The sequence below is a fragment of the Podarcis filfolensis genome, assembly GCF_964270895.1.
Source record: "Podarcis filfolensis genome assembly, chromosome: 3".
Classification (NCBI taxonomy): Eukaryota; Metazoa; Chordata; class Lepidosauria; order Squamata; family Lacertidae; genus Podarcis; species Podarcis filfolensis.
In genome coordinates, this window is record NC_139606.1 from 33,032,539 (window position 1) to 33,154,434 (window position 121,896).

The 121,896-nt window shown below is 42.4% G+C and overlaps 5 protein-coding genes and 2 long non-coding RNA genes across 14 annotated transcripts; 1 reads left to right on the forward strand and 6 right to left on the reverse strand.

Annotated features, from left to right (window-relative positions):
• Window positions 1–14,899: 14,899 nt before the first annotated feature.
• On the reverse strand, window positions 14,900–22,370 carry LOC310759762 (glutathione S-transferase-like). Its single transcript, XM_083607461.1, has 7 exons — window positions 22,216–22,370; window positions 20,177–20,283; window positions 19,292–19,343; window positions 18,519–18,651; window positions 16,956–17,097; window positions 16,386–16,517; window positions 14,900–15,187 (listed from the first exon to the last, which is right to left on the reverse strand). The coding sequence occupies exons 2-7, from the start codon at window positions 20,261–20,263 to the stop codon at window positions 15,065–15,067; spliced, it is 669 nt and encodes a 222-aa protein (XP_083463587.1). The 5' UTR covers window positions 20,264–20,283; window positions 22,216–22,370; the 3' UTR covers window positions 14,900–15,064.
• A 2,726-nt stretch (window positions 22,371–25,096) lies between these two features.
• LOC310759008 (uncharacterized protein) lies at window positions 25,097–49,108 on the reverse strand. Its single transcript, XM_083605770.1, has 15 exons — window positions 48,986–49,108; window positions 47,021–47,128; window positions 45,637–45,688; window positions 45,192–45,324; window positions 42,181–42,322; window positions 41,353–41,484; window positions 40,083–40,202; window positions 39,358–39,430; window positions 36,884–36,997; window positions 31,213–31,319; window positions 30,946–30,997; window positions 28,539–28,671; window positions 27,262–27,403; window positions 26,355–26,486; window positions 25,097–25,420 (listed from the first exon to the last, which is right to left on the reverse strand). Exons 2-15 carry the CDS (start codon window positions 47,105–47,107, stop codon window positions 25,295–25,297), a joined length of 1,545 nt encoding a protein of 514 aa, XP_083461896.1. The 5' UTR covers window positions 47,108–47,128; window positions 48,986–49,108; the 3' UTR covers window positions 25,097–25,294.
• Window positions 49,109–54,216: 5,108 nt separating this feature from the next.
• On the reverse strand, window positions 54,217–68,119 carry LOC310759754 (glutathione S-transferase 3-like). Of its 2 annotated transcripts, none has more exons than XM_083607449.1 (7): window positions 68,049–68,119; window positions 62,337–62,443; window positions 60,259–60,310; window positions 59,142–59,274; window positions 57,758–57,899; window positions 57,428–57,559; window positions 54,217–55,928 (listed from the first exon to the last, which is right to left on the reverse strand). In XM_083607449.1, exons 2-7 carry the CDS (start codon window positions 62,421–62,423, stop codon window positions 55,782–55,784), a joined length of 693 nt encoding a protein of 230 aa, XP_083463575.1. In that variant the 5' UTR covers window positions 62,424–62,443; window positions 68,049–68,119; the 3' UTR covers window positions 54,217–55,781. The 2 variants fall into 2 exon arrangements, with proteins under 2 accessions (XP_083463575.1, XP_083463574.1); XM_083607448.1 differs by lacking the exon at window positions 68,049–68,119 and adding an exon at window positions 65,946–65,990.
• A 3,248-nt stretch (window positions 68,120–71,367) lies between these two features.
• Window positions 71,368–96,649, reverse strand: CILK1 (ciliogenesis associated kinase 1). 2 transcript variants are annotated; one of them, XM_083607286.1, is made up of 14 exons: window positions 96,376–96,649; window positions 90,232–90,498; window positions 87,575–87,629; window positions 87,104–87,225; window positions 86,023–86,102; window positions 83,989–84,121; window positions 82,460–82,631; window positions 81,414–81,581; window positions 79,644–79,946; window positions 78,523–78,710; window positions 78,253–78,395; window positions 77,358–77,486; window positions 76,353–76,478; window positions 71,368–74,409 (listed from the first exon to the last, which is right to left on the reverse strand). In XM_083607286.1, the coding sequence occupies exons 2-14, from the start codon at window positions 90,330–90,332 to the stop codon at window positions 74,255–74,257; spliced, it is 1,875 nt and encodes a 624-aa protein (XP_083463412.1). In that variant the 5' UTR covers window positions 90,333–90,498; window positions 96,376–96,649; the 3' UTR covers window positions 71,368–74,254. The 2 variants fall into 2 exon arrangements, with proteins under 2 accessions (XP_083463412.1, XP_083463411.1); XM_083607285.1 differs by lacking the exon at window positions 96,376–96,649 and adding an exon at window positions 94,616–95,384.
• A 143-nt stretch (window positions 96,650–96,792) lies between these two features.
• On the forward strand, window positions 96,793–121,325 carry FBXO9 (F-box protein 9). Of its 6 annotated transcripts, none has more exons than XM_083607337.1 (13): window positions 96,793–97,275; window positions 101,912–101,989; window positions 103,137–103,295; window positions 104,562–104,619; window positions 110,633–110,732; window positions 113,072–113,202; window positions 114,055–114,169; window positions 116,083–116,201; window positions 116,663–116,753; window positions 117,454–117,549; window positions 117,827–117,920; window positions 119,158–119,312; window positions 120,195–121,325. In XM_083607337.1, exons 1-13 carry the CDS (start codon window positions 97,273–97,275, stop codon window positions 120,301–120,303), a joined length of 1,308 nt encoding a protein of 435 aa, XP_083463463.1. In that variant the 5' UTR covers window positions 96,793–97,272; the 3' UTR covers window positions 120,304–121,325. The 6 variants fall into 6 exon arrangements, 5 of the variants coding, with proteins under 5 accessions (XP_083463463.1, XP_083463467.1, XP_083463464.1 ...); XM_083607338.1 differs by having other exon boundaries at window positions 96,852–97,249; XM_083607339.1 differs by lacking the exon at window positions 96,793–97,275 and adding an exon at window positions 98,753–98,807.
• On the reverse strand, window positions 101,229–101,904 carry LOC310759869. The gene is made up of 2 exons (XR_014546592.1): window positions 101,649–101,904; window positions 101,229–101,359 (listed from the first exon to the last, which is right to left on the reverse strand). It is a non-coding gene; the product is annotated as an uncharacterized lncRNA (long non-coding RNA).
• LOC310759855 lies at window positions 104,790–110,626 on the reverse strand. Its single transcript, XR_014546578.1, has 2 exons — window positions 107,626–110,626; window positions 104,790–107,582 (listed from the first exon to the last, which is right to left on the reverse strand). It is a non-coding gene; the product is annotated as an uncharacterized lncRNA (long non-coding RNA).
• Window positions 121,326–121,896: the final 571 nt, after the last annotated feature.

Here is a 121,896-nt window from a genome sequence, read left to right on the forward strand (position 1 = left end):
TGACAGCCGTCCTGGGCATTTTGACATTTCACAAAATATATTTGGTTACAGGTAAAAGAGATTTCACAAAAACTGGGCAACAACCTTCACATTCTTAATACGATCACCAGTTGCCGAGATCTCATATTTACTCAGATCCTGTTAATATTACTAGGCTACCAAAATGATTTCAGCTTCTTGGTGGAAACGCATTTTCAGTTGCATGGTAACCTTGGCAACAGTATTATATTTTTGGATCCCTAACAATGTATTCTGTTTATTGTAATCAAGTGATTTCAAGATGCTAGCTCTGGGCCACAAATATAAGATCAGAGATTTGAGCGCATGGCTAAAATTTACTTTAGACATATGAATATTTTTAATGGGATTTGTTTGTGTGCATTCCTGCACACATATATACATATCTTACATACCCATTAAAAATCAGGTCACTTTAACAAGTTCTTCTCTATTTGAGCAGGAATAAATGTGAATATTTAGTGCTTACCGTACCTTTTTTTCAAATGCGGGACACCCAAGCAACAGATAGTTTAGATCCCATCTAGCAACCCAGCCAAATGGGCAGGGGATCATCATCATCACAATTTATTTATTATTATTCATATTGTTACACTGGTAGTTGCAAAAAAGCGTGTCAGTGCTTTATTCAGAGAACCATCTGTAGAATTAATAGAAGTATAAAATTAGTATGTGAGCATGCAGATCCTTTTCTTAACCTATGGAAGTTTGAAAATGTATGCCTTTGTTAGAATCACAATGTGACCACAACATCAGAGCCATGCATATTCCAGCTGATAGCCAACACTGCAGTAGAATGATCTCTGGTGGGATTGTACGTCTGCTGTCTTGCGCTGGGGGAAGAGGAGCATTGATTTAGGGTGTGCTGATCTGACATCACACCACAATGCCACAATGAAACAATGGCAGGGAGAAGAGCAGCACCTTTTGAAAAGTAGCTGCCCAAAATGATTTAATAATATCTTGGCTACCTTGCCTTACAACGACAGATAATCTATACGCCATGTGTGCTTTTGAAAGAAGAACTCTGTGTCTATTTCTGATTCCATTTTATATTTTTAAAGGAACATTTTGCATGCTTTTAATCCTAGCACAATAGATTAAAAGGGTTTGCTGGAACGATGTTTTCTACCTTTGAGAGATCTACAGACAGAAAAGACATACTTGACGGAAAACATTAGCCAAAGATGGAGAATTTCGGAAAGTTTGAGTTATGCAGTAACATAACTTGTTCTTTTGATGTTGCAACAACAAAGTAATTTGAGTTTTGCCTCCTTGCAGGCAATCAACCTACAGCCTTCTCACAGGTAGCAAAGTGAGGTTCAATCACTGGTGAACGTTCATAAGTTACCAAGCAAATGAGGGGAAAGGCAGAAAATAGCTCTATTATTTTTCTGAGCACCTGCCTGGCGTCAGCTTCAATGGAAAAGACCCTTTCAGTAACAGATACCCTAACTGAGACAGGTGGTAGCAGCTTCTGGTCGTGCAATTGATACAGGTGCTGTCAAGAACTGCACTGCAATGTTTATTCAAGTACCATGGAATTGGCAGGATAGCACATCTTCTGATGCAGCTGGGGACTCATATCTAGGCCATATGTTGTTCTTCTGTCAAGCTGGGTCAGGGCCAGAATTTCCACATGGATTGCAAACATCTGCGCCACTTATAGCAGCTCAAAACCTCCACATTGCAATGCCTGAATTCACTTCAGTGTAACTGATATCAGCAGAGGACCTGGAGAATTTGATGGTGGGAAACATGGCCGTAACGTGGCTATATCTATCATAGCAAAAAACCCGAAAATGTCTGGGAAGGTAGGGTAAAATGTTTGCCGAAATTTTAGGATGTTTATTCCAAGGATGAGTACAAAACCTATGTATGTTCTGGCTTGGTTCTTTAACTGCAGCTTACCTCCCCTGGCCTGTAAACACACAGATACACAAAACAGGAAAGGAAAGAATAAACTTCCACTCCCAGAGTATATATATATATATATATATATATATATATATATATATATATATAATTCTCCCATACTTTCTGACATCATCTCTCACGCCTATGAATAGAAGTACCCCAAAGTAAACCAGACAGATTTTCAGCCTGTGGTGTAGTGGTTAAGAGCGGTAGTCTCGTAATCTGGTGAACCGGGTGTGCGTCTCCGCTCCTCCACATGCAGCTGCTGGGTGACCTTGGGCAGTCACACTTCTCTGAAGTCTCTCAGCCCCACTCACCTCACAGAGTGTTTGTTGTGGGGGAGGAAGGGAAAAGGATAATGTGAGCCGCTTTGAGACTCCTTAGGTTAGTGATAAAGCGGGACATCAAATCCAAACTACTCCTCCTCCTCCTCCTCCTCCTCCTCTTCTTCTTCTTCTTCTTCTTCTTCTTCTTTTCTCATAATTACGATTTCTGGCATGGTGTCCTTGCAGACCCTCCAAGTGTCCGTATTTTCCAGGGATGTCCTTGATTTAGAGACGCTGTCCTGGTTTCTGATGTCCCTATTTTCATTCGAGAAATGTTGGAGAGTATGGAATTATCTGCCCCCCCAAGCTGTCTGAAGGCAATCCTGTATCGGGAAGGTTTTTTTTTTTTTTTTAAAGTTTAATGTTTTATTATGCTTTTATATATGTTGGAAGCTGCCCAGAGCGGCTGGGGCAACCTAGTAAGATGTGTGGGGATATAAATAGAGAAATTACCATTACAGAATGGGACGTCCCTATTTACATTGGAGAAATGTTAGAGGCTATGTCCTTGGTGGTGCTAACTTGCAGATACCATGTTTTGAGACTGAAGCCAGGGGAAGAATTTTGAGCAAACTGTTGTGGGTTGCTGTTGATTTTGCATGCTATTTTGCATGCTATCTGCTGCAAGACCCCTGCCGCTTTTAAACATTTGCAGCGACATTCTTGCGGAGTTCTGTGTGCATCGTTATCAGCTTTCACACAACTACAATTGCCTTCAAACATGGTAAAGGTAAAGGTAAAGGGACCCCTGACCATTAAGTCCAGTCATGGCCGACTCTGGGGTTGCAGCGCTCATCTCGCTTTATTGGCCAAGGGAGCCAGCGTACAGCTTCCAGGTCATGTGGCCAGCATGACTAAACCGCTTCTGGCGAACCAGAGCCGCGCACGGAAATGCCGTTTACCTTCCCGCCAGAGTGGTACCTATTTATCTACTTGCACTTTGATGTGCTTTCAAACTGTTAGGTTGGCAGGAGCAGGGACCGAGCAACGGGAGCTCACCCCGTCCCAGGGATTCGAACTGCCGACCTTCTGATTGGCAAGTCCTAGGCTTTGTGGTTTAACCCACAGCGCCACCCGCGTCCCTCAAACATGGTAGTATATGTAAATTTGGATATCCCACCAGAAAGGGTTCATCAGATCATTCTGTAAGAAAACAATGTAAAACTGTGAACATCGCAGCAGATGCAGTAGGTGCTAAGTTTTGGACTAAGAGGGCAAGAACTATGGCAAAAGATGTCTTGATTAATCTCTTTATCTTCCATTTAGTGTTATAGGTCTAAAAACACCCTTTTCAAAAACATTTCCTTTCTATTTTAATTTCCCCTTTAATTAAGCGTTAGTTCCGATTAAGAAAGGTACAAAGGGCTGATGGCTGCCAGCTGCTGATCCTGTAGGTTCACCATGGACTCAGCTACACAGCTGCAAATAAAGCGTTTTAAATGTGTTGTAAAAATGCAACATACAAATGTGACACTAGATGGGGGCAGTGAGCTATGCGAAATTCAATGCCTTTTTTAAAATGGGGTTTTTTAAAAGCATTTTCATGGTGTTTTTTAAATATGTGTGTAATTTCTACCCATATCTGTACTTAAAAACAGGAAAAATAAAATTACAATATAATGAAATAATTATCGCGGTTATCATCAGAAGCTTTAAAAAAAATCTTTTTTGCTTATTCAATCATAAACATATAGTTCAATGACATTCTGAAATACAAATAAAGGGGAAACAATACTGCAGAAAAATGAAAATTAATTATACACACACAAGATACAAATAACAAATAATATAGTTTTGCTCAGGAAAAAAAAATTATGCTATGTTATATTCTTTCACAGGCCAGAACTTTTAGACCCAATTCCAAGAAAAAGCTGATAATAACATTTTTTTTAGTGATATCACTTCAGACTGTTGGTGAGGATTCAAAGGCTTGAATGTTCCCACACACATTTTCCCCCACCCCAAATCCCAGTGCATAGAAAATAGGATGACACTAGATTTCTAGGTGAGCTGTTTTTTTAAAATTTTCTTTGGACGAGCATCCAGTCAGGTAAAATCGCACCTGTTGGGATTTCATTCCTCCCGTTGCAGGATGTGTGATTGTTTTCACATGTCTGTGTTGACATTCCATAGTGTTGGAGTCATGAGAACGGAAGTTCAGTTACACTGTTCCGTTATGTTGTACTTTTGCTTTTCTGCTCTCTCGGAGATGAAGGAGAGAAGAGCCATGATTTCCTTTGCTCTGTTTTGTACATAATAAAGTAGCTTAGAAATCCACACCTCCAATGCCTAGCTTCTGCTTGGACTCTGCTTTTGTATTGCGGATATGTGTCGCAGAAGCGCGTCGGGAAAGAAGAGTGATAAATCATCCCGAGGGTCGCTTGTGGGGGAGAACACTCCTGCCTGGCATTCTCTAGATGGTGCAAGAAGCCCAGCGAGGTCTTTCTCCATGTACCCAGGCACCAACAGCAGCTGCAGTTTGAAGTGGTACAGAGCAATTATAGGTAGGTTATAATTAAGCTACCATGACAGCAATCACTGAGTTGCATTGGACATCATTGGAGATCATTCCATCAGTGCAAAGCCTTTCTACTTGCCTGATGGAATCACCTCCCCTTTCCTCCTCTCTGGCACCACCTTGCTATTTGGAAGGTTTCCCCCACCATCTTGAGCAGATTTGGGGAGGGCATGTGAGCCGGGAGCAGAGGGGGAAATCCAGTTGTGCTAGGAGGAATTCTGGCACAGATCTCTGCTGGGAATAAGTCTCATTGAACTCAGCGGGACTTGTTTCTAAGTCAAGAAGAGACATGAGACTCTTAATCTAACGGTCATGGGTTCAAGTTCCGCTCTGGGTGAAAGATTCCTCCATTGCAGGGGGCTGGACTGGATGAGTCTCGTGGTCCCTTCCAGCTGTACAAGTCTATGATTGCACTCAGTGGTAAGAGTTGGTTGCTGGATGTCTTCCAAGGCAAATCTAATCACAGCTGCGTCTTCCTTTTTGCTTTGCTTTCTCAAACTTTCTACTTCCTGTGTTAGGGTTCCTATATCGCCTGATTTGCTGTGGTCGATCCCTGAAATGGTCCGAGTCTATCAAACAGGAGTGAGAGTACAATAAGAATAGGATACCCCTTTACCGGAATGAACTTCCTCCTACACAATCATTACATTTGTCATGCTAATGTTCCATATCCTGACCATGTGAACCTCACCTCAACCAGGAAACACATGCGCCTGTGCTCTTGTCATCCTAACAAAACAAAAATAATTAAACCAGCCAACTCTTATGTGTATTGTGTTTTTTGACAAGATGATGCATCCGCGAATCACAGAGAGAGGCTGAGGAGAGAGAGATGCACATTCAGTGATACATTTTTTCATGGTGGAAGCTTCTGATTTTCTTGCACAGCATTTATTCTGATTTTCTTGTGGTACACATCTTCCTGGTAGCCATTCATTCGCCCCCAATTTATCTGTGCCCTTTCCGTCTCACTCTCCTAGCTGCAAAAAGTCTGGTGTGTGCGTTTTGTAAGTGGATTTGTCGAGCTGCAGTCACAGAGTCCCTTGATCCACTTTGCACAAAACCTAATGTTCTGGTTTGCGATTGAATCACTCCCACAAAGTCCTGACAGTCTGGAGGCGCTGAGAGACAGCAGTCCTATACAAGGTATAAATATAGGCTGAAGCTCTCTTCACATGCAAACTGTGAATCTGGATGCACTAGATGTGCACATTTTAACCCACACCAAAAAAGAAAAAGGGGGGAAAGGAACATGCAAAATATGCCTGAATTTTCTCTCTCTTTCTCTCTTCAAGTCTAATACTAAAGCAAGCAAGCTCTGATGCTAATTGGCCTCTTACCATAAATGCATTCTTATTCACATTACGTAGATACGGGCAAATTGTTCAGACTCCTCTATGACCTTTAGAAAAGGCAGCAGCAAGGTAGCAATCATCTTGTTTCATCCAAAATTAGGGTTAAATTTAGGTGCATGGCAAATAGCGCCATCTGGTGGAAATGATAGGATTTGTAAATCACTTTGCCCTTTTTTAAACTTCATTAACTAGGCTTTTTTGTTTTGCTTTGTTTTGTTTTGTTTTTGGTCAGGCACCAAAGTGTTTTCAGATGCAAGCAATGCAAAAGAGAAGATTTAAAAGTCACATGCTGAAAACCTGGCACAAAATAAACTTCCCTGCTTATTTCACCGTGACCCAGATTTGGGTGGTGGTTGGTGCAGTAAAATGACTAAAATGCAACTTCAAGATTGAAGAGATGTTGCTTTTTTGCTCAGTTGCTATTGTCACTTTCCAAAAAAAGAAGAAGTTCAATTTAAATAAACGCAACATCATTTCAAGTAAAGGTGGTTAGGGCAGGGTGATATGGTAAAAATATTTAGCAGCATATACCATATAAAAATGCTCTTTTTTTCTTATTAACTATCCTCTAAAAAACAACAACTGGTGAATGCTTGTAACACATTGGGTGATGTTCAATGCCCTTCTTCCATTAGCACAACATTTTGCTCTTTGTTACAGCCCAGTCAGGCTAGAAATGTCCGGAGTGAAGAATTAACTCTTTATAGTCAGAAGTGCACTAACAAGTTAGGGCACGTTCATCAATCCTACATCTCTCAGCTATTCCTAGAGGTGCACCCATTGAGGCAGTGGCCGCAACAAGGAGGCTCCACCCCTAACCTCAGATTATTTATCTCCCCCACCCAAGCTGTGTGCAAGCAGGTGAAGACTGTGCCTGCATGTCACCTGCTTCTGCTCCTCCCTCTTCAGTCCTCTCCTGGTCCTGGGAGAGAGTGTAGCAGGAGAGGTGTAGCAGGAAAACTGCTCGTACACATGCTTTCTAGCAGAGCCATAGCTATGGGAGGGCTAGCCAGGTTTTTGGCCTGGGTGAAAGCTCCAGAGGGACACCACTGAGGCTCCCAGCCTGTGTGTGTGTGTGTGTGTGTGTGTGTGTGTACACAAATGCGTGCAAGGGGATGCCAACTGGGTCGTTGACCCAGGTGAAATAAAGCCTAGTTTTGCCCCTGTTTTCTAGGCATGGAGAAAGCTGAAATGTGAAAGAGCTCCTAGATGCTCTGCTACTGAGCTGAAATATATTTTTTTAAAAAAATGAAAAAAAAATTGTCCAGGATTTACCTTAAAGGTAAAGGTAAAGGGACCCCTGACCATTAGGTTTAGTCGTGACCGACTCTGAGGTTGCAGTGCTCATCTCGCTTTATTGGCCAAGGGAGCCGGCGTACAGCTTCTGGGTCATGTGGCCTGCATGACTAAGCCGCTTCTGGTGAACCAGAGCAGCGCACAGAAACGCTGTTTACCTTCCCGCCGGAGCGGTACCTATTTATCTACTTGCACTTTGATGTGCTTTCGAACTGCTAGCTTGGCAGGAGCTGGGACCGAGCAACGGGAGCTCACCTCATTGCAGGGATTCGAACCGCCGACCTTCTGATCAGCAAGTCCTAGGCTCTGTGGTTTAACCCACAGTGCCACCCGCGTCCCTTAGGAGCGCCTTAGAGACGAGCAAAAATCTTTCTCACACACGCAAACACTTTGAAGTACCATTTCATACCCTCCAACATTTCTCCAGTGAAAATAGGGATGTCCAATTCAATAATGATAATTTTACTATTTATGCCCCATACATCTTACTGGATTGCCCCAGCCACTCTGAACAGCTTCCAATAGGGTTGCCATATATCCCCTTTTTCCAGAACATGTCTTATTTTTTATAATGAGAGTAGTCATAGAGATCCATAGTTAAAAGTAGAAATTTTCAAATATGTCCTCTTTTTTGCTCTTCAAAATATAGCAACCCTACATATATTAAAAATAATAAAACATTAAGCATTAAAAAAAACCTTCCCTATACTGGATTGTGTTTTGGGCGGTTCAGGGGTCAGATAACTCCATACCCTCCAACATTTCTCTAATGAAAATAGGGACATCCTAAGGAAAAGCAGGACGTTTCAGGATCAAATCAGAAACCGGGACAGCTTCTCTAAATCAGGGACATCCTTGGAAAATAGGTACACGTGGAGGGTCTGTCGTTTCTGTCATGCTGTTGCTAGGATATTTTAGCTTGGCATCAACTGTTATCTCAAGGTTACTGCTTGTGAACTGCTTCCATTATTTGGCCAAGTTTTCAATCTAACCAACGTTTTCAAAATGAAAGGATAAGCCAGAATAAGGAGAAAGACCATGGTATGTAGTGTAAAAGCTTTATTGATCACTTCTTTGAATGTTCTCAATCCCAGAGCTGGGATCAAAGTAATAAAAAACAAATAAAGAGGGGGGGGGAATACAAAAATTACAGAATCATAGAAACGGGACCAATAAACTAAATGATTTGATCCTGAGGTAAACAAGAATAAAGAATGAATACATCATTGTCATATATGTCACAAGCAAGCACTGAGTCACTATGTTGCCGAAAGCAGAAATTGGCCATTGCTAAATGGGATCTTGGATTTATTTTGACTTACAGCGTGAATATGAGCAGCATGCTTTTGTGGAAATTAAACTGTGGAGACAGAGGGAAATGCCAGTTTGGATTAAAATAGCAGAAGTATTGCATACAAGTGAAGTCTGTTTTTCTTTCAGCCTGACAGGTAAGATCCAGAAGATGGCAGTCACTCCACATAAAATATACAAAGAGATGCTCAGGAGACAAAGTGCCGTATTTTTCGCTCTATAAGACATAAGGGAAAATGTGTGTGTGTGTTATGGAGCGAATGCAGGCTGCGCGGCTAAGGCAGAAGCCAGAACAGGGAGAGGGAGCGCTGTGCAGCGCTCCGTCTCGCTGTTCTAGCTTCTGGCTTAGCTGCGCAAAGCCTCCGCAGGGCACGGGAATGAAGGCTCCCTGTGCCCTGCGGGGGCTTCGTGCAAAGCTAGACCAGCTATCCCAGCAGGTATCCCAGAAGCCAGATCCCTCTTGCTGTTCTGGCTTCTGGGATTCAGAATCCCCCCCCCTTATTTCCTCCCCCTCAAACTAGGTGAGTCCTATAGCATGAAAAATACGGTAACTCACAGGACTCACAGCTGTCCATGGAGGCACAGGTCAAATCTGTGTCCAGGGCAGCTGTCTACCAGCTCCATCTGGTACGTAGGCTGAGACCCTATCTGCCTGTGGACTGTCTCACCAGAGTGGTGCATGCTCTGGTTATCTCCCGCTTGGACTACTGCAATGCACTCTACGTGGGGCTACCTTTGAAGGTGACTCGGAAACTACAACTAATCCAGAATGCGGCAGCTAGACTGGTGACTGGGGGCGGCCGCCGAGACCATATAACACCAGTCTTGAAAGACCTACATTGGCTCCCAGTACGTTTCCGAGCACAATTCAAAGTGTTGGTGCTGACCTTTAAAGCCCTAAACGGCCTCGGTCCAGTATACCTGAAGGAGCGTCTCCACCCCCATCATTCTGCCCGGACGCTGAGGTCCAGCGCCGAGGGCCTTCTGGCTGTTCCCTCACTGCGAGAAGCAAAGCTACAGGGAACCAGGCAGAGGGCCTTCTCGGTAGTGGCGCCCGCCCTGTGGAACGCACTCCCAGCAGATGTCAAAGCGATAAACAACTACCTGACATTGAGAAGACATCTTAAGGCAGCCCTGTTCAGGGAAGTTTTTAACGTGTGATATTTTACTGTATTTTTGGTTTTTATGGAAGCCGCCCAGAGTGGCTGGGGAGGACCAGCCAGATGGGCAGGGTATAAATAATAAATTATTATTATTATTATTATTATTATTATTATTATTATTATTATTATTATAACTGACTCTTCCTCTCTTTTTAACTGATAATTACTTTGATGTCATCATCTAAAAATCTTATCTCCCTGTAGCCAGCTTACATACTGGCTGCCGTTGGCTGAAACTGCAGTCTAGCAACATCTGGAGGGCCATGGGATGCTTCTAGCTCTTACACATGCTCATATCCATCAAGGAAATTAAGTGTTTGGCTGTTTTGAAAATCCAACTTCCTCTCCATTTCCTCTTTTCCGGGCAAAACATACGCAACTCCCTCAACCATTCCTAATAAAGCTCGGTGTCCAGACCCTTGATCCTCCTGGTCGTCCTCCTCTGCAAACATTCCAGCTTGTGAACATCCTCCCTAAATTGTGGACACAGTATTCCAGGTGTGGTCTGACCAAGGCAGAATAGAAAGGGAAAGGGAAAAGACCCGTGACAGTTAAGTCCAGTTGCAGACGACTCTGAGGTTGCGGCACTCATCTCGCTTTACGGGCCAAGGGAGCCGGCGTTTGTCCACAGACAGTTTTTCCAGGTCATGTGGCCAGCATGACTAAGCCACTTCTGGCGCAACGGAACACCGAAACAAGAGCAGCGCAGGGAAACGCCATTTACTTTCCCGCCAGAGTGGTAGCTATTAATCTACTTCCATTTTTTGGCATGCTTTCGAACTGCTAGGTTGGCAGGAGCTGGGACCGAGCAATGGAAGCTCACCCCGTCGCAGGGATTCAAACTGCCGACCCAGTGGCGTAGCGTGGGTTGTCAGCACCCGGGGCAAGGCAAGTAATTTGCGCCCCCTAACCCGGGGCAAGGCAAGTAATTTGCGCCCCCCTAACCCCTAACCTGCCGCCGCTGCCAGCTTCTTCTTGCTGCTGCCTGGTCTGGTCTGGTGCGGTTCTCTCCCACGCTCAGCGCTGCGCTGGGTGGCCGCTGCACTGTCCCTCCCCCAGATAGTCCCTCTTTCTTTCTCCGCACCGCACGCCTGGCACCCACCCCCTCCACAGTGGGCGGTGACCCGGCAGCTCGGATCGGATTCGCACAGCCAGCACTGCAATGAGAGTGAGTGAGTGAGCCAGGTAGGGGCAGAGAGCTGCGAGTGCGAGCGCGCCCCCCCCAGATGTTGCGCCCAGTGCAGCTGGCCCCCCTGCACCCCCCACGCTACGCCACTGTGCCGACCTTCTGATCGGCAAGCCCAAGAGGCTCAGTGGTTTAGACCACAACACCACCTGCGTGAATAGAGCAGAATGGAGTGTTACTTCCCTTGATCTGGACACTGTACTTCTGTTGATGCAGCCTTAGAATAGCATTCTCTTTCTTGGCTGCTGCATCACCCTGTGGACTCATATTAAGCTTGTGGTTCACTCAGATCCCTAGATCCTTTTCACATGTACTACTAGCAAGCCAGGTGTCCCCCCACTGGCAACCCAAGCTATGCCCTTGCATAGCTCTATGCAGTGCCTGATTTACATATAAGCTAAACAAGCTATAGCTGAGGGCCCCACTCTCTTGGGGGCCCTCCAAAAAAATAAAGGAAAAAAATGGATGTACATTTCCAAAATATAAGATAAAAAAACCAAATAAAATAAAACCTCCATACAGCAACAGGGTTTTGTGTTGTGTAGGCTCCTATGATGTAAGTAATGGGCCCCGCCTGCTAGCCTGCTCCCTAAAATATCACTGGTTTGATCATTTATATATATATAGGGTGCGTACATTCTGCATGGACTTTGCATTCTGCATGGACTTTTCAACAATTACTTTGATAAAATACATCTTTTGCTATGTGCAAATAGCTTTAGATACCTATTAGGTCCATAAATTACCATACAGTGGTGCCTCAGGTTAAGAACTTAATTCATTTTGGAGCTCCGTTCTTAACCTGAAACTGTTCTTAACCTGAGGTACCACTTTAGCTAATGGGGTCTCCCACTGCCTCTGGAGCACGATTTCTGTTCTCATCCTGAAGCAAAGTTCTTAACCCGAGGTACTATTTCTGGGTTAGCGTCAGAGTCTGTAACCTGAAGTGTCTGTAACCTGAAGCATCTGTAACCCGAGGTACCACTGTATAGCATATATTCAAAGCAAAAAACAGCGGCAATTTGTTGTTGACAGAGGACAGCTGGACATATAAAGGGCCCCATTACCTTCAGTAGCTTCGGGCCTCATCAAACCTAAATCCGGTCCTGTATCTATGTCCCTTACATTGCACGGAGGCTCAGCTAAACTCCTGTAATATTTATCTGCATACTGCCAGAAGCATCACTTCTTAATTTCTGCAGATCACGGCACTGTTAAAGGCACAAGAGTACAGCCTTGCTGGGTTTTTCCTGGTCTGTCAGCAATGCTGGTGGTGAATGATTGTGTTAGACCAAAAAGATGCTTAAGAGAAGGGATGGAGCTGGGAGCTAGAATAGAGGGGAGAAGGAGGGTAGTGGTGTGGTATCAGTATAATTTACATCACTGTTGCTCTTCCTCTTTTGCTTTGCTAATATGGCTTCCCCTGAAAGACACTTTGTGCCTTTAACAGCGGCATGAAAGGCAGAAATTCAGCAGATAAGACTGTCCCTTGCCATGGAGCTGAAAGGGAAACTGTATCTTCTGAATGTTCTGTCTGCTGTGCAAGCAAAAAAAATAAATGAATGAGTGGGTGCTCTGCCAGGCCCTATCTAGCCTGTGTACGTTAGTTAGTTATTATTATTTTTTATCAAACTGTTCTTTTTTATTTTAAAAAAAGTTGCAAAACCCATTGCACAAACTAATTATCGACTTTTCTGACCTTGGAGATACTATGAGTACAACTCAGCAGATCTTAACCGTTGGTTTAACATTTAAGCTGTTGTTTTGGTTTTTTTTTTTGCTTCTGGACATTAATCTGGGCAGTTACACACAGAGAGAGAACTCAGATCTGCTGGCTGCTATGAATGGCTCCCTGGGTCATAAGGCCAGTGCTTTTTTCTGGGGGGGGGGGACTCAAGGGTATGCATACCCCTAAACTGCCTCATAGAGCGGCAGTATTTCAAGATAAGTAGGAAAATGAGAGTACCCCTAAACAATTTTTTTTGGGGGGAAGCACTGCTTAAGGCCACCAGAAACCTATCAAAACCATGAATTTATAGTGAAGTGTGTAAAAATAGTTTTTTCCCATGGCTGTCGTCCTATAACCCTGGTCATGGAGTACTATCCATTTTTTATTGTTGTTATTATAATAATTGATTCCCCCACAATCTTCTAAACAACCATCTCAAGGCAATTTACACATAAGATTATTATAAATAGTTAAAAACACATATTCAGTACCTCAAATGCTAATTTTTAGGACTAAAAAAAAAAAGTAAATGCTCATGGTTAAAAAAAAGAGGCCTGTTTATCCAGATGGGAAATCCTGTCAGTAAAAAGAAATGCGCAGATAGAGAGCACTTGTCTGGTTTTGACAGGAATGCTATTTCACAGCACAGAGGTGGCCACACTCAAAACCCCGCTCTGAGTTATTGTAGAGGCAGCTTATGAGATCCTTGCAAGAGAAACTGTCCCGTGGACTGCAGTGATCTCTTGGGTGTACAGTGGTACCTCGGGTTAAGTACTTAATTCATTCCGGAGGTCCGTTCTTAACCTGAAACTGTTCTTAACCTTGAAGCACCACTTTAGCTAATGGGGCCTCCCGCTGCCGCCGTGCCGCCGGTTCACAATTTCTGTTCTCATCCTGAAGCAAAGTTCTTAACCCGAGGTAATATTTCTGGGTTAGCGGCGTCTGTAACCTGAAGCGTATGTAACCTGAAGCATATGTAACCCGAGGTACCACTGTATAAGCAATAAGGCAGTCTCTCAAGTCACCTGGTCTTGAACTGCATAGGGCCTTATATGCTCTGAAGGACATTCCCTTCCGCTGGGGGATTTCAAATTTATTTTTTAGGGCAAGAGGGGGAAATGGCAGGTCTGCTTGCCCTTCCCAGTGGCTCCTTCTGTGTCGCTGAGGAGAGGGAAACTTCCAGAAACAGTGGGTGCTCCCCATGGCAGTGGAGTCCCTTATGTCCATTAGCAAGCAATCCCTGCCACTTGCCCCCTCCAGTGTCTCCTCTTTTGCCTCTTGGTTGCCAACTCTCTCCCTGCCCCCCACCCAAATCATTGTTTTTGTGGCTTCAATAGAAGTTTGATCAGGCAAAGCTGCCTCACAACTGCACAATCCAATGTATGGGAGAAGGAAGCCCAACCGTATTAAATGTGGGGAAAGGGTGGCAGCCTCTTTGGGTAGGGGTCACTTCATTAATTACTGCTTGTTACGTATCCATTTGGGTTAGTGTTTAGCTGCCAAATTGTCAAATTTGGTTTTGTTTATGCAAAGCACCAGGGACGCAGGTGGCACTGTGGGTTAAACCACAGAGCCTAGGACTTGCCGATCAGAAGGTTGGTGGTTCAAATCCCCGTTGCGGGGTGAGCTTCCGTTGCTCAGTCCCTGCTCCTGCAACCCTAGCAGTTCGAAAGCACGTCAAAGTGCAAGTAGATAAATAGGTACCGCTCCGGTGGGAAGGTAAACGGCGTTTCCGTGCGCTGCTCTGGTTCACCAGAAGCGGCTTAGTCATGCTGGTCACATGACCTGGAAGCTGTACGCTGGCTCCCTCAGCCAGTAAAGTGAGATGAGTGCTGCAACCCCAGAGTCGGCCACGACTGGACCTAATGGTCAGGGGTCCCTTTACCTTTACCTTTATGCAAAGCACCATTTGTGTGATGGAAACCCAAGTCACGTTTCAGAGACGATGGTGTTTTAGATATGCAAAGGGGGATAAAAGCTCTATACTAGAGCTCAGCTTATGCTTCAGTAAGCATAAGGAACTAGTGGTGGTTGGACAGACATGTTATTGGCTACTCAAGAAAAACATTGCACAGAAGTATAAAAGCTGTAGAATGTTTTATTACATTTCAGTGTAGCGCCACACAATATTACCATCTTTTACTCTTGTTGTTCTCACTGTAGCTTCATGAATTTACACCCCAGTTTGTGCCTGGTGTAGTTGTAGCTACCTTCCATGAGGTGAAATTATTTTGCTTTGTTTAGTTTATCCGTAGAAAATCTTCATGATCCCTGGCACATCCTTAACTTCTATTGGTGGTTTTCTTGGACTCCCGGGCTGCAGAAATTTCTTAACTGTAGGGATGCTGCTGATTCTTACTTTAAAAGCCTGAATAGAGAAACAGCAAAACATTTAGGGGATAAAAGGAAAAGTCTTATAGCAAAAATGGTGGCATTCCTGAAGAATCATCTCGCACCGTAATGGTAGTACAACTTGATCATCAATACTGAAACTATTTATGAGAAACTTTATTATCTACAAAACACAATTATTTCAAGGTTGCTCCTTTGAAGATGGAAGCCACTATTTGCAGGCTTGTGAGTTGCTTTTAAGAGTCCACAGTTCATTCACAAATGGCTTATCCATGAATATGGGCCTTATTTGTGTGATGGAAACCCAAGTCACGTTTCAGAGACGATGGTGTTTTAGATATGCAAAGGGGGATAAAAGCTCTATACTAGAGCTCAGCTTATGCTTCAGTAAGCATACTGAGCTCTCATCTGTGTGGCCTGCCACTTCTTTCCTTTATATGGAAGCTGAAGATATCCAGAAAGGGGTGCAAGTATAGATCCACTAGTTCGGTTGAATTAATGGCACCATACTTATGCGCTCCAGAGCTGCTCTTCCCATCAAACTACTAGTTTAGGATGTGTGCCTGTTGCCATGTGATGCTACATGCTCAATCACCAAAACACATGTGCACACATATACACTATATGCGTATAGACATTTTAAAATCCTGGGAACCTGAACAATCTATCTGCTGTATACCAGCAAAGGTCCCCAGATAATTACAGTGCTGTACTAAGTATACCTTGGAAAATGGAATATGGAGTCTCGCTTTGGGGTGGTTTGATTCGAATGGCAATTGCAATTAGCAGACATATTGTTCCCTATGGTGTGTCGCTGCTTCCAACCCCCTTGCTATTCTGCTACTCTTGTATGGATAGTGTGCTCTAGAACAGAGGTGGGGAAGCTATGACCTTTCCCTTATGGACGGCCTACATTTCCCATCAGTCCCAGCCAGCATGGCCAGTGATCGGGGTGGATGGGAGCTGTAGTGCAGCAAGATCCGGAGGGTTTCACAGCTAATGAGAACTTGCAAGAGCCAGGGAACCTGTACCGACTTAGGCAAGTTTTTAATGTTTGATGTTTTATCGTGTTTTTAATGTTCTGTTGGGAGCCAGCCAGATGGCGGGGTCTGTATAAATCAATCAATCAATCAATCAATCAATCAATCAATTCAAACAACAACACCTGTTCATCCTCTGTCTTTTATAATAAGTTGTGAAATTGTGTTGCTTACCTTTAAAAGAGGGAATTGGGAGAGAATATCAGCCTTCAGCTCTTCTGCCATTAAAATGGCTTCAAGCAGTTGAATATCTGCTTTGCTGAGCTGATTTCCAACCAGGAAATTTTGCCTGTGATCTTTGAGGACCTACAGAGTGGGAAATGTTTTAAGAGTACTTCAGGTACATAAACAAAATGGAGAATATATTTGGGCAACTTTTGAAAACCACTCACCCAGATAATATTGCATCATGACATGAAGAGGATTTGGATCGGTACTGAGGTAAGGAGTGCCAAAAAAAACCCCACTTCATCTGAAAAGCCACTGCGCCAAAAATGAGAAGCTGGGGTATTAACACTCTGTGTGCTATGCTTACTCTTCTCTCACACCACTAAAATGTTTCCTTTTAGCTCAGGACATGGTCTAAAATGTACTGTTGCCGTTTGGAAAATGAAGAATTAAGAAAACGATTTCTGGCAGACCAGACAGTCCTGTCAACATTACCAGCTGCCAACTACAGTTGAGCATAGGTGACTCTGTTCTCTCAAAAGGGGTTGTAAGTTCCGTTCCTTCTTTGCCTCATACCTTTTCAAAGACTGGGAAGTATCTGGCGGTGGCTTTTTCGACAATGTTTGCAAATTCCTTCTCCCTCGTGTCAGCTGGCTTGAAGGGAAGCATCAGCATCAGTTCATACAGATCCATAGTACCTTCACAATACATATCAATCCTGAGGGAAAGAAAATGTTGCTGTGACTGGATCGCCAGGGAGCATGAGACTTGGCGTGGTACATTGAAAATCGCGGACACCAATAAAGCTCGTGCGTCAATAGTGGGAAAGTGTTTCTCCCTCTCAGATAATAACAACATCAGGAATAATATTTTTGGATATAGAAAGACGGCAGCGAGGAACTTGAACCTCAATTTGCTTATTTCCTCCTCATACCTGATTCATGTTGCTTTCATGTCATTTCTTTTCAGATGAGAAGCTTGAGGTGTGTGTGTGGGGGGGTCTTTTCAAAGTGATTTTTAAGCTGCTCCAGGAATGTTTTTTGGCTGAAGGGTGTGCTTTAAAAAACAACTCAAATAACTCAATAATAAAATCATACAGATATCCCTGTGTGCTAGACCTGTTGCCCCTCTGTAGCAGGGATAGAGAAGCTGTTTACCTCCAGAAGTTTCTTCGGTTCCTACTTCCATTACCCCTGACCTTAGGCCATGCTGGCTGGGGCTAATGGAAGCAGGAGTAAAACCGCAAATGTAGGACAGAGTGGGATTGTGAAAATTAGCCGCACAGTTCTAGAGTCTTGTGGCAACTAATTCCTATTTGTATGGGGCTTTCCATGCCAAAGCCTCTTTTACCTTGCTCTCTGAGGAAAGCCCTTTAAACTATACTCTTTTCAGAAAACAGCACACATGGGCACTGGACAAATGGATATAATACTAATAATAATAATAATAATAATAATAATAATAATAATAATATAACTGTAAGACAAACAGAACCAACACAAGAGGGAGAGTGGGAAATTGTGTCATCTCGGTAGAAAAACAGGGACAATGCTTCTATATTTTGGAGAAGGTATATTTCTTCCTTTGAAAGAGCCCTTTTCACTCTCGATGTCTCTCAGTCTCAGTCTCTCTCTCTTACACCTTAATAAAAGTGCTTTCTGGGCAATACCATTTGTCTGATAGAAAAAACACATTGGCAGGAAGTGCCCCTATTTTCATGGGAATAAATATGCACAATGAACAAAAAACTGTATGATTTGCTGATCAGTCATAGAGACCTTCTTCAGTTACACTTTTTTTTAAGCAAATCATATTAAAAATCAGAATTATATAAGTGAAAAGGGGGGGAGGTGTATTGACATCCAGTGATCCAATCTATTGAGATTAAATGAATGTCTAGGGCATGAACTTTGGAGAAACCACCTTGATTTCAAATGAACCAGTCCACGTGAACTAGTTGGGAAACTGAGAGGTGATATTAGCTCACATTGCTCAATCTTGAACTTTTTTTGTTTTAGTTGGCAGTCACAGGGAGTTGAAATGCGCTGACTCATAGCTTGTCAGCAGATTATATCACAGACTAGAGATTTCTTCTTGGATCATGCATTAATAACAAAACTTATAGAAATGTTACAGTACAATGCTCTCTGCTTCACATCCTTCCCATAGAGATTGTATTTGGTTGCAATGTAGTTGAGAATAGCTCGCGTCTGCACCATCTTCATCCCATCAATTTCCACCATGGGCGCTTGTTGAAAGAGCAGGACTCCATCTTTTCAAAGGAAGATGAAAAGTGTCATTTCATTCTCCCAATTAATTACAAGGACATGTGAATTTTCAGGAACATCTGACATGCTTTGAATCTGAGTATTTGGGTACTTCTCCATTGTTCCTTTCTGATCATAAAGTTTGCCTCTGCTTTTTTTCGTATAGTGAAGAATGCTTTTGCAGAAATGTGCTAAACCTGTACAGCAAACACACAGTGGAAAACTAGTTTTGTGTGTATATGCTAAATCTGCTTTCTAGCTAAAAACAAGCTCTGCAAAATGCAGTGTTGAATATCATGTGTCGAAGGTTGCTGTCTATTGCTAGGAAACTCTCTTCTCTTTCAAAGGACAGAGTTAAAGGCAATACAACCAGATAACAACTGTGAATTCACACATATTCTTGCCAAAAATCGTGCAGGTAACTGAGATTAAGGGCACAATGAAGAACTGGAGAACTTTGAAAACACCTATGATTAAGACTGGAGAATAGTCCCACCGAACTCAATGTGGCCCACATTGTCTATTCTTCATATTGTACAGGGAATCCATCTAGACTATAAACTTGCTCTTTTAACTTCCGTGTAATCTTGGTGTCTGTGTGATTATCCTCTAAAGTATCCTGAGATATTCAGATGTCATACTCACCCTTCCTTAACTTTTCCAGATCTTCGTTTGACTCAATAAATTGTTCTTCAAACTAGAAAATAAAAGAGGCAGAAAATTTCAAGGGTCTCATGAAATAATTTCAGCTGAAATAAATGGCCCAGAGTTTTTCAAGCACTGGAGGAAATTTCATGGAAACCCCCTAAGTAATCTCCTCTTCTGTTGTCAATTTTTTGGGAAAGCAATACGAGACAGGAAAGTGCCACAAAGCAAGGGAGGGGATTATAAGGGCTGGGACAATATTAATTCCACTGCTAATGTCATTGATGATTGAAGTGGGGATATGAGATTAAAAGTGGTGTGAGTCTGAAAGCAGTTCATGCCCTGAAGCAGGGAAGTCACAAAATGGATGTCTTGGTGTGAAAGCAAGGCCAGCCCGAAGACTTTTCTCTGTCTGAGACAGAACAGCAAATGGTTCCCCTGCACAAGTCAATTTATTTCGGCACATGACACAGAAAATCCCTGTCCCTGACAATAAAGGTACAACAATAGTGAATGAAAACACTGTAAATGCGACAATTTGCTACCCTTCCAGGATAATTAAAATCAGTCACCTGAGGCAGGTGCCTCACTCTGCCATATGGTAGGACTGGACCCAACTGCCTGAAATGGATTCCTAGTCTGCATGCCTTCAAAGCACTTTGAAAGCGCATGACTTCTCCCAAGGAATCCTGGGAGATCTGGTTTATCCACACAGAGCTACAATTCTCAACACCCTCATTTATGTATGCACATAACAGCCTTGAACAAGCTACATTTCCCCATATCTTTTTTCTTGTGGGGGCAGAGAGGGATGTCCTTCAAATATGCGGTTATATTTACAGTCTTAAATAAATGGTGGGTTTTAGATAAATTCTGAAGACAAACCTCGACCCCAGCTGCAGCCAACAGCCACCTTATGGTTTCCATCCGGCCTCTTCCATTGATGTAGTAAAGCTTTGGTTTCCCAGCCATGTTTCTAAGTGCTTACTTTTCTGTTGTGATAACAGAGAGATAGAGAGATGGTGTTTAGTAGAGAAACAACCACCACTAGAGATGGACAACTTTTTAAAATGCTGGTTGGTGATTGCTTGTAGCAGGATTTCAGATTAATGAAGAAGAAGAAGAAGAAGAAGAAGAAGAAGAAGAAGAAGAAGAAGAAGAAGAAGAAGAGTTTGGATTTGATATCCCGCTTTATCACTACCCGAAGGAGTCTCAAAGCAGCTAACATTTTCCTTTCCCTTCCTCCCCCACAACAAACACTCTGTGAGGTGAGTGGGGCTGAGAGACTTCAAGAAGTGTGACTAGCCCAAGGTCACCCAGCAGCTGCATGTGGAGGAGCGGGGAAGCGAACCCGGTTCCCCAGATTATGAGTCTATCGCTCTTAACCACTACACCACACTGGCTCTCTTGTCTAACGGCTTCTTGTCTGTTGGTTTTAAAAAAACCAGTTTCATAATCATGATGCACAAGCAGATATGGCATATCATAGTACAGATAAAATTGAAAATGAGTTTTTAAAAATAATGAATGTTTAACCCTCATTAGACGGCCATGATTCACAGAGGCACAAAATAGTAAATTCCCCCCTCATTCCTGCACTGTTGCCATTGTCACTATCTGCCTTGTATCTCCTAAAACAGCTCTGGAAACCTGCCTCTCCAGGATGGCTAGCTATCAGGGATGATGGGATTTTATGGTGATGGATCACATCTGGAGCCCACCTCCATCCTAAAACTATTTCAGATTTCCTCACAGAGACACTCCCTTCTCTCAACCAATTTGCCCCAGTCTCCACCATCTGTAAATTGCCAATTTAACGAAAAGCAAAAGATTTGCCTTGCCTTCCTTGCCCCCTCTTCTTGAGGTTTTGAATCCTGTTTGGTCCTTGCCTTTGTATCTATGCCATGGCACCATTTGGACAACAGCAGGTGCTGCAGAATGGACCCATAAAACTCATCCTTTAGCTACTTAGGTGGCAATTCACACTAGAACTTTGCAAGGCAATAAGCCAAAGTCAGCCTTCCCTGTTGGAGAGCTGAGTTCGCAGGATGCTGGCATAGGAACCTCGCTCCCCAAAATGTAATGGATCTCTTTCTCTGGACAACTACATGGTACATTGTTTTCACTAATAAATGCATTTATATGCACACTTTGTGCATTTTTATGCACTATTTGTCTGGAGGTAATTGTCAGGTATTTGCAAATCTCAAACGAGAGCTATGTTTCAGGTGGCATATTATTTCAGAAAATGCAAATTTGGCACGTTAAAATGCAAACTGAATCAAATTTCTCTCGATTTCTTGAAACCAAGAATAAGAAATCAAGATAACAAACTTTTTATAAAAGAATGGAAATGGTTTATTGAATATTTGCAGATAAATTGCAAACAGATATAAACACTGGCAGGATTATTGTAATAACCTGCAGTTTCATAAGAGTACAGTATATATTTAAAGTAGATAATTAAATGAGCAAATTAAATGAATTTGGATATGCAGAAGATATTAAAAAATAAATTTAAGGAACTGCAGAAAGAGGGGAAAGGAAGGCAGACTTTGAAATGTTAAAATGATTGTAAAATTACTGAATATTTGAAAAGTATATTTTTTTAAAAAAAAAGAATCAAATTTCTCTCCCATCTCTTCCCAACACTCCTTTGAGATGCCACCAAGACCCTCAACCCACCACTATTTGATTTTTAGAGCTCTGCCACTGTCCAGCTCCTGCCTTTGGTCTATCCAGACAGAAAAGCTTCTTTCACAAGATTACAGGTCTCCAGAAAATCCTACCACCACCTTTAGTCCTCTGCTGGTAAAGAGAAGAAAATCTTTGGGCAGAGGTGAGGTCTTTGAGAATTGTCCCTGCACCACTCCTCTGTCAAGGGTGTCACTCTTGAGCTATGACTCTCCAAAGGAATTGCCTACCTTTGACTACTAACCTGCTGGAAGTCCTGCTGGGCAAGTGATACTTCTTATGAAACAGAGCAAAGGCTGAACTTGTGTGCATCAAGTTTATAAAAAAGCTCAGAAGCTCCACCTTCCAGCTCTGCCTTTTGTGAGACTTTTCACCTAGGGTCAAATCAGTTGCACAAAGTTAATCCACAATGGGAAAGGTTCTCTGGCAGGTACATAACGTGATGCAACTCAGTTTAGTGTAAATCTGTGCAGCTGCATTGAGGGCAAATGTTAATGTCCTTATCATAATTAACCCAAGCTCTTGTATCACTGGGCAGGAGGCCACCGCAATCTCTGGCTAAAGCTGCTGGCTAGGAAATATGGACAAAGGTCAACTACAAAGGACTTCCCTGCTGGTGGCACTCACCTTTTGAGGGGTTTGGGGTATTTAGATGGCTGTGATTAATTTACACTGGTGTGCAAAACAGTGAGAAGTGCTTTTGGTCAAGGAGTCTGGACGCCTGTGCCAGCCGCTTACTCAATAAGAGTAAATTCTTATTGAAAGGCTTTTTTCCATAAGGTGAAATACATTCCATATCACAATATCTACAAAACCAAACATTGGTACTAGAGTGAAGGGAATATGAAATATCATAGCCTGATAGGAATCTGGTAGAATAAGCAAGTTTCGCATAGCATGAACTTCTTTTGACATATAGGGTTATAGAGTAAAACACTGAGGTCCAGCTCCGAGGGCCTTCTAGCAGTTCCCTCACTGCAAGAAGTGAGGTTACAGGGAACCAGGCAGAGGGTCTTCTCGGTAGTGGTGCCTGCCCTGTGGAACGCCCTCCCATCAGATGTCAAGGAAATAAACAACTATCTGACTTTTAGAAGACATCTGAAGGCAACCCTGTTTAGGGAAGCTTTTAATGTTTGATGGTTTATCGTGTTTTTAATATTCTGTTGGGAGCTGCCCAGAGTGTCTGGGGAAACCCAGCCAGATGGGTGGGGTATAAATAAATAAATTATTATTATTATTATTATTATTATTATTATTATTCAGAAGCCAGAAATGTTTCTGCATGATATTAGACCAGAGTAGATTATTCCCATCTAATACAGTGGTACCTCAAGTTACAAACGCCTCAGGTTACAAACGCTTCAGGTTACAAATTCTGCTAACCTGGAAGAGTTACCTCGAGTTGAGAACTTTGTCCCAGGATGAGAACGGAACTCATGTGCCGGCAGCACAGCGGCAGCAAGAGGCCCCATTAGTGAAAGCACGCCTCTAGTTAAGAACAGTTTCAGGTTAAGAACGGACCTCCAGAACTAATTAAGTTCATAACTAGAGGTACCACTGTACTGGGGTTTATCCATCTAACCCATTTCAAATTTTTTGAAGACTCACTGTACTTCCTCCTCCATTATCAACTACTCTATTCTTTATGGACATGTGACTATTTTTTATCTACAGCTTTCTCTAAAACAAAAAAAGGCGCTTGTGATGGAGAGCTAGTAGAATAGTAGAAACCTATAAAACATCTCTAAAAGTGAGATTAATGTCATTAGTAGTGAAAAGGGAACTGTTGCCTGTCACAATATGACAGGGTGGCATGCCAACTTGAATAAAATATGGGGGGCAGGTGAGCCCCACCCCGCATAATTGATCACAATATGTGGCACACGCACACCATTTGAATGGCAATGCCCATCAGCTTTGTGGGGGCCCAGTCCCCTCAAATATTTTTTTGGGGGGGCAAAGGGACCTCGGACCCTAGGAATTGGCTCCTAAGCAACATGGCCTATATGGTTTTGTTCCTTCTGGACCTTAAAAGCTCTCGCTATCATTTTAGAGCATTTATTTCCAAGCTCATAATATACACAGTTACTTTTTGCATAGAGGTGCTTATATACTCAGCATCTAGTGCTTAGAAGCCCACTGTGCTTACGCAATAAATTGGCATAAAGTTTTCAGTTCAGTCCTTGTGCCTGCTGAGGCCGATATGTCTTTCACCATCTCAGTTTGAATGCTGATTTCTGCTTCTTCAAATTGATGGACATTAGGCAATGTCTCCTCAGTACTGCTTTCATAGCATCCCAGATTATGGTCTAAACTGGTTCAGTTCAAAATAGGCTATCAATTCTGTTTTCAGCCTGTTCCTAATTTCTGTATGTGTTAAGAGAGTTATTGGGAGGCACCAAAAGAAGGGTCTCGAGACCCCCTCTCATAGCGTTGAAATCAACGATGACTGAAGCATGGTCTGATTCATGTATGTGGATTATCAAATTGTTATTTTATCAGACAGGGATTTGAAAGAACTACATGATCTATTCCGAAATATTGTGGCTCAAGGATTAGAAAGAATAATCACTTAGGGTCAGATTATAGAGCCACCATGCATCTAATAAACCATTGCCACAGAGTACTGCTGGTAGGAATGTTGAAGACCGCTGTTTACCGGGACCAGACATACTACTATCCACTTGAGGGTACATAACTTCATTGACGTTCCCTCTCTTGATGAGACAACCCACCTTAAATTTGTCCAACTCTTTAAACTCCTTTTGGCCATTTTTTGGAAACTATACTGAACCCAGCGTGTGACTCTGTCCTTCTGTTGAGCCTTGGATAAAAAATATAGTGTCCTTACATCATATGTTACAAAAATAAGCATTTTTTAGCTAACCATACTGCCTGTTCCATTAGCTTTGGAGGAGTCATGTGAACAGTGTTGTTTTACAATCCATTATGTGTGTGTGTTTGATTATGGATTGTGGGTTTTTTTAAAAAAAATATTATTATTGTAAGTCACTCTGGTTAATAAGAATACATTAGATGGGAGGTTATAAATATGTGAATGAAAGAATGCATAAATAGCCTTGTCATTTTGCAGTATGAAAGAAAATACACTCTTGTTGAATATTTTAATGCAAGCACTTTACACACTTTAAATCAATATGCCCCCATGCACGGAAACATCTGCTCAACATTCCATGTTGCCACTTTTGCTTTTCATGGCAGGTAACAATCATTTCATTTAAAGATCCCTTGGTTTTCAGCATTCATGGTGACTCTGGCAAGCAGCCTTAAAATCTGATGCAATGCTTCTTAGTCACTTGTGAGAATCTTCAGCACAGTTGCGACATATGCATCGTCAGGGGGTGGTTTCCTTTGGCTTCCAGGCTGCAGGAACCTCTTTATGGTGGGAAGATTGCTCACCTTTGCTTTGAAAGCCTAGGGCAAAAATTAAAAAACAAAATGAAGTGTGTGTGTGTGTGTGATCAGAATAGCTCGTAGTGTATAGACTAACATCCTTCTAAAGGATATTTGACAATACAACCTGAAGAGTTACTTAGTAAGGAATTATGCCAATATACGTTAACCAACCACCAGAAAGAGAGACTCGTTGTCCTGCACATAGAAAGCTAATATCTGATCCACACAGTCTGATTGCTGCTTCCCCCTGAATGGATCCCACTCTGTGGCGCTAACATCTAAATGTGGCAAACAGGTTCACTCCTATTATATGGAAAACAGATGCTGGAATCAGCTGCATAGGTGGAAGCCTCTGGGCATTGCTGGAGCTATGTGGGGTTTTCCCTAGGGCACATCTTCTTGAGTACATGTTTTTCCTCAATCCCCCAACTTCCCGTTTATTGTAAGGATGGGGGAGGAATTTGGTTCGATTTGCATTTTACGAAGAAAGTGCATGATTCACGTTTCATGAAACCAGAAACTGAAACACAGCTATCCTTTAACATTTGCACTTCTCTGCATTTTGCTCCCCAGTTAACCTTTTCCACAAAAATGTATATTAGGAGAAAGGGCACAAAAATCTCCTATAAGTGAAAATGACTTCCCCCAAATGATTTATATTAGGGGAAATTACTTGCAAAGGTTAGGCTAAATTGGATACAATAATTGGTTCCCCTGTCTGAAATCATAGAGAAATGGCCATTCAGTGTAGAGAATACTGAGCTGGGTGTACCTGACTTCCTATAAGGCAGCTTTTTGGAATCAATTGCCCAGAAAGGGAATCATTATAGTCCCTTAACTATAGCTTAACCTTAACTGAACTCTATGCACCTCAATCCAGAGGTCTGAACAAACACATTCTGAAACATAACGAGAGCAGAATTCTGCACGATGAACTCTACCAACAGTTTACCTGCAGTTGAGGGAAGGATTCAAGAACCTCCGCTTTCTTCTCCTCTACCATTAAGATTGCCTCAAGCAGCTGTACGTCTGCCCAGCTGAGGCAATTGCCAACGAGAAACTCTTTTCCAGCCTGTTTCAGGGCCTAGAAAACGACAATAAAGAATGTGCTTGCTTTGGGTAAAATGTACTCTTTTACCTTAAAATGTACTTTTAACTCTGCCGAGAAATGTTGGGACAGTGTGGGACATTTTGGGGACTTAAATTTAAATGTCCTATAAGCCACATAAGATGATAACCACTCTGATCACTTTTAATAAACTAACACTGAGAGGGCCCAGCACACATTGTGTGTGTGTGACATTGTGCGTGCAATGCATGTTGTTCATGACATCACAACGTCTGGAGGAGGCCGAATGCTCCAGAGGAGCTGGCCGCTGAAGCTACGATGCATGCTGGGCCCCCTCAACATTGGCCCCTTTCCAAAAAATATTGAGGGGGCTCAAAACTCATCGGCCCCCTAGAGTTGGTGCACCTGGCCCCCAGGAATCTTTGGGAGAAGGCATGACTGTTTAAAGTTGCACAATGCTGCCTTAATTGCATAGCACAGATGAAGCCTCACTCTATATTCAAAGAAGTCTCAGGACATAGTAAAACCTGTCTGATATTTTCAAAGAGCTACGAAAAATATGACCTGTGCCATTAGTCCAAGTCATCATTCCCCAATGAAGAACCTTCCAGATATTGTTTGGCTACAGCTCCCAACATCTTTGACCATTGGTGATGATGGCAGAGGCTGATGGGAATTGTAGTCCAAAGTTTCTGGAGGACACCGAGATGGCGCAGGATGATCCCAAGTAGCTCATCTTTGGGTTCCCCATCCCTGATGTAGCTACAAATAGGAATCTTTGGTGCCATACCTTTTCGTAGACTGGAAAGTACCTGGTAGCGGCCTTCTCAAGGATGGAAGCAAGCTGCTTCTCCTTTTGCTCAGGTGGAGAAAAGGGATACATCAGAATCATCCCCATCAGGTCCATGGTTCCTTCCACATACATGTCAATGCTGTGAGGACAAGGCAGGCATGGGTAGAGAAAATTCATCTGTTTAATTGAACTTATTGGGAAAATAGGAACATAAAAATGGGAGGTGGGTCTAGCTCATGTGGCCTGTCGATCTATCCTCATGTATTATTTCAGTGCTTAGGGGTTATCTGAACCACCTTAGAAAGAGAGAACTGGAAGCTTCAAAGCAGAATTACCGTATTTTTCGCTCTATAAGATGCACTTTCCCCCTCCTAAAAAGTAAGGGGAAATGTGTGTGCGTCTTATGGAGCGAATGCATGCTGCGCAGCTACCGCTGCACTCAGGAGGCTTTGTGTTGCTTTCTCTGAAGCCAGGAGAGCAAGAGGGATCACTGCTTTCACTGTGCAGCGATCCCTCTTGCTGTTCTGACTTTGCTTCGCTGGAGAGGCGCTGCGCAGCTTTCCCTCTCTGCTTCTGTTTCTCCTCCCGCTTTGTTGGAGAGGCACTGTGCAGAGAGGGAGAGAATATATTTTTTCTTGTTCTCTTCCTGTGAAACTAGGTGCATCTTATGGTCGGGCGCGTCTTATAGAGTGAAAAATACGGTAGCTGAGCCTGGGAGTGCTACTTTAGGAGGAGGAGAACTGCATCAATAGCTGCCTAGGGACTTGTTACCAGCTGATGAAAATACTCTTTGCTTCCTGTGTGTCCCACCTGTAGATATGTAAATAATGCCATTATTTACAAAGGCACCATCAGTCTCCAGGGTTCTCCCTCTGTCATCTAAAAGGAAGCCAAAACTCTAAATACTACTCGTTGACATGCTAAAGTAAAATCACATAATTGTACGTTGTTTGGGTTGTCGAAGAAGAAGAAGAAGTGCCCTTTTGCCCATTGATTTCAGTGGATCTATCCTGAGTGTGATCAGCATTGAACATCACCCATAATATGTAACACGCAGGAGAAACACATGCACACACATATGGGTTGGGCATTAGAACAAGTTAGACACCAAACCAGCAGCCCAAATCTTCAGGAATATCTTTTCCCTGGCCTCTCACAGCTTTTTTTCTCTTTCCTAGGCAATGCAAATTTTTGAGCATGTGCGAATACTGTTAATACCACTAGAGTCTTTTAATGCAGCTATCAAGTACAGTATGATGAATCATGATAAGTACTATGCTCTTTCTTTCAGGTCCTTCCCATGGAGGTTATATTTCCCCGCGATGTAGTTGAGGATGGCCTTGGTCTGGACCAGCTTCAGCCCATCCATCTCGACCAGAGGGACTTGATCAAACAGCAAGTATCCATCTTTAGGAAAGCAAAGGAAAAAGCCAAAACAAAGTCACTGATCGGTCCAAAATGGTTATTCTGTGAGATTAAAGAAATGTGGCAAGATTCTGCCACAGTAAAGCACTTTCAGAGCTAGCATTTGGCCTCACTTTCTGCCAGAATGCAAACAGCCAAGCAAAATTTTGATCAAGTAGCCAATCTACTATCATTTTGCAACACGTCTCATACTCTGAATCCGTGGGCACCTTCCAAATAGACTGGAGGCTCTTCCGGTGTCAGAGAAGAAAAGCTAGCTTCTCCCTGCTATTATGACCAATGAGTCCAACATTCGACACATTGAATAAGCTCTCCTATCTTTCCCAGGTGCCATCAAGCTCACAACTTAGATAGAAAACCACAACAAATTCTTTACATGGTTTGCAAGGATGGGAAAAATCAGCTCGGCATAGACACAAAGTGCTGTGCAAGGACCACAGCATTAGTTCTGCAGAGAAACCAACCCCTTTTGGCTCCTCCTTTCCCTGATGTGTTTCTCCCTCCCCCCAGCTGGCTTCTATAAGTAACGCGATGGTGTTTGTTTTTGCTTATTTTCCTCTTCTCTGCCCAACACCTTTTCCTTTTGAGTCATGTCTTTTAGACTGTTAGCCTGAGAGCAGGAACTGTCTTGTTTCTGGGAAGCTTTTTGGCTAAAAAGCAGGGTAACAATGTTTAAAATAATTAAAAGGCTTAGGTAAAAAAAATAAAGGTAAAGGAGCCCTGAACGATCAAGTCCAGTCAAAGGTAACTATGGGGTTGCAGTGTTCACCTCGCTTTCAGGCCAAGGGAGCCGGCGTTTGTCCACAGACAGCTTTCCAGGTCATGTGGCCAGCAGGACTAAACTGTTTCTGGTGCAACGGAACACCGTGACAGAAACCAGAGCACACAGAAACGCTGTTTACCTTCCTGCTGCAGAGGTACCTATTTATCTACTTGCACTGGTGTGCTTTAAAACTGCTAGGTTGGCCAGAGCTTGAACAGAGCAATGGGAGCTCACCCTGTTGCGGGGATTCAAATTGCCGACCTTCTGATCGGCAAGCCCAAGAAAACACGGCTGAGTAGTAAACTTTATATCCTAGGCCCTGTTTTAAATATGATTCAAACCTCTAGCCTCCCATGGGTTCTGAGAATCAACCACATCTGGACAGATTTCTACATGCTCAGGTCATTTTAATGTCAGACCCTGGGGCCATTTTATAATCTACCACCCCCAAAGAATACACCACGCAAAATAAAAGGAAATAAATAAACTAATTGTTCCAAGGATAGCCTGTCCTATAACCCAGGTACTCAAGCCCATCTATAATTGCCTTCAAGGAAGAAATTGTATGTTGTAGCCTAGATTATATAACATGCAATAAAATGAGAAAGATATTTTGCACTGAGGAATATTACACATTTTGGGGAAAATGTGAATTATGTTTTTCCCCATTCAGATCTCCAATAATGCATGTTGTATTTGCCATCTACATGACACACTCATGACACACATTTGGGCATCTTTTGTTTTATTGTGTGGGGCAAAAAGGCAGGATAGAAATATTTTAAAATATATTCCTATCAATATAGATTTTACATTTACATTTTATATGTGGGAAATTCAGAGGGTGAAGGGGCAACAGCATGATTTGTGCTTTATGTGCCAAAACACCCTTGGCTGGAGCAAAAGAGATTTTACTTCTTTTGCTGCGTATTGCATGCAGGCCTTCCACTTTTGTCTCTGGTAAACATTTTATGGTTTCAGAAATATCCATGGGTAGGAAAAAGGCTGCTCACTCGTCTGGGCTTACACCCCATTGAATTTAGTGGGGTTCCCCTCTGAATAGGCATACCGTATTTTTCGCCCTATAGGACGCACTTTTTCCCCTCCAAAAATGAAGGGGAAATCTGTGTGCGTCTTATGGGGCAAATGCAGGCTTTCGCTGAAGCCTGGAGAGCGAGAGGGGTCGGTGTGCACCGACCCTTCTTGCTCTCCAGGCTTCAGGAAGCTATCAGCAAGCCTGGGGAGCCCGCGGGAGTTTTGCGGGCTGATATCTGCAGCCTAGGGAGCCTGCTGCCCTTGTTTTTCTCCTCTAAAAACTACGGTAGGTGCGTTTTTAAAAGCTCGGGCTTCCCCCGCCCCAGCCCCGTGGCTGGGGGGGGGGATTTTTTTTCCTTTATTTCCCCCCCCCAAAAAAAAAAACTAGGTGCGTCCTATGGGCCAGTGCGTCCTATAGGACCAAAAATACGGTATATAGGTTTGTACCATGAGTTTACCTTTGATTAACTTCAAATACTGTTCTCTTGTTTTCAAAAACGTTTCTTCAAACTGGAAAAAAAGACAGGAAAACAGATCAAGTTATTTCCATTCCTGTGTCATGCCAATTCTTTTTATTGCATAAAGTTACTACGTGGCTCTTCTGTAGAGACAGAAATAGCTAAGAGTGAGAGCTGTGAATTGGGAAATCTCCCGTTCAAAGCTCTGAGCACACAATTGTGCAAATTTCTGGTGCAAGGGGAGTTTTCCAAACAGAAGCAACCAACCTCCACTCCCGCTGCTGCTAAGAGCCACCTGATGGATTCCATTCTTCCTCTGCCTTCAAAGTACGTCAGTTTTGGTTTCCCAGACATATTTCTAAGCTGGTGGTTTCCTGATGAGTGCCATTTAATGGGGAGAAGAAAAAGTTTAATTAAATATAAACCAGCAATTGTGTACGCAACCATTCAGGTACAATTTTGTAGAACAGCTCAATTAGGTGGAGCAAAATGAAGAGAATATGTATTATGAATTATATTAAATGTTACAAAAAAATGAATAGAATATGTATTATGAAAGGCTGAGCATCATTGTGGTTACAACAGGAAAAGGATCTAGAAGGATTGTCTGATTTCCAAAGACTGCAGTCCCAAGCATGCTTAAGGGGCGAACAAGCTCCAGCGAACACAGTTGAACTCACACCTGAGTTAAAACATGTTTAGGCTCGTGCTAATTTCCAGGCATACGGAATGATACAATTCCTGGATGTCAGCCTGGAGGCGAAAGTCAGTGTCTACACAATTTCTAGTTTTCTCATCTCCTTCAGCACATAAACATGCTGTGCGTGCCTCCCATTATTCCCACCCAGCCTTCCCCCTCTACTCAGTCAAGGCACATGAGCAAGCTCTTGTTCTTTAGCAGGGTGGATTGGATTACAATAGGCATGCCGAGGCCTCCAGTTCCTCAATGGTGTGGTTTACTGAGTGCATAGAAAGGTAAAAGGACCACTGACCATTAGGTCAGTCATGACCAACTCTGGGGTTGCGGCGCTCATCTCGCTTTATTGGCCGAGGGAGCCGGCATACAGCTTCCGGGTCATGTGGCCAGCATGACTAAGCCACTTCTGGCAAACCAGAGCAGCGCACAGAAACGCTGTTTACCTTCCTGCCGGAGCGGTACCTATTTATCTACTTGCACTTTGACGTGCTTTCGAACTGCTAGGTTGGCAGGAGCAGGGACCGAGCAACGGGATCTCACCCCGTTACGAGGATTTGAACCGCCAACCTTCTGATCGGCAAGTCCTAGGCTCTGTGGTTTAACCCACAGAGCCACCCGCATCCCTTACTGAGTGCATAGCTACCCACAAAACTCACCACAATATAATAGGTACATTAGGATGGAACTTGGGCTCCATTCAAGCAGCTCTTTCTTCCACTGTCCCAACATTTCTTTACCTGATAATGTCCATGTTTTATGTGATCTTCCATAAGGTGTAAAAGCCCTAGTTTCTTGAAAACTAGCACAATTTAGCTGATGATCAGTGCTCATTTCCATTTCAATTACTTCCAGGGAAAAAACAACAACCCAGAATTTCACATGATGAAATTTGGAGCAGCATTCTAGCATACAGTTTCCCTCCACCATTTAAAATTTAGCACACATGGTGATATATCAATCAAAAAGCCACAGTTACACAATGGAACAGGTAATGCGGTAAAAAGGGAACCTTAGAATCTAGGATAGAAGCGCTAGCATTATAATCAGGAAAACAAATGCAGTAATCCCGCAATCTGAATGTGCCCCTGCTTGAGTCTCCATCCTCCTAAATCCAGTTCATTGAAGAATGGTTCAACAAGCCATTGTTTACTGGCTGAATAATGAGCAATGTGTGTGTGGAATGCGCATTCGCTCCTCTTTTCACATGTCCAGCTTCAGTGCTTATATCTTGGCTAGTTAAACCACATTTGCCATGAGGTCTGAACTGGGAAACTATGCTTTAATTTCTGTTTGCAAAACTCAATATGAAACCAGGATAGTTTCTCAGCTCAAGATCATTATGTCTGACTGAGCCAGGTCATCCTGCTTTTCGAGGCAATACCTGACACCAAGGGCAGGAGAGAAGCAATGTTATAGTTACTATGAAGTAACTCAACCCAAGCCGAGTTATGGGCATTAGTGCTCAAAGGTTTAAAGCAAACACTCAAATTTCAATTGTGATCAAAAAATGGATGGATTGGATGGTGCTATAAGATCATTGTTCTGTAAACAATGCATAGCTCAAAAGCTCTTTATTAGCTTTGGCAGCGTATATTTTAAGACTGGAATGAAATCCACAGCATATCAGAGATGTTGAATATAATTGCAAGGGGGGGGGGAGTAAATAACTTTCTGGAAACTTGGGACTTATTAAGATCCAGATCCTGTATGCTGGCTGCAAAAATTGTACATGTAAATATGTAAAGTATTTGTTTCATTCTAATTAATAAGGTGATCTAATTATTTCACCTGAAATAAATACCTCCCCTTTAGCTGTTTTCACAAGCTGATGCCTTCATGGCAGATTATGAGATGCAGAGATTAGCAATTGGACCAGGATGGGTGATGGGAGGACAATTAAATTTTCCAGCTGGAGACAACTGAAAGGGGGAAAGGGTATTGCCTTGAGGGTTATTATCAGGGATCATTCGCCTACAGCAGGAAAGTGTTGGCCCACATTTTAAAAATTCCAAAATCCATCTTAGTACAATACCTCTATTAGGCCAACCAAAATGTCACAAAATAGTGTGCAAAATTTCTTGTTCTCTGGAACCCTTTATCTGCCTAGTTGGCCAACTAAGTAGGGCGAAGGGAAAAAAGAACAATTGCCCAATAGTTTGGCTCTGCATGCCTGCATCTGTTAAGGAGCCTTCAGATGGAAGGTGGGAGAAGGTAACAGATATTCAAGTGATGCTCTGTCAGGAGCCGTGCAGGTTCCAGGTTTGCACAAGACCTATCAGGAGGGAGAAACACGCAGGGCTCATCCATGCTTCTGCTTCTCCTGTGCCTAGAAAAGATGGGTCGGAGCGGTTTTCTCCTCCTTTCCCAGGGAAAACCCTCTCTTTGGCTCTAAACTGGGAAAAATGGGAGTCTACAGAAAACCAAAAGTGCCATTTGCTTAGATTGAGCTCTAAAGAGCAGTTTTCCCTATGGAAGGAGATGGGAGCAGCAGGAGGGACAAATCCGCTCCACTTCCCAGTGGGGAGGAGTTGCGGTGGACCGCATGGCCACCCACTCCCCCCGGGGAGGGGGGGACTTTGTCCCCCATTGCCTGGGGGATCCCGGCCACATCAGAGCCCGGCCAGCCAACCTGCTGTCCGGGGGGGGCATGGTCGGGGCTGTTTAAATGGAGGGGCGAGCCAGAGGACTTCCTCTTTGGCTCGCTTCCTCAATCACCCGCCCTCCCTCCCTATTTTGCAGGTTAGGCAATGGCCTTGCTATGGACTTTGGTTGGTTGCCTTGGTTGTCTGAGGGGCCTGGTAGGAATTTTTCCACTTGGCAAATTGGCACTGGCCACTTGGTTTTCACCTACCTCGTAGCAATCATCACAACTTTGTTAGGGTTGCAGTTAGGCATTGTTTGACCTTGTGTGGGGGAGGGGAGGTGTGGCCATCACCTGCCCCTCCATGCTTAAGGGTATTCCGTTAAAGGAACCCAGGGGTGTTGATCTAGTCTGAAGCCCGGCTGGGGGCTAGGGTCTTGACACGACCCTGAGGGAAATACCAGGGGGAGCTTGAGTGGGTTCGCATCGACAGGGCTCCCCCTACCGGTGGCTTACCCTTACTGGACTTCCTGCACAATGGGCAGGAGTCAGGTATGGTCAGGTCCAATCAATGCCTAAGCCAATACTGCTCACATTCTGTAATTTCAATAAAGTTGTGGCCCAAAATTTGCCCAATACATAAACCTAATATCCGTGTCCTTGTGTGAGTTATTTCCAACGAGGGGGTGGCTGCGGGGTCTCAACACGCAAGGGGAAATGCAGATAAGTTGAACTCCCATCTCTGGAAATGCAAAACCCAAGCATCTCCCTCCAGGTCTGACTCTCTCCCATGCCCAATGGAGGTTCCCTGGTAGGTGAGAAAGAGGAATAAAGAAAAACGGGGAAGACTTTAGACCAGGGGTGTCAAACTCAAATTCATCGGGGGCCGCATCAGCAGTTTGGCGCCGCTAGAGGGCAGACGTTCTCTGGCTTGTAGGCTGCCGCGCATGCGCTGAAGAGGCGGCTTTCTTGTGTCAAAAAAAAAAAGCGAGAATAAAAGGTGAAGGCTGGCGGCCGGCAGTGGCTACACGGGCCACATGACGAGGTCTGGCGGGCCGAATTCGGCCCGTGGGCCTTGTGTTTGACACCCGTGCTTTAGACTAACAAAGGTGGGGTTTGAGTAATTCTTCCAAAGAAATGAGAAGATGAGGCGTTTTGCATTGGTGTGGTTCAGTGGTGGCTGTTTCTCAATATAGAAACAGGAAAGTGATGCCATCACCACTTCATTTCGCGCACGCAGATTCTGCAGACTACACTATTCAAGTTATTTGGTGTGTACAAGTTGTTTTGGTGTGAGGCAGATACCAGCAGCAAAGCACCTTGTTCATATTTTCATGCAAAAACAACCCTGCTAAAGAGGCACTCTTCTGGGTACACTGCCTATCAGGAATCATCTGTACTGTCGGATAGGCTATCATTTTAACTGCACATGTTCCACTCTTATATTATCTGCACTCAAGTTCATGCAAAGCTTGCCTGAGACGCAAGGCAGGAGTCTTGTTAGAATGTACAGTAATGAACACAAAGAGAAAAGCAGCTGGTCCCTGGTGCTCCCCCCCCCAGCCATAGCCCCCCAATACCTGGGGCAAGTGTACCCTGCTACTCTGTCCAGGCCTCTCTGCACCGAAGAGTATGCAGAAGAAAAGCAACATATTCTGGTTTGGGGGTTTTGTGTTTTGTTTTTTGCAATTTATATGGCCGTCAAATCAACAGGTGCTGTTGTATGCCTAAGCCAATCCTTAGCTTGAGGGATGTTTTGCAACAGATTAAAAGAAAAAATACGCATAATAAATAATATTTAAATGCAGCGCGCGCGCACACACACACACATTTTTGTTAAAAAAATGTTGTCTTGGAAGTAAGTGTCACTGGTATTTACTTCCAGGAAAGTGTGCTTAGGGAATCCCATTACAGAAATAAGTGCCATTGAATAAGTGCCATTACAGAAATAAGTGCCAGGGCAGTATGCTCAGAGATTACAGGCTTTGTTTTGCCCCTTCAGATGATGGTTGTTCATTCCTCACTGGCTACCCCCCCCACCCGAAATGTATTTGCTCTATTAAAATAAGAGGCCCAACAATCTTCCCCTTCCCTCCAGCAACATAGTATGCAGCAAATCCATGTGAAATCCCCATTTCTCACAGCAAGAGGGAACGCTCTTCAACCTGTTGCTGTGCTTCAAAGCAAAACATAGAATCATAGAACTGTAGAGTTGGAAGGGACCACGAGGGTCATCTAGTCCAACCCTCTGCAGTGCAGGAAGCTTTTGCCGAACATGGGGGTTGAACCCATCATGACTCTGAGATTGCTTTCATCTAACTGAACGTCAGCCACTCTTTATTATAGTATCCTTTAACCAACCCCACACTTTCACTTTTTGCCCTGGCTAATCCACCCCATGCTTTATTCCCACTTTCCTTGCTTTCATCAATTAAAATACAATTATTTATCCCCTCCTTCCTCATGCCAAAGGCAAAGTAAAATATTCTTGCATTGCTGCACGCAGCTTTCTGGGGTGAATATTTAACCCAATATCCACACAGCAGCTAATTTAAAGCCTCTTAGACCCCACTTAGCCTGTGAGCAAGTTCAACTGAACTCAGTGGGGCTTACCTCTGAGTAGAACTGTATAGGACTGCACCTGTTAAGGCTGTACTAACCTTTCGCAAAGCCGGACTTAGCTGATCTCTTTCTCCACACGCAGATAAATTGTGCCTTCAAAATCCTGCAGTCCAGGAAACTCCACCTACTTTGGGGGAGTCTCTTCCTCTCGTCTTACCACTCAGTTAAAAAACAAAACAAAAAACAGAAACTTGGGCTTGGTTAACATTACTAAAGTTTTGTGGGCATGCACGAATAAACGATGTTCTATCTGAAACTGCTGTATTTACTGTTTTTTAAAGGTAGATCAAAATGTACAGTTTCACGCATTCAAAGCAGGTGAGAAAGGGTCCATTATGCTTTATGTTTGAGACAATCCTGTGGACAGAGCTGCACATTTTTCATGGATTTACAATGCATGATATCTGCATTCATCACATGATGATCAAAGGCTTCACACTTACCTGGGAGAAAAGCTGTAAAATGCATTGGGGCTTGCTTCATTCTGAGCAAACAGTGCTTGGGATTGGAGTCCACATGACCTCACTGAGCAAAACGGGTCTTAATGGGTCCATTAAGGTATGGATCTGCTATGATTCCAAAGGTACTGCACCACCACAACCACCAAACAGAATTAAACCCAGAGCAAAATAGGTCTTTCCACCTCTGGTGAGTCAGGACCTAATGCAGCTCCCCACTACAGCTGCTCTATGCATCTCAGACTGACAGGGCCAGTGGCTTCCTGTCAGGTGTAAAAATGGTGCCATACACTTCCTGTCATGTCATGCATGAGGCAACCTTAATTTTCCACTTGCTTGAATTCCTGATGAGAGAATAGGAGGACCAGCTCCAGGTCTGAGGTGGACCAATGTAGCACATGGGTGGCGCTGTGATCTGTGCCTCTGAGCCTCTTGGGCTTGCCAATCCAAAGGTTGCTCCTGATGCTCTGTCCCAGCTCCTGCCAACCTAGCAGTTCGAAAGCATGCAAGTGCAAGTAGTGTAGCACCTTGTTTTGCCACCAGGATCCGTTCCAGAGCCCTGGTCAGTAGCCAAAAAGGACGCAGGGCAAAGTGCCGCATCTGCGCATGTGCGCAGAGCGGTTTGTGCTTCTGCGCATGCGCGAGTGACAAACCCGGAAGTAACCCGTTCCAGTACTTCCGGGTTTGCCGTGGATGTTCGCTGGAACGGACGCTAGACGAGGCAGATGTTCACAGAGGTATTACTGTAGATAAATAAGTACTGCTGTGGCGGGAAGGTAAACGGCGTTTCTGTGCGCTCTGGCTTCAGTCACGGTGTTCCATTGTGCCAGAAGTGGTTTAGTCATGCTGGCCACATGAGCCGGAAAGCTGTCCGTGGAAAAACGCTGGCTCATAGCTGTCAACTTACAGATTTGAAAATAAGGGACCAGCAGCCTTGAAAATAAGGGACCAGCAGCCAAAATAAGGGACCTGCAGCCTCACCTGTTCCAGGCACCCCAGTCTTCCTGTCCTCCTGCAGTCTGGTCAAACTCATGCTGGTAGCTTCGAGAACACTGTCCAACCAACTTTGTAACCAGAGGTTCAACTGAATAGAATCTGAATCACATGCACCACAAAGCCTGTGCAGCCTCAACTTAAGATGGCTCCCCAGCCTGGCTTTGCACTGCAAAGTTTGCAGCAGCACATGCAACAAAATGGCGTCCAGCATTCAAAAACCCCCTCAGCTTGCATTAACTAGCCACACACAAGGCATGAAAGCTCCACTCCCAGTCGTTCTTAGACTTCTTATTGGGTGAGCAACACAGCCAAGCAACACAGTTGGAGCCTCCCTCCTCCCTGGCCGGCAGGGAGGGAGGGAGAGGAGCTGCTTCCTTTGAAATTTAAGGGACATCATTTAAGGGCCATTTAAGGGACATCCATCAATAAGGGATAGCAGCGGGACATGGCGCTGGAATAAGGGACTGTCCCTTCAAATAAGGGACACTTGACAGCTATGCGCTGGCTCCCTCAGCCTGAAAGCGAGATGAGTGCCACAACCCCATAGTTGCCTTTGACTGGACTTAACCATCCAGGGGTCCTTTACCTTTACCTATCATCAGGTCCTGGAGACATTTCCAACAGCTGACAACTCTGGTTAATACAGTCATCTGAACAGCCATTTTTAGTCTGCATTTTCAAGAGGATCATTTTTACCTATGTGTGTGCATACAGTGGTACCTCAGGTTACAGACGCTTCAGGTTACAGACTCGGCTAACCCAGAAATAGTACCTCGGGTTAAGAACTTTGCTTCAGGGTGAGAATGCGCGGTGGTGGTGCAGCGGCAGCAGGAGGCCCCATTAGCTAAAGTGGTATCTCAGGTTAAGAACAGTTTCAGGTTAAGAATGAACTTCCAGAATGAATTAAGTTCTTAACCCAAGGTACCACTGTACATAGTCTTTCTGGCAAGCCATGCTTGCTATCTCTCCTGATTCCTGCGGCACCTCACTTTCTGCCCTCTGGCTACTCCCACTGGAAAAGTAGATAGAGGTGAAGGAGGAAGTTGGGAGAGAAGTACCCTTTCCCACTTCCTCTTTCAGCTCTATGTTCTTCTCAGGGTTTGGGTTGGCACGTGAGCAGCTGAACAGAAACTGGAGTGACCAAGAGAGTGGAAGGGAAAAGGAAGTGGATGACGGGGAGCAGAAAGTGGGGTGCTACAGAAATAAGGAGAAAGACTGCCAGTCATTCTATTCCCCCACCAAGGTGCCAATCTAAAATTTGAAAAGCACGTATAGCTGAAAGAGGAAATGCCAAAGAACAATATCCCCCTTCAGCTTCCGATATCCCCCTTCAGCTCTGTGTACTTGTTCAAGAGGAGGAAAGATAACTATCTCATGACAGAGAGGACCTGAGTATCATAGGCTTCATGAGCACCAGTGGAAATATTCAAGGGTGCCATTTCATACATCATGTCTGTGACCCCAGCCTAAGTATTTAAACTGGATAAAAACACAGCATTTCTTATTATAACATCATTTTTATTGTTTTATTGTCAAATGCTATCTATCTTAATATATTGCCCCAATCTAGGTTTGTAATCGCCCACCCCTACACCCAAATGCGGCCCGCTAAAGAGTTTTAGATTAGCATTTATCTCAAAACTTTATTTGTTAGCCAGAAGCCAACTGGATTATTATTTAAAAGCAGCCCACTAGCTTTAAGAAGCATTTGCAAAGCATTGTTAAAGACAGCTGCTTCCCAGGTAGGAGTTAACACGGTGCAACATATGCCCAGTTTTCATTTCCTGTTGAAAACCCTGTTTGCTGTTGTTACAAGTTTTTCATCGGGGGGAGGCTTCCTTGGGCTTCCAGGCTGAAGGAACTTCTTAATCGTAGGGACATCACACATTCTTGCTTTAAAAGCCTAAAATTGCAAATGTTGCAAATCATTCAGAGCAAGTAAATTAGGTCTGCAATCTAAAAATTACAGCGCTGAACAAATTTGAAGCCAGTGTAAGTGTCAGGCCCGAATCCTGAGAAGTGTGAGTTTGCTGACTGCAGCCCGAATCAATGACTGTCAGTTCCTGAAGTCTCTTGGGGAAAACCACAACAGTAAAACCAATAATTCATACTTTCCAAACCAAAATGCTAACCGAAACACAGCTACCCCTTGGAAATAGGCCCTTCTCTGAATTTTGCAATGCAGTTCTGCAATGAAAAAAATGTATACAAAAATGTGTATATTAGGGGGAAATGTGCATAAAATGGGTAGCTCAAATGGAAAGCAAGAGATAAAGGTTTAGGATACAGTGGTACCTCAGGTTACATACGCTTCAGGTTACATACGCTTCAGGTTACACACTCCGCTAACCCAGAAATAGTGCTTCAGGTTAAGAACTTTGCTTCAGGATGAGAACAGAAATTGTGCTCCGGCAGCATGACAGCAGCAGGAGGCCCCATTAGCTAAAGTGGTGCTTCAGGTTAAGAACAGTTTCAGGTTAAGAACGGACCTCCGGAACGAATTAAGTACTTAACCTGAGGTACCACTGTACTTTGCTGCAGGGACTTGGGCCATCAACGTAATATGAGATAGAAACTAGGCTTGCCATACGTCCGGAATTTTCCAGACATATCCGGGATATTGCTATCTCTAGCAGTGTCCAGGCAGAAATCAGCAAAAAATGTCTGGATAATCTGGACATATGGCAGCTCATGCAGGCAGTGCAATTTTTGGCTATTTTCCTTAAAAATAGCCCCCAAACAGCATTTATTTACTTTTATTTATTTTTTTGCGATTTTGCCATAAAAAGCTCAACAACTTTGGCCCCCCAAAATGATTTTTGTCTGGATTCTCACTGTTTGAAATATGGCAATCCTATGGAAACTCTAGCTTTCATTAGAATGGTGTTGTGTTGTATAACATACTTCCTTGTTCTCAGGAGTATCAGCATCTGACTAGCTATACGTGAGTTTGGAAAATGTCGAGGACACAATCAGTCAAATGCCTGTTCACTTCAGCTGAAGGTTTATATTACTGAGTACACGGTCATTGTTAATTCAGCTACTTCTTTTACCTGCAACAAAGGAAACTGTGCGAGAATGGTGGACTCCTTCTCTTCTGCCATTAATAGGGTCTCAATCAGTTGGACATCAGCCCAGGTCCACTGGTTGCCAAGAAGGAAAGGTTGCCCGTTCTCTTTTAAAACCTACGGAAGAAAAGTTCATTGCATGCATGTACATGGCAGTACGAAGCGAGGAGGTAGCTACAAGGCGAGAGGGCCTTTCCAGGGTGGCACTCATATCTAGAATGTTCTTCACACAGAGGGTCATCTAGTGGCCATGCATTGGTCATTAAGGCACCAGGCAAAGACCATTTTGTTCTTCCAGGCCTTTTAGGGTTTATGCATTTACACCCCACTTTTTACCAAAGCACGTGGTTCTGCCAAACCCTAACTAGCACCAAAATCTATGGCCTTTCACTTTCAACAAAATATGACATACCAGAATGTGGTGCCAGCATGTTACGTACAGTAAAGGTAAAGGTAAAGGGACCCCTGACCATTAGGTCCTGTCGTGACTGACTCTGGGGTTGCAGCGCTCATCTCGCTTTATTGGCCGAGGGAGCCGGCGTACAGCTTCCGGGTCATGTGGCCAGCATGACTAAGCCGCTTCTGGCGAACCAGAGCAGTGCACGGAAATGCCGTTTACCTTCCCACCAGAGCGATACCTATTTATCTACTTACACTTTGACGTGCTTTTGAACTGCTAGGTTGGCAGAAGCAGGGACCGAGCAACGGGAGCTCACCCCATTAAGGGATTTGAACTGCTGACCTTCTGATCGGCAAGTCCTGGGCTCTGTGGTTTAACCCACAGTGCCACCCGCATCCCGTTACATACAGTACCTTCTCATAAACTGGGAAGTATCTTTTTGTGGCTCGTTCAATGATTAAACTAAGATTCTTCTCTTTTTCTCCAGGAGGTGATTTGTGGTGAACCCTGATCATTCCCATCAGATCGGTTGTTCCTTCCACGTACATATCAATTCTGCGGGGAAAGAGAGGCAATGTCATCCTAAATAAACTACAGGCTGCCCTGATCATTAGGCGTTGCTGAAGCTTAGCTTCCCATGTGTCTGGTTTCGGCTCCAGCACTTGATGGGATGCAAAAGCAAATGGTGGCGGAGAAGGGAGCAAGTGGAGCTGAGCATCTGTGCAACGCATACTTGGATGCATGCTGATCCCGCTAGTCCCAAGGCCACCATCTGAATGGTCAAGGATCAACACAGGGATCTACACACTCAGTGTGGGGTTTACAGGCTAGCAGGTGTACTGAGGTGGCATTCCTATGTACCTGGACCAAGCCTCATAGGCCATAGAAGAATTTACTTCCAAGGAAACATGCATAGGCTTGAATTCGGGGGGGGGGGATATCTGCTCCTACCACATAAACACACCTCCTATTTAGGAACACCTTTACAGTATTGTCAATAAGTACTGGGTGCAACTTGCTTATAAAACTGCACTGTAAACCAAATCCTTCCCTATCTCTGTTTGTTCTGCCTTTCCTCCCACGCCTTCTATGCCTTGCTTCAAGTGGTGTTTGTAATATTAACAATCACACAGGGGTAAAATAAAACAAAATTCTTGATTAAAGCAAGCTTGCATTCAACGCCTAACTCTCTCTGACCCTCCAGCAGTTTTTGCTAAGACACTTCCTGGTAGCTGTTTCCTGAATCTGTGCTAAGTTTCTCTCCCTGACTGCTGTCCTCTTCCTTAGTTCCACATATAAATATTTATATAAATATAATCTATATAAATTAAATTTTCTGTTTTACATTTTAAAGTACTCATTTTTACATCCTTAAGATATCAATGACTTCCCGTCTTCTCCTTCCATAGCTCATTTTGCATATCATAAAGGTAAAGGGACCCCTGACCATTAGGTCCAGTCATAGCCGACTCTGGGGTTGTGGTGCTCATCTCGCTTTATTGGCCGAGGGAGCCAGCGTACAGCTTCCAGGTCATGTGGCCAGCATGACTAAGTCGCTTCTGGCGAACCAGAGCAGCGCACGGAAACGCCGTTTACCTTCCCGCTGGAGCAATACCTATTTATCTACTTGCACTGGTGCTAGGTTGGCAGGAGCAGGGACTGAGCAACGGGAGCTCACCTTGTCGCAGGGATTCGAACTGCTGACATTCTGATCGGCAAGCCCTAGGCTCTGCGGTTTAACCCACAGTGCCACCTGCGTCCCTCATAATCGTATTAGGGTGCTCCTAATAAGCACCCCTGAGGAATGCATGTGTATAAAACACATAAAACATGAAAGTTCAAAAATACTAAGAAAAATGCTAAAACACACCCTGGACAGCTCAGTTGGGTAGAGTGTGGTGCTGATAATGCCAAGGTTGCAGGTTCGATCCCCGTATGGGACAGCTGCATATTAAAGTTGTAGTAGATGATCCTCAGGGTCCTATATGATTCTTCCAAAGTCTTAATCCCTTTGCACAACATTAGCCACTGCAGGAGTCAGAGAGGTACCACAGGCTATCGGGTTAACCCTTCATCTGCCAATCACTCTGCAGAAAGTATTGATAAAAGGCTACTTTCAGTCAGGCCCTTTTCTCAACAAAAGGGCCAATTTATCAATGAAACCATTCGAATAAAACATGAACCAAACAAATACACTGAGCAAGGCTGAGACCATGTTTAGCCTCTAGTCGACCTCAGAGACCCCTCCATCCACGTAGCAGGAAATTCTTCCTGAGCCTCCCGCCTGTGAAACTGGTTTAACAAGAAACTATCTAAGCAGACCTGTCAAAAAGGCAGATCTGTGTATGAGTGAAACTGGTCCTTGTCAATGGATTCTGGAGTCGAGGTATTCACCATTCCAAAAGGGTGTCTCAGACAGGCCAGGGAGGGCTGTTAGCAGGTATTGTCTGCCAATCAAGATGCCTGACTTGTAAATATGTCAGAGAAACATGAACTCTGAGCAGGATCTGATTTACATAGAATTGTAGAGCGTAGAACCCATTTTTATGGCATCTGTGTTACAATTTGGGGTGGTCTTTCTGTTACAATTTCTGAAGCTTTAAAAGGGTCTGCACATTCTGCTCTGGGCTCCTGACCTCCTTACGAGTGTGTGTGTGTGTGTGTGTGTGTGTGTGTGTGTGTGTGTGGTTGCAACAGATATGCAATGAATAACAGCCAGCCTTGCTTCCTGTTACTAGGTTCCATCTCAGTTTTGTTTTCTCTGACCAACACTGGACCTTGACAGGAGTGGGGCTGTAAAATCCAACTCCAAATTTTCTTACATGATTGCTATAAATATGGAAGAAGTGTATATGCAAAACATATGCATATGCTTCTTCACAGCTGTTCCAAGACCTTTTTGCTACCTGAAGCTGAGCCCAGAGGGTATCCCCCCTTCTAAGTTATTGCTGTTGCTATTCAGTCACCAGTTCTTGCCTTCATTTCTCCTCAAGTGGGTGGCGCAGTGGGTTAAACCACAGAGCCTTGGGCTTGCCGATCAGAAGGTCGGCGGTTCAAATCCTTGTGATGGGGTGAGCTCCCGTTGCTCTTTCCCTGCTCCTGCAAACCTAGCAGTTGAAAGCACAAAGTGCAAGTAGATAAATAGGTACCGCTCTGGCGGGAAGGTAAACGACGTTTCTGTGCACTGCTCTGGTTCAGCAGAAGCTGCTTAGTCATGCTGGCCACATGACCTGGAAGCTGTGCGCCGGCTCCCTCGGCCAGTAAAGTGAGATGAGCGCTGCAACCCCAGAGTTGTCTGTGACTGGACCTAATGGTCAGGGGTCCCTTTACCTTTACCCTTTATTGTTTTGTTATATTAAAAAAGCAGGCGCTTAGGCCAGAAAAGACCTTGCATATTAGTGTAATATGGCTTCTAAAAACATACTGTGCTCTCTCCTTCAGGTTTTTCCCATAGAGGTTGTGTTTTGCAGCAATGTAGTAGAGGATGGCTCGAGTCTGCACTAGCCTCATTCCGTCAATTTCAACCATGGGGACTTGTTGAAAGAGCAGAAATCCATCTGTTGAAAGAGAATCATCATGTCAGCCCTGGCAAGTTCCTGTACCGCTTTGCATGGTGAACTTCCTACAATGGGAAAGGAAGCATTTAAAGAAAAGGGGGGGGATTTCATGGGTTGAATCTCTGCCCACGTTCCATAGCGAGAGCAAAGATGCTTGTAACACCATTTCCAATGGTGAAGCAGAATCAACGTAGCTGAGTTCTTGTTCACACACACCCTGCCCAAACACACTTGCATTAGAATTTCTTGGCACGCACACACACACACACAGACCTCTGGATCTGGATGAAGTTATTAAATCTGTAGCCTTACCTTTTAATAACTTTTCATATTGCTCTCTTGTTTCCAAAAACTCTTCTTCAAACTGAAAAAGTGAGAGGACTAACATTTCATTTATTTATAATCAACCAAGAGTGCTGTAGCACATTAACCAATAAATTTATTACAGCGTATGTCTTTATGGGTCATAGCCTACTGCATCAGTGACCATCTAAGTGGACAATTTATATAACATGAGAATAGAAAGAATGAAACTTTTAAATAGAGGTCCAAAGGCTAAGCAACATACGAACCAGCCATGGCTGTGTTACAAGACTATACAGAGCATTAATGGATTATTATGGATCAGGGATATTGAGTGAATAAACATAATTGGTTGATATAGGACTTTAATTCATGTAGAAGCTAGATTAATCTTTTCCTAGTCCCTGGCATGCCAACTGTTGTTCTGTTAAGTGGTTCTGTTAATTTCAAACAAGAACACACACTTGTCTATCATGTTGAGAGCTCATTTCCATGTTATTGTATTCCAGAAAGAAAGAAAAAGTGTTTGCAGCCTGCTTAACCTAGAAAAGGTAAAGGTAAAGAGGGACGCGGGTGGCGCTGTGGGTTAAACCACAGTGCCTAGGACTTGCCAATCAGAAGGTTGGCGGTTCAAATCCCCACGACAGGGTGAGCTCCCGTTGCTCGCTCCCTGCTCCTGCCAACCTAGCAGTTTGAAAGCACGTCAAAGTGCAAGTAGATAAATAGGTACCACTCTGGCGGGAAGGTAAACGGCATTTCCGTGCGCTGCTCTGGCTCGCGAGAAGCAGCTTAGTCATGCTGGCCACATGACCTGGAAGCTGTACGCCGGCTGCCTTGGCCAATAAAGCGAGATGAGCACTGCAACCCGAGAGTCGGCCATGACTGGACCTAATGGTCAGGGATCCCTTTACCTTTAGTAACCTGGAAAATGTGGGAGTAAGGTGAGGGAGTTGGAGGCAGCATCCCAGCATACAGTTCTTTCCTGATTTCCAAGTGGCCCTATAACCTGACAGCTTTAGTGACAATTTCAACATTACAAACCGGAGTGTGGGTTGTGGGATATGTGATATACTCCTGTAAAAAAAGGAAGCCTTGTGGCTGCCTTGGTTATGCTTTCCTTGGTTTTTGAAATAAAAAATATTGCATCGAAAGGAAATGTGTCCATGATGTTGAGTGACAGCCAAGGATCTTACTCCTATAGTTGTGAAATAATGGGTTATGTACCTGTGGCTGCCCTGCCAAACCATCTAGATCAGAAACCCAGTCTCCTGTATGCTGATATGGTCCTAAGGATGCTCTAATTGTGGCAATGGTTCCCGTGGTCATCCTGGCATAACTTCAAACAAGCAACTCATTTGCAGATTTCCTTCTGGAAGAAAACAAAAGCACAGACCTCGACACCTGCAGCAGCTAACAGCCAGCGAATGGATTCCATTCTCCCTCTTCCATTGAAATAATAAAGCTTGGGTTTTCCAGCCATGGTATTCAGGTGCTGGGTATTCTGGAAGGAAAGAGCGGAAAGATGGAAGTGTTTATGGGGAGGCTGAAAGCCATGCAAACAGTATAAATTTGGGGAAGAAAATTAATAAATAGTAGGATTTTTATTAGTTGGGATATGAAGGGAATATATCAGCTGCAGAGAAATTCCTGGGCTGGCCAATGCAAAAATGACCTGGCCAAGTGAGGGCCATTAAGAAACAATAGAGGACCATTGAAAACCACTGGCAAGGCAAGAGAACTGTCCTTCCCCACTGCCCTGAGGTGTGAAGAGAGGGGATTTGGAAGGCTGGCCAGGTAACTGGGTGTGAGGTGACCGGGAAAGGGTGTTTTGGCAAGGTGTACTGAGGAGAAGGGAGAACAAAGACAGAGATCCATATTGGGCAGACTGACTGAAGGCAATTGGGGGGGGGGGTGAGATGCCTTGGACTCCAGTGCTGGCTCTGTGGTCTAAACCACTAAGCCTCTTGGGCTTGCTGATCGGAAGGTCAGCGGTTCGAATCCCCACGACAGGGTGAGCTTCCGTTGCTCTGTCCCAGCTCCTGCCAGCCTAGCAGTTTGAAAGCACAACAGTGTGAGTAGATAAATAGGTACTGCTGTGGTGGGAAGGTAAATGGCGTTTCTGTGTGCTCTGGTTTCCGTCACGGTGTTCCGTTGCGCCAGAAGTGGTTTAGTCATGCTGGCCACATGACCCGGAAAGCTGTCTGCGGACAAACGCCGGCTCCCTTGGCCTGAAAGCGAGATGAGATCCACAACCCCATAGTCGCCTTTGACCGGACCTAACCATCCAGGGGTCCTTTACCTTTAACTTTACCATTTCTTAAAACTACAACAGCCTCTGCCGTGTCTTCAATTCTCCAAAGGAGCACAGACCTGGCTTGAGGTCCAAGATCCCTAGAATCCTGTGCGCAGCTTGGCAGGGATTGGGGTGACTTATAACAATATTTTGCAGGAGGTACATCTTACAATATTCATCTCAAGTCTGGGAACTAAATGCAGATCTTTGTTTTCTTTGATACGTTTTATTTATTATTCATGTCTTTATTGAAACACACTTGCCTTTTCATGTGCAGGGCAGCTTATTATGAGTGATATGAAGTCACACAGAACCAACAATAAAACTGAAAAGCTCCACGACGTAACAAAAGCTTTCAGCATCCAGCTGGTGGCCAACTCTCCAATGAGAGCATGACGACAGTAAAATCACAAATCCTAGAAAAGCATCACTCTGTGGCCAAATACCTTATGAAACAAGCTTTTTTAACATTGCTTTTGAAAGATCAGGAGACACAAACGTTTACAGATTAACCTTCCTTAGAAGCTTGCTCTACCGGTTGATTCAGTTGTGATCTCTCCAACGAACATGTTTTTTTATCACCTTGGGTGCCAAATTAATATGCAGCTGTAAATTCAACAATTGTTGAAGCTACAAAGCCTTAAAATTGGCTTAAAATTAAGGTTCTGTTACAGGAATCCAAAAGAGCAGTATTGTATGTCTTAACTCCACCCAAACTCTGAGTTAGCTGGCAAGCAGACAACTTCTTCCTTTGCCATGCTTTCTGCCAGCGTTCATGTGCCTCTGACAGTTGCCTGACAAGGAGAAAGGCAGCAGGTGGAAGGCGAACCTTCTCTAAGCATGGAGGAAATGACCACGAATGCTTCATTTGCTGAATGTTTGCTCTTGAGGCAAGTGGCATGCAAACTCATACAGACAGGCATTTCCTTTTTGCCTGTTAAACCGTTCTTCAGAAGACATAGATTAAATGCAACCACGCCAACATTTTTTATGATTGCTGTCCCTGCTTTCTTTGTATAGCCTTAACTTAGTTATTAAAGACATGGATGTGCATCAGGAACTAACCTCGGAGCCTTTGGTGTGAGCGTCAGGTGGTTCTTCCTGTTGTGGCACAAAAAGCTTTGCCTAAAAGCAATTAAATCCTGGAACTCCTCCCACAGAGGTGACTTTGCCACTCAAACAATAAAGATAACGTTCCAGCCTCTGTTTGAGTGAACCTAAAGCCACGTTCGCAAGCTCAACAAGGATTTGCAGTTCCTTCCTGCACTAGTACTGGCTACTTTGTCACGTCTCGGTTCTAAAGTGTCTGTTTTCTGCCCCGGATTAATTATATTCTCTCTAACGTGCACAGGAGGTCAAAGATGATTTTAAATGTCATGTGTGAAAACACCTGGAACTTTCAGATCTGTGTGGATTTAAATATAAGTTAGTGTGTGATAAATTCCAGAGAGTTAACCATGTGAATCCTTTTTGGCAAATCCAGTTGAACAACACTTCAAAAGATCAACAACCTTGTTAATAAATAGTGTGGCATAAGCTGTTGTGGGCCAGCTTTTCTGTCAAAGTTGGATGTGGCCCATGAGAGTTTGTGCCAGGATATTATCGTCAATTTGTTCATCGACATCTTTGGCCAGAGAAGGAGGTCCCGACAGGCCCCACTGTTGACACCTAGACCATGGGTAGGCAAACTAAGGCCCGAGGGCCAGATCTGGCCCAATTGCCTTCTAAATCCAGCCAGCGGACAGTCCAGGAATCAGCATGTTTTTACATGAGTAGAATGTGTGCTTTTATTTAAAATGCATCTCTGGGTTATTTGTGGGGCTCAGGAATTTGTTCATACCCCCCCCAATATAGTCTGGCCCCCCACAAAGGCTGAGGGACAGTGGACCGGCCCCCTGCTGAAAAAGTTTGCCGGCCCCTGACCTAGACTCTGTCTCCCTTGCTTCCCCTTCCTAGCCCACTGTAATGGCTTTAGGGGTTGCTTGTGCGTAAGTTGCCGCCGCTCTGGGCTAGGTTGGCTGGTTAAACCATTTCTCGCTGGACAGCCATCCACTCCGTGGCTGTTCAGTCGCTGGCAGAATCCGTCAGTGGGCGTTTCTTAAACCTTTTCCAACATAAAAGTTGTTTGACGCCCAGTCTCCTCCTACTCTCCCTGCGCGGAAGTCTTCTGCGCAGGGAGGGCGTGGGTAGCGGAGGACCTGTGCTCTCCCCGCTGGTGTCCAGTGAAGAGTCCCGGAGCCTGCTCTCTGCTTCCCCCATTGGCCCCCCTCTATCCCTGGTGTTGCGCTGATTTTCTTCCCCAACCGGAGACCTGCCTCTCTCCCTGCTTGGCCCTTCTCCTGCATCGTTGTGGGGCCTCGCCTCCTCCTCTAGTTCCGATGGCAGTTCCCTGACACCCACCATTCTGAGCAGTGACAGCTTTTAATTGCCTATACAGTGGTACCTCAGGTTAAGTACCGTATTTTTCGCTCTATAGGACGCACTTTTTCCCCTCCAAAAATGAAGGGGAAATGTGTGTGCGTCCTATGGAGCGAATGCAGGCTCCCTGGCTTCAGCGATAGCAAGGCAAAGCCTCCGAAGCCTGCGCTCCGGAGGCTTTGCGTTGCTTCCGCTGAAGCCAGGAGAGTCTGCTCTTTGAGGCTGGCGGTGGGGAAAGCAGCGCTTCCCCCATTGCCAGCCCCAGAGATTGGGGGGCAGTGGGAAGGCGCGCAACGCCTTCCCGCTACTCTCCAACCCGGCTTCGAGGCTGGCGGTGGGGAAAGCAGCGCTTCCCCCATAGCCAGCCCCAGAGATTGGGGGGCAGAGGGAAGGCGAGCGATGCCTTCCCACTACTCTCCAACCCGGGTTTGAGGCTGGCGGTGGGGAAAGCAGCGCTTCCCCCATCGCCAGCCCCAGAGGATGGGGGGCAGCAGGAAGGCGCGCAACGCCTTCCCGCTACTCTCCAACCCGGCTTCGAGGCTGGCGGTGGGGAAAGCAGCGCTTCCCCCATAGCCAGCCCCAGAGATTGGGGGGCAGCGGGAAGGCGAGCGATGCCTTCCCGCTACTCTCCAACCCGGGTTTGAGGCTGGCGGTGGGGAAAGCAGCGCTTCCCCCATCGCCAGCCCCAGAGATTGGGGGGCAGCGGGAAGGCGAGTGATGCCTTCCCGCTACTCTCCAACCCGGGTTTGAGGCTGGCGGTGGGGAAAGCAGCGCTTTCCCCATCGCCAGCCCCAGAGATTGGGGGGCAGCGGGAAGGCGTGCGACGCCTTCCCGCTACTCTCCAACCCGGGTTTGAGGCTGGCGGTGGGGAAAGCAGCGCTTCCCCCATCGCCAGCCCCAGAGATTGGGGGGCAGCGGGAAGGCGAGCGATGCCTTCCCGCTACTCTCCAACCCTCCTGTGGGCTTTTGCGGGAGATGGGGGAATTCCCCCACCTCCTGCAAAAGCAGGCAAAAGCCGTGCGCTCTTTAAAGGCTGCGTGGCTCTTGCAGGCTTTTCTGCGAGGTGGGGGAATTCCCCCACCTCCTAGAAAAGCCCGCAGGAGCCGCACAGCCTTTAAAGAGCGAGCGGCTCTTGGGGGCTTTTCCCCAAGGAGGGAGAAGGGACTGACTGGCCGAGTCAGTCCCTTCTCCCTCCTGCGGGCTTTTGCGGGAGATGGGGGAATTCCCCCACCTCCCGCAAAAGCAGGCAAAAGCCGTGCGCTCTTTAAAGGGGCTGCACGGCTTTGCTGGCTTTTCTAGGAATTCCCCCACCTCCTAGAAAAGCCCGCAGGAGCCGCGCAGCCTTTAAAGAGCGAGCGGTTCTTGGGGGCTTTTCCCCAAGGAGGGAGAAGGGACTGACGGGCCGTTTCAGTCCCTTCTCCCTCCTGGTCGAAAAGCCCGCAGGAGTCACGCGGGGCTCCTGTGGGCTTTTGCGGGAGGTGGGGGAATTCCGCCACCTCCTGCAAAAGCAGGGAGAAGGTCTTGGAGTAGCGCACAGGCTGCGTGCAGCCTGTCCACTGCTCCCAGAGCTGCGGGGCGGGGGGGGGAATCATATTTTTTCCTTGATTTCCCCCCCTGAAAACTAGGTGCGTCCTATCGTCCGGTGCGTCCAATCGTGCGAAAAATACGGTACTTAATTTGTTCTGGAGGTCTGTTCTTAACCTGAAACTGTTAACCTGAAGCACCACTTTAGCTAATGGGGCCTCTCGCTGCTGCCACGCCGCTGCTGCACGATTTCTGTTCTCATCCTGAAACAAAGTTCCTAACCAGAGGTACTATTTCTGGTTAGCGGAGTCTGTAACCTGAAGCGTCTGTAACCTGAAGGGTATGTAACCCAAGGTACCACTGTAATGCCCCATAATTTTGTTTTCCTTTTGCACTATTATGCTGTGAGATCTTTGGATGAAGGATGGTATATAAATTTAATAAATCATCATCATCATCATCCAGAATCACTTTTTGGGAGTCGTGTGCAACAAAATCGTTCTGTCGATGCTTTTAACTGGCAAGATTAGAAAACAAAGCAGTAGCCAGCAGGTGGCACTGGCAGCAAGCAATTGAATTTGATTCATTTCCTCTACCTGGCAGGTAGCTTTCGCCTAGGAAAACTTATCAGAAATGTAGCTTCCAAAAAACAGCCTTATTAGCAAAAGAGGGTGTCTTCAGAAAACCCACACTTATTTAGTAATTTGTGCATTGTGAACTGACCAGGAATTTGAGTTAGCAGACTATACTATCAGCTGTAGCCATAGCCTTTGAAACGTAGCATTTTGGTAGTCTCCAATCGTCCACCAACTGTAACCTTAGCCAGTAACGTAATAGCCCTAATATTAGTCATTATCCAACTGAGGTTCAGCTTTGGTCTATAAATAGCCACTGATATGTTATCTGAAAGAAGGTTCTGAAAAAGCTACCCCAGACTGCCTTCTGTGGCCTGCGGCTTTTTTCAGCTACGTCAGGCTGGGGCTAGCGAATCATATGGTTGCCGGTTCGATCCCCATATGAGACAGCTGCATATTCCTGCATTGCAGGGGGTTGGACTAGATGATCCTTAGGGTCCCTTCCAACTCTACAATTCTATGTTTCTATAAATATATTAAGTGAGAAAACAGCAACAGCAACCACAATCATATGTGTGGGTAGACACATATAAAATTGCAGTATCAATAATGGATCCAGAATAGGGCTGGATTTGGGTTTGATGAGGCCCTAAGCTACTGAAAGTAAAGGGTACAGCTGTCCTTTGTGAACAACAAATTGTCACTGCTTTTGTGTCTTATACAGTGGTACCTCAGGTTAAGTACTTAATTCATCCTGGAGGTCCATTCTTAACCTGAAACTGTACTTAACCTGAAGCACCACTTTAGTTAATGGGGCCTCCTGCTGCCGCTGCACCGCCGGAGCACAATTTCTGTTCTCATCCTGAAGCAAAGTTCTTAACCTGAGGTAATATTTCTGGGTTAGCGGAGTCTGTAACCTGAAGCGTATGTAACCCGAGGTACCACTGTATGCTATATGGTAATTTATGGACCTAATAGGTATCCATCCATTTGCACATAACAAAATATGTATTTTTCCAAAGTAATTGCTGAACTGAAATCTGGAACAGATTAGGTTTGAGAACCAAGGTACCACTGTAAATAGAAATGAGCAAACCAGTGATATTTTAGGGAGCAGGTTAGCAGTAGGGCCCATTACTTACATCATAAGTAACACTGTTGCTGTATGTAGGTTTTATTTGTTTTTTATCTTATATTTTGGAAATGTGTTGGGAATCTGAATACGTGCAGCTACTCACACAGAGTCAATTAGGGTTTGGCAGACAGCCAAGGCAATGTAAAGGAGTGTAAGCTGCCTGGTGATACAGAGGCATGGAAACAGCTTCATGATTGGTCAAGCTCTCTCAGGGCAATAATGAGTAATGGCCTACTAACTGGAATGTGTCAGTGCAGGAGTTGGAGGTTGAGAGTTGTGAGTCGTGTATGAGAAAGCTAGCTAAAGATCCGTGTTCTGTTCTGTTCCTGTAAATAGTCCACTGCATAAAATAAACACCTAACTACAAGTTCCTGGTTCCTGCTTCGTCCATCCTGTCTGGAGCCAAGTTGCCAATTGCTTTTGTGAACTCTGCGTTTAGTTGCAAGACCTTAGCCAGACCTAGCAGAGTAGTCAGAAAGCTGCGAAACGCCAGTAGGTTTTGCCAATAAAATGTACATCCAGTTTTTTCTCCCTTTAAATTTTTTGGGGGCCCCCAAGAGAGTGGGGCCCTAAGCTATAGCTTGTTTAGCTTATACGTAAATCCGGCACACAATATTTACACAGTAAGGAAAAGCAAATGCTCCTTTACTCAGGAATCAAGGTAGTTTATTAGAGAGTTTTCCAGATTGTAGCAGCAATAGGAAGAAAAACACTATACAAATTGAATATACCAAATCCAATGTCAGCTTAGTATAATAACAGAATGCAAAAGTTGTAGTAGATAAAATATATTGAAGGCTTAGCAACTTAAGTGTATTTTGATTTCACAGGAATTTGCAAATAAGTGTCACTTTGAATGTTTTCCTGCGTTTTGCATAACCTTGGCCGTCTGAGCTCAGAAATACCAGCGATGAAAGGCACAAAGACTGAAACAGAATCTCTTTCGAATTTTTTTCCAGCTCTGCAGCAAACCCCTTCCATTTGCAGAACACACTGGTAGGCAGAAAAGGATTGTCCGAGCCTCCCTTCTAATAGTGTTTTTTATATCCGTCCAGCTGAATAAAAATATTGCTTCACCCAGTGAAACAGGATACACAAAATATATTTAATAAAGAAAGCTGCATTCCAAAAAGAGTAGGAATATTGATCAATATATCTGTTAATAAAGAAGGCCTTGTATATGGCATTCTCCCTTTGCTACGTATGCTACTACTAGCAAGTACACAAGTAGTAGGGGTGTGCATGAGAAATTTTGGTTTGGTTTTGCTTTCTGAATGGAAATGGTGTTTATATATATATATATTTTTGAAGCTTTTCATATTTAGTTAATTCAAAATCCGTTCATTTGTTTGTTGGGTTTCAGTTCAGAAGGAGACACACCCTGTCTTTTGCCATCTAACTTGTTTGCTAGATTCCAGGGATACTGAAGATTCCTCAAGTCTGATAACTAATCTTCCATGAATTTTCAGTGAAGACCAGCCAGTCTTCTTCCAGCTTTTAGCCTGGAGTGGGGCAGCCAAATGGCTTCGAATTTACAGGCTATAGTACTACTCCACAAAGGCATCAGATCTGCCAGGATTCAAACAGATCAAAGGCGCCCATTTTTGAGACAAGGAGGGGGCGGAAACATTGCCTTTAAAAAATGTCTCTGAATTTGAAATCCTGCCTGGCTCAAATGTTCAGCGGGGTATTTGGTCTGTCCCAGAGTGCTTTGTAACAACCAATCCCTCTCCCCAAGGAGTTCTGGAAGTTGTAGCTCTGTGGGGAGAATAGGGGTCTCCTAACAGCTCTCAGAATCCTCAACAAATTATAACTCCCAGGGTTCTTTGCAGGTAGCCATGACCAGTGTTGGACCTCAAATTTCAGTGTGCCATATTTGGGACTGGTAGGACTGCTCTCACAAGATCCCGCAGGACAATCCAACTTCCCGCCAAATCTCACAAGAGCATTCCTACCTTGCCTGCATATAGCGAAATTGTGCAATTTAAATGCGTTTTAGATGTGGGCATATTGTGCAATTTAAATGCGTTTTAGATGTGGGCATATTGTTTTTTCTATGTGGATGCACATCCCCATGGAGAAGCCTGTTTAGCAGCTATCAAGTGTCATACAGCAGTCTAGTCTCTAACACAATGCCATGAGTTTTACGACAGCCATTGTTATTAGGTATTAGTACTGGTGATTCTCTGGAGCTCAGCAGAAATGCTGCCTAAGGACTTGCAGACATATTGTGATACATCTGGAGGACCCTTCTCACGGTCTCCACGTATCTCTCGTCAGGCACAGGTTTCCTCTGGCTTCCTGGCTCCAAAAAATTCTTAATTGTGGGGATGTTGCTAATCCGTTCTTTAAAAGCCTGCAGACAAGTGGAAAGGAAGAAAAAAAAACAAGAGCAAGCAGACTCAGAATCAAAGAACCTGAACTATAGCACTAAAAACGCCCATCACCTTCAAACCATTTGGTAGAGTCTATTAAAACTGATGGCCCAACAAGCCAATCAATCTCTAGAGCAGGCATCCCCAACCTGAGGCCCTCCAGATGTTTTGGCCTCCAACTCCCATGATCCCTAGCTAACAGGACCAGTGGTCAGGGATGGTGGGAATTGTAGTCCAAAACATCTGGAGGGCTGGAGGTTGGGGATGCCTGCTCTAGAGCACAGGCTAAAAACCTTTAGAGCTGCAGGTGTCACCGGACTACAACTCCCATCATCCTTGTGCTGGCTGAGGCTGATGGGAGGTGGAATCATCTGCAAGGCCACATGTCCCCCAACCCATGATCTAGAGCAGGGTTTCCCAAACTTGGGTCTCTGGCTGTTTTGGGACTACAGTTCCCATCATCCCTGACCACTGGTCCTGCCAGCTAGGGATGATGGGAGTTGTAGTCCAAAAACAGCTGGAAACCCAAGTTTGGGAACTGCTGAGCTAGAGTGCCACAGCTCTCTTTGCTACAGCTGTATCAACAGCCATTTTTTTAAAAAATGAATTTTTAACATGCACATGCTTCCCATGTTCACTCTGGTTTGAATTAAGGAGAGTGGCTTCATGGACATCTAAGCATTTTTGCCAATTCATAATTCTTTAATGGGAGGCAACATTAAGCCACTCATCACGCAGAACTAGTGTGCATCATCAGCAGCAGCACATTACCCTAAGGTCTAACAGTTTTCTAGAAGGGGTTTTGACAGAAGCCCATCTGCTTTCAGGTCTGGAACAGATGGGAAAGGAATTCTTTTTAAAAAGGAAGAAACAACATAACTCATATTCAGTGTTTGAAATTAGCCAGGAGCCAGGCACATTTTGCACCTGGTTTTCAACCACTTGCAACCAAGTGCCAGGATGGTGCCTGACATCTCCAGCTGGGGAATCACTGGATTTCGATTGTTTTCACACACTAATATCCCTTCCTGTATAATTCTATCAGTTATATTTTATCTGCACAATTGGAATGAATCTCAGGAACCAAAACACTTTTTCTGAGCAGGAGCAGTGAACTTACCCCACCCCACTGCCCTGCTCACATGGAGATCCCTACATTATGAATGGCTGTGTCACCATTAAGAAAAAGAGGTCGGAATAGGCTGATATATATGTGGGCTGTCCCTGAATCAAGCGACTTTTCTTCTTTAAGTTCTCAAAGCTCTTCACCGAGGTCAGGGTTATCATTTGAGCTAGCCAGATGCTTAATTGAGAACCAATCACAGTCAGTCCATCGTTTGAAAAATAAGACTTTAGAGCCCCAAAATGGCAACCAGACATTCCATTTTGGCAACTGCAACCTTGGTTTAAGGAGCCATTTGGTGCCGAGCTTATAGATCTGAATTTCTAACACCGCTCATATTGTGTTTGTTTGCCGTACCTGCAAGTGAGGAAAGTCGGCCAGAACACTGGAGGATTTTTCCTCCACCATCAGAATAGCTTCAAGCAGCTGGACGTCTGCCCAGCTGAACTGGTTGCCAACAAGGAAATCTTCTCCATGGCCCTTCAGCACCTGCAATACACCAGTGTTAGCCCAACGCCTAAGAACAGCTTCCCAAGCACACATAAGCATCTTTCTCAACACTATACCTGTCCTTTTAAAAAAACACCACCACACATTTGTTCTTCCCATGTTGCATTTTACACATTGAATTTGTGAAGCGGCCCAGATCACAAGCCTGTTTTATAACAGCAGGCTACTGAAACGCACCTTTTCATAAACAGGGAAATATCTTTGTGTTGCTTTTTTGATGATTGTAGCCAGTTGCTTCTCCTTGTCCTCAGGTGTTAAGAAAGGGTACATCATAATCAAGACCATTAGGTCCGTTGTTCCTTCTGCATACATGTCAATTCTAAAGAGACATATATTCACACATCTGTTAAGGTGCCCATCTTGCTTACGACATGCAAACACAAAACAGAATTTCAGCTCTTTTCTGCTGTGAAGAAAAGAGGCTGCCAACTACTCTGTGTTGAGGCAGACAAGACATTGCAATTCCAGCTGCTTGGTGGTGGGGGATTTTCTCCATGTTGTTGCAACCCAGGGATGTGGCAACATGGTGCTATCCAGATGTGCTGGGCTCCAACTCTCAACTAAGACAGCCAAAGGCCAGGGATGATGGGAGTTGTTCCCCCAAAATATCTGGAAGGCACCACTTTGTAAACGGTCAGAATGAGAGGACAATTGGGTCTGCAGGCGACTGAGGCATAAAGTGTCCAGTCCTAGTCCACATGGAAATGCTATTATTTTTTTTCCATCCCATCATTTGATTTTCATGAAGGCTAGCTAAAGAATCATCTGTCACCAACTGCTTTTCCACTTGTCCCATGCTTAGAAAGCACATGTAAAAGTTTGCCCCTCCACTTTCCCTAGAAAAATCTGCTTTTCACTTGCTCATTTCCATGGAGAATCTGACTGATGTTTGCTCCGATTCAGCAGTAAAGAGTGAGTTTCCCTGGGGGAAAGTGGCAAAATAAGTGGAATTGTGGAGGACAAGCCCTTTGACTCAGGCCACATTTCTACCATACATTTAAAATCCTGCAATGCCAGTTTAAACAGTCATGGTTTCCCCCAAAGAATTTTGGGAGCTGTAGTTTGTTAAGGGCCCAGAGAGTTGTTAAGAGATATTATTATTATTATTATTATTATTATTATTATTATTATTATTATTATATATATATACCCTGCCCATCCGGCTGGGTTTCCCCAGCCACTCTGGGCAGCTCCCAACAGATTAAAAACAGAATAAAACATCAAACATCAAAAATTTCCCTAAACAGGGCTGCCTTCAGATGTCTTCTAAAAGTCAGATAGTTGTTTATTTCCTTGACATCTGATGGGAGGGCGTTCCACAGGGCAGGCACCACCACCAAAAAGGCCCCCTGCCAATTGCCCTCACAGAGCTACAATTCTCAGAGTTGGTTTAACTGTCAATCCCCCTTCACAGGCAACTCTGAACAGGGGCTGATGGGATTTGTAGTCCACCCTATCTGAATGGCCCCAGGATGGAGTGGGTCTCAGGAGCCGGAAACAAGAGTGAAATACAGGACCTGAAGTATAACTTAAAGCTAGCTAAATGTTTCTGGTACTGTACAGTGCTCTCTCCTTCAGGTCCTTCCCGTAGAGGTTGTGCTTTGCTGCGATGTAGCTGAGGATAGCTCGCGTCTGAACCATCTTCATCCCATCCATTTCCACCAAGGGCACTTGCTGAAAGAGGAGGAATCCATCTTTTGAGAGGATAAAAAAAAAAAAACAGCGAAAGGTCAAAATGTTCCCTCTAGAAATGAAAGTCAGTACAATCCCACAGCATTGTATTGGTGCTCAGAAGGACTGCAGAGACCAAATGAGGAAATGGTTGGCTACAGCAATGTGGAGACTACAGTGGTACCTCGGGTTAAGTACTTAATTCGTTCCGGAGGTCCTTACTTAACCTGAAACTGTTCTTAACCTGAGGTACCACTTTAACTAATGGGGCCTCCCGCTGCCGCCGTGATTTCTGTTCTCATCCTGAAGCAAAGTTCTTAACCCAAGGTACTATTTCTGGGTTAAGCAGAATCTGTAACCTGAAGTGTCTGTAACCTGAAGAGTCTGTAACCCGAGGTACCACTGTACTGAACTTTTCTGAATAGCAAAGGAGGTGGTGCCAGAGGATGAGATCAATTAAAATCAACATCTCTCACTTCTGCCACTAGACTGTGTTGCTTACTTGAAATGCAAGAGTACAATTCTTCTCTGGCACTCAAAAGTCTTTGCCTTCCCAAGAAGATACTGTATTTTTCTGTGTATAAGACGCCCCCATGTATAAGACACACCCTATTTTTACGGACTCCAATTTCAGAAAATAGGGGGGAGATTGCCCTGTGTATAAGACGACCCACAGTTTTCCACATAATTTTAAAGTAAAAAAATCTAGTCTTATACATGGAAAAGTATGGTACGGTGGTACCTCAGGTTAAGTACTTAATTCGTTCCGGAGGTCCTTACTTAACCTGAAACTGTTCTTAACCTGAAGCACCACTTTAGCTAATGGGGCTTCCGGCTGCTGCCGCGCCGCCGGAGCATGATTTCTGTTCTTATCCTGAAGCAAAGTTCGTAACCCGAGGTACTATTCTGGGTTAGCAGAGTCTGTAACCTGAAGCGTATGTAACCCGAGGTACCACTGTACTTTGTTTGTCTTGCCTGGTCAAATATTTTCAAAATCACCGAATTACCTTGAAGCAGCTTCTCGTATTGCTCTCTGGTCTCCAGAAATTCCTCTTCAAACTACCAGATGGGGAAAATAAAAAGTGTCACGAACTGCTGCAGTGCTTGAGAAGCACACTCATCATTGAACGTCATCCAAGGACAAGCCCCCTCCTTGAGTTTGTTACTTCTGAAAAGTCACAACTTAGCAATGAGCCTTTCATAACTTAACCAAACCATTTCTTATCAAGATGTGGGCATTTCCAGTACTGAATCAGGTTTCTAAAACCAGTGAAATGCAAGAAAGGAACAGCTGCTTTCTTCACTTCTGATAAGATTTTCCTTTCCTCCTACATCACAGTGATACCGAGTGGATTTCAACTGAATCACACAATGCAGTAGCACGAGGACTAAAAAAACCCAAACACATGCAAAAACCACAAGCAGATACACAGAAAAAACAGATGTCCAGTTGCCCAAGTTTAAGTGCCTTGAAATCATATTTTAAATTTCTCTCCCCTTGTACTGCAGTTAGGTATTTCTGATAAACTGTTTTGGATTACTGATTTGTGCTGGGTAAACGTTGAGTAAAATAGGAGCACCCTAAGACAAAAAGCAACCTTTCTTCATATTATGTTGGCACATCTAAGAAAGTACTACTTACTTGATTTTTAAATATATATATCCTGTCTTTCTGGCCTAACAGGGTCATCAAAGCAGCTTGTAATAAAAAATAAAAACCAGAATTAAAGTTTTTCATAAAACATCAAATCCTCCCTGTCTCTTTTGGGTGGTTCATAAGCTTTCAATAGAATTCAGAGGACTCTGAGACCGACTCCAACTAAGTGCTTCTGCTAATGCAAAGATTTCCACTTGCACAGCGAAACTTCTCTTTCCTCTCCTTTCACCCCACACTCCCCCCAAATCTGCTCCAGAGGGTTGGAGGAACCCCCATAACAGATTTAGGGGGCAACTGGGGAGAGGCGGCAGGGAGGAAATCCCATTCTGCAGTGAGAAGTCCTGGGACTAAAGGAAGCGCTTTTTTTGGATACCACGCCAGATTTTTAAAGTCATGACTTGCCAACAATTTGTACATAACAGTAGAACATTTTTCTCTATTGGCTCTCAGCAGTACTGACATACTGATTCTAAATTCCTCTCCCCTGGGAGCAGCCGCCGAGACCACATAACACCGGTCTTGAAAGACCTACATTGGCACCCAGTACGTTTCTAAGCACAATTCAAAGTGTTGGTGCTGACCTTTCAAGGCCTTGGCCCAGTAGACCTGAAGGAGCATATCCACCCCCATCATTCAGCCCAGACACTGAGGTCCAGCTCCGAGGGCATTCTGGTAGTTCCTTCCCTGTGAGAAGTGAGGTTACAGGGAACCAGGCAGAGGGCCTTCTCGGTAGTGGTGCCCACCTTGTGGAACGCCCTCCCATCAGATGTCAAGGAAATAAACAACTATCTGACTTATAGAAGACATCTGAAGGCAGCTCTGTTTAGGGAAGTTTTTAATGACTGATATTTTAATGTATTTTTAAACTTTTGTTGGAAGCTGCCCAGAGTGTCTGGGGAGACCCAGCCAGATGGGCAGGGTATAAATAATAAATTATTATTATTATAAATGACTGTGTGGCTTCAGAATGTGCAGTTGCAAAATAAGCAAATAATGAAAATAATTTAAGTGTAGCAGGTTGTACATGCATACATTCTCAACAATTCTGTATGCTGTGCTGGTGAAAGGAAGGGGCAAAATATATTCCCATGGTATGAATGGGATATCCAAAAATAAATGGAAGGGGGGACCTTCCCAAGGCTAAAGGGCGGCTTATCCAACCCCAGGACAACTTTATCTGGCTTGATGGCTTTATCATATATTCCATCAAGATATGGCAAAAAAAAAAGTTGCTTGCTTCAAAGTTTCAACACATCAAGAAACAAAATCTGTTTGTGCTGTAAGAAATAGGAATACCCCACTGATTCTCATCTCTTTTGGCTACAGTATGTAATGTGCCCTAATAACTGCATCCCACATTGTACAAGGCATATCCCATAACCATGATAACATCTCTGTACAGAAGCTGGCAGACAAGGAAACACAAACCTCCACCCCAGCTGCTGCTAACAGCCATCGTACTGACTCCATCTTGCCTCTTCCATCAAAGTAGTACAGTTTGGGCTTTCCAGACATGATTTCAGCTTCTTGATTGCCTGATGAAAAGAAACACAAAGGCATCATTCTTGGTGCACAGCCAACTTGCTTGAGCAAACACATTTCACCAAATAAAGATCTGAAACTAATCATCATTCGTTAAGCAACACAGAGAGGTCATAAGGTCTCTTGGCACATCGAGATATAGTACAAAAGGCCATCGTTCAGCAAATGCAGTTTGTTATGGTTTGCTTATTGATACATTGCTAACACACAGAGTACTTTCCACTCGTTTCCCTGGCATGTTAATAAAAACTGCCTAAAGAGTGTTGTTGTGGTTGTTTCCCTTTGTGCAAAAGGAAAAGTGGGTGCAGAGGCAGATTAACCCTAAGGGCAGATGACCCACCAAATTCAGAGCTTTTCTGTACTTTTTTCTTTTTCTTTTGTAAAACCTTTTATTGGCATCACATTCAACACCCAAAACAAATCAATACAGAATTACCATTGAATACTCTGGTTTCACCTCAGATCAAATAAATCTTTTTCTGGACTTGCACTGGCAAGGCAGAAGGTGGGCAGGGCACTCCCCTCCTTAAGAAAAATCCTTTCCAATGGTCCCAATTGGAACAAATATTATGTATGTCAGTCCAATGGCCAGGTTACCTCCCTGCACTAATAGGGGACAAAAGTTAAGATACACTTGTGTGAAAAGTTCTTGTATTCTTCTATCTCTTTTCGTTTCTCTTATTTCGCCCCTTTTTATTGTGTAGGTTAGCTTGTCTTCTATTGTATTGTGAAAAACTTTAACGAAACTTTCTTTAAAAAGAAATAAAGGAAAGGAAAGGAAACAGCTATCAAGCCTGAACAGGTTACTAGAAGAACTCAAAAAGAAAGCTGTTCTATTCTGCAACCCACAAGGCAAGAAGAGTGCACAATTAGCAATCCATTCAAGTCAAACTAGTTACATTTTTGGAAGTAGGAAAAGCACCCAGTCTGTTACTTTCTCTAGTCTTCAGCAGAAAGGATCCTGGGAAAATTATGTGTTGGCATGTAAACAATAGGCCACAGTTCTCAGTGTTGCTGCGTCCCTTAATAAGGAGGGGGGAAGCAACGGCTGAAAAACTGTGGAAGACAGCTGCATCATTGGAGAGAACAGCTACTTATTAGGCTAAGAGACATAAATAAAAAGACAGAAAGAAAACAAAACCACCCAGATTTCAGCTGCTCATTGATGATCCAAGAATGTGGGTGAAGGCTAGCCAACTGCTGCCTCCAAATTCAATCTACAGTGGTACCTCGGTTTAAGAACAGTCCTGTTTACGAACTCTGCAAAACCAGAAGTAGTGTCCCGGCTTGTGAACTTTACCTCAGTCTAAGAACGGAAGCTGAACAGTGGAAGGCCTCATTAGGGAAAGCGCGCCTCAGTTTAAGAACGGAGTTCCGGAACGGATTAAGTTCATAAACTGAGGTACCACTGTACTCTATTTTGTAGGCTCATACTGAGCATTGGAGAAATTATTTCAGGTCCCACTTCTAACATGAAGATGGTGAATTGAGAAAACCTGGAATAAGAGCAAGTCCTTCACGTTACAGCACCATTAGAACAGGAAAATGAAACTGCTATTTGTAGTGGGGTAGCTGGACCAATTATCCATTGAAGGCCCTTATGATGCAGAGTATTACTATTACTACTACTACTACTAGTAGTAGTACTATTATTACTACTATTGCATTTGAGTTAAAGAGTACACCTGACTGCTGCAATCGCACAGACACAACACAGTTGATTGTAGGTAAGAAAATAATAAAGTTGTTTATTGTAGGAAATGAATGCCTTGGATAGAAAAGGTTTCTAGTCTAACTAGCCTAGAGGCGGAGAAGGCAGCCATGTTTGCTCCTTTCTTCTCTCAGAGGATAATTCAAAAGGAATACCTTATTCTGAGGTCCAATAGAGAGGTGTGAGAAGGAAAAGATGTATCAGTCCAAACAACAAAGAGAAAGGTCATATAATAATACCCTAAGGATGTTGTCATGCTGCAGTTCAGGTGGCACTGCAAACTACAGTATGATGACAAATGAGGAGGAGGGAACTGGAGACAGAGGCAGGCAGGTGGGCAGCAAAGGGCAGAGTGAACCAGAGATGGACAATATGTATCAACCCATTCCTAATGCACAAAAAGCACACCTTGTACCAGAACATCAAAGCATGATCTGTACAGGATCCTCTTACTTAGACAACTGGTCTGCTTCAGAATAAGATGGGAGTTCTTCATGCAAAAGTTATACATGAATGAAATAGGTGGAATTAATTCTTGCAGATTCAAGTCAGACAAAAGGAAGTCTTGCCTACACAGCTTTATAGGGGATTAGAGCTAGTCTAGTGAGGGTTGGACTAGGATCAAAGAGACCTAAGGTTAAATCTCCCACTACCTTGGGTAGGTCACTACCTTCAAGGGTTGTTGTGAGGCTATAATGTGGCGGGATGATCACATACACTGCCTTGTAACAAACAAATAATAGGAATAGGTCTGTTAAAAGTTTTTAGCCCTGAAAGGTAAAGAACTGCCATGTTGCGTGCCAGTATTTATCCGAACATCAGTTGCCAAGGGGCAAGAACAGAACGTGATTATTGCCTTGTGGGATTCCTGGAGGCTTCTGATTGGCCACTGTCAGAAAGAGGATGCTGGGCTAGAATGGCATTGAGTAGGATCCACCAAGGCTGCTCCTATGGGGTTTCAGGATCATACCACCTGGAATGCTGGTTGTGACTTGGGGCCATACGAGATGATACATTAACTAGGTGTGTGCTCTTAAATGCAGTTTATTACTTACACAAATTGCCAGTGCAGACCCACCAAATCTGGATCAGGACCATGGTAGAGAGTTAGTGGGCTTTAACAACTGGGGTCCGTGTCCCAATGCCACACATCAGAAATGTGAATAGGGAAGGAAAAAACCTCACATTTGCTTCGATTGAAGGTTTGTCTGCTATGCCACCTGGTGACATGGGGCATCTGATCAGGCAAAGGGTTAATTTTTTCCCCTCCCACCAAGCTACATACAGTATAAGGATTCTCCCACACTGACCATTGTTGTGTAGAAAAACATTCCACTTGTGCACAGACATGGAGCTGAAGTCTTGCCACTTTCATCTGACTTTTAGGAATAAATGTTCAGTGACACAGATGAATTAGGGGGGGAAATGAGTGTTAATTGGAGAGAGAAACTTTCACAGAAAGGTTGGAGGAATGGGCGACAGGGAGGGAGAAATGAAACACTGAAATGAAAATGATTGCTAAACAAAGTATCCAGTGATGAAACAAAACAAAACAAACAAATCCACTGTACTAAAGTTCATATTATACCAGTTTTGGAGAAAGCACCAGTGAAAAAAATATTACCCTTTCCTAGATATCTTAGACATCATACCTTAGACACCTTGCCAACAAATATGGGACATAAAATCAGTACTACTGATTGTACTCTTATTCCCCTATTCTCAGTTCAAATTCTGGGGGTTTTTTTTAGAAGGGTCAGACTGAACAAACTGAACTCACCCACCTGGTAGATGCATAAAAGCAAAGGTCCTGGAACAGACTGTTCTTCAAATATAAAGATCTCAAGTGGGTTTTCACACACAAAAAAACATGGTTTCAAAAACCAACAATAGAAACAAGCAAGTGTTTGAAGGTTAACTAAGCCCCCACATTTGGCAATATTTACTGCTCCCTGAATATCAATAGTATGGCATCATGGCTGTCAGAAAGGACACGGAGAAATAAAATGATAAGCAGTGGTATTTTTTTAATTGGAGCAAATTCTTTGGGTGTTAAGTCATTCTAGCAGATGCTGGGAAGTGCAATTTGGGAGGCAGAGTTCTCCCTTTTTGTTCTCCTGGACTTCTCAGCGGCTTTCAATACTACTGACCATGGTATTATTATGGGCTGTCCCTGAGATGGGACTTGGAGGGCTGGTGTTATGGGGATGTCAGTCCTTTGTTCAGAAGAGGGGTCAGTTCTAAAAAGTAGTGCTGGGGGACTATTTTTAAAAAATAAATTTTTTGTAGTAGATACAAAGGACATCAATACACAAACAATACACAATAAAGTCAAGTCAACTTACACTCCGAGTGAAATGTTAAGGAAGAGATACCGGTAAATGTCAGAATGTTAGAAACACCAGCAAACAGAAGACCAATAGAATGTTACAGATAGGGATCTAGCATCAGAAAGAAGGGGCGATAAAAAGAAGACACAGATATGCTGCTAGCACTCCAATTCATTGAATCTACTTGATCCATTTGAATGCTGGAGGAAGAGTTAGATGGTGTGTAGCATTTTTTACATGCATAATAAAATCAAAGATAATTTGTCTCTTTTGCTTTGTCCTCAAACAACTCTAGTTTTTCTAAAAGGGCTCTCTCCTGTTCCAGGGGAATTTTGATCTACCCCTTGGAGTTCCTCAAAGCTCCATTTTGTCTCCCATGCTTTTCAGCATCCATGGGATATCATCCCGAGCAGATGGGTTATCTGTAGGAAACACAGCTCCTTTCCACCATGTAGAAAACCCTGGGATGCAGTTGAAGTCCTGACAGAAGATGGGTGGAAGCGAGCTCACATGCCAAAACTTACTGATTCAAGTATGGAGGGTTGGGAAAATCTGTTGTACTAGAGGGAATTGTGTCGTCCCTACAGGAATAATCGAATCATCAAATTGTAGAATTGGAAGGGACTACGAGGGTCATCTAGCTCAACCCCTTGCAAATGCAGGAATCTTGTGCCCAGATCTTGCCCTGGGCAGTTTTTTTTTTTTTTGGAGGGGCACAATCCTCACGGCACCCTGCAAGCCCAGCTTTGCCCCCTGCCCTGTTGCGCCCTTCTCATGTGCGAGGGCAGCTTGAGAATGATGCAACAGGCATGCACCCTGCCATCCCCGCTCCGTGCTTGGTTTGCAAGTTGCAAGTTGGTCAAAGCAAATTGCACATTTATTTATTTTACAAATGCAACACAAATAGGGGTTTTTAGTCCAATAAACCTTTCCTTGTGGTCCAGCGACACCTGGAGGGCGGCACGTTGGCTACCCCCATTGCAGGCGCCCCATACAGGTGAGAAGCCCTCTGGATCTTTCACAGAGCCTCCCACTCATGGGCAGCTGAAAGCAGGAGGGAAATAAAAGTGCATTCACTGCCCCTTTGACTTGGGGCTGCGGCATGCAGCCCCCCTGCTGCTTTAGCGCTGGATCGCGAAGTCTCAGTAACCAACCCATGTTAGCAACCCACTTCCAGCGGAGCGCTTTGATCTGGGCACATCAAAGGCTTCGAACTTCGAACGCTCAGTTCCCACCCGGACCCGCCCAGTCCAGGAATGGCTCTCCACGTTCCAAACCCGCAACGTAGCAAAGCAAATGCGCAAAGCCAAAGCAGCGCTGGGGCAAACTGCAGCTTAGCTCCCCTTCCTACGTTCACGGTGCCTTTCAAAGGCAACCCGATGGATGGGTGCAACAGGCCTGGTGGAGCTACTGCTGCTAACCACTCTCCATCACGATCATCATCGACGGGCAACTTTTTTGCGCCTCTCGTCCCGTGCCAACCCCCCTTGCAGCTCTTCACACGATGCACTCCTGCACACGTGCATGGCTGCTGCAACTGCGAACAAGGAACCCTACCTTCGGTGTTAGCTGCAACTGCTGAAGGCGCTCGCAGTCCAGGAGCAGGCAACGCCTCCCTCGCCGTTTTGTGCACGGCAGGCAAGGGGGCGTGGGCAAGACGAGAGGGCCAGCCAGTAGCAAGATATTTAATTTGCATGTGGCTCAGTGCAACCTGGGAAGGAGGTTGAGGGCCAAAATAATCGGAATAATAAATAAAACCAACCCGATTTTGCAGAACGCTCTTTAATGTTCTCTTTAAGCGTTCGAGTAAGAATTTCACTTTTGCACAGCGAGACAAGCTGACCAGAGTCACTATGACTTGAGAGCAACAGGCTCCCGAGAAGTATATATAGACATTAGGTCTCTTTTCTCTCTGGATGTGAGGGCGATCTGGCTGCGACATCTGTCACCCCATTGATCGCCAGGGTTGATTCGGCTGATCTGGCTGGCTAGGCGGGTGTCCCCTTCCTCCCTCACCGCTCCATGTGCGTCCCTCCCGAAGCTGCGCGCTCGGTGGAAGAGGACGACCATCCCAGATAGAAGGAGTGTACCGTTCTTCGGTCAAGGGTATACGATAGCTGCGCTCCCCTGCTAGAACCTCCAAACAAGCTCAAGGTCCATTTGTAGGAGAACGTAGGGTAGTCAAGCTTCCAAGACTCCAGACACATCCAAGTAAGGCGCTGCATGTGGCAGTTTGCCATTCTTTTCGCATCACAATGCCTTTTAAAAATTTGTGCAGCGTATTATATTCAACTGTATGTTCTTGTATGTGTGGGAGGAGAAACACAAGCATTTTATGATGTTGGAAACCCAACATTGCAGTACAACAATCCAACACAACACAGCATAAATATGCATAGATCTACCTGTCTTGTTCCAAATAAATGTGTTAATAGAGTTATCTATAACGAGGGTTGTCTAGTGCAACCCCAGCCCCACACACACCCTGGATCTCAACTAAAGCACCCATGACAGGCGGCCAATCTCTGCTTTAAAAAAACTGAGGAATGAGAGTCCACAGAAGTCTTAGGGGTGGGACCATAGCTGTCAACCTTCCCTTTTTTTGTGGGAAATTCCCTTATTCCAGCGCCGTTTCCCGCTGCTATCCCGGATTGTTAGATATGCCGTAAACTGTCCCCGGGACAGGTGAGGCTGCTGGTCCCTTATTTTCAAATCTGAAAGCTGACAACTATGGGTGGGACTAGGGACTTTATTCTTCTCAGCCAAAGTCGCTGGGATGAGTTTTTTTCACAGATCTGTTCCCAACAGCCTACTTACTGAGGATTCATCCCAATTGCTTGGGGAGAGCTTATACTGAAGGGGCATCTCCACCCCCATCGTTCTACCCGGACACTGAGGTCCTCCTCTGAGGGCCTTCTGGTGGTTCCCTCACTGCGAGAAGCGAAGTTACAGGGAACCAGGCAGAAGGCCTTCTTGGTAGTGGTACCTGCCCTGTGGAACGCCCTCCCATCAAATGTCAAGGAAATAAACAACGATCTGACTTATAGAAGACAGCTGAAGGCAGCTCTGTTTAGGGAAGTATTTTTGATTGATGTTTTATCATGTTTTTAATATTCTGTTGGGAGCCGCCCAGAGTGGCTGGGGAAATTTATTATTATTATTATTATTATTATTATTATTATTATTATTATACTACAATGTCAGCTGCATGCTGAATGTAGAACATGACTGTGGTACAAGCTGGTGAGAGGTGAACTGGCCCTTGAGTGCTATCCTGATTATTATTTTATTATTTAATAGTCTCAATGGTGCCAATAAGAGTTGAACGTTGGCTAAATATTTGTGTCTTTTACTAGTTTCCGAATGTGTAAAGGTAGAAGAGGAAAGGCACTGAACACTAGAGGGCATAACCAGTGGTATTTTTCTAGAAAAAGAACTCACCATGAACACCTCCCTCCTTCCCTTAGAATGACCATGGCACCCACCTGAGAGGTGCTACATTCAGCTGGAAAAAAGCACTGGGCACAACCAAATTTCACTGAATGCAGGGATTATTCAACACTACTAAAAACATGATTTTTTTGAAACATTTTATTTCGGGAAGAAGCCTCTCGTGACACAAAAGGAAACAAGCATTTGTTTAAAAACCCCCACAAAAGACCCCTAAGTAGAAAACATGTTAGGTTTTCAATACCCAATTATACCCATTGACTCACACGTAACTTTGTACTTATTCTCCATACATATTTTTCCTTGGCTACAAGACACACGTTTCGTGTTTTTACTAAAGTGTTCCTTGGCTGTAGTGATCCACAAACTGTGCTAGAGTCACCATGTGAGTAGAGTGGAGCTATTCAACACTGATACATTATTGACTAATCACCACAAATATTAACCAATAACCGGTTTTATAAACCTCAACAACTTTATAAGCCAGTGTAGTGCTATTGAATGTAGGAAACTGTACGTTTACTCTTCAAGCAGGTTTAGGATTGCAGCCTTAATCACTTGAAGAAAAACAAATTTAAGGAGGTCGAGGTGCCCATTCATTTAAGTGCAGAAGATTTAAAACAAACCCGTAGTACAGAAATGGAACAGGTGAGTGTATCTTACTTCAGAATTAAGTGTCTTTCACGCTCTTCGCACCCACCAGCTACTCTACAGCATGCAAGACAAATGGTTCAAACATGAAGAGGCGTCACAAACATTGCTAAGTGAAAACATTTAACATGTGGCATATTTGGCAGAGATGTTGCTTTTGGTCAGATCTCGGGGTAAGATATCGCTTGTGGTTTTTATCATTTTTTGTGACACAAACCAAGGAGAAGTGGAAATAAGGCCATTTTATTGCTCTCCAGGGAATTATGTTGTCAATTCAAATTATAAGCGTAAGAATTCATGAAAATGTACTTCAAGCAGAGGTGCTCCATATGAATTCAGTGACAGTTGTGTCACTGTAAACTGCTCCAGACTTCTCTGTTAAACTTGCAGTACAATGTTATATGTGCTTACTCAGAAGTAAGATCCACTGAATTGGACCAGTGGTCCTTACTACCAGGTAATTTTGTACAGGACTGCAGAGTTAAGCAATCAGACAATAGTAAAGGTAAAGGGACCCCTGACTGTTAGGTCCAGTCGCGGACGACTCTGGGGTTGCAGTGCTCATTTCTGGACTATTATCAATCATGATTCTTACATTGCAATCCTTTACATGCCTGAACATCCTATACATGTACTGAACTGAAAAGGACTTTCAGGTAAGAGAGCCAACAGGATTACAGCCTAAGCAGTTATTGAAAAGTAAGTGCCGGTGGGGTTCGCTCCTTAGTAACTGTGGTGAGAACTGCAGCTTAATAAGGAAAACATATTAGCAAAATTAAATATAAGCTAAACCATTTAATAATTAGTAACTCTAGTGTCCTCCTTTAAAAAAAAGTTCTAAATGAAATAATCCTCCATTAAATACTGGCAATTTTGCTTTCCATTGCAGGGGACCCTCCACATATTTTTCTAAACAGTATAAAAGCAAAAGTATGTTTCTGTTTGTCCCAGTCCCTGAAGCAGGAACCAAAGAATATACAAATACCACAACAGAGGATTTACAAATACCATGTCAGTAGTAAATTGATTTAACAGGTTATAGTTATCTCATTGATAAATGAATTTTAAAAATTGCGTTGTCACTGCAGAATTAAAAATTGGTCAAATTTATCTCCTTCCAAATTCATCTGTCTCATATAGCAGCCACCGAGGACTGCAATGAAACAGAGCAAGGCTTTGTGTAGGCTCTGATAAGAAAGTATAACGACTTCTTGGTCCATTTTGTGCTTTACTACAAATAGGAAATACTGGTCAAATATAGCTCATGTACAGGAGAGAGGGAAATAGCTGCTAGTCTTGTGTTTCCATGGTTGCAGAAACCAAAACTACGTACGAACTTTCCCTCAATAACAAAGGGAATAGGGGAAATGAAACAGCTGGTGGGATAACCCCCAAATGCTGTTATTTTGGGGTAGGGAGATAGCAACTGTTCAGCTGAAGGCAAGTGATGAGTTCATATCCTATTACCTTCTGGAGAAAAAAAATGCTGATTTTCCAAAAGTTATGGAGTTGGGATGTTGCCTGTGACAGGTTAGAGCAGAGGTAGGCAACCTGGGAATGCATGTTACACCATCACTGACCACTGGCCATGCTGGCAGGGGTTGATGGGAAGTGGAGTCCTGCCACATCTGAAGGTCTCACATCCATGCATTAAAGAACAATGCAGCTGTTACGCTTTTTTAAAAAACTGACAACACCTTTGTTGCCATCCTAGCTGTTTGATTGCCAACTCCACCCTATGTTTTCTGTGAGAGAATCATCCACAGCTCTGCTTTCAATTTCCCTCTGCATTTCTGTTATCTGCCCACCTCTTTCGCTGGCTGTGTGGAAATGCTTGAAGCAGAATTGTTTGTATTTTAGTGAAGGAGTGGCCAGACACCACAATGCAAAAAGAAATGGGACTTTCCTTCGGCTTGTCAGCCGATCATCGGAATGGGAAGGTGTTGACACACAATTTTAGCATGCCTACTTGCATCTCCTGCCCTCATGGATGACGGAGAAGGTGCAATGGCAGAATATGGCTCAAGACACAGCGTGATTCCTACCACAGACTGGAAACAAAGACGTAGAAAAGATGCTCATTCTATACTCAAAAACTGCCTAGACAGAAACACCCATCTACTGGCTTTGGGTAATTATTTCTCCCTGAGAAAGAGCCTTTTCTGTGAGCTGAGATCTTAATCCCCATTCCTCCCACCTCAATTTAAAAAATGATGTATCATTTCAGCTGAACACTTGCCAAGCAGGGCAGTCTCCTTAAAACCTTTTCAACTCTTTGTTTTCATTTAAAAACAATGCATAGGTTTGAATCTGCCATTTTCTATACCATGTTCTGCTGTATAGCTTCAATCTTTAAAATTCTGGCTTACTGACATCTGCTAAAATCTGGCCATTCTAGAACGGCTGGAACTCGATCCTAAAATTACAGTATATAAATATGCATGTCAACTCATTTCTTAATGTAAACCTCAAATTATATAAAGGATAAATTTTGTCAACCCTGTAAAAGAAGTCGCTAAACTGCGTTTCCAAAAAGGCAAGCCATAAAAATGAAATGTAGGCTGTGTGGAATATAAAATTTTTTTTTAACTTTGCTGCTGGTATTTATCTTAATACTCCATTTATATTACTCTACGAACCAGCTTTGTCATATTTAATATTGCTTTAAATATTATCCAAGGGCCTTGCTACTCTTGCAACCCATATTGCTTCCCACTGACGGATGACTCCATCTGTAGATGGTTTAGTTTGCATTGTGGAAAGAGGCTAGAATGAAGAAGCTTGTGGTCAAGTTAATTTCCTGCTGTCACAAGTCTTTCCCTTTTCCAGTTTACATAGTCAGCAGTGAGAAGCTTATCCTGGACCAAACCAATATGAGCTGTATGTAGGGAACAAATGAACACTGAAAAAATAGGCTGGATCTTTTCACCTGCCAAATTCATGTTTTATATGCAAGGATTTGGTTTTTCAGGTTTGTTCAGAACATACAAAACTCTTATCTGCAGCCTGAAGGAAAAGCTTTACTATCCTATCTTGCTGATCAACTAGCTGTAACAATTCTCAGTCACATGAAGAACAAGGAGTTCATGCCCCAGTTGTTTTTATGATTTACTACAGCTAAGACGAGACCAGTAACACGACTGTGGCTGCTGAATTATGAAGCTGAAAGGCGGCTCTGGATACTAAGCTTAACAGGTTATTTTTCCAACATACCAGGTTGAAAATTTAACTTTATAAAGTATTTGGTAAATGCCCTTATGTCTACCTGAACCATATTTATATTAAATACTGCTTCAATCTGCTACATTTATTCACTTATATAAAAAGGCCAAAAAAAGGAAAAATAGTTTTCTTTTAAAAAGTTACAAGTTCATCATATAAAAATGCCAAATAAAGCAAGGGACCCACAATACTAAACCTGATATACAAATGTGTATTGGTTCTATGAAAATAATTGCCCAATCACATAATAAAAATGATAGAAAAAAGGTCCAAGATTTGCTTTCAAATACATACAACTAAAAATAAACCCTCTTCGACGGTCTTGAAATTTCTTGGTCATACAAAAAAACGATCGACAGAATTGCCAGCGTATAAAATACTGCTGGAGACAGTCTTATCATTGGTCACTGTTCGTGGAACGTATACTGCAGCTCAAGAGTTCAATGGTGAGCGCCATATTTTGAAGACCAGTCAATTCGTCCATGGACTGGTTGAACTGGAGGTGGGTGGGGCAGCAGCCCTGGTGTGCTTTTCATAGGTATGTTAAACGACGGCCTCCCTATATGAGGTCTGACAGACTTCAGAGAAGTGTATTCTACAAAGGAAAAAGAGAGGAAGTGTGAAAGGAGAGAACGGATCAGGGGTTAAATTCAGATACAGAATCTGGTGACTTTGACCAAAGGATCCTTAGAGAATTTCAAATGGGAGGGGTGATTCAGAGCTCCTGTGCTCCCTTGCTCTGAGAAGTTAGGAGGCTGTCCAGAGTAGTGTGAGAGATGTGGAGAATCAAGAAAAAATTGTGATTGCAGAAGGCTCCACTTGACCCTTCCATTAACGGAAAGCTTTTCTGGATCCAAACCATTATCACCAAATCTGAATCTGAATGAATACAGTGGTACCTTGGTTTACAAACTTAATCCATTCCGGAAGTCCGTTCTTAAACCAAAGCATTCTTAAACCAAGGCGTGCTTTCCCGCAGCAGCGGGGGACTCAATTTACAAATAGAACACACTCAACAGGAAGCGAAACATGCTCTGCTTTCAAGGCAAAGTTCACAAACCAAACACCTACTTGTGGGTTTGCAGCGTTCTTAATCCAAGTTGTTCATAAACTAAGCTGTTCTTAAACCAAGGTACCACTGTACACCAATTTGATAAGCAGAACTATTCTTTTTTTAAAAAAATAATATACTTTAACTAGCACGCAGAATCCAATCCACAACTTTCTATGCAGATGCTTTTAAACTATCTTAGTTGAATGCTTCTGAAGAAGTCAACTAAGATACTGTAAGACCTGCTCTCTCACTTCACATATGAAAAATAAAACAGGACAAAGAGTTGCCTCACTGGAATAATAAGTTACGGTGTTTTTGAGCTACTGCTCTAGGTTCTGTCAAGGGCCAAAGAAAGGAGTATTTTAGGTTGTTTTTTTACTGAAATGGCTTATTTTCTGCTACCACTAGTTGTGGGTAGGAACACAGAGCTTTGAGATGCCCTCAATTCCCTGCTTACATTGTTGAATCCTAAAGTTTAACCAAGTACTGTCCGTGCTAGAGGTAGCCAACATGGTGCCCTCTAGATTTTATTGGACTTCAGCTCCCATCTGCCCTAACCAGCATGGTCAATTATCAAGGATGATGGGAGTTATAGTCCAACATTGTTGCCATCACAAGGTCTAGAAATATGATTGCCAGGGGAAATAATAATAATAATAATAATAATAATAATAATAATAATAATAATAATAATAAAAAAGCCAAAATCCTTAGGACACTGAATTCTTGTGTGAGAGGTATACAACTGCAGAACAAACAGGGTCTGTAGTCCTAGAGGAAATTCAGTCTGCTGGTATTCGGACAAACAGTGGCTCTTTTGTATCAGCCATTTCAACTACTGAAACAAGATTAGATTTGCAATATTAGCAACTACAGGCCCTGTTCCTCGGTTGCCATGGAACTTCCCCTACATCTGATCTCCCCTGCAGCTTTCTGTATATTCTCAAAATCGGCTCCAGAGTGTTGGAGGACTTTCTGGAGCATATTTTTTTGTGGGGGGGAAGCAGGAAGAGAAGAGGAAGGGGAAGTCCCAGTGTGTGAGTACAACTCCATGTATCTGACTGGGTACTGCAAAACAAAACATGGGAAGCATCCCAGAAAGCATGCCTATCTTTCTGGAGTTACTCTTTAATTCACAGTGGGAAAGCTGGTTCAACAATTGCCCCTCTTGCGCTTTGTATGCACACCATACATTTAAAGCATGACCCCAAAGAAGCATTGGGAACTGTAGTTTACCCTTCACAAAGCTACAATTCCCAGCAGCCTTCCCAAACTTCAGTTCCCAGCATTTTTGGGATATGTGTGTGTGTGCGCGCTTTCAATGTTGGGTGTGCATGCAGCCATGGTCATACGAACAAGATAAACGCTGAAGCCAAGGCAGGTGCAGACTGCAGATAGTCACAGATGAAGCGCCCTCATTTTGCAGTGCAATAGCATTCTTGCTGTGCTCCCCAGCACCATTTTCAGAAACAGAAAGAGCTTACGAGATGGGTCTGAAGACGATGCATCAATAATCGGCGCTAACTGAACCCTCTGGCCAGCAGAGCCAACTTCTTTCTTCAGAAATGAAGGGATGTAAGCACCCCTTAGCCCACTGGCTCCTGTGTTGCCTGAAAGAAAATCGGAGGTCAATGCAGTAGGCCAGTACAAAATTTCACAAACAACCACAAACAACCTTTATTTTTTCCTTAAAAAAATTAATCCAGTTATTTTCATTCATACATATATATATATGTATATATATATATATATATTCCAGTTAATAATCCAGCCAATGCTTAATCCAGTTATTGTCTTAAAGTCCCACCCCATGTGATGTGATAGCTTCCTTTTCTGTGATAAGATGGTACTGTCACCAGAAAGAGTTGAAACTGCGCCAGCACTGCGCCACACTTCTCCTTGTCCTGTGCATAGAGTCCAAGTGGCTTTCTGCTTGACCCACACTTTCTAGGCACAGGTCCCAGCAGTTTCCATCTTGCCCTGCTCCAGGGAAAACCCACTGCTTAGTGCTAAATCAGAGCAAATGTCAATCCAGAGAAAACCTGGATTGCCATTTGCTCTCACTGAGCACTAAAGAGCGGTTTTCCCCAGGGGAAAGCAGTGGGAAGTGTGGATGAGCCCTAAGTGTCTGAATTGATTCTTCAGAGACTTTTATCTTTGAAAAAAAATCTGATATTTTATGTATATGATGTCATGATCTTCAGTGTAAAACCAGCAGGAATTTACTTTAATTTATGCAGAAGTATTAGGGAAGAAATGTCACTCAACTCAGCGGGACTTACTTCCAAGTAAATGTGCATGGATCAAAGCTGTGAATAAACTTAGGATCACAGCCACTTTACCCTGTTTTGTCTGTCTTATGCAGTAAATACCCAGCAGCCAAGGATGTCAATACATCAAACACTGGATCACTATCACAAAATGCAGTCAGCAAACAGGTCAAAGTAGGTAGAACTAAAAAAGAAGAAGACAATTTTTCTTTTCCTTACTGGAGTTCAGCCTGGTGATCCCTCCTGCCACCACCGATGTCTTTCCAGGTAAATTAGAACTGGGCCATGGATTGGACGGGATGGAATCTTTGCTTGAACTGGAGACTAAATTATTTCTTGTGCTTATTCCTAGAATAAGAAGTAAGACGCTGTAAAAATGCAGCAGGAATACATTTATTTATATACATATCTCGCTCGTCAGTTGCCCATTGATGACAAGCGCTTTGGGGTTGTATTATACCTTGCTTTTGTATGTTAATTTCATAGATATTCCACACAATTAGGTTAAACATGCCTAAATGTGAAGGGCATTAGATTGTGGTTGCTGTCCACGTAGAATGTAAGCTGAGCATGTTCTAGTGAGAGACCAGAAAAGAACCAGCTGCAATACATGATGGGTTTGGATATTGGGAAACTCGGGGACAAACCTATGCCAGGCAATGAAACTCAGTATATGGCCTTGAGCAATTCACTAAGCCACAGTTCAGCTTACTTCACAGGACTGTTTGAAGCTAAAACACAAATAAAACGCGCTCTGAGCAACTTACAGGAAGGATGGTATACAAATGTAACATTATTTTACAACCAATCATAAACTCGAGACAGTTTGATCAACACCTAATCAACAGTCAGTAATAAAATAGTTTCCTAAACATTTTTTTGTTGCTAAATATAAAGTTTGCAAAAATGCATTTTGTAGCAAATTTAAGGGAAATGGCTTAATGAAAACAAAACATATCTACTGGGATGTAAATCCCACTGAAGTCCCTGTAAGTGTGGTTAGGATTGCAGCTAATAAGCAGTAGGACGTCTGGGACTAGAGGTTACTCACTCACGTCAAAAGTGAGTTATCATATTTTACGAAGCGTCATAGTAAATATTTATTTTTACTAACCAGGTAAATACCTAGAATGTTTCAAGTAATGTTGTTTGGCTGCAGAAACTTGCAACGTTGGTGTGTCCTGCCGAAGATAGGAAGGGGCGCTGTTTCCAGTTCCTAAGCAAGCTGATGGCTTGAGATCCAGGATACTTTCAAATCTGAAACCAAAATCAACCAGCCATGTTTATACTGCAGGATACAGCAGTATGTATGATACAGTAGTATAGAAATACTTTTTCTATACTTCTTATGGAAAAATAAAGGAAAATAAGGCCAGTAACTTGCCTACAAAGAGCTTCATCACTCTGCCCTTTGTTTTTAAGCTCCTTTCTGGCAAGTGAAGAGTTAACACCTCCATCTTCCAGGTTTTCCCAATCCTCAGAGTCTTTTAGTGTCCCGGGAATGTGACCCCATCTACGACGGTTCTTTGGTTTAAGTTCCCCATTTGTCTTCTCTGTCCCTATGTCTGCTTTCTGACATTGCGGGAGGAAAATAAGAAAACAGAAAAGCATGTGAAGATCAGAACTGCGGTATGAGCAAAATAAATATTGGAAGTGCTTCCGGTGGGCAGAGAATGGGCCTTTGGCAACAGGGCTGTGATTTTACTGCCAAAATCTGGTCTCACTGGCCACCACTCACTTTCATTTTCTCTTCTACGGTTTCTGCCAAATAAATAAATCCCCATTACAGTCGTACCTTGGAAGTCGAACGGAATCTGTTCTGGAAGTCTGTTCAACTTCCAAAACATTTGGAAATCACAGTGTGGCTTCTGATTGGCTGCAGGAAGCTCCTGCAGCCAATTGAAAGCCATGGAAGCCCATGGCTTACTGCCTCACCATGGGCAGGAGAGACATAACTGCCTGCTCAGAGCAAGGTGTAGCATGTATCTTGAGAAGTTGGGTCTGCACACGTCATCCAAATGGGGAGACCTCCAACTTCACTTGATGGTTGTACCATACTTCCTCCCCAAGAAGATCATGTATAACCATCAGTACCCAGATGTTCAAATGAGTAGAAGTTTGGATCCTTCCTAACAGGCATATTTCAATAAACATTCCCCATGTATCAGTAGAGCCAAGGTCTGCCCCACCTGCCTGCTCTACACTAAGGAACTCTTGATTTCCAATTCACTGGAGACCAAGTCAAGAGTTCCCAAGACTAACGCAGAATAGATGGGAGAGGCTGCGGCATTCATGTAACATTATGTAGCCTCTGTGTTGAGAGCAACTGTGGAAAGATCAGCTCAACACGAACAAGCTCCTAGCATCCAGAAACAAAAAAGAAAAGTAGAAATCTGTTTTTGCATTTGCACTTAAAATCACACAGCCAATCCTATTTAAAATACAAGAGTGAGATAATGTCCACATTTTAGAAAGGCAGACATCTCATCCAAGACTGTGTCTTACCTGCTGAGGAATCCTATTGTGAATTTCTGGCAAAGCCACCTGGCTAGGCTTGTCTTCTCTTAAATGGTCACTCACGGTGGTGTCTGTTTTGTAGGGGTATATCAGGGAGTGGGAGGGCTGGTTCTGCTGGAATGGTCTGAAGGAAAGGCGAACTTGTGCTTTAGGAGGAGGCTGTGCTGGTGGAATTGGTTTCATGTGGACTTGTGCTTTATCAGGAAGGTCTCTCTGTTGCTTTCCCAGCTCCTGAGTAGAGCGAGAGGTGCCCAGTAATTGGCCAACCTGGAAGTAAGGATATCGAAGAGCCTAAAAGTCAAGGGAGAGAAATTTTTTAAACAAGGAGAGTCAAGCAAGCAGAAACAGGCAGTTTCTCAGTCCCAATATCTAGGGCTCTGTGCATGCCACAATACCACCTAAGGGCAAGGAAGACCCAAAATATGATAGCACATGCAAAATTCAACTTTCTAGTAGTTGCTGCTTTCATTTTTTATAAAAGTAGGTTTCTTAGTGCTACAAATATATGCCTGTTGAAATCTTAGAAGGCAAAGGGGTGGGTCTTCCATGTTTTGTAACCCTCCTTATCCCCCTCCACGTCAAAACCATAATTATGCAAAAATGAAAAGCAACTCATCCATGCCACAAACAATTTTGCAGTTTGCATAATGTGTTTTATCTGCACAATTTACAAATCATAGGCAAAATCTGGAATGTCTGGGTGCAAAATTTTAATTTTTAAAATTTTTTATGGTGTTGTGCACAACCCTCCCCACACAGGCTGTATGCCCAGAGACTTCTCTCTGGCATTACTCATCTGTTGGACTACCTCTTTACCATGGCATTTGACACCTGAGATACAGTGGTACCTCGCAAGACGAATGCCTCGCAAGACGAAAAACTTGCAAGACGAAAGAGTTTTTCGTTTTTTGAGTTGCTTCGCAAGACGATTTTCCCTATGGGCTTGCTTCACAAGACGAAAACGTCTTGCGAGTTTCTTTTCTTTTTTCTTAAAACCGCTTGAAGAGGTGCAGTTGCGACTGACCGTGCTTCGCAAGACGAAAAACCGCGCAAGACGAAAAGACTCGTGGAACGAATTCATTTCGTCTTGCGAGGCACCACTGTATATATTTTCAGGATACACGCTATTCCAGTGACTGCAATTTATTTTTAACAAAGTTTTTTAAATTGCTGTAACCTGCCCTAGGACCTTATGGTGAAGGGCAGGTAAGAAATCATAAACATAACAGACAACTTATTTCACTTTATTAGGGTCCTTTGATTAAACCAATCAGTAGTGAAAGTTAATCAATTAGGGCCAGACAGCCTTTATTCTCAAAGTGTGAGTTTTGTTCTCACTGCTTTATTTCCACTGAAAATGAATAAAGGATAGATAAAGCTGTCCGCCCTGTTGCAGTTTTTAAGAGATGCTGATGTGAACACAAATCCAATTCTATGCGCTCCTTTTCTGAATAGCAAGGATGGGAATGCATAGAAGAAACAAAGCGAGGTATAGAGTTAGAAACTGCAATAAGAAATAGAGAAAAGCAGAGCTGTGTCAGCAGTGGGTGAAGAGACTTGAGACTTCCCTGAATCAGAAAAATATTCCACTGAGTTGGGACTGGAGGTGGGAAATAGTGGTCAGAACCAACAGCCTGCAACACATGTTTTGAACCCACTCCTCCTTGTAACCTTTGAAAGTTCCTCTGTTCCTCTGAGAGAGTGAGCTGTCAGCAAGGCAGAGAGTTGTAAAGACATATCCATGAAAGAAGAGCAAACCTGGCTTGCCGTTGGCCGCTTTTTGGGGTCCCACTGCAACATGTCTCTCATGAGCTGTATTGACTCGCTGCTTGCATTAGGGATGAGGGTCTTCAGGTTGTTTGGGACGCACTGAGGCCAGCGGAAATTCATGGTGCCGGCAAGCTGGTAGCCTTCGGGCCAGTCATTCTGAAAAGGACGGAAGCATGCCTGGTCAGGAAATGAATACCTGTGTAGCTGGTGCAGCCTTGCCCAAGATGCCACCCTCATGCCCTCATAAGCAACATTTCCAACATTGCATAAAGGTCTGGCTGACTAATGAACTGATTCTGGGATAATTGAAGCAAGCGGATCAGCTCACACATTTGAAGGGGCAGGTAAGAGGCTGAAGTGATCCCAGAGAATCAAGAGCAAGTGAGAAGACCAGGGAGTCCTAACTCATGACTAGAAAGCTGGAGGGTGAAGTGAAGGCAATGACAGGGTAGAGTAAGCCAGTCCTAGGTTAGCTGATCACCGCCATATTTTGGCCAGGCCACTCAATAGGTAGACCGTTGTCAGGCATTTTGTTTCTGTTATTCTACTGCATTCATTGTACCTTTATTGTATCTTTCTTTCTCATATCAATATGCACTATATGCTTGTACACCATTTAAGCAATGTGTGTTCTCTTTCGCAGCACCAAGGCACAGTAATGTCAGCCAGTTTCTGGCATAGAATTCTTATGGACAGCAATTCAACAATAAAGAACTACTCCAAGCATATGCAGAATGCTCTCCTAAAGTTTGAGCGGTCACAGCTTCCTCTCACGCATGCTGAATTCCACTGGAATTAATTCCAAGGCAGCACATTTTTCTTCCCTTTGCTCCCCACCATCCCATACAATGTCTCCTTTTTAGTACAAGTTACTATTTTCTCTATCAAGACTGTATAAAACTGGAGACATCTTAGCAATCAGCTATCCAGTGTCAATAGCAGAAAAGAAGTTGAATAGTAGGGGGGAGGGGAGAACAGAACATATTCAGAGAGTTATACTCCTTCATGTGGACTGAAGACAGGCTCACAGTTACCTTTTTTGGCGTCCCCAGCACTTGGCAAATCTTGAAAATAGTATCAATTTCGCTAGCTCCTGGGAAGAGCGGCCGGAGTGTGTAAACCTCTGCCATGATACAACCAACAGCCCAGATATCAATGGGAGAACTATAGTTAGTGGATCTCAAAAGCACTTCAGGAGCTCTGTACCTGAAAGCCAAAAGCGAGGGGGAAACACAGCGGGGTTCATTTACAAAATATGCCAAGCAGAACCTTACACCAGACTAGTACATTTGCACTGGACAGCAATTGCAAAAGGTCCCTTTCTCTCTGCCAGCATGGAAACAAGAGCCTCTAAAATGTTTCCCAACCCAACCTCCCTCCCTGAGCGTCGCTCAAGGTAAGAAGCTGAAGCAATTTTATTCAAGGGTTGCTTGTCCTGTCTAGGGCTTAGATCTTCCCCAATATATCCTCTGTCTTGCAGGGATAATTAACCCTTGAAGTTCTAAACTATAATCAAAGTAGTGAGGTGCCGAGCAATTGTTATTTATTTTATTTGTAAATCACCTAACGCAGGACATTCTCTAGGCCAGAGCTTTCCAAACTGTGTGTTGCTGGCTGCAATGTGTAGGTGTGTCGCATACGGGTGGTGCTGTGATCTAAAACCCCATAGCCTCTTGGGCTTGCCAATTGGAAGGTTGGCAGTTTGAATCCGCACGACAGGCTGAGCTCTCGTTGCTTTGTCCCAGCCCCTGCGAACCTAGCAGTTTGAAAACATACCAGTGCAAGTAGATAAATAGGTATTGCTGTGGTGGGAAAGTAAACGGCGTTTCTGTGCACTCTGGTTCCAACACAGTGTTCAGTTGTGCCAGAAGCAGTTTAGTCATGCTGGCCACATGACCTGGAAAGCTGTCTATGGACAAACGCCGGCTCCCTCGGCCTGAAAAGCAAGATGAGCACCACATCCTATAGTCGCCTTTGGCTGGACTTAACTGTCCAGGGGTCCTTTACCTACCTTTTACCTTACCCCATGCTCTTCCCAGGGCTGGAAAGGGGTTAGTTTACCTCCGTCTTGCTAGTATAACTGAATTACTGTTGAGAATTGATGCACATCTAAAAAATGTGTCACCAACATGAAAACTTACAATCAAGTTTTAAAGCGTCCAAAATTGTTAGAAACCACTGCCATCAAAATGTGAGCAATAAAACCAGTAACTTAAAACTTGAAATACCAGCTTCCAGGAGTGTGGGTGAATTTATCAGTAATCCAAATTGGCAGTAACATAAAGCATTGAACTCAAATTCCATTGAATGCCTGGCTAAAGAGGAAAGTCTTAACCTGGCACTGAAAAGTTGTTAGTGTCAGACAGCTCTTAATTATTCCCAAAATCACAATCAGAGTGGAATAGAAGTAATCTTTAACACCACATACACAGCCATAGCCTACTCAGTGTAGACCCATTGACATTAATAGACTTAAATGAGTAGTGTTCATTAATTTCATTTGATCTACTCTGAGCATGAGTAACGTGAACACAGCTTAAGGCATATGAGCTCAAGTGTTTACCATCTTGTGGATACGTAATCTGTGTAGGGAGGTCTGGATCTGATTTCCCGTGCAAGGCCAAAGTCTGCTATCTTCACAAGTTCCGGTCCCATGCAAAGGAGGTTTTCAGGTTTCAAGTCCCTATGGAAAAACCCTGTAGTTATGAAAACAAACATTAGTCAGTCTGTTCTGCCGCCCACATTTTCATTTCATTGTGCATGTTTGCGTGGTTAGTTACTAGCAGGCTTGTCGACTGACCGGAAAAAAAAAATCTGGCTTTCCCACTCCTCTTCAAACAGTGGAAGAAAACTGCTGCGAGCAGTAGATGGAAGCTTTTTACGGCATGGAGATAAAGGGTGATAGTCAATGTTAATCATACACAGAGCAAACCCATTGAAATTGAGAAACTTAAATTGTTTTATTTCAGTGGGTCCACTCTGACTTATAGTTGGGGAATCACTCAAATGCTATAATTTGCTCATGTACACAGAGCAAAAGCAGTTAAAGGCATAGAATGTTGGAGCCGGGGCGGGGGATATAAAGATCTGGAAACCCTAATAATCAGTGGTTAATTTTGAGAAAGGGGTACTAAAGCTCAGGCGTGTTTGGATGGTCTGTTTCCTAACCCCAAAATGTGGCAGCTGGCAAAGGTGACTCAGTGTACTCTGCATATGCTATGAGGTTCTTTATTTTAGTATTACTTAATCTTCCAGGGCTGATTCCTGGCACAGCAAACAGAATCTGAGGTCAGGTCCCTGCTCAAAAGACCTCCTGCTAGAAATTCATTAATAAAGCATTAAAAACTCTTCCATGCCACAGGAAAGGGTCAAACCAAGTGGCACAGTCCAAAAAGAGCTATCAAGGCACACTTGAATTGCTTTACAATCTAGTTAACACAACAGCAATTAATTAGACAAAGCCATTCTATCAAATCATCCACTTCGTTTTCACTTTATGAAACTGTTTCATGTTTCTGAAACTGCAGTGCATTGGAAGTTACAAGGAATGAGTTTATTCAGGAAATAACAAGCCCTCACTCCGGTTACATAATATCTGACCCCATCTCCTTTCATTGCCGCCATTATAACACTTTATTAAGAGAAGTTGCCAAGAGAGTAAACTGAGCTATTATGAACCACAAAATGTTCTCCTCTAATACTGCTTTATATTTTGAGGTAAAGATCTGACCAGGTAAAATATCTTTTCTTTCTTTAAAAAATAAAAGTGTGAAAGGTAATAATTTCTCTTTCACACTCACTATCACTAAACATGAAGAAAACAACGATAATCACACTTAGCATTACTATTGTGCAAATGTTCAAGACATTTCAAATATATCAGTAAACCATGCAACTGTATTATTACTAACAGTACTAACAGTTGCATTTATCACTATACAAACAAAGGTCTCAAAGCGACTTAACAACACGATGCAATACAAGGTCAGTATTATTATTGCCAGAATTGCACAGAACTACTGTGGTCTGCGTTGGCTTCAGAGACAGCATCTGGCCACACAACTTTCTGTCTTCTTTTGCAGCAAAACAGTCTTGGCAGCTTTCCTTGAACCCTGTAGCTCCTGCCTGGGATGACATCCCATGATCAACCCATAATCCTCTAACAGGGGTTGGAGGTCAGTTTAACAATAGAACTTTTCATTCAAATAACCAGGCTTTACAGATACATTTTGTGCAGCTCAGTCTCGTTGCATGTTTACCCAAAGGCAAGTCCTGTTGACTTGAGTGGGGGCTACATCCCAACAGTAAGTATGTTTCCAGCTGCAGCCTTAATTAGGAATTGCAATAAATGGTATAATTCTACAATAAATATATTTTGTTTAACGAACATTAGCCTTTTTGGAACACACTGGAGAAGAGTGTGTTTTCAGCCTCACTCATACCACTCTCGACAAGTCATGTTTACCTTCCTGAACGCAAACAAAAAACCTTTAGTGCCTGCTCAAATATTTCTTAAGTATTTGTTAATATCACTTCCTACCATGCCATCAATACAGTCACAGATACTCATCCAATTTGGCCTTTAGTCAGGTCTTACCGTGTTTGTGTATGAATGCAAGTCCTTGAAGAATCTGATACATAATATTCCTGACAGTAGATTCGGGAAATAATTTGTTCCTGTAAGGTAAAAGTATAGGAGGGGGATTTATGTTCACACAAGGGAGTTATTAGCTGTACTTCTTTATTTACTGGAGATACAGTCGAAGGCTAGAATGGATACAGTTATACAAGCAGTAATAAGCATGCGTTTATATATCCCTTATTGGAGGAGGACGTTCTGGGTGCCACAGTGCACAGAGCAGGAGATTTGCAGGCAGAGGTGTTCTGCCCAAGAAGCAGGCATCCTCATTGCACCCATGGAAAGATCTGTGGTTCTTCCTCCACCACCGCTGCTGAAATGGCAGAGAAGGCAAAAAAGAGCATGCCAGGAGTGGCTATGGGTGGGCTCCACTGGATCTAATGGCCTCCCATTCCTCTAACACACTCCCGGTTTGAGGAGAAAAGTATGTCACACCTGGAACTAGCATATTTATTTTCTCTCCCACTGATAGCAATGGGAAGGGATTTTTGTTGTTGTTGCAGATTGCAATGCTGATGGGGAATCGGAAAAGGAAAAGTGACCCATCATTGCCTTCAGTCTTAATCAGATCTGGCACCTTGCCTGCCTTTGATTCGTCCTCCTGTTCCTCCCCCCTTTCGGATTGCTCTGCTCAAAATTCTACTTCACAGCGCCAAGAGGCTCTCAGAAGCAGCTTATAAAATATTCTCACAATAAAACCATTCAAGTCTAGGAGTACCAAAACAAAATTACATGCTATACATGTGGTGCCAGGATTATTCAGGCAGTGTTTCCTGTCCCCATCCTTGGTCCTTCCAGGCATTGTCACTGGATCATGGCCTACTTATCACCAGTTGCCAGTTAAGGACCTCCAAGACAAGAAAGTGGGAGCTGAGCAATCTCAGTTCAAAAACCTAAATATCATGCTTATAATGACTTGATGTGATTTCGCTACCATGAATTACGATTGCATAGTTATAGTGCTTGGTGAATAGTAGTTCATGGTTTTGGTTAGTTATACTGGATGGTGGGGGGTTTTTTTGGGTGGAAATCAACATACCTTTCTTTCATTAACTGATAAAGGTTCTCCTTCATGTATTCAAACACAAAGTACAGATTATCATTTTCTCTGATAACTTCTTTCAGTTTCACCACATTGGCATGGTTGAGTTTCTTCAAGGACTGGGAATGCAAGATAAGACAATTACAGACACTGTTGAAACAGGGCTTTAAGATAAGTGACAATGAACACTTGTCCCAGAAACATAAGTTGAGATACTGCTAAATTTAAGCGCCTGGCTGTTAAAAAGTTCTCAGACTCTTAGAGTCAGTTATGACCAATGTTCCTCTGGCCTTGTAAAGATGAATGCTGATAGTGGGCACATTGGCACAATCCGTTCTTCAGCCGAGAGGCACTCCAATTCCCCGGAGAAATGTGCAATGCTGCCCAAGACAGCATCTGACCAAGGACTTTCAACCACAGCTCTACCCGAAGCTGAAGGAATCCAGTGCAAATTTTGGATTTACGCACCTTAACTTCTCGAAGATTCATACATTCTTCCCAGGAGTAGAATTTCCTCTTCATCCTGTGAAGCACAAAGTAAGGAAGTCAGTATCACAATCTGATACTACTCATGTACTAGGTCCATGAAGGAATAAATGGAATCTCACAATACTCAGAGCTGTGCTTCTTTTATGGCTGGGATCCAACAACCAACCTAATTCTGCATGCCCAACAAGGTCTTTGGGCTTGTGCTTCTTGAACACTGCCACTGTCACATGGAAACACATTTACAATACTAAGAGGATTTTTAAAGCACATGTGGTGGTGGTGGGAGGAAAAAAACCCCCCACTGTGCACAGATCTAAATGGTAGCTCTTTGGCACTCCACCCAGTGGCGTAGCGTGGGTTGTCAGCACCCGGGGCAAGGCAAGTAATTTACGCCCCCTAACCCGGTAGGGGCAGAGAGCTGCGAGTGCGAGCGCGCCCCCCCAGATGTTGCGCCCAGTGCGGCCGACCCTCCTTGCACCCCCACGCTACGCCACTGACTCCACCCATATGCTAGGCCAGCACACATATTTTTTTTGTTTTTGTTTTATTAATTAATCTGTATTTTTGCTCCTTTTGGCTTTAAAGAGGTTTAAAAGTCATGCAAACCTCTGATAAGATCATTGAGGCACTCATGACTTGCAGAAGTAGAATTACGCAAAATGAGAACATGGTATTCTTCTTCGCATGTGATTTAGGTCAGCTTGCTGAATTTTAAAAAAAAGCACACAACCATATTTCTTAAAGTTTATTGTTGTCGATTTTCCCCCCCTAAATAAGCATTGTTTTATACCGCAATTTATATTGAGGTTTTCAGCATAAGGGGAAATCTTGAGGTCTTGGCTGTTTTATGTTCAGGGTAAAGGGTTTGATCTGATGATCCTGTCCATTCCACATTCTGGAGATCTGGAGATTTTGTCTAAAGTGTTTGTGTTTTCCTATATGATACTTCAATTCTATAACATGTATACAAATATACTGTACCATCTCCTCAGCATTGCCCACCACCAAATGCAAGCGATTGGGTAAATTCATTTAATACAAGCACAATGTTCTCCCTACCCACAGATTTCCACTTTTAGCTGGAAAATAAGCCAAACACCCTTTAGCACAGAGTCTGGGAACCTGTGCCACCCTCAATGTGGTTGGACTCCAGCATGACCAATGGTAAGGGATGGTGGTAATTCATCAACATCTTGAGGGTCACAGGTTTCCCACTGCTGCTCAATCAAAATGAGACTTGAAAGAACAGCATCTTATTCAAACAACCCTGTGAAATGATGATCAGGCAATCCTTATGGTGATGTAAGTGCCACATACTCCCAAAGCCATAAATATAACTGGGTCAGTAGCTCCTTCTCTCCCTCTAGCACAAGAAAAAAATATGGAATATTCTCTTTTTCTCAATGAAGAGAAAAAATCAGAACCTCTCTCTCTCTCTCTCTAGTAGAAAAATGCCAGAGAAATTGCTGATTTGTGCTGAAACAAGGCATTCTGGCAGCAGTTCAAAAAATATTTCAAAGCAAACCTCAACCTAAACTACGGCTGCTAAACATACTCTAACTATATGATGCCTTCTATTAGTTCATGTGCAGTTGTTGACAATCTTCTACCCTAAAACAAACCAAAAAATAGCTGGATTGTGGCTAACATTATATTTGGAACACGCCTGCAGTTCTAGTCATCTCTGCCCATCAAAACATGCATAGAGCCAGGACATTTTTTAAAAAGTACTTGTGATCCAACTAAAGCTGAGGATCAGGAAATTAAATAACATTTGGGCAAAAAGTATGTGGCAAAACACTGAAACTAGCTCAATGTGAAGACAAAGCTTCCTGCTTGCACAGTGCATTAATCTGCAGTGCATGAATTGTGGATGAATTTGATGGCAACCTTCCCAATACAAATGCATTGCTGCTATTTTTCTCCGGGCTATTAATTTGTTATTGTGGTTCTGAACAAGTACATTGTGAAATACTGCAAGCTGTACATAAACAATACATGCACAGACAACACATCCACATTGACATGGGAGTCAAAATCCCATCACAAGCCATCTGGTCAGCTGGACAGATGTGACTGTAACATACTGGTTGGTTACAGCCACGGCTTTCTATATTCTGTGCTAAATAAACTTGCACCTAGGCAACCAAATTCTGCGCTGAAAAGCTGAATGTGGATAATTGAACATATTTTGCACAAAATAGTCTGTAAATTTATCTTTTCCTATAATTTATTTTGTTGCAGTGAGATGTGAAGCTATTAAGGGTAGAGTAACTCCATCACAAAATTCCAGTAACTTCAGAGATTTCAACAGGCATGACCTAGCCACAAAAGGCTAGAAAGCAGAGATTCTCAAGAAGCTGCAGTTTAACTCAATACCAAGTCCTACAGGTCTGCTGAAGAGCAACAGACACAGATCCCTGGTTGTGGCCTATCAAACATGCTGATATCTGTACCGCATCACACTGCTTCGGACTCCCCCATCCAATGGATCAGGCCCAGTTTCAAAGCCAGCAAAGTTGGATTCCACAATCTTCAAACACGTTGTCAACTTGTAGTCACCTACTATTTAAGCTGCACGGTGTCTCCAAAGAGTTAATGCTGAAGTTGTACAACAACATACGTGAGCCTCTTACCTCTTAATGGCGATCAGCTCCCCTGATTCAATACTTCTTCCCAGGAGAACAGAACCGTAAGTCCCATCTCCCAGCTGTTTAATAGTTGTATATCTATTCATGATGGAGATCCTCCAGAATGCAAACTCATTTCAGTCCCTAGGATGCCGTTTTCCACAGCTGCATTTCCTCTCAGAGTGAAGTTTTTCCGGTGGCAGCACAAACACAAAGCATCTGGAACAGTGTGAATGTTGTCCGGGCTCATATTTTCAGGGATTGGCTTTGCGTCTGTAAAAATACAGGGAAATGCTAACCATTTTCCAAGCCCAAAATGTCTGGATATTCTCATTTCCCTGCAATGTGGCTCATAATCATTATCTGTGTTTTTCCTGGTCTGCCTGAAGACAGGGGATCAAATGAGGGTGTGGTGTGCTCTACTGATAAGATGGCTCACATGAACTACTTAATGCAATTTATACTAGCACCAGAAACTTACAAAATTATAGGCACAAAAATATGAACTGGAAGAATGAATTCAAGAGAAAGTTTGTTAATGACAAAGACATAGTCCTATCAATTCTGATAAAATAATGCACTTTAATTTATAATAATTTCTTATCGTCAAAATCATATTTAGATGGATAGACCAGACACATGCAAGACATAAATGGACAATGTTATCCCAGCATAACATAGACCAATGATTAATCTGATTCCAGAAGGTTTAGGATTATCAACAAGACCAGCTGCCCCTGTCTCAGATTCAGAAGAGAGATGAAAAAGAGACTCATTATTCCCTCTTGTCTACCATCTGTCAATCATTTTCTTTATGATTAGGTCAGCTTACTTACAGGAAGGCTAAATATAATCTTATCATATTCAAATGATACCTCCATAGTTGTTGTTGGTTTTTTTTATTAAAAAAAACAGTGCGGGGGGGGAGCACTTGGAAAATTCATGCACCACAGTGTTTGTTTTCCTGTAGCCACAAGGAACCCTATGTCAGCCTTCATTATTAAAAGATTAGCAATGGGTCGCTGACTCAGAGCACAGTAGATTTTCTTCTCAAACGTTTCGTAAGATGTTAATAAATTTTCAACATATTTATTTAGTTGCCACAATGAATATATTTTATTGAAGACAAACATTCATCACGGGTCAAAGATCACAAGCAAATAAATCTTTTAATATATATTTTTTAATCCGAGTATTTTTGTTCTCTGCTCTTCATCTTTAAGGAAGAAGCTCTTTTAAAAAACACCCCGCATTGTCATTTTTCTTTGGAAAGGAGCTTTTGTTATGAAACTGTGTGTTCAAAATGGTTCTTAACAGAGCTATCACTCACTGCTTTTTAATTCTGCTTTAGTTGATGAAACTGTGGAGCGTGGTCATTCGTTATGTGATGTTTGTGCCTAATTGTGTGATATGCTAAATTCATGGCCAGAGGCTACAGACTGACTCTCTGCACAGTTGGAACCATAAGCGGGAAGGAGGTAGGGAAGTGGTTTAAAGTGTCTGCTGCGTGATAAGTGACCATCTGATTCTATGTACAGAGAACAAAATTCATATCCTCCCTATGCTACCCAGGCGGGAATTCTTTTGGTCCAGCAATGCACACCTGGAGTTCTGCCACACACATGGATAGAGGGCCACACTACATATATATCACTTTGCACAGACATAGGACTCTTGGTAAGGTACATAGTTATCCCCTGGTCTTAATTATTTTTAATTTTCCAAGAAAGCTTTTGTCATTTTAATGTAATGGACCCTGCTTCAGAAATGTCAAATAGCATCTTGGCAAATGGAAATTAATCGTGTTAATGTCTAAAAGCACTCATTTTGAAAGCCGTAATGGAGACATTTTAGTATTTTAATTCTAACCCCACCCTGCAGCAAGAGCTGAGCATCAAGGTAGCAAGCAAAAGCAAAGTCAGTGGTAAGGATACAAAAGGAACGTTTCTTGTTTGGTGTATAACGTGAAAACATATAGGACTCAATCCTTGGTCCTAGGTTTATTGATTTTCATGAAAATAAGACCTATTGTTTAAATGAGGCTTCTGAGTCTAAGTGCTCAAAACGAGTGTAAAATTTCTGCAGGTTTCAATGGGATCTCAGCCAAACGATTCTGAAGTTAACTGGTTTGCAAATCTGAAAGTGAAAATGGCTACATAAGGTAAAAGGCAAAGGACCCCTGGACGGTTAAGCCCAGTCAAAGGCGACTATGGGGTGCAGTGCTCATCTCGCTTTCAGGCCAAAGGAGCCGACGTTTGTCCACAGACAGCTTTCCGGGTCGTGTGGCCAACATGACTAAACTGCTTCTGGTGGAAGAGGACACTAGGATGGAAGCCGGAGCACATGGAAGCACAATTTATTGTAATACTTTAAAAAATCTTAATAAATATCTTATGGAAGCACAATTTACCTTTCCGTCACAATGGTACCTATTTATCTACTTGCACTGGTATGCTTTCAAACTGCTAGGCTGGCAGAAGCTGGGACAGAGCAATATCACCACTGAGCAGATTTGAACCGCTGACCATCCGATTGGCAAGCCCAAGAGGCTCAGTGGTTTAGACCCCAGTGCCACCTGCATCCCTTGCTATATAGTATACTAGCAGTCTTGCATCCAACAGTTTTGAAACCAGAGGTTCAAAACAGCACAGTTTTGAAAAGTTCAGTCCACCAACATGCATGTCCAATTTTATCCAAACACAGGGGAAAGCCTGCTCCTTCATCTTAGGAACCATTATGCAAACCTTGGTTACAATAACTAAAGGTGTTCAAATGCATAGCGATCTGGTAAACAATCAGCATTCCAAAATATATAGTAGATAACCATGAGAAAGCTGAACTTTGCTGGCAATTCCCACAGTTAAGAGTCATGCAAATGAAAAACAAAACAAAGCGCTCAATCCCATTACAGACAATATGATTAATTTGCACTGGGGGGAAATCAAGAGAAATGCAGAAGGATACCTCCTGTTTGTTTTCAAGTGACTCCTACCTGAAAACTAAGTACATAAATGAAAGTGACCACAAAGCAAAACACAGTACTCATAATTACAAGATAGAAAGACAGATATAGGCAAAGAAGATGTTCTAGAGATATTCTTTAAAATAATGTTATTTGAGGTTACAGAGTCAGTTTTCCATAGTGAGTACAATGAGTTTCGTAGTGAAGAATGAATGGATGACATGGTCACATTCATGCCCCTTCCCTGTCCCCAAAGGGCCAACTGACACCATCTGCTCAGTAAGGAGGAAGCAGCATGTGAGGGAGGCAGGCAAAGGCAACATTAGCAGCCTGCTCCAACCAGACGGTCTCCTTCTCTTGCTTCTCCTCCCAATTGTACAGTAAATTGTAAACTACCTTAGGTGCCTTGGCAGAAAGGCAGCATATAAATGCAATGAATAAAACAAAAATCTCAGTATTCACAGCAACAGCTAAATGTGAGCAGTATATGGGCCATGATAATTCATTACAAACCAAAAAGGCCTTGTGTAACCCACCCTCTAGACCTCTCAGAGATCATGCTTGAAATATGCAAGGAAAAAATGCTATTTAAAGGTTTTGAATTGATGCTTTCCCCTACATTACCTAATTAATAGTGAATATCTATTAAACTAAGTAAATTTACAACTAAATATAATATGATTTATGTACTGTAAATAAAGAGACAGCTTCGTATATTTTATTTGGTTTTTACTAAACTTAGAATATCTTACAGATGATGCTGCCCAATATATAACTTTGCTGGTGACCTGTATTATTCAGATTATTTTTAAGAAACAAGTTTTTTTTTTTAAAAAAAAGAATTTATTATTATTTAATCTGTTCTTTAAGAGAAAATTAGTGATTACATTATATAGTTGTTGCTTTTAGATCAGTTTTTATTTTTTATCCACCGTTATCACAAAATAAGCATTTGTATTAAAATACTGCCAACAAATCACACTAAAAGGCTACAGAACGAACAAACAGAAACAAAAAACTATCAATGTCTCTACATCCTTTCCCACAGTAGATAATAGGCCGAATCAGAATATTCTTGCAAGCAGACAAGTTTTAGGCCTCTTCTTGAGATGTCAAAATAGTAGCAAAAGTCATCTTTTAACAATTCAAAATGTAAGCAACAAATGAAGTTTCTACTCTTATTTTACTCCTTGTCAGACATGGAGGGATGGCTAAGATCTCAGGAATTTGGGCAATAAACAATAACCTGAGGATTAACCTGATTTTACAAAGCCCCCAAAGCTGTCATGTCTGTGGGACTGACATACAAAATTTACATCAGTGCTCCAAAGGAAGTCTGTCAGCTTCACACGCACCCTTTCAGGAGAAGCAAGTCCTGCAATTGCTGGAAACAAGATTAAAAACTACAGTTGTATAGCCAGTACAAACCCTGCTAGTGGAAGCCGTAGATTCTTCCATCAGAAGGAAACCAGAGCAGAGGCAGACTCATCGCACTCAGATGGGCAAGGGGAAGCTTTCCGCCCACCAAGAGAAAAACATACTGTACACACACAAAAGGAAAACGCGGCCACTGAGCAGGGACAACCAAGAGCTTTCCCTGGTAAAAGCAACTCAGCAGCTCCCCCGTATGGCATTTAGTTAGGCAAACACAATTTTTGTCTTATTTCCTGGAAAAGCAGCAAGTTCAATGCATGCAAGCCTAAGATGAGCAAAGCTTGGCCCCTGGACATTTTTTCAAACATGCAGCAACAACTGGGAACGCTGAACTTGTCAATGTATCAGCCAACACAGCAGGCTTTGAGGGAACAGTGGTAGGATCGGTCAGCATTGCACAGGAAGGCTTGAGCTTTGATACATATCATTGTAGAAGCTAAGCACAACATAAACAGTGTTTGTTTATATATCACTATGCACAACACTGGTGCCATCAATGTGTATGACTTCTTCATAGAGCAAGGAAAGATGATAGGCCCATGCCCCAAAGAATAACCTGAAATTCAACACAGGAGAGGTAATAAAAATGAGGAAGATGAAGAACAAGGGATGAGCAGGTATTCAGTTCAGTCCTGTCTTGTTAGGAAGAGTACTTTAGGCCTAGTATCAGCAAAGGATGAAGGCTGGACAGTGCAATTCTATGCTTACTTGGAACTAAACCCCACTGCATCTAACCAGACATAATTATATTTAGCACTGCAGCCTAAGAGAGTTTTTTCCTTTTTAAACGAAACCTTATCATTTACTTGCCTGTACAGGAATTGTGACCGAATGCCATAGGATTGGGAAGATATAAATTTCGTTGTGGAAGACCCTACCTACAATGTTAAAAGGCCAAGGAAACAGCCACCTACACGATGGGTGGACAATCTAAACCTAACAACATTGCTTATGAGGATTGCAGGAAGCAAACAGCAGAAAGCGATGGGAAATAACTTGAGACGGAAACTGAAAGATGGATGCAAAACGCTTTTGTCAAGAGAGGGAGAAGTTCAGCTTATCAGTCTCTCCGTGAATGTAGTCCAAAAGCTAAAAAAAGAGAATATATATTTGGGTCTGTCTTCCCAGATGCTGTATCCAAATCTGTCACCTGCTCCTCATGCAGCCAGCCCGCTTTCCCCTTAGTTGCACCCAGTGCTTTTTTCTGGGGGGATGCATACCCCTAAACAGGGCTGAATTTAGGTTTGATGAGGCCCTAAGCTACTGAAGGTAATGGGGCCCTTTATATGTCCAGCTGTCCTTTGTCAACAACAAATTGTCACTGTTTTTTGTGTTGAATATATGCTATATGGTAATTTATGAACCTAATAGGTCCATACACAACACAAAACTTTTGCTGTATGTAGGATTTATTTCATTTGTTTTTTTATCTTATATTTTGGAAATGTACATCCAGTTTTCTTTTTCCTTTTAAGATTTTTGGGGGCCCCCAAGAGAATGGGGCCCTAAGCTATAGCTTGTTTAGCTTATATGTAAATCCGGCACGGCACCTTAAACATTTGGTGAATCCAAGTTTGGCCTCATTGAGCGGCAGTATTTCAACATGAGTAGGAAAATGAGAGTGCCCCTAAACATTTTTAGGGGGGGGAGCACTGGTTGCATCTCTAGAGAAAACGGGAGTAGCTCGGGTGGTGGGAAGGCAATTGGAGATGGGCCAACACTTGTCGCTTAGGCTGCCTCCTTTCGCCACTTACCAGTCAAGGAAGTGCTACCGAGGCCCGTGGGATTTGCTTGTGGGAAACCATGCTTAGGTCACGCACATTACTCAGTTTAAGGGGAGAGCCAAAGGCCTGAAACCACACAAAGTCCAGATGGTTGGTTTGGTTTACAACTTGACACCCCCCAACACCTCTATGTGCTTAAACGGCCCTCAGCTACCGCGAACTACAATCCCCATCGCACACCACGGAGCGGCGTTTCTGAAAGCCTCATCCCAGCCAATCACCGCCCAGCTGAATGCTTAAAGAACGCTTTCGCAGCTCCCGGCATACACTGCGCCGCCTACACTTCCCGGCAGGCAGCGCAGGGTAACGGAAGACCAAAAAAAAAACAACCGTTAGCGCATTGCCTTCTGGGTACAGTAGGTCCCTCCTCTTCGCCACACCCACCCGCTCTGGTTCTGCGCCCCGAGTGGGAGGAGGGGAAAGGTTTGCGCGCGTGCGCACAGCGGCGTCCCATCTGGCATCGCGCGCCTCGTCTGCTCCGCGGCTCAGTTGGCGACACTCGCTCGCTCGCGCGCTTGCCTGCCTGCCTGCGACCTGCTCTCGCTCTCTCTCTCCTTGAGAAAATGGCTGCCGTACGCCGCGCTCGCAGTGACTCCCGCTGCGTGGTCCGCTTCTCCGACCGAGAACTCTACTAAAATTCCCTTCCCGGCTTGTTTAACCGCTCGTAAGAGGAGGGGGTGAAGAAAACTTAAAAACCAGACATTATTCAAGGCACAAAAGACGGCCCGCGGCTGCCGGTCGTCACCGACGCTCGCGAAGAACCAGCCGAAGAGGCCGCTCGCGCCTTGAAACAGCCACAGCGCCCGCAGCCGCGCGAGAACGACCGTTGGACGGGCGGCCTGGGGTAGGAACTGCCTCGGCCTCAGCATGGTAAGGGAGGGGGGCGTTGGCGGCGCGTGAAGGGGGGCGGGGCACGTCGGGGCGGAACTCGCCTCCCTCCTCCCTGCCCTCCTTTTCGTCCCGTGCGCAGACCCTCCCAGGTGTCAGGGGCCGTTCCGGATTTGCAGAAGCCATCCCGGTTTCTGATTTGATCCCGGGATTCTGACTTGATCCAGCTTTTCCTTACGGCATCCCTGTTGTCATCGGGAGAAATGTTGGAGGGGAAATTCTTAAGTTCTCCCCAGTGATCCATCATGTTTGAAGTCCAGGGCAGATGATACGAGCACCGAGATGCAAAATTAAGCATATGACCGCTGTTATTTTGTGTGTGTGCATGCGCATATATATGAATGTGCACATATGTGTATATGAATATGCGCGTATAAGAATATGCATGTGTATGCATATGCATATATGAATATGTAGAATTACTGTATATACTTAAATACATCATACATACAGGGAGCAGCCTTGAACACCCAGGTCTTTGGAGAAGACTTCATCACTGCCAACAGCAGCTTCTATTCCTGAGTGGCCTATGGCGAGAGGAGGCGACTAACCAAAATAAAAATAATATAAATAATAAATAATAATAAATATACAAGAGCTACTGATGCCATCCATCCAGTGAGGCCCACAGAACTCGAGGAAGATCTTATATGAAACAATCGTGGAAACATTAGCATTAAGATATTTTTAGAATGTTTGAGCCACTTTGAAAGCACTTTGGTCCCAAACTTTGAATCTGTTCATTGGATGAGTCTAGTTGAAGCTATCTATGATTTTCTTTAACACTTGATAATGAGTTAATAGGTTTGTATACAGTATATGTATTGAGCACTCAGAACTTGGGTGTCATGCATTTATATCCCATGTAGCAAGAATGAGTCATTTGCTGAGCTGGGTGTGGTGCTGCACATCAGTTTTGCCAGTATGAACCTGCTTTTGAGCAGGTTGCAATTAAGATTTTTCTGAATTTTAGGATCCCACAGTGAAGGAAAACTCAGTCCAGGTAATATTCCTGTCAAGAACTAGTGTGAAAAATAAAATAGCAAGCCACCTAAAATGACTCCTCTTCCCACTGTCTTGATTCTGTGCTTTCTTGTGAGTGTGGCTGAAGGTTTCTGTGAATGGAAGTAAGAGACTTTCATGAGAGGTAGTGGGAGGATTTTTTATGTTTCCACCTTCAGCTCTTTGTTGCAGCTGCTACACTAATTCCATATACACAGTCTATTTTCATGTGTATTTGTCCAGGCCTTGATGGTCTTGATACTGTTGAGGCTTAGTGTTGCTGTTTTTTAAATGGATGAATGACTTCATTTTGGTTTATATATTATATATATTTTTTATTGTTTCAAACTGCCCTATGTTTTCATCTGGAGCAAATGGCGTATAAGACTGGAACAAATAAAATACAGCATTACTTCATGCATGGTCTGATAAGGTTCTGTATTTGCATGCAGGATTGTACGTCAAGTTACTGTGACTCCGGTGTTTGTTCACCACTGCTTTATACAAATGAGGTGAATACAAAATTCTTTACCTAGAATGCCACATTGTTAAATTTACACTCGAAAAGTTCCTGTTTCAGAGCTTAGCTATAGATGTCTTAGTTTTAATAGTAAATAATAGTATTTGTTCACTTACCTTTTCTTCCAAAAGATAGCTTATCTTAGGAAACACATCTTTAAATGTTTTTTAAACATTTTTGGTTGTCTTCTGCAAGGCTGTGTAAATGGTTTTATGTATCCTGTTTTATGTTTTTGTTTATCTGTTGCATGAAGAGGAGACTTCCGGGTTGGCGCCTCCGGCGATGGCGGAGCTCCTCCAATTGGGAGGAACTTGCACCGTGAAAACCAGGGTCTGACCGCCACGGCGAAGGCGGAGACCCATTGAAATCACAAGCGGGAGAAGCTTGTGAACCTGGGATTCGGCTGGCACCTTTTGTGCCTCCCCTACTCGCGGGGAAACCCTGTTTTGGGGATCCGGAGCGACGTGGGGTGAGTGGCGCGGTGCTTTGAATTGACTGCTTCTTTCACGGAGTGAAGCCGCATTGCTGTTGCCGGAGAGCGCTGACTTTTTCCTGTGGACAATTGGATTTTAAACAACTACCCGTGAGTAGAACAGAAAATTGGATCTTTAAATACCTTAATTTGGCACCGAAACGGGGAAGGTCTTAAACAGGAAGTCCGCCTTCCCCTTTTGTAAATAGATTGAAGCAAAGACATTATAAGCTAAAGTCTTTGAAAGCTTTTGGCAAAGGATTAAATTTTCATCGGTTAAAACTACAAAACCCCCCTTGGAAGCAGGAGAAGAGGGGGAAAATTTTGGACTTAGCAAGCCTGCAGGAGAGAGTGAAAAACCAAATTATCACTGCTCCGAACCTAGAAAAGGGCTGCCAGAAAAAGTGAAGTTTTGGGAGAGTTCATTGACTGCGAACAGAACATTTTTGACAGCTAGTTATATAAGAGAAAGATACTGTTTCCATTGTCCACTTCTGCGTTTAAAAAGGAGGAAAAGTAACTGGAAATTGAAACTCTTTTTATGGCTTGAATTGTGTTCGAAAGGATTGATACAAGTGGAGACTGTTTCCCTCTAGAGGGAGTCTTTGAAACTGTCACAGGAGTGCAACTGGGGAATCACCAGCTGCAAGATAAGTAATTGTGAGAACCAGAGATTGACCTTGGACCATTCATAATGTTGACAGGAGAAGCCATTGTCACGGTATTATGTAAGATAAGCTACTTGCTGGAACAGCTTCATAAGAAGACGGATGACATGTCTTTTAAAATTGACAATTTGGACCAAAAAGTGACTAATTGGAGTCAAAAAGTGAGCACCAACACAGGAATAATTCAGGACTTGGTACAAGAATCTACTTTGGCAGGACAGATTGTGGAGGAGAAAGAGAAAGCTGTGGTTGTTGCCTAAAGTAATACAAGCGGGATCCTCGGCCTTACAGAAGCAAATTGAGGATTACAAGTTGAGGCCTTCTATGATTGAATCAAGAAAAAGCCAGATTTTGAGGATTGGATCCCGGCTTGGACGGAAGAAGGAAAGTTGGAAAGATCCCTCTATGCAGGGATTAACTGACTTTTGGGACATGGACTTGGGTCTGGAGGAGATTGGAGTTCTGGGGGCCTTTGGATTTGGAGGAATTTTGAAACATGTCATGAAACATCTTATAGACCTCAGCTTCAACTATGGAAATTTGGCTGACCTGTCCGGAAGGAATAAAAGCATTGTTAGGTTGGAGTCTTCTCGAGATCTGCTCTTTGGCATTAAAGAGTATGAAGAAGACCCGCAGAAGGGACCTGGAAAAGAGTTAAGAGCCTCGGACATAAGATCTCCAGGTTGATGATATGGAATTGATTGATATGGAATTGACGGAAAGGACTGGCAGAATCCGAAACCAGGGAGAGGAGATGGTGGAAGAAGATTAGAGAATTTAAAGTTTATATATAGAAATACTGTAAAATTAATGAATGATAGAAAAATGGTGGAAAGAAATTTTATGGCCTTAGCAGAAATGTTATAAGGAGTTAAGCATATATAAGTATTCTAGTTTTAATGATAAAAAATATGTTAAGATATTTATAATATGACAGAAAATAGAGAAAGATGGAAAGGATTTGCTGAAACAATTAATAGAAGTGGAATACAAAAAGGGAGGTGAGAGGAAGTCGAGGAAACAAGGGAATGAAAGATAGAGTATGGAAAAGGTGTGATGTATGTTTTTAAATGGTTATTGTTTTGTTTTGTTTAGGGTTAAGGTGGGTTAGGGTTTTGTTTAGTTTAGTTTAATGTGTTTAGGTTGTGTTTTGTATTGCTTATATATTGTATTGTATTGTTTCTTTTCTTTTTTTGTTTTTTCTCTCTTGTCTCTTTTCTTTTTCTTTTCCTTTTCTGTAATCTTTAAAAGTAATAAATATTATTTAAAAAAAATCTGTTGCATGAAGAGATCTCATTTTAAAAATAGCTACGGGGTTATCTTTCAGAGGACAGGTCAACCATTGAGCACAGTCTAAAGTTAGTAAACGATACCATTAATAAACTGTAGCCAATTAATATTCATCTCATTACAGTGGTGCCCCGCAAGACGAATGCCTCGCAAAACGAAAAACGCGCAAGACGAAAGGCTTTTTCGGTTTTTGCGTCGCTTCGCTAGACGATTTTCCCTATGGGCTTGCTTCGCAAGACGAAACGTCTTGCGAGTTCTTGCAAGTTTGTTTCCTTTTTCTTAAAGCCGCTAAGCCGTTAATAGCCGCTAAGCCGTTAATAGCCGCTAAGCCGTGCTTCGCAAGACCAGAAAACCGCAAGACGAAGAGACTCGCGGAACGGATTAATTTCGTCTTGCGAGGCACCACTGTAGTATGAAGCAGTGATGAACAAACCCCAGAGTTGCAATGACATAGAATCCTGCATGCAAGTACGTATTATTATTATTTGATTTATAATATTTAATAATTTCAGAGGGTATACTTTGAGTATGAATAGTGGCTCATCTATAACATCTTAAAAATTCTGTATGATTTTAGATTAGGTGTTTTGTAGGATAAGAACAAATTATGGGACAATACTAATTTCATTAAAATAAGTACTAATTTCATGTGATTTATTCTCTCAGGCAGAAGGTGAAGAAGATTGTCACTCTGACATGGTAAGAGCAGATGACAATGAAATGTCTGGGGAAGCAAATCTTCAGGTATGTCTGCTATTGTATTTTAGGGCATGGACTCATCTGCATAATTTAGTTCTTTGGTCTGTGTATTTTTTGCCCTTTCGTTGGTATACTTGTCCCAATCTGCCCTTTAGAGCCAATGTATATGAATGCTTTGAACAGATAGGCAATTTGATAACGTGCCTCGTTTGTTTCTTTGGACTGAAAAGTTTTAAGGATTTTATTGTGCTATAATGTTCATAAAGATAAGTAATTCCAGAGGCAGTAGAAGTAAGTTCTATCTGTGGATAAGAAATACTTTACAATCTGAGGGAGTGCATTAATTCATACAAAATGCTGTAATTCCTGGCTTCTTTCTAACTTCCAAGCTTTAAAATACTGACATAGTGTATATTGGTCACTCTTTGAAGAATGAGCTATAGTAAGCTCTTTCTGCAAATAGACTTTTCCTTTTCCTTTAGGGTATTATCTTTTTGTGTAGATTGGGACATCTTAGCATCTTATTGTGACACCTGCCAAATACTTATCTGAAGGATTTGAAGAATGTTGCAACTCTTAGTTTTCTTACAATAAATAGGAAATGGACAGCTTATAATTTAGCAGCAATAATGATTGAGGAATTCACTTCATTTTTCAGCAAGTTAAATGATCCAGCGCAATTACTTTCACCAAATGAAAATACCCCAAAATAGTTCTTCACCATATTTACTCAGAAACTGGCTTAGAAAATAGTAGAAATTCATTGGTGATTAGGACCTTGCAATCTTGTTCAGAAAGCACTTGCTGAGATGGCTTAACTATATAATAAACAGTTTGTTTAGATGATTGTCAGAACCCATTTATTGGCATTCCATGTTTTTGTGATGTTTCAGTTGCACTGGGTTTGACAAGATGTACCAGAATCTATTTTGCTTGTTTCCAAACTTGCAAATTTGTCCTGGAAAGGCCCACAGCAAAGTGATTCTTTCTCACTAAAATTAGTAGCTATGAATACACTAAAATTCAGCAGCAAAATGTCAGTTACTGACTGGAATAAATAATACCTTCAGATTTTTTAAAAAAAGTAAAATACCAAGAATCATTTGCTTCATTACATGGAAGAAATTATCTAAATATCTTGCACTTGTAGACACGTCTACCCAAATATTGGATTTAGTTTCTGGATTTCTAGGCAGAGCTCCAGATGTTCAGAGCACAATGGATGTTTGAACTTACCCCAGGGGTGAGCTCTACGGGTTTGGAGGTTCGATCCTGCAGAACGTCGGCAAGAGGGCCTTCAGTAAAGGCTGTAGATACCAAAGGAAAGCTGGAACTAGCAAAAGAGGAAAAGGTAAAGAACTTGAGCTTCTTATCTTCAGTGAGCTAATGGAATGCAATCTCTACGGGCTAAGCACTTAAAAAGCATGGGCTACTTTTTCTCCTTCTGTTCTTACCGCTGTGCCATCTCTCCCTACTTTCTCATTCTGTTTCATCTTCTGAATTAACAGAATATGGACATATTACCCTTAAAGCTGGGAAATACAGAAAGATGCTTTAAAATATTTATTTGGAAGATGTTGCTCACAGTTCCTAAAATGCTTGTCTGGATCCAGGTTCAATGAAGAAAAGGGACTAGCCATGTTTATTGTAGATAAATTAGTAAAGTGATGGGGACAAATTTTTATTAGGATAGATAAATTAGCAAGATAAAAATGACAAAAATCCTACTAATTTAACTTGCATGTGTAAATAGGAAGAATTCATAACAGAAGGAAGATGCATGTCAAAACCAAAAATGCTGAAGAACTTGATTCACCTCAATCACTTTTTTCTAGTAAGCTAGACAGTTTTTCTTCTGAAGGAAAGTGGAATGACAATAACTATCTCCCTTTCCCATTTCTTTTTTGCCGTGTCTTTTTCATTCGATGCTCTAGGAAATTTTGGAGCAAATTTTAATTATAAAAAATAACAAAATACGTTGGAAAAACTTGCTATTTCACTGATTTGTGTGTTCTGTTCTTAATTGCAAGACTTGGCAGAAATATTGCAGCTGTAATGTGCTCTGACGACTGTGCTTTCTCTCACAACTGCCTTAGACTTCACTTTTGGAAATCATCCCACAGGTGCTTTCTTGCTTAATACGTCACCGATTTTTGCCCTAGGTGTAGAATCTACAAGGAGTTACTGTTTTTTTCCCAGCAGATGCTAGTCACCATGATAGTATCAAATCATAATTTTATCTTACTCTTGGAAAAACTGCTGTAGAAATCCACAATGGCACATCCTCTTGTGGTCATTGTATTGAGATATTTTCAGATGAGTGGAATTACTGCCAGTTTCAGAACTACCGTAGATGGGCGATTTAATTGTAAAACTGCAAAACAAATAGTAGAAATAAAATGGTATTGCAAGGTGATGAAAATTTAAGGTTAAGAAAATAACATATCACAAACACAATCCATTTATTTAAATTTAGTTGGACAAGATAAACTTCACTTCTGTGTGTCTTAATTTTATATTTAATGCTGATAAAACTTGCCATATATTATGATTAAGTAGTAATTTTATTTGGCTTGCTGGCAAGGGACTCTTAAACAATTCACTAATTTTTGTACAGGCAAGAGAACTGTTCCTGAAAGCAGTGGAACAAGAACAAAATGGGGCTCTTTATGAAGGTAATCTAATGTTCGTGTTTTAATCTTTATACAGTAAATTTCTGGATCTTAACTGTTGCATATGAACTGAATTCATAGCCTGCTGTGGGTGAAAACTACTATTTGTACAGTAATTGTTGGGAGGAAAGAATTGTGAATACAGCTGAGAGCTAGGCAGTCCCCCCCCCCCCCATCTTCTGATTAAGAATCCTGTTGCAAAAGTGAAGGACCACTAACTACAGTTCAGATGACATGGGGCCTCTGGTGCCTTGGCTAGAATATTGATTTTGACTTGGGTGAACCATGTTAAATGCCCTGCTCAGTCATTAATTTAATTAGGTAGCCTTAGGGTGAGGGAAGAGATGTCTCAGTACCCTACCTCACAGGGATGTTGTGAGGATTAATAAATGATTCTAAAGCCCTTTTCTTTTTAAGAACTTCTAAACTTAACTGACAATTTCATTTTGAAGTATGTATTGGAATATATAGAACTTGTTGCTACATTTTTCTATTAGCGCTGCACGTGTGAATTGACAAGTACTCCTTGGCAGAAAATTATTAATTGTCAGGAGCCTAGTTCCTTTACTTGGGAAGGATTCAAAATCCAAGAATGTCTTACCTGTGGTGTGCTAACATGCCACAATGATATAAAGTACAGTGGTACCTTGGGTTACAAACACTTCGGATTACAGATTACGCTACCCTGGAAGTAGTACCTCAGGTTAAGAACTTTACCTCAGGATGAGAACAGAAATCGTGTGGCGGTGGCAGCAGGAGGCCCCATTAGCTAAAGTGGTACCTCAGGTTAAGAACGGTTTCAGGTTAAGAACAGATCTCCAGAACGAATTAAGTTCATAACCGGTACCACTGTGTTGAATTTGGTTATATTTACAAACCCAGCATCTGTCAGTGGCAGATAGGTGCTATTGACACTGATGAACTTTCATAGCTAAGAAAGCTCTTCTACATGCAAATTCACCCTTGAGTGTCTTGATATCCAAATGGCACAACGTAATATATACGCCTGTGGGAAAGCTGATTTCCTGTGCAGAAGGGATACTGTGCTAAAAAGTCACATAAATATTGGCCTGTGTCTAAATGGCTTTACTGATCACAATGTGACTAGGTGCCTTCTAAACATACTGTTATGCAGCTTTTGTCATCTTCATTTTTGAATGCTCTTAGGAGGAGGTTTTGGTAATAACTCTGAAGGGAATTCTACTGTTTTATACAGGAAATTATTATATGCTACCGGTGCCTGAAAACAGCTTTTCAGGGGTCTTAAAAAAGGCTAAAAATAGTGAAATTTAAAGCTGTTGTACAAGTGAGATATTTGGCCAATAATCCCATTTTTTTGCTGGAAAAAAGTCAAAGTGGTGTCTAATTTGACTTGAATAAGATTTCTCTTAAGGATCCCTCTCTTCACTTTTATTGTTCAGTGTGAAACAAATTTTTACGAGCATGCTAATTTGAGTAGTCGACATATAGAATAGGCAGCAGTGGGTGGTCTTTTAGGATCTTGCTAAATTTAACCTGAACAAAATAGCATACTATTCTATTTGTTGAGGGTAGTTCTTGTCTCTGGTTTTCAGAGACTTCGATATTGAAAAACAAACTAGCTCCTGTCCCAGTTTCCATGCTTATTAAATCCTATTTTTAAAAAAGAACCTTAAAATAGTTGCTTCGCTTTGAAACATGCTGCTTGTGTGAATTGCGGTAGCAAGTTATGCTTTTATATAAAAATGTTCGTACTCAAGAATGACTTGTAATGATCCTAACATTGATATTCCTGTCAAAGAAGAACATTAGGCTACAACCCTATGCCCACTTAAGTGTGAGTAAAACTCTTAAAGTTCTACTGTGTCCAGAGTAAATATACATAGAGTTGCACTGTTTATATACCCTTTAAAATACAATAGAATATTATCTTTGTGCAGTTGGGATGCTGCACTAATATGTAATATTGCTAGGACAGGATAGTTTTAGCCATATACCACATTTTTAAAATAAAGCAACTTGCCCCATATAATAGAATTTTATCCAGTTTCAGTGATGTGCTAAGACTGTATTAGGCTGTGCTGCATTTGCCGCATAAGACTTTGCAACTTCACCTATTTCAACCTCATCTATTTTGGTTTCTACACTCCAGGCTGCTAGGTTAGTTCACCTGAGTCTTGTTGGTTCTGTGATGTTAACCCTTCTGTTCTTTTAAATAAAAAACTTTATAAAATTCTTGTGTGTGAATAACTTGGTATTTCTGCAAAATGAGACAGAATGATGATTGGAGAAAGTGCATTTATTACTAGAAGATGCACTGGAACAATATGTTCTATTCTATAAAAGAGAGATTGATAAGATTCACCTATACCATAAACATATGGTAGAGTGCCAGTCCTTACAGTGCAGTCTCAACACAGAAGGTTACTGGAAGGGAAGCATAATCTTTAAGAGATGCTCACAAAATTAATCTCTTTAATTGATGCAACTCTGGTGATATCCATAGTGCCCTTTTGTAGGACACTCCATGAGTCATGACTTGCACACTATCCCCTTTCATGTATCATATAGCCTCTTTCATATTATAACAACTTTCATGTAGGGGCCATTGCATGCCAGTAGGCCTTTATAAGCCAGCGTGGTTAGAGTGTTGAGAGACCTGGGTTCAAAACCTCCGCTCATCCATGAAGTTCACTGGGTGACCTTGGGCCAGTCATAGTCTCACATCCTAACATACCTCATAGGGATGTTGTGAGACTAAAATGGAGAGGAGGAGAACCTTGCAACCCAAGTTCCTTGGATAAGAGGTGGGATATATATGTAGTAGACAGTACAATACTCTGCCCTAACTTGATTCCGAATGTGCCCATTTCAAATGAATGGTTCATCAGGTGGATTCCAAGGACCTAAGTATAAAACAAACCAGATTTTACACCTGTTGCTGATAGTGGGCAAATAATAGGTGGCCTGCAGGCCCTCAAACCCTTCTTCCCAAACTTAGGCTATCAAGGACCGTGGCAAGGAAGCCACCTGATAGCAGAGGCCTGATCATTCCTTGGTTGTCATAAGGGATTATGGGAAATGATAATGCAATAAGGATTGAACTGGGAAGCATTGGTGAAGTATGTTTTCTTATGATTCCCAATAGCATTGGAGGAGTGTGTAGCTTTAACTGCTTATATTTTTCTTTCCGCCTCTAGATTTTGGAAAGGGTGTGGAAGGGTTGTTATTACTATTTATTAAGTTTACACACTGCCCTATACACACAGGTCTCAGGGCAGTTCACATTGTACTGAACCCCCTCCTAAACTGAGCCCGGGTTTTTAGGGTGGGCTTTGGGGTAGATTCAAAATGGACTTGGACATGGCTAAACTGAAAAAGGTCATTTGTGAACTTTCTCCTTATAAAAATCACTGCTGCTGTTACCATTTAAAATAAATGAATACAGTACCAGTCCTAGCATTTACTAAATGACATGCTTAAAAAAGTAATATATTTTATAAAAGTTACTCACAATAAATGAAGCTAGACCTTAAGATGCTGTATTACTCAGTAAGAGTAATATGAGAAAGATGCTAATGGAGCTACCATTGTAAGACTGGGATCCTAACTGATTGATCAAGAAATAAATTACCTTGAAATCAATGGGATTTGATATCATAGAATCTAGTGTAACCCCCTGCAATGCAGGATTATGCAGCTTTTCCATACAGGGACCAACCCTCAATCTTGGCCCTATCAGCACCATGCTTTAACCAATAAAGCATAGTTATAATCTAGCTGCATTTGATCCATTCCCTTCATTCAAACAGAAGGTTAAGTGCGAATAAGAGTACATAATTTTCACTGACATGTTGAAACATCCACTATACTTTTTACAGTCAGTAAGGCCCCATCTGCACTATAGATTTAAAGTCATATTACATCATTCTAAACAGTCATAATGTTCCCCAAAGGATCTTGGGAGCTGTAGTTAAGGGCACTAAGAGTTGCTAGGAAACCCTTATTCCCTTCAAAGAGCTAGTTTCCTGAGTAATTTAGGAATCAGTCCCTCTTCCCATGACTGTTTAAAGTGGTGTGATGCTGCTTTAAATGTATAGTGCAGATTATTATTGAATTTATGCCCCAGTCTTTCCACGGAGCCCAAGGCTGCAAAGAAATACACCCTTTAAAAACAAATGAATGCACTGCAAAACAGATTAAAACATTCCAAAAACGATTACAATTTTTTAAAAAACCTGAAATCGGTTGTAGTGAAAAACATTCAAAAAGCAGTTAAAACAGTCTTCCGTTCAGTGATCTTAGGGTTTCCAGGAACAGTATTCTTCAGACAGCAAAAGCCTTGTAAACTGGAACGTTTTCAAGTTCCTTCTGCAGGTTAATAATCACTAGAGAGACATTCAACAATTCAAACCATTGAAAAGGATGTCTTAATGGGTCAGTGCCAACTGGCCAGCCCACCAAGATGTCACAGGCTATATATGAGGCCTAGATGAAATTTATAAAGACTAACCTGTGTTTTCCAGATGATGAACACCCGACTCCCATCAGCCACAGCTAGAATGATCAGTGGCCTGGAATGATGGGAGTTGTAGTTCACTAGCTTCTGGAGCGCCATAGGTTCTCTGTCCCTGTTCTCACTGGTGGCTCCCAAGTGCTGCTTTGAGGATAGTCACAAAGGAGATAGTAACCAACTTGTGTTGAAGAACTGGTGGATTTATACAGCTTTCATGAAACACTATTATCTGATATGAGCAAAAATAGGCCTTGTGGTAAAAGACGCTTTCAGTGTCTATATGCTGATGACACCCAGGCCTGCCTCTGTACCCTAGAATCTTCACCCCATCCAAGCACCGCTTATGTATAGATTCTATACACTGGCCATGGACATATTGCATACCTGCAACTTCTAAGGGGGAAAGCCAACTTATCTGCCCAGCTTGTAATGCATTTCTCTGCATAAACCATGTTTCACTTGTTTTGCTTGTTTTCCAAAGACTTCGTTGTTTTTGCAAAGCTGCTACTGCTGTGTTACAAACTCTCTCCAAACTTCTCGAGTTTGAAAAGCGGCTCGTCATGCTGTTTGGGGACTGTTGTATAAGACATACAAGTCCAAATCCCTCCTCAATCTGTAGGACTAGTTACATGGTTCTTTGGGTCTTTCCCATTGATGTCAGTTAAAAATGATAGCTGAACATGCACTAGTGCATTAACTAATAGTGTGAGGTGGCCTTCCATAGGAAGATACAGTTGCCAGGAGAATTATTTCTCCTCTCTGGTCTCCCATTTCACCTTATTCCAGATTTTGACTGGACCAGAAAAAATAAGGCCACATTGCCTATTCCTGACTGATAGAAGGCGACATGCTGACATTTTAATCTTTGGTTGATTGTGACTACTTTTATAGGTCCTTAGACAGTTTTAATGATTCAGGGGTTCAGCTTTAAGGTCCTTGTTGGTGTAAGAAGTGTATACAGCCGTACCTTGGTTTGCGAAGAGCTTAGTTCATGAACAACTTGGAACTCGAACACCGCAAACCTGGAAGTAGGTTTCCAGTTTGCAAACTTTGCCTCAGAAGCTGAACATCCGCCATGGCTTCTGATTGGCTGCAGGACGCTCCTGCAGCCAATTGGAAGCCACTCCTTGGTTTCCAAACGTTTCAGAATTTGAATGGAATTCCGGAATGTGTTCTATTTGAAAACCAAGGTACAACTGTATGAATTTATTTAGTGCATGGGAATAGACTATCCCCAAGATGTGTTTGTATTACACACTGCTTATTTCATGGTAACCATTCATGATAATGAACTTGGATTCATGCATTTATTTTACAGAAATAAATATTGATCTCGGTCAACCTTTCCTACTGCCTCCTGGTATTTTATGAGTGCTCTGGGTGGGGGGCAACCCTTTGGAGCCGTTTCCCAGCATTGTTAGATACAACCTTCTGAGAAATGTGCTAATTAGCATGCTTTTGATGCAGATGCTCAGTAAAGTAAGTGCAGTTCATTTAAGTATACATTACTTTTATTTTTAGCTATTAAGTTCTATCGTCTGGCTATGCAACTGGTCCCAGATATTGAGTTTAAGATCACCTACACCCGGTCTCCAGATGGTGACGGTATTGGGAAAAGCTAGTAAGTATAATATATTATTTTGAAAGCTTAAGATGCTTATGAGGGAATATGCTGAATAGCTGCAATTCTAAACACTTAAACCCTAGTCCTGTGCAGTGAGATGTGCCTAAGTGCTCTGAAATCAGTAGGTTGAAATACACCTAACTGCAGAGGTTTAAGCTGTTACTAGAGAGGATTTCTTATCGAACTCAGTAAGACATTTATATGTCTGAGTAAACATGTCTAAAATCACTCTGTAAAGTTGCAAGTCTATGCACAGTTGCTGCTACCAAGTGCCATTGAAATAAATATACAGTGGTACCTCGGATTACATACGCTTCAGGTTACATATGCTTTACGTTACAGACTCCACTAACCCAGAAGTATTACCTCGGGTTAAGAACTTTGCTGCAGGATGAGAACAGAAATTGTGCTCCAGCGGCGTGGCAGCAGCAGGAGGCCCTATTAGCTAAAGTGGTGCTTCAGGTTAAGAACAGTTTCAGGTTAAGAACTGACCTCCGGAACGAATTAAGCACTTAACCCGAGGTACCACTGTAATTTAGCAGTGCTGTGTTTTGGACACAATTGGGTCATTTTAATCCTTCATGCTAAAGGATCTCCAAAGGTGTCATATAATGTATCTTTAAATAAAAGTTGCAGTACAGTAATTAAATATCCAACTCATATTGCCTGCAAATATTTTGAGTGTTGTGCTATATCTAGATCATACTCTGAAGGAAATATGATCCTAAGACACAAGTTGCACTTAGTTCAATAGGACTTAATAGATTTAGCTTGTGAGTAAACTCTGTTAAAGTCACTGGAACCAGCCTCTGAAAAAATGTGCACGTCATATTGTTATTAAACTTACAAATATATTTTTCATACAGATACAACAGCTATCACCCGCATTTGCACATTGTGATAAACCAAGGTTTATCAGCGTGAGCCTGAGGCTCCTTATGGCTTGTGCCCATCACAAAAATACCATTGTTTATTGTAATACATGAACAGGGTCATAGTCTTTTTTTCTTTTCTTTTTTAATGCCAAGACATATAAATTAACTGAAAAGCTGGTGTGTGTTTTTTTAGCCTTCATTAATACTGGTTTACTCTCAGATGGTAAAAGGTTAGGTTTAGATCTCATTTATTGTTCTTCTGAAGTATTCTGCTAGGTTGCTGTGCGCTATGCACACTTACCTTAGATCAAAGTTTATTTTTATTTTTGTTTTCTTTATTAAATTTGGTAGTCACTTTATTTTGCTCAAGGCAACTTATAACAAAACAAACAACAAACCCACATAGTTACATTGAAACAAAAATTAGAAGCCAAATGATACGTTGAGAGTCCAAGAGAGCATAGAATTCACAAAGAGTTTGTATTTATCATTCTAACATGTTTTCTGTGATTTATCTAGGGTTCAAACTGCACCTGACACATAGACATGTGTGCTATAATCCAGTGACTCTCTTTAATAAAATCAGAAAAAGCACGTCAGGACAGTTGCATTACAGAAGCAGGGGTGGTAGTTTATATGTTCTTTGCGTGCTTTTTCCTGATCTAACTGAAGTATCTCTTCCTACCCCCAATTTCTAAATAAATGTTTACATGCATCTGTCAATTCAGGGCAAGAAAACTTCTTGAAAGGGAGCAATCTTGAACAAAGAAATGGCAGGATAATCCTCTCTCCCCGTTTTCTGATCTCAGTTGCTCTTCTGGAAGCATTTTGTCTGATTTTTCCAAGAGCTGTACTGATAAAGATTGCGTGCTTCAGTTTTTTAATGTCCACGGCCGTAACTTTCCACACATTTCATTAGTAAGCCTAGTCTGTACAAGGAATGCATATTTGTTATTTTATATGTGAGAAATCCTGTTTAAGTTTGCATAGTACAACCCTGTGTTTGTTTACTCAAATATAAATTTCACTGAGTTTGATGCAGCTGAATCCCAAATAAGTATGCAATCTTAAGAGTGAACCCTTAGCTTTATCTTCTTGGAAGCATGTTTCACTGAGCTCAATTGTACTTATATCTAAGTAGATATGTGTAGGTTTGAGCTGTATCATAATAATTTCCAGAACTAAGAGCCTGTCTGGAAATTTACTTATAAAAATATAGAATAGTATTGGTAAAAAACCCTCATTTAAATTGACAAGTATGAATATTGGTGACGGAAACCAATAAAGGTTGTTTCTAGAACATGATGTAAATAGGAAAGAACATTACCTTCAGGAACAAGGCTGCAATTCTAGATATACACACGCATGGAAGAAAATTAATTGAAATTAATAGGTTCAGCATAAACATGGTTAAGGGGCTGTTGTATGATAATCTAATCTCTTAATGCTTCCTTCTTCTAGCATTGAAGATAATGAGAATGATAGCAAGATGGCTGACCTTCTATCCTACTTTCAACAGCAATTTACTCTTCAGGAATCATCCATCAAACTGTGTCAGCCTGAGCTTGATATGAATCAGACTCATATCTCAGGTAAGGGAAGTTTTCATATTGAAATAGTGTGCACAGTGAAAAGGTAGACATGGGTTTTCATTTGAGCCTGGCCTAGTTATCACACTGAAGTGGTAAACCTGTATCTGGACTGTCCTTCGTTGTTATAATTTGGAATGCTATAGGCTTAACACTATAATTTCCATGTTAAAAATACATATTTAGTGTCAGAAATGTGTAATAAAAATAGGGATGTGCAGGGATTTATTTATTTTTTGTTTACAGTTATTTTTAATCCTACCTTTTGTTTTTGCATTTAATTTCATAGGCTTCTTGACCCAAGTGAATGGAGGCCTATTTGTAAAGACCATGATCTGCTGCTTGTTAGTAGTTGCTGTAAGAACTTACACTGCCATCTTCTTCTTGCTGGTTTTAAGAATCATATCCCTTTAAATAACACTCTAAAGACTTCTTGCTTGGTTGTATTCTTGATAGTTTACTTATTCTTTCTCCTTGTATGCTGGTGATAGCATGTGATGTATCCAACACAGTTGTCATCAGAAGAAGAGAGTTGGCTTTATAGATGCTGAAATTCTTTGTTGCAGGTGATAGAGGGCTGCATGCTTCTTGTAAACATTTTGTTGACATGCAGAATCATTACTTTAACTTGCTTAGTGATATACGCAGTCTCTGGAGAAACAGCTGTTTGGAACTAACACATTATGCTTAATGTAGCTAAAGATAGTTATGATATCTTTATTAAAATAGTACAATTCTAAATAAACAGTGAATAATTCTTAGACACATCCAAAGAACCACTTATTTTGGAAGTAGCTATCTAAAATAGGCTTGGAGTAATTATCTATAATTACTATTTATCTGTTTTTTCCAAAGTGTTGCCAATGGAGCTGATGATGTATATTTTTCGATGGGTGGTTTCCAGTGATCTGGACCTGAGGTCTTTAGAACAGTTATCATTGGTCTGCAGAGGCTTCTACATTTGTGCCAGGTACAAACACAACTATCATTTAAGAAATCTGTCATAGTTTGGTAGTCTGGATTAAATTGGGGTTGGGTATTTGGTTAAAAATATTTGGTAAATTGACTGGCCAAAGGATCAAGTATTCTTAAAGCATGTGTTTATTTTATAGTGTCACCTCCCTCACGCATAAATGAAATACTGTGAAACCATGAAATTTACTTCTTTAAAAATGGTAATAATTTGTGCTTGTAATTGTGCTTGATTCATGGAATAGTTCTTTTAGACTTTTATCTTGGAATAAAAATAGGGGAGGGGGTTATTGATTTGTGTTTTCTTGTTCTTGTTTTTGTCATATATTTTGTGTTTTTATGTTGTGAACCGCCCTGGGATTTGTGTATGAGAGGCACTATACAAATTTTATAATAATAATTATAATAATAATAATAAATAAATAAAATAACAGCAACTATGAAAAACAAAATGCATGTTATAAAGGTAGTTTTGCTAAGTATAGAGCAGACCAGTTCATTGTCACATCCTGCTTTCTGCTTCCTGCAATGAACAAAATGAGAGCAATGGCGAGTCCTAGATTGCCACGTATTTGAGAGATCTGAAGTTATAGGACATGGCCAGCAGGGGAAACTATGCTGCTATGCTTACCCCCGTATGAAGTAACAGGGATCACTCTGTTGCCTGCTTCCTCTGTGGTGTGTTACCCTGCTGCCTTCTACCCTGAAGTTCTCCATCCTTCCTTTTGTCCATGGGATTCAGATCATTCCCATTTAGAAGCTCTAGCACTTCCCACCTCCCCACCCCCACCCCATCAGCAGTTCTTTTCTTCAATGCACATGTGAGCCAAATGACTCCCAATGACAATAGTAGCAGCTGCCTATTCTGACAGTCCAACCAACCAGCAAGAACATGAACAGAACAACCTTTGATTTACCGTGGGGGGGGGGGAGAGGCAGGCAGGCCAGCTGGCCAATCAGCTCCGTGGTTTATTTAAATTATTCACAGATTTGATTTATGTATTTGGGGGGCAAACAGGGGGTGGAGATAAATCGTGGAAATCTTGCCTGTCCTTGCAATGCCTCCTTTGGGGGTGGGGATGAGGAGGATCAAAAGAAGGTGGACCACTTCACTGCTTATGGCAGAGGTGCCTCTTGTGACCATTAGCAACTTTAGCAGATTTCTCTCTCCAGCATGAACTTGGCTGCTGGCATTTTTGTTATTTCTTCTGGAGTGTTCAAGCATGGTTGGCTCTCCTGCTTTGCGGGTCTAAAGACCTAAGGTGCATCTGGGGCTATCCCATTCTGTCTCCGATCTAGCTCCAATTCTGGTTTGAGCTGCATGGTCCCCAGTACAGTGGTACTTCAGGTTACATACACTTCAGGTTACATACGCTTCAGGTTACAGACTCCGCTAACCTAGAAATAGTGCTTCAGGTTAAGAACTTTGCTTCAGGATGAGAACAGAAATTGTGCTCCAGCAGAGCAGCAGCAGTGGGAGGCCCCATTAGCTAAAGTGGTGCTTCAGGTTAAGAACAGTTTCAGATTAAGTACGGACGTCCGGAACGAATTAAGTACTTAACCCGAGGTACCACTGTACTCATGAATCTTACTGCTTCTCGGTTGTCAACTCTTCCTCCACCTCTCAAAAAAACAACAACACACCACTGCTCTTTTACCTCTGAGCAGGCGAGACGTCCTCATCACTGCACAATCCTATGCAAGTTTACTCAGAAGTAATGTGTGTAGGGTTCATTTTTCCAAACTTTAGTCTAACAGTTTCGGTACTGTGGGGAAAATGCAGGTCTATAAATTTAAACTGTAGCATAAATGCCATTCATAAATAGTCTCTTCTCATCACAGCCAAATACATTCTTCCCTGTATTTTCAATTTCCTTGTGTTTTCTTATGTCTGTGCTTTTCTTTTACTAGGGACCCTGAAATCTGGCGTCAGGCTTGTTTGAAGGTTTGGGGCAGGACCTGTAACAAATTGGTTCCTTATACCTCATGGAGGGAAATGTTTTTGGAAAGACCTAGAGTTCGATTTGATGGTAAGGCAATCATTAACCAAGAAAAGCAGCACTTAAGACAATTGTAGCAGCATTTTCTCTCTTATTTAAGTATATCTCAATGTAATATGTTAACTGGTCAGTTACTGATAGGTGAAGTGTTTGAGTGTTAGTTCGCCCAGGGGTTAAATGACTGGTAAAACTGAAGTGGTTGAGTTGGTGGGACTGTATCACATGCTTGATGCATTGACCTCATGCCACTAGATTAACCACAACTGTGTTGCAATGGATAGGACTGCAGCATGTAAATTAATAAGAGAAAGGTGAGGATCACTATGTGACCTCTATATTAGAGATCCAATGGATTTCAAAGAGGTTTTTAGATGGAATAATATAATTGAAAGTTTAAAAAATTATCACTTTATAAGCGTGAATCATTTAAGAACTCAGTGGGTCATTGTTCATAAATTTATATATCTCTTTTTTTACTTCCTATTCTATAGGCGTATACATCAGCAAGACAACATACATACGTCAAGGAGAACAGTCTCTTGATGGCTTCTATAGGGCATGGCACCAAGTGGACTATTACAGGTACTACTACTTCTTCATGCAGTTCAGCTTGGTTATTCTTAATAGTGATAACTGCAGCAGATAAATAGTGCTCATGTATAATTTTGTAAGGATTAAGGTTTTAATTTCTAAATCATAGTTCTATTTTCAGTTGGAAACCACTGAAAATCACTTGGACTCAGTATTTCACATTGTGAACCCTTCCATGTTTCTCAAACTAGGAGCATACAGAGCATTAACTGCTCTTGGATATGACACCCCAGTGCTAAATCTTCACACTGATATCTCTGCTTGTGCTGCTGGTATAGCTCCAGTAGCACCACTGAATCTCTGTGATTGTGAAATTATGGGGACCTATGCTGTTCTGTTGCATTCTCTCACCAAGATCCAAAACACTGTGTGGTGAGCCTCTTTCTGGTCTCAAGACTCCCACATCCCCAAACATGGAACATTTGGGAGCAGTCTGTCTTTACATAAGAAACTATTTGAAATAGTTCTGGTGGTCTGAACTAAATAGTCAGACAAGTTCTGGTGGTCCTGCACAGACATTTGTATGCAGGTACAAGCCCCTTGCAGCATAATCATCTGTTTTCAAGTAGGAAAAATGTAAACATATATGGGAACTTGGTTTAACTTGTATTTCTTTGTTTTGTTTTCAAATTTATGTGATTTTACAGAAGGAAAATCATCCTTCCCGGGTTAATGTTGCTTAATTTTGTAGGTACATGAGATTCTTCCCAGATGGCCAAGTAATGATGCTAACAACTCCGGAAGAACCTCAGTCTATCGTTCCTCGTTTACGAACTAAAAACACAAGGTGTGTTAAGTTTACGTATCACAGAATTTTATTTGTCATGCATTGAAAGGATTGGCGCCTCGTCTTTTAAGTAAGGGGGATGTCAGGATTTAAAGTAAGGTGCGAGCACTAAAATACTGTACCATTATCATTCAGGAGCAAACTAAAAAACAAATTAAGTGGCTTGAGAGTTGCAGCCCCAAGTTGTCACTTAAAAGAGAGGAAAGCAGTATCTGTGAAGTATTGTCAGCTCTTTGAGAAGTATATTTTAATGGAGTCTTTTCCTTCTAAACCTTAGAACGGATGCAATCCTGCTTGGCCATTATCGCCTTTCCCAGGATACGGACAATCAAACCAAAGTATTTGCTGTAATGACAAAGAAGAAGGAAGAGGTACATATGAAACAAAATGCTAGAGGACTGAGACATTGGTTAAGATAGCAAGAAAGCAGTAAATGCTTTCTTGAACACAATTTCTTAATTGAAAAGAAGCTGTCAGCCTTGTTCCCAGCGTTGCTAGGAAATTCCAAGGCACACAAAAAAATCAATGCACTTTTGATAGAATCGGCCTGCCATTTTGATTCAAAATGTTGTCAAACTTTATCCAAACATAGACAAAAACCTGCTTCTTAATCTCAAGAACAATTATGTGAAATTTGGTTACAATATCTTAAGAAGTATCAAGATGCATAGAGAACAGATAGACAAATAACTTTTCAAAATAAATAGAAGATACATACACCACCAAAGTACTTCCACAAAGGCCCTCAATTTCCTTTTTAAAACCCATAAGTATAGTTTTTTGTTTTGTTATTGCTATGCTAAGCTAAGCTGCCTTCTGGTATCACCTAATTACCAATTACTTAAAATGCTATTTAAATGTAGACAGAGTTAACAATAATTTGTAATCTCTTTTGAGGGAGATAAATGAAGGGGGTTGGGCAAATACATGGTTTCTGCTCATGCCTTTGGATTATGCCTCATTTGTGATCACTCTGTTGTTGCTGCTGCTCTGAACCAAATAATTAATGAATGTTAGCTGCAGGTTTAGGGGGAGGAATGTGGGCTTATGGGCAAGAAATAGTAGAACATCAGAATTTTAGTGGGCAGGGAGAGAGATAAAGTAGACAAGGGTCAGTTGAAGTCAAGGGATAGAAATTCAGGTGGAGGTAAGACTTTACAGGAGGTAAGCTGAGGACAGCAGAGGTGCCGAGAAGGACCTAGTTTCGTCTGTTTGTCTTCCTCCAGTAATTTTTTTGCAGGCCTCCGCTGCTATGTTTTTAATAGGAGCTTTCTACTGTAAGTCTGGTTTTTAGATATTTCAATGTTTATAAGCTGTTTAAATATAAAGAGCATCCATTTTTCTATAAAATAAACTCAAACTGCTTAGGTGATGATTTTTCACTCAGAAAGCCTTCTGTCGCTTACAGTTTCTCAGTTCTGACCATCATGTTGTGATTGTTTTATGATAATGATAGCTTATCATATATAGAACCTACGTATTTTCACAAATGGAAATATACAGGCAGTGTCATTTATTCGGCAGCCTTAACTCTGATTTTCAGCTTTGGCAACTATCTTTACTGTTACATATTCTCGACAGCACTATGTTGTTTCTGTTTCCATGTAGAAACCAATTGACTACCACAAGTACAGATATTTCTGTCGTGTCCCTGTGCAAGAAACTGACCACAGCTTTCATGTAGGGCTACAGCTGTGTTCCAGTGGCCGCCAGAGATTCAACAAGCTTGTTTGGATTCATCACTCTTGTCACATTACTTACAAGTAAGATTTTGGATAAAAAGGGGAGAGGAAAGAATACTGTTTGGTTGGGATTAATAACAGAAAGTAGTCAGTCCTTCTGTCCCGCTCCTCGTGTTTGGTGCCTGGAGGAGGTGAGGATGCCCCTCCATCAGCCTCTACCAGTGGGGAAGAGTGGTGATGGTAGGGGCTTTGCCATGGTGGGGGCCCCTAGGGATGGTCCTGGAGCAGTCTGTGGGACAGGGGGAGGAATGCTAAAAATTGCCTTTACGCCCATTCCACTGATGGATGCATTAGCGAAAGAAAAACAGTTGGATTTCCTCCACTACAAGAATTTGTAAATAGATGAGGCTTGGTACAGTCAACTCAGTCCTTAAGATAGATGGGGAAGATGCTTTGCTTGTGTTGTCCTGCATTAATCCATGGTTCAGGAATGCACAACAGGGTCATCTTGGTAGTGGCACATGGTTTTGGAGATGCTAATCCCTTGAAGATAAATTTGTTCTCACTATAAACAGTATTCAGATGTCAGCTGAAGATACGTTTGCTTCCCCAGGTTTTTACAAATCGAGATTAGATTATTTTAATACTTAACAGTTGCAGGATTTGGTTTGGTTTTTTGTAAATTTTAATGGTTCAAATAATTATTTGCTTTATGAGGTGGCATTACTCATAATCATGAGATTACTGGAATTCTTATTCCATTCCCCCCCCGGCATTTACAAGGTGTTGGCCCACATGGCTTTCAGATCCATTTTTGCAACCATAAGCTGCAGCCATAAGTTACAGAAATGAATAAAATGAAATTAAATCTTAAGATTTTGGGGGAGCAGAATTTTGTCTTCAGTACCATTTTCTGCAATATTGCAGCACCGATCTAATGTGTTTCTGTAATATATTTTATAGGTCTACTGGTGAAACAGCAGTCTCTTCTTTTGACATCGACAAGATGTACACCCCTTTGTTCTTTGCACGAGTGAAGAGCTTTACTGCATTTTCAGAAAGACCTCTCTAAGAAGGTCACATCTCTTACTCTTGCATGAAAAATTGCAGCAAACAACACTTAAGTTATAAATGTGTGTATATATATACATATATATATATATATGAATTTTATTTTAAAAAATGGGGGATCTTTTTGAAAGATATATACTGGAAATAATTTGATTTAGGGTGGCAGGGTTATTTTATTGGTTCTGAAGTCAAGTTTACACATTATTTTAAACTTGTTTATGTTGTGAAAAGACTTTGATAACATAAAAGGCATTTTTGCCATGTCATTTTATGAGCAAATTTATAAGCTGTTCTCTTTCCAGCGTAAGGCTTCATCTGCCTATGCACCTTAAGTTCAGGAATCGTTCTAAACCTACTGCTGTACATATGACATGGTGTGCGTGCATTGGGGGAAGGCTCAAAATGTGAAGAAATTGTCCTACATCTGTGTGTGGCCTACACAAATGTAAAATAAATGTTTACTTTGAAATACATGTATTTGGGTTGCCTTTCAAGAAGAGACATTGACTTTGCTGTAAGCTGAAGCCTTACAAAAAAATTAAGCAAGGGAAGCAAAGTCGGAAGTTCAGCTTCAGTTGTTGCTATCTGTTTTGGCATCACATTGTTTCAACAACTAGTAGTTACTGCATTGCAAGGGGTAGAAGATGAGCGAGAAGTCACATTGGGGAACTGGCTGCCTCTCTCCTCTTCTTGATCCAGGAAAGGATTTCAAGAAAGCAATTTGGAGCACTGAACTTGAAAGTGCATTGTTTGAATTATGTTATGCAAATGAGAATAGGGCTGTACTCAAGTATGTTTGTCTTTTCTTTGTTTAACCCTTCACCTAACTGCTAAGAATACTGCACACCTCTTGGGTGTTTTGTCACACTAAACTGATTTTTTTGCTTTTGGGGACTCCTACAGATGTTCAGGTACTGTGTGCTGCTTCTCCTGCGTATGTACTTTGGGAGTTGAATGCAACTGCTGTATGACGCTTATCATAAATATGTACTTACAAACATAAAACTAAAGTTTCTAAATGTTTTTCTTCTCCCAGTTTGTGTTACATTTATTTATTTACAATCGAGCACATCCCTTTGAAATGTCGATTTATATTATTTGTCGTAGGTTTGACCCAGGAACTTCAGAACAATATGCTTGTTTTTGCTATCATTTTATCCACACAGCATCCCTATGAAGTAAGTTAGACAAGAAGGTTGTTTTATTGAAGGCCACCTAGTGATCTTCATTGTTGAGTCAAGATTTGAACTCAAGTCTCTGTAGTCTATATACAGTATTTCTATTCAGTACACCAGACAGGCTTTTAAAAATAAAACAAATGGCTAGTTTATAGGACAAAGCACAGGGCTACGGTTCATAGCTACAAGGTAGAATCTCAAAATATTTTATACAGTAAAATTAAATGCATTATTTATTAACCTTTTGGGAGGTCATAGCCTAAACTTGGAGACAATGGCTTGGGTCCACAGATGTCTTTCAGAAGTGACCTGCTGCAGTGTCCCTGTGTCTCATCACATACCATTCCAGAGGACAAGCTTTTTGGAGGTCCAAGGAAGGGGCTGTAGGACAAAAGAGCTCCATTCCATAGAGGTTC

Coding starts and splice junctions, on each gene's coding strand:
- CILK1 (XM_083607286.1), bottom strand. CDS start 90,332: ATGAATAGATATACAACTATTAAACAGCTGGGAGATGGGACTTACGGT. Junction 76,479..77,357: donor GATCACCAGGCTGAACTCCA/GTAAGGAAAAGA, acceptor ATTTTCTTTCAG/GCAACACAGGAGCCAGTGGG. Junction 74,410..76,352: donor ATCGTCTTCAGACCCATCTC/GTAAGCTCTTTC, acceptor TTTCCTTTGTAG/AATACACTTCTCTGAAGTCT.
- LOC310759754 (XM_083607448.1), bottom strand. Junction 59,275..60,258: donor ATACGAGAAGCTGCTTCAAG/GTAATTCGGTGA, acceptor TCCTCTCAAAAG/ATGGATTCCTCCTCTTTCAG. Junction 57,900..59,141: donor GACCTGAAGGAGAGAGCACT/GTACAGTACCAG, acceptor ATGTCTCTTTAG/AATTGACATGTATGCAGAAG.
- FBXO9 (XM_083607337.1), top strand. Junction 113,203..114,054: donor GAATCAGACTCATATCTCAG/GTAAGGGAAGTT, acceptor TTTTTTCCAAAG/TGTTGCCAATGGAGCTGATG. Junction 119,313..120,194: donor TCTTGTCACATTACTTACAA/GTAAGATTTTGG, acceptor TATATTTTATAG/GTCTACTGGTGAAACAGCAG.
- LOC310759008 (XM_083605770.1), bottom strand. CDS start 47,107: ATGGCTGGAAAACCCAAGCTTTATTATTTCAATGGAAGAGGGAGAATG. Junction 40,203..41,352: donor CACAGTTTCCTTTGTTGCAG/GTAAAAGAAGTA, acceptor TTGCAATTTTAG/GCTTTTAAAGCAAGAATGTG. Junction 39,431..40,082: donor CAAACAGGGTTTTCAACAGG/AAATGAAAACTG, acceptor TGGTCACTCCAG/TTTCTGTTCAGCTGCTCACG.
- LOC310759762 (XM_083607461.1), bottom strand. CDS start 20,263: ATGGCTGGGAAACCAAAGCTTTACTACATCAATGGAAGAGGCCGGATG. Junction 19,344..20,176: donor TGGCTGCAGCTGGGGTCGAG/GTTTGTCTTCAG, acceptor TTTATTTTCTAG/TTTGAAGAACAATTTATTGA. Junction 18,652..19,291: donor TCTGGAAAAGTTAAGGAAGG/GTGAGTATGACA, acceptor TCCTTTGAAAAG/ATGGAGTCCTGCTCTTTCAA.